Source organism: Manis pentadactyla, chromosome 4 (genome assembly GCF_030020395.1).
Source record: "Manis pentadactyla isolate mManPen7 chromosome 4, mManPen7.hap1, whole genome shotgun sequence".
In the NCBI taxonomy this organism is placed as follows: domain Eukaryota; kingdom Metazoa; phylum Chordata; class Mammalia; order Pholidota; family Manidae; genus Manis; species Manis pentadactyla.
Window position 1 is genome coordinate 11,215,904 of NC_080022.1, and position 114,476 is coordinate 11,330,379.

Below are 114,476 nucleotides of genomic sequence, written 5' to 3' on the forward strand. Positions count from 1 at the left end.
TTTTTAAAACCCTAAAGATTTTAAGGGAAAAGCCTCTCTCTAAGCGAAAGAAACTAGAAACTATAAAGAAAACTAGAGCCCCCTAGTCTGCAGATTCTTTATTTCTAGGGCCCAAAGGGTGGAAACACACTGGGGAAAAAAGAAGTGATTTGTAATGAAGTTAAATGAGCCACTGAGTGGTATTATACGCTTTTTAATCTCTAGAAGTTGAGAGTGAATGGAAACAGCTGGAGTTGAGTTGAATGGTAACGTTTAGTTCAAGATCACACATTACACCCCACACCACCCAGCCTCACTTTGCAGGAGGAGGGCAAATGTCCTAATGGCCAGTTCAGTGTTGGAAAAGGCTGCCAAGCAAGTTCCTGCCATTTTCTGAAACAAAGGAATAAACTAACCCCCTGGGGCCTAATTCTAGCACTGTTCCTTCCCTACCGCTTGTCCTGAGTGTATAGTTTTCTTACTTCTGGTTGTTCTTTCACTCTTCTCACAAATACTTGAGTGCCTCCTGTGCGTCAGGCCCTGGGACAGTGACTCCAGCCTCTCTCCGTCTTTCCCTACTTCCTTTAAACTTTCCTCAGGTGGCCTCTTGGGCCAGGTGCACCCCTGCTCCCCTTCCACCTCTGATGGCTCCTTGCCTGATGGCAAACTGTTTCAATATCAAGGTGATAATGTTCACCTATAGGCAGGTAATTCACACCACCAATCGCGGCCCTGAGCTCTAGTTGCTCATGTTCTAATTCGCCACCTGGATGTTCGGGGAGACCTCAGGTGGGCTGCAAGATCAGCAAGCGAGCGACTTTGCACCTCCCTCTCTTTGATCCTGCTCTGTGCCCCATCCTTTGGTAAGTCTGACTGTTCGCTTCGTGCCAGCCCTCCACCGGCTTCCTCTGCTCTTACCCTGTTCTAGGACTTCCCACCTCTAGCTTTCCAATTGGTGTCACCACTGCTCCTATCACTTTCCTGCCAGGTAACACTTCCTAAAGACAATCCACCTGTCCAATCACATTTCCCATCGTGCATCTTCATGCGCTTGTCCCTCCAGCCATTGTTCACTTTACACGTCCCACTTTCTTGCATCCTTTTCTGTGCTAATGCCATATCCTTACCTGGAATGCTCTCTCCCAACTCCCATCTCCACCTGCCCCATGTTCAGCTGAAGCCCATGCTCAAACTACTCTCTTTATAACTCTTAAAACTCTAAGTAGTTTTCGACCTGGAATAAGTCCAGGATCTAGAATTTAAAAAAAAAGTTAAGTCCTTTATAACTTAAAACTCTAAATAGTTTTCAACCTGGGATAAGTCCAGGATCTAGAATCAGAAAAAATAAATCCTAGCTCCAATATCAGTGTATCTCAATCACTGATGGCAGAAGAGAGAACTCATTCTCATTTCTCATGGGTCTGGGGGCACAGCTCAAAGTAGCACTCCATTAAGCACAGTTTCTTTGAAATTTCATGTTTGATCTTGCAAATTTGCATGGTTTTCACTTAATTTCTAACATGTTAATTTCATAAACATATTTTGTTATTTACCAGTTTAATCTTCCCCCAAAAATCTCTCAAGTAAAGCTGTCTCTCCAATAACGGGTGTTGTTTAAACCAGCACACCAATGTGTACATCCCTGAGGCATCCCAGCCAGGGAAGCGTGGACTTAGCATGTCAACCTGAGCAACTCACCCTTTGGACCAACGTCCCAGTCTGTAAAATGGGATGATAATCCTTACTGGTTGAGGATTGAATCTTTATGAGGATTGAATGAGGTCCACTGTGAAAGAGCACCATAAACCCTACATTGATAAATAAGAGGTATATCATTCTATGTTTTATTTTGTCTACTTCAGAGTTTCCTAACCAGCAGTCATAGCCCACAGGTGTATTGTAATTGGGTTACAGGTGGCACATGATGTAAAGATCCCATAGCCCTTGGGGCTACCAGCTAGACCAGTCACCTCTGGGCACATGTGGCCCCTGGGGAGCGACTTGGAAGATGATCCAAGCAGAGTCTGACACCTTGCGCTGAGATCCCTACAGGTAGGCCGTAGGAACAGCAGTACTTGCTGCTTGCCATATGGTACCACCCAGACATTGATCTCAGAGGCCCGCTGCAGAGTGCAATGCTGCCCGCCATGGCCTAGGGCCTGGGGCTCTGCTAGAGGAGATGGGCTCCAGGGGCTCAAGGAGAATGACCAGCACCCAAGGTGCGACTGGTCATGGGTGGAGGAATAAAGAGACTGGTAGGGGGTTTCTGGCCAGAAGAGCCCCAAGGCAGCTGACCCAAACCTGTCTTCACACAGTGTCAGATATTTCTGTGGATTTTTGGCTGGTGTGCCAGGTAACTTCACAGTGACCGCTTTAGCAGTATTTATGGGCAGGATGATGTTTGAAATATTTAACATCTGGATTAAGAATGTTGATCTTATCCATGAATGGATAAAGAAGAAGTAGTATATATACACAATGGAATATTATTCAGCCATAAGAAGAAAACAAATCCTACCATTTGCAACAACATGGATGGAACTGGAGGGTATTATGCTCAGTGAAATAAGCCAGTCGGAGAGAGACAAGTACCAAATGATTTCACTCATCTGTGGAGTATAAGAACAAAGCAAAACTGAAGGAACAAAACAGCAGCAGACTCACAGAACCCAAAAATGAACTAACAGTTACCAAAGGGAAGGGAGTGAGTGGGTGGGAAGGGAGGAATAAGGGGATTAAGGGGCATTATGATTAGCACACATAATATAGGGGGGACACAGGGAAGGGCGTATAGCACAGAGAAGACAAATAGTGACTCTATAGCATCTTACTGTGCTGATGGACAGTGACAGTAATGGGGTATGTGGGGAAGACTTGATAACAGGGGGTAATGTAGTAACCACAATGTTGCTCATGTGAAACCTGAACATAAGATTGTATATCAATGATACCTTAATAATAAATAAAACATCTACCCCACTGGAAAAAAAAATTTAACATCTGAGATGGCACAGACGTTGGTCAATCAGAACAGATGCCAGCTAGCCATAAACAGTGAATACCAGTACATAGCAAGTGGATATCAATCTTGAAGGAACATGTGTTAAATCAGAGTTCTGTCATTATTTTGAAATGCTTGACATGAAAGAGTTTGATTGAACTCAAGATCCATTGTTATCACAAGAAATTTCAATTGTGCAATTGTCAATGAAAGAAAAACAAGGCATTTCTTTAAATACTTTAACTTCTGTAATTTTTTTAACGTTAACATTTCTTTTTAAATTTTTATTACTAACCTGAGTTTCTAATTGTTCATGGCTATCAAGAACTTGAGGAGCTCTGCCTTGTAAAGTTCTGGTCATATTGCATACAGCCAATGGAAGCCTAAAACCTGATTATTAAAAAGCTACATTTACAAAAGAAAGCTACAATTTTGAAAATATTTTATTTGGAAGTTGTATATAAACTTGGTGTTTAATGCTGACTCTAATACTTTGATTTTATTTCTCAAATCATAATTATATGATACATAGAAAATGCAATTAATTTTTTTTTACCAAATCCCATACAGATGCCTCTGAATCTGCACACACTCCTGCCCCAGTTTACCTCAGTGGCACATACACCTTGTAGGATTTCCTGTATGTACCCTGACAGGAAAAAGTCTCCAAAGTGCCATTCTAATATACTGTAAATTTCAATATCTGTGTCATTCTTTTGGCCACCCTCTGAGTGCAGTGCCTTGTGAAATATAGGTGGTACAACAAATCTTTGGTGAGGGAGTGAATGATTGAACAGCTCTTCTGGAAGCTGGGGTGATTATTTCAGCCGAAAAGCTGTGACAGCCACAGAGGGTAAGGGAAACAACACGTACATTTGAGCTGTCTGCGTGGATTCCCTTTGTCTGATGAATGATGCAAGGGTTCCACAGAAGTGAACACTTAGCACTTGTCTGTGCTTGTGGAGGCTCAGAAATGATCCTGCAGCTGTGCCAGCCTGGCTGGGGGTTTTCTGTGACACTCCACTCACCTTGTTACATCATCAATGCTTGTCTTTACCTTCCTTATCCCCTGGCCCTAAAGAAAAATACAGGTTGTCTTTTTTTTCTTACCGTGTACAGAACACTTTGTTATCAAAGTTTGTCAAAATCTCCACTCTTCTATTTACTTTACCTATAAAGTGACACACTCAACAATCCCTCAGGGAATACTTTACACACTCACATGGAGTTGCTGCCAGTAATAACATCATTTTTTAATATAGAAAATAATAATATGTACTATTTGAGCATGAAATTGTTCAGTCTCTTCTTTGCAGCTTCTCCCCTTGGACATGTGGAGCTGGATTAATCTGACCATTTTTATCCAGATGCCAAGTAGTTGACATTGTCTGTCTCTCTTTAGTCCAAAATGAGCCTTCTAAAGCAAGGAAAGGGAGGGGAGAGCATGAATTTATCTCAGGAAAGACCCACCCAGTGGTGTAAATAACACTGTTCTGCAGTTTCAAAGGCAAACCAGAAGAGGGCACAGAAAACTTCTCTTTGACCATCTAACAAAGAAAAGAGATTTCAGAAAATGGACAGAGCTCTTTGAATCATCATCCATCAGGTGACACAAAGTCTAGCTCGTTCAGTCAATGCAACGTCTGGTTTCATCCTGAGACCACAACAACTGTCTTATACAATAGGCTATCTTAATGTAATCTTTGCACCATTTAATTTTTCTTAAAGAAAATGTTCAGATTTGTTCAAGCCCCAGCCAGTTTCCCACGCATTTCTTTTATATGGCTTTCCTCTTTGCCTGTCCAGGAAGTCAGCTGCTTCTGAATAGCTCCTCTTCATCTGCAAAGTGGGGCCCATTTAACCTTTCCTGACTCCCTAGTGATGATGTAGAACTGAAAGTACATCATCAATCTGGTCCTCGGAGAGAAAGGCATTAGACAAATGCAAGGGCTGATTATTAATTATAAACTATATACTCTGGGTAAATAGATCTGACTCAAATTATTAGTAAGACTAAATACTCAATAATTGATGACTAAAGGGACTGCAGCTTAAAACCAAGGTTCTAAAGTGACACAAAGTGCTGGGACACATTGGAAAATGTTTAGACAAATCCATCTATGAGTCAACTCATGCTAGACAGTTCAAACCAGGAGAACATCATTATACATGTTTGAAGTACAGATAGCAATCTCATACAAATAAAACATGTATGATACAATGTTTCTTGTATAATAAATCAGTAGTATGATAACATTTTTGTTCTTTTTTATTGTGACTTGCTTTTACATCCCAATTTCCTTCTGAATTCAACACTTGATGTATTTTGTCTCATTTGTTCTCCACGTTATCCTATAAAATACATAATATATATTATTTATTATTTACATTTAATAAGGAAACTGAAGTGCTAAGCAAGAGACATTGGAAGGCAGCTTTCTTCCCAGGATCCACAACTAAAGATGGTCTTATCTGTCAAAGGTTTCAGTCAGAGTGGTCAGGAGAGTGAGTCTATCATTTATTGGATAATGAGAGGATTAAAGGATTGCCCTATGTTGACATCATTCCCATAACTGCTATCAAAATTGTTTCAGACCTCTACTTTAAACACTTAAGTTTAAGATCCAGCCCCAAATCTTCACTTAACCTAGTCTCTGGAATGATACCCAACAACTAAATCACTTGTCTTAGTTCAGAGTTCAAAGAACAGAACAAGAACTAGAATTCAGGCTTTCTGATTTCTAATCTAACATCCTGTCTATTGCCTTGTGGGTAAGTCAAACTGACCTTTTTTTCTCTTGGTATCACTCTCACTTGATTTTCCCTTTTAATTTAAAATTCTTAATCTTTAATTTGCATCTGGTTACAATGTAATACATGCATATTGCACAAAGGGAAAGTCTAATATAGTCCACCCCTACCCAATCAAGCTTATATTTTAATGTATGGAAGGCTTTTGAAAAAATCAAAAGTAAGGTTTAGCCTATATAAAATGGCTGGCAATTTCACCTTAAAATCTCTTGGAAATTGTCAAAATAAGCTTTTTAAAAAAACTGCTTTAGTTCGTTGTAATCTGTATACCACAAAATACACCAAAATTTTTAAGTGTACAATTCAATGGTTTTTTGTAAATGTGCAAACATCACCACAAACCAGTTTTAGAATGTCTCCATCAACCGCAAAAGTTCCCGCATGCCTGTAAATAAGCTTTTGGAAGGGGTGTGTTTTTGTGGATAATTACAGTCATGAATAATAAGTCCCAAAAATTTCCATTTTGCCCACCTTTCATTTGCCGCTGGCAGGCAAAAAAAAAACCCTGCAAAATCCCATCAACAAATGCTGGAAGAAAACACCATAAGCCGATCCGACAGCTGTTCACCCAAAATAGTTTATTCATCCATTCCAGCTTTCCCTGAGTGTCAGCCAAGTGCCAGGCTATTGGTTAAGTCTGTAGAGATACAAAGACAAGATAATAGCTGACTTCTCTTGAAATAAATTGGATGTGAGTTCAATAATACACAATCTAACTTAAAAGTTTCAATATTCAATATTCAATAGTTCTGAGTGGTGTAAGTGTTCCAGATGGGTGTGATAGTTAGACATCCACTTCCAGAAGCTGAGATAGAGAAGCAGGGACCAGATTTACTTTCCCACCCAAGACAAACAAAAGAGGGGCAAAAAATATGAAACAATGATTTTCAATACACTGGACATTAGGCTACAAAGGACAGTGATCCTTGGGAAAAGGACAAGAAATGAAGTGAACCCTAGTACTGCCTCAGTTTACTGCCTTGAGTTTCCAGGCTATAGCACAGGGAAGGAGACCTGAGGCACAGCTCAGTGAAGTCCCTGAGTTGAGGAGACAGGGCAGAAAGTCCAGGGATACCAAAGCCACTGCAGTTCATAGGACCGAGTAGCAGAGAGGAGAGAATGAGCGAGCGCACCCCACAGAGCTGCAGAGGGTCCTCTTCTAGGGCTCACCACATGTGTGCAATAAAACTACCTGCAGCTGGGGAAGGAGCCTCTCAAAGGATTAGAGGCAAGGTACTTGATGCACAAATTGGGCTGGGACTAATGCCTAAGCCCACTAGCCAGTTTAGAAAAACTCAAATTTATGGGGCATGGGAAAGACTACTCATGAAGGTCTTACCTCAAGGTGAATAATCAGCCATAGATTTGGCACTGCTCTCATCCTGCCTAACAAATCTTAAAAACAAGACCCCAAAGAATCAAATGATTTCCAAGTAACTTAACTGTACCCTAGAACAAAGTTTGACATTTACAGGAATACAAAAATATCCAGCACTAAACAAGGTAAAATTCACAATATCTGGCATCCAATAAAAAATTACCAGACATGTAAAGAGACAGGAAAATATGACACATAAGAAGGAGACAAATCAGTCAGTAAAAACCGACCCAGAAATGACACAGATGTTAGAGTTAACCCAAAGACATGAGAAGTGTTACTATAACTGTATTCCATATGTTCAAAACGTTGAGTAGAATCATGGGAGATACAAAAAAGATCATAATTGAGCTTTTATAAAAATATAAAAGACATGAAAACTACATTTCTGGGGGTGGATAATCATCTCCTTAATGTTGGATACGATCACTTCATACTTGAATTATAACACTGCACAAACGTTTTCTCTCCTGATATGTCATGCTAGTAATTTCTATCTAGTGTTGCAATCAGCCCAAATCACTGCTTTCATTTTTCACACACGGACTCACATCTTCCTTGTCTGGTATGTCTAATTGCTTGAGCATAACTATGGATTCTATACTTCATCTTGTTAGTTTTAATCCATCATTCTAACCTGTCCAGATCTTTGAATCATGTACCTGTCCGCTGACTTATTAGTGCTATCATCTCCTGACTCTGTGTCAACTAAACACTTGACAAGCCTGTTTTCTTTGACTTATTCAGTTACCAGTAAAAATGCTGAGCAAGGCAGAGCACTTCAGCACAATCTGGAGAGAGATCTTCCAGAAAAACATGGTGCTTTAGTCGTCATGCTTTGGGAATTCTGAGATTAAAACCACACTGGATAGGATTAATGGTAGATTAAATTTAAAAATTTTTTTTTATTTTGTCATCATTAATCTACAATTACATGAGTGGCATTATGGTTACTAGACCACCCCCATCATCAAGTCCCCACCACATACCCCGTTACAGTCACAGTCCATCAGCGTAGTAAGATGCTGGACATTACTTGTCTTCTCTGTGTTGTACAGCCCTCCCTGTGTCCCCCACCCCCTACATTATGTCTGCTAATCATAATGCCCCTTTTCCCCCCTTGTCCCTTCCCACCCATCCTCCCCATTAGATTAAATATTGCTCCCCCCCAAAAAATCAGTAAAATTGAAGACATAGCAACAGAAGTTATCTAAAATTGATGGGGAAAAGTTTTTTTTAAAGTACAGAGCATTGTTGAACTGCGTGACAACTTTAAATGGCCTAATATATGTATATTTGGGAGACTCAAACCAGAAAGGTCAACAGAAATGCATTTGAAGAAAGAATGGCCAAAATTTTTCCAAATTTAATGAAAACAAAACCCCACAGATTCAAGCAGCTTCATGAAACCCTAACACAAGAAACATTAAGAATATCACATTTTTAAAAATGGGGAAATCCTTCCATTTGCAACTGCTCCAGATGTAAATATTCACAATACACATTTTAACAAGCTCCTCAGGTGGCTGCTATACCTAGTCAAGCTTGAGAAGCACTGATGTCTGGGGGGAAAAAATTGTCTGATCATGTTTCCCTATGCATAAAAAATGAGGTAGTGAAATCTGCCCGCCTGATTTCACGAGTTAATGATTAGAATGAAATAAGTGAAACCCAATCCAAGTATGGGAGGTACACATGAAATACCAAACCTTCCAATAAACAATGAGCTATATGTAAGTTCCAGGCATACCACAAGTATTGTGGATTGGAAATGATGGAAATCAAAAAGACTGGCACTGCTGATATCTCAAAGACAAGGCCTTTACAAAAAAAGTTGACTACATAAATTTTAATGTATTTGACTCTTTTCACTTCTGGGACTTCTTTTTTTTTTTCATCAGAATCTGCTGTCCTTCAGTTTATAAGTATTCAAGACAAGTTTCCAGGCAAAAAGCATAGTATACAGAATTCCTGTTGCCCATTTCCCTTCTACGGACAGAGCAACAAGCCAAGTCCTTGGCATAAGCCACAAGGAAGCTGCAGGACGCCCCACCTCAGACTTGTACCAGGCCGTAGTTTCTCGGCCTGGCACTGCCTCCGTCACACCCCTGCCCGAACTAGAGCCTGAGCCGGTTCTCCTGAGCTGAGTAGCCAAGGCAGGGAGCCCGTGAGTGGACCGGGGCTAACCAGGGGACCCCTGGGCCCCGAAGCTTCCACCGTTGCCTCCTGGGACAAACCCAAGCGGCGGCAGGTTGGCCAGCGTCCGGGTCGCGTAGCAACCAGAAATCCGGAGCACGGACGCTAAGCATTGGCCTGTGCGTGTCACCTGAACAGGTGCCGCTGCCCACTGGGAGAGTCCGCTGAAGTCATGTGACGCGGCGCAGGCGCGTTGCAGCAAGGCTCTGGAGCATGATCCGGAGGAGGAAAGTTTCTTGGGGATTTGGCGGAGACTTAGCCGGAAGTGTTGGCCTTAGATAGCGTGACCTGGAGACAGACCAGGCAGTTGTGCCTTTCTGGCTATAGTGAAGCGATGAAATGGTGCTAAATTGCATTCCTGATGTTGTGGGGCAGCTGCATCTGGGAAGGTCTCTCCCTGTGCATTAGGTGAATCTTCAACCCGGACTGGGGAGGATTTTTGACGCTGATAGAGAAAGAATTCTCCAATGAGTTCGACAAGTGTAGGTGAGGAGGGAATTCATTAAAGCAAGACTAGTAGTGAGTGGCAGCAGCCATGCAGGCAGTAGAGAGCAAGGAAGAACAGAGGGAGGGAAGGGCAGCTCACTGAACTCCTGCTTGGCATAGAGCAAATCCCTTACCAACTCCTGAAGCCAGTCATCTGGTGTCCAGTGTCCGCTTGAATCTGCACAAGGTGGGAACTAAGCCCCTACTACCCCGGGATGTGGAGGAAACACAGAACACTGGATGGAGTGAGATTATGTTCTGAGAACTTCCCAAAGCAAAGAAAGGATTTTCGGTCAAGATACGAAACAGCATGTTGGTACAGCTGCAGCCCTGTCTGGGTCACCAGGCGATGCAAGTTCTGTAAAATCAGAGATATAAGTGCCCTTCCCTACTTGTCTGAAGGAGGACAGAGAGGGTGAAGACTTGTGCTTAAATCTAGAAAATTGAGTCTAGAAAATTGAGTGAAATAGCAAAGTAACAAAGACACTTAACATTGGGAAAAGGGGTCTCCCGTTAATCTGCCAAGAGGCTTGGAAGAGCACAAAGACAAAATGCAGTAAGTTGAGCAGGAAGAAGTCTTTATTTAAAGAAAAATACAAATTTGAAGGAAGGGAAGTGCAGACTGTCTCAGAGAGAAGGCGTGCTTAATGGCTTAGGGTTCTGTCTTTTAAACATTTCAAGAATGGAGCAAAGAGCCAGGGGACGTAGGCTCGACATGTGGTCTCATGATGTCTATCTCTGGTAAGAGACATTATGTCTTCATCCATGGTCCTCTAGATACTCTGTAAGAAACTCAACACAAGGAATTCATTGATCTGTTCTCCTAGGTAGTGGTTACCCTCAAGCAGTGGGGACATACCATTTAGGACTCCTCACCCAACCTTAGCATATGGTTGCTTGTTGGCTAACTACCATAAAAATGTGTTAGGAATCTTACCTCCTAACTCCCTGGTTTTTAAATGGGATCTTAGCCTTAAGATAGAGTCCCTCCTGTTCTTACTATACTATTTATATCTCAGCATTTTTCATCATAGGCAGGAAAAATTAATCATGACACTTGTCCCATGTCCTTGCTCTACCTCAGTGTGGCCAGTTTGGTCGGCCAGGAGCACTTTCTGAGACTAAGACTGGTCAGGTGCTGAAATCTGTCCTGTGGGAACAAAGAAAGTTCTAACCAGCTGGTTCAACACCAAAAATGTTAGGATTGCAAGAAGTTTCATGACAGATAAAGGGTGAAAATTAGAGCTATTAAGGGTATTGAGTTCCCCAGGATACTCAGTTCTGGCTGGAGGGAAGATACTGCATCTCAGGCAAGTGGAGGTTTTTGCAGGGGAGAGGTGGAGGATCATCTTCTTGAGTAGTTATTGGAAAGGTAGAAATTCCATCACGAATTCAGAAAACTAATTCTGCTTCTCATGAGTGAGGGGGACAAAGCCTAGTTATTCACATGTCACTTCATAAAATCTAGGTCCCAGCATATAGACCAGGATATGTGTGGACCCCCACCACAGGCCTGTGAGGCCTGGGCAAAAAAGTGGAATATGAAAGGGGTTGGAGGAGATCATTGGGATGGCCCAGCTCTTTTTAAAAACTGCCCAAGTGGTTGTTGACATACCATTGTCTCATTCTAATGAATTTCTCTCTAGCAAGCAGAGGAGTTTAAAGTATCATATATATATCCTGGAATACCGGCACATACTTTGTAGCCATCCTTGACTCCACGTTCTTTCACACCCCATATCTGGTGCATCAGCAAGCCCTATTGGCTCTACTGTCAAGATGAATTCAGAATCCAACCACTTCTCACTACCTCCACAGCTACCATATTGGGCAGATTCTCCACGATCTCTCAACCTGGGTTATATTATCTCATCTGGTTGTAATAGCTTTCTAAATAGTCCATTCTTGCCTTCCTCCACCAGTCAGCCAAAGTGCTCTTTTAATATATACATCACACCATATCACTTCTCTGCTTAAAATCCTCGAGTGGCTTCCTATTTCAGGCAGTACAAGCCAAAGTTCTTACAATCACCTAACACATAATCTGGTCCCATGGGTTCCTATCCACTCTCCTCCTCATTCATTTATCTCCAGATTCTTCACGCTTTTTCTTTGACAGTGCAAATAAGCTTCCATATTTAGATCTTTGTATGTGCTGTTACCCCTGCTGAGTATCTTCTGTCAATGTCCACATGATTTACTCCTTCAATTCATTCATCTACACAGATGTCACCTAATAAGACAGAATCCCTGACCCCCCTGTGTAAAGTAGCAACCACTGCATGCCCCAGTTCCCCACCTCCCTCCCCAACACTATCTGCTGCTTGCTTTCTATTTTCTCTCGATAGCACTTATTATCACCTGGCACATTTTATGTGTTCTTTGTCTACCACCCCCTATTAGAATGTAAGCTCCATGTGGACAAGTGCTTTGTCTTCTTTCTACTTTACCACTGGTACCTACAACAATATTTAGCATACAGTAAGCGCTAGTAGTTGTTTGTTGAAGAAATAAATAAATAGTCCATGCCCAATGTAGTTCTACTGCTGATGATAGGGAGTGGACCAGAGTTGTTCCCGAGTGGCTAAAAGACTTTGAACATGTCCACAGTATTGTAATGATTCTGACATTGGCAGTCCCCACTCTCAGAATGTTTTGTATCCACTTTGTATCTTAAAATCTGACTCTATACCCTTAGCTATGACACCTGAAATTCCTCAACACCTGTGATGTGGTGTTCCAAGAAGAAAGACACTCAAGTTTTTCATGGAAAACCAGGGGTTTCTTGAAGAGGAAGAGGAATATAACTACCAAGGTGGGTTTTGAACTAGATATACAAAGGATAAATCCCTGCTCAGATGCCAACAGAGTAAGTGAAGTAGGCTCCTGTCAATCCAGAAGGTTTTTGGAGAAATTTACCTTCCCCACTAAGTTCCTGGAAGCTTAGAAATCTGCAACTGATGATACCTTTATTCCATATTAAAATGCAAATACCCTACCAGAGACCTACTGAGTTCCAGAAGTCATTAGTACCTTAGTGTAAATTAGCGCAGATCCTTTCCTGAGAGCAGGTTTTAAAAAGGCAAATGAAGAAAATAGGAGTATATGAGAACTAAGAAGAACAGGTGGAGAGAAAGTCTGGGAACCAAGGAAAAAGCATCAGGCTGAGCTTTCCACGGACAAACTTTGGCCTCTTTTGTAGTTTTGCCCAAGGGCAGACTCTAATAATCAAAGTACGTGGTGATCTCTAGCTCTGAACATCTCAGTAGACAAATTATGGTGCTTGAAATTACAGCCATAATTACCTGAAATGTTTTGATAACAACAGTTGACCTAGAATATAGTAGGACTAAAAACGCTATCAGATTTTAGGAAAGATAAGCAGGAAAGGGAGGAGCACTGCATTATGCATAGGCACATGATCCTGGCCTAAGAAATAGGAAACCGATGAGAAGAGTTTTTTGTGTTACGGTAAAGTGAAGCACCATCTGCTATCAGTTGACATGCCAGAAACAAGAAGGTGAGGATAGACTTCGTTGAGCAACCAGAAACTGATGATGTGGGAAATTTTTAAAGAACAATATATACCTGCTTAAAAGAAGAAAAAAAAAGCAACAGGTCACAAATAACAAAGAAGTACTTAAACTGTTTGGGGGGTTTAGTTCCTATTGTAGGAGGTTTTTAAATCAACTAGACTAAATGCCTTTACTGATTTGTTCTTTCTAGTAGAGAAGAATTAGGCAAGAGCCTGTACATAGACAGAAACTTTGCTGGTGGCCGTATGACCAGAATTTTGGAGCCCAGCAAAATGTCTCCTTGTAAGATGCAGGCTGAGCAGTTGTGCTCTAGTTAAAGGTTGGAAATAGATGTTTTCACGCTTAAGGTTTCTTCCAGTTTGGAGAATCTGCCACTCACCAGCTGTGTGAACTTGGACAAATTAATTAAAGTCCCCACGCCTCAGTTTCTTTATCCGTGAAATGGGATTGAATATGGATACGGGTTTCCTCCATGATCTGAAAGTTTGCTCCCCGCCACTTCACTTCTACAAAAGACCTACGTTAGTGCCTGTTTTCACTAACTGAAATAAATCTGAAGAGGATTCTCACTTTTACGGAATGGTAATGGCTTGTTCCCTTTACACCGTTTTGGCTCACCAAAGGTTTCATAGGAACACTCTACTTTCAGAGAGCACGGGAAACATGTAGTTCTTATCTCTGAGGGCTTTTAGGAGGATGAAATAAGGTCTTACATGTAGCAGCATAAAACAGTGGTTAAGACTGTGGACTCATGTCAGGTTGCTGGGTTTGAATCCTAGAGCTGCCATTTACTACTTGTGTGTCCTTGGGCAAGTGGCTGACCCCTCTCTATGCCTCAGTCTCTTCCTCTGCAAAATGGAGATAACACCTCATAGGATTTTTGTGAGAATTAAGTGGCTCACACATGTAGAGTGCTGAGAAGAGTGGCTGGCACAGAGTGGGCATTCATTAGATGTTAACGATGCTTTGCAAGGTTCTTGACACACAGCAATTGATCAAAACATGGGAGTCCTTCTTGGTAGCCCTGCTTATCTAGGCCTTCTCCAAAGGTCCACCCCACCCCATCCTGACTTAGAATTAAGGACCAGAAATGTCTTAAGCCATTTGTGGTCACAAGTAACAGAGGTGCAAAGTCTTGCCTCATAGAGTGATGAGAAAGAAGTGGGAGTCCACACTTTGAGCCAGATACCAAGAGGCAGCTGTGCAGACAGAGTCCAGGAGGGATGAGGCCCTAGAGGAAAGGGGCTTATCTGTTGAAAAGCAAAAACAAAAACTGGGAATTCTCTGCTCTGCAAGTGGTTCTCTCAAGAGAGGCAGAAGGATGGGGATGAGGAGTCTAGGGACATTAGACCCTTGAACACGGCTGTTGGCAGAGGGTTCTGCCATACAAGCTTGGTTGCCCTGGGTGGAAGGGGGTTGTAGAAGAGGCCGCCATTCCAAGACCTACAACCTTAGATCTGAATCCGGGTGCAACAGAGAGACTAAATACATCTTAGTTATCAACATGTGTTGAATGTATATTTTTTCTTAGGCTTCCTTTCTCTTAACTCATGAGTCCTTCCTCCCTCTCCCACATCCTCCAGGTCCAATCCATTAACAATTCCCACTGTCTCTTCAAAATACCTCTAACCCACCTGCTTCTCTGTCTCAACTGCCACCTCTCTAGTCCATCATTTCTTTCATCTAGACTTCTGCCATACCCTCTAAACATTTTCCTCTTTCTCCTTTTACCCCTGTAAACCCATTCTTTTAGCAGCCAAAGTGAAGGTCTAAAAAAATGTTTAATAGCTTTACTGAGATACAAATTACATAGACAAATCATCCATTTAAAATGTACAATTCAATGGTTTTTGGTATTTTACATGGTGATACAACCATTGTCACAATCAATTTTAGAGTATTTTCATCACCCCAAAAGTAAACCCTGTACCCATTAGCAGTCTCTCCCCATATAGCTGCACTGCTCCATCCCCCACCAGCCTTTGGCAACCACAAATGTACTTTCTGTCTCCACAGATTTGTCTTGTCTGGATATTTCATATAGTTGAAATAATACAGAATGTGTCTTCTGTGACTGGTTTCTTTTGCTTAATGTTTTCAAGGTTCATTTATGTTGTAGCATGTTTTAATATTTTTTATTGTCAAATAATATTCCATCATATGGACACACCACATTTTATCTATTCATTTCTCAATTGATAGATGCTTGGATTTTTCCACTTCATTATTATGAATGACGCTGCTATAAACATTCACGTAGGCATTTTTATGTGGATGTATATTTTCAGCTCTCTTGGGTGTATACTTAAGAGTGGAATTCCTGGATCATATGGTGACTCTGTGCCTAACTTTTTGAAGAACTACCCAACTGTTTTCCAAAGTGACTGCACAATTTAAAATTTCCAAAAGCAGTGTAGGAGCATTAAAATTTCTCCACATCCTCACCACCACTTGTTATTGGCTGTCTTTTTTACTATAGCCAACCTACCCTATGTGAAATAGTACCTCATTATGGTTTGATTTGCATTTCTCTGATGACTAATAGTGTTGAACATATTTTCATGTTAGCCATTTGTATATCTTCTTTAGAGAAATGTCTTTTCAGATCCTTTGCCCACTTGAAAAATTGGGTTGTCTTTTTATTATTGAACTGTAAGAGTTTTTCATGTATTTTAGATACAGTCCCTTTTCAGATACATGATTTGCAAATATTGTCTCCCTTGGGTTGTCCTTCACTTTCTTGATGGAGTCCTCTGAAGCACAAAAGTTTCTAATTTTGAAAAAGTCCAATTTATCTATTTTTTTCTTTCCTTATGTGTGCTTTTGGTGTCATGTCTAAGAAGGCTTTGCCTAATCCAGAGTCGTGAAGATTCACTCTTATGTTTTCTCCTAAGAGTTTTATAGTTTTAGCTCTAACACTTAAGTCTGTGATCCATTTTGAATTAATTTTGTATATGGTGTGAGGTAGGAATCCAATTTCATTTTTTTGCATGTGCATATCCAGGTGTCCCAAGACCATCTGTTGAAAAGACAATTCTTTTCCCATTATACTGTCTTCACACCCTTGATGAAAATTAATTGACCTTAAATGTGAGGGTTTATTTCTGGACAGCATGAACTTTTCAAAACATAAATCTGACAATACAATTTTCCTACTTAAAACCCTCATAATAGCTTCCCTTTAGATTTAGATAAAATCTAATTACCTCACTATGGCCTACAACGCACTGCATGATCTAGACTTCATCTTTTCTGACTTCATCTAGCATTTTCCCCTCTCCCACTACTCATTCCATTCCCACCAGCCTCCTTTCTTCTAGCAAGATGCCAAGCTCTTTCTCACTTAGGGGCCTTTGCCTTCCCTATTTATTCTGCCTGAAAAGTACCCCCTTAGTACTTCAGATGGTTGATTTCTAATTCCTCAGGCCTCAGCTTTCCTCAGAGAGGGCTTCACAGAAACATACTAAGGTATGTTCATCCCACACATTTCCATCCTCCAGTTAGTCTCTATGACATTACTGTTTATTTCTTCTATAGTAGTTATTAAAATATGTGCTTTCTGGTGGGGGGGTTATTTATTTGTGTTTGTGTTATTGTCTGTCACTTCCACTAGAATATGTAGTCCATGAGACCTGGACCTTATCTGTCTGATTAGGCTTTGCATCCCTCTGCCTAAAATGATCTTGCACATAGTAGGCACTCAAAATATGTATTAAATGAGTGTGGGAACAACTTAAACATCTAATATTTAATGAGCAGAGTGTATGTAAGTGGAGGAACTCGGAACTATTTAATGGCATTGCAATATGAGTTATAAGAAATACATATTTGGTCATCCAAATGGCCAAATATATTTTTCCAGGTATATTTGGTCTTCATCCACAGCTCCTGAAAACACTTCAGAGCCTTAAAGGTGAAATGGGTGTCTTGTCACATTAATGGGAGACTTTTGGACCCCACCCAAGGGCAGGGACTGAAGGTTGAACTAGCCAGTGGCCAATGATTTAGTCAATTATGACTATGCAATGAAGCCCTCACAAAACCCCTGAGAAGGGCATATCACTCTCTTGGGTCCTGCCTCTCTGTCAGAGAGAGCTTCCACGCTTGGAGTACCAGAAAGCTTCCAAGTGCCACCAAGCTAGGCCCCAAGCTCCACAAAGATAGAAGTTCCTTTATTAGAGACCTTGCCTTATGTAGCTTTTCATCTGGCTGTTAACTTGTATCCTTTAAGGTATCCTTTATTAAACTGGTAAACTTAAGTATTTTCTTGAGTTCTGCGTGCTGCTGTAGCAAATTAATCAAACCTAAGTGGAGATCATTGGAACCCCATGGGAGATCATGGGAACCCCCAGTCTGTAGCCCTTTGGTCAGAAGCACAGGTAACTGCCTGGGGCTTGCAGCCTGCGTCTGGAGTGGGGGAAGGGCAGTATTGTCAGACAGAGCCCTTAACCCAGGGAATCTGGTGCTGTTTCCGGGCAGACAGACAGTGTGACAGTTGAGTTGAGCTCCCTGACACAAACCACCCCAAACTTAGTCAAGTAAATAACCATTTTATTATGCGCACAGATTCTGTGGGTGAGGAATTCAGAAAGAGTACACCGGCAAAGGCTCCATGATGTCTGGGGGCAGCTGGGAGAAGCTGAGAAGACCCAAAGAATGGAGATGAGTCAGCAGGATTGAAATCAACCGGTAAGTATCTCATTCATGTGCTTGGTTGGTTTTCCTGATAACTGGCTTTGATCTCAGCTGGGTTGTTGACTGGAACATCTACATGTGTTCTCTCTGTGGGGTTTCACTGTCTGGGTAGTTTGGGCTTGCTGGTTTGCAAGACTAAGTGTTCAAGAGAACCAGGCAGAAGCTGTATTTCCTTTTATGACCTAGTTTCAGAAGTCACACAATGACACCTATGCCAGAGTGTGCCATGATTCAAATGGAGGGACATGTACCTCATTTTTTAATGGGAGGAATATTATGGTCACACTGTAGGAAGGATATATCAGATGAGAGATACTGTTATGGCCATCTTTGGGAAATAAAAGCTGTCACACGTGGGCACCACTAGAAAAAACCTGTAACAGAAAAATTAATCAATTCATGATTCCAACCTTAATGGAATACCACCTGGCAGTCCTACATAATTTCTTTGCTCAAGTTGCAGTGATAATTTGAAGCCTTCTCTGCTGCAGTAGGTACTGTATTTGTCTCACCCAACACTCATCTCCAACTCCTTTTTCCCCTGTCCATGTCCTTTAAAGAGGTGAGAAAAGCTAAACACTCACTTATAAGTCTTTCTTGCAACTGTGTGACAGTTCTGGCCAGTGAGATGTAAGCAGAAACCTGCTGGGAGACTCCTGGGCAAGCTCTTGCCTTGAACAAGAAAATGATGCATGGAGAGGAGGCAGCCATCATAATGTGACCCTCAGGGAAAGATTTGCTGAAATAATGGCCCTAATATCTTTGACTCACTGAACCAATGCAGCCATCTACCCCCATGCTTCCTATCCGGTAAGAAAAATAAACCCTTATTTGTTTAAGTCACTGACACTCAAGCTTTCTGTAGCTGATACAACCACTCTCTTCTTGATCCCCTCCCCTTCCCCACCATCTGTCTATTCTTGGTGGATGGCCTTCCCTCCTCCTTTACAGAGGAAAGTCTTCAGCTGGTCATTGTCTCACTTTCTTGCCATCAAACCTACCTATTGAGCTGCTTCCATAGCCATCCTGTTTTCTCCTTTCCTCCAGTTATGATAGGAGAGGGGTCCCTATCCATGAGTGGAGAAGTAGAAGGTAAATAGAGAGATGCCACTCTTTTTTCCACTTTATTTTCCTTTCTGCTTTTATTTTCTGACTCATCCTCATGTTCTGGGCCTCTGTCACACATGTCTTTAAAGCAGCAAATATTTTATCGAGCTGACTAATAGAGGCACTGCATTCGGTGCTAGGAGTTGCCGAGGCTAGGAAAGGGGCAGTTCAAGTAGAGAGAAAACTATTTACAAGGCAGAGAAATGGAGCCTTAGAGGAACTGAAAGTCACAAGGTCGGAGGGCAGAGAGCAGAGGGCAGGAAGGGCTCAGGAGGCCAGGAAGGAGAAGGAGGCAGGGGCCAGAATGTGAAATGAGTTCTGCAGACTAGGCAGGCTAATGGTTTTGGTTTTAACCCTAAATCAGTGGAACAGCGAGTAAATTAGCTTCTCTGAGCCTCAATTGGTACTTCGAAAAATATGTTTCAGAACTGTCTGCGTAATTCTCAGTTTCCTGTACTAGCTGGAGAGCTCCTCGAGGGAAAGAACCTGCATTTTTATGCATTTCGTATCTACATTTTGTATTACACATTCTGCATCCACATTTTTACGCATTAATAAATGCCTGTTACATGAATAAATGAGATTGTGGAATCCTCCACAGACTCGTTATTAAGTCAATTACTGCACTTTTCCTGGCCCTCATTCCCTTCCTTCCCTCCCCTCTCCTGGCCCCGCCTCCTTGTCCCCTCCCACGCCCCCTCCAAGCCTCTCCTAGCTTCCCGCCTCCTTCCCGGCCCCGCCCCTCCGCTGCGTCGCGAAGGCCTAGAGGGCAAGGCGGGCTTTACGACAGCCGCGTTGCGGCGGGGCGGAGCGTGGGGCGGCTGGCGCGCTTGGCGGCAGCAGTGGGAGGCAGGCCGGCAGGCTGGCAGGCAGGCACACGGAGTTGCAGGCGGGTGGCGGCGGCAGTGCTTGCAGTGAGGGCGGGAGCAAGTGAGGCGCTGAGCGTGTGTGAGGCAGGGAAGGAGCGAGCAGCCCGCGCCGGCTGCCCGCAGCACCAGTCAGGCCCCGCCGCCCCCCGCAGCCCTGCGCCGAGGCCGGGCCGAGCTGAGCTGGGTCGGGCCCGGGCCATGCTGCTCACGGTGTACTGTGTGCGGAGGGACCTCTCCGAGGTGACCTTTTCCCTCCAGGTCGACGCCGACTTCGAGCTGCATAACTTCCGCGCTCTGTGCGAGCTCGAGTCCGGCATCCCTGCAGCCGAGAGCCAGGTACGCCGGGCAGCGAGCGGGGCCTCCCTTAGGAAGTACCCCTCGCGCCCTTCCTTTGCCTCTGGGAAGGTATGGGGGTGGGGGGAAGCTGGATGGCCATTCCCAGCTCGCCCCCACATCCGGGAGGGAGCTGGAATCGGTAGCTGCCCCCACACACTCCGAGCGTAGGGTGGAGTGCTAAGGGAGGGAGAGGAGAACCTGACCGCAGACGCACGCACCCACTGCAGCCTGAGGGGCGTGCGGACTACGTGGGCGGCCTGCCCCACTTTCCGGCTCTTTGGCCCCTTCTTCCCTAATAATCCCGAGTTTGGTGTGTCGTCGAGGACCTCACAAGCCCTAGGTTTGCAAGAGTTCATTCATCTGCTTCCCCAACCAGAAATACCAGTTTGGATCCCTGTGATAGATGTTCTTCTCTTTTTTGGAGAGGGTTCCTGCTTAAGTAAACGTAATTTACCTATAAATGTAGAGATTTGCACTGTAAGTGAAGGAAAGTTCGAGACTTGCACTACCTTGTTTTGAGGCCTCTGGAAAAGCTATTTACCCTTTTCCCTATGACCTGCGTTTCTGGTTCAATTCTTTTTTTTTTTTAAGTAAAGCAATTATTAGTTCAACTCAAACTATTTGTTTCTTTGGTTTCTTCCTTGATAATAGGCCAAAATCCCTTTCTTTCAGGTCACAGTTCAGAGTTTGGGTCAGTGCAAAGATCAGTGCTTTATGAGGGTATTTGCTTTAAAATGGCCTAGTATCTTCTCAGTGTGATTTGCTTGTTTCACTTTCCTGCACTGCTGGAAAGAAGTTCAGCTGCTCTTAAATTTTAAATAAGCAAAGTAATTTATTCTCCAAATGCTTTGGTGCTGCCACCAAAAATAATTGGTCACAATAAGTCTGACGCCTTCACACTAAAACTTTTAAATCCTGACTTGGTAAATGGATCTTGGAGGGCATAGTGCAAACATTAAGAACATTATAGATGTCCTCCAAGGCCCCAGTATGTAAATCTTGATTTCCTACTGCAGTTATGAAATAGTTCCAAAAACTATTGCCCAACTACAGCTTGTTCTGCCCTGTGTTATGGTAAACAAATGTGCCGATATTTTCTTCAGGAGTGTGATTCCTTTACGCCAGGTGAACTTCAGAATGTTGGCATGAAGCTGAATATCACAAAGAATTTATTTCAGGGCCCAGTGTCACTCAAATAGGCAGTCTGGCAAAAGTTCCAAAGAAATTGGTAAAGGATATTTTGTAACTTCTATAAAAAGCTAATCCACAAAAAGTCAGGAAACAGTTCCTGTCAGTCTCTCCAGAGAGCTAGGAGGGAACAGTTTAACAGGGAAAATCAACAAGTTTTTGAAGGTGACTTCTTCAGTTCTCTTTCCTCTGGCTGTTCTATTACCCTGGTTATAATATGGTAGGGGAAATAAAAAATTAAAGCGTGTAAATTGATTTTGTTGTTATTAGGGCTTGGGAGAGGACAAAGATTGAGATTGTCTCTGTTCCTGCATTTTCTGAGATGGCTGTAACAAAAAATTTAAAGAGGGTGTCAGATTCAAAGACACTTGGTCCGTTGGTCAAGCCTGCCAGGCACTGTCCTCAGCCAGCTTGGAATGCTAAGAATACCTTACTAATTTGACAATTAGGCTAACGCCAAATTCGTTCTATTGGTTAGGTCATTTTGACATTTACTTCCTTCCCAAGCCACATTAGCCTATGGAAACCTGGGCTTCAGCTAGTGTTGAGACTATTACATAGCTGTAAACAGCTCCTGTTTTTCAAGTTTGTTCTGTTGGCCCCATTGTAACCTAACACACTATCTATTTTAAGATGTCTGGTGGTCGGTCATCTCAGTTGCTTGCCCACAGGCAGGAACAGGATCCACCCTAGACACCTGAGTCATTTCCTTTCACCAAATCATAATAGTAAACATCATTATAGTTTTTCCCCACAAATACATCGTCTTCACTTACTTGAGGTCCTCCCGGCTTGAACTTCCCAGGATTCTCCCATATTACTTGCCCTCCCTCCCTCTCAAAGTTCTCCCTGTCTCTTTACCTCACTCTTACTTACCTTCTCCATTCTCATTCCTTCACTTTCATTTCCAAAGGGAATCTTTTTTTCCCCTCAATGTTTATGGCTATTCTTCACTGTCACTTTGTGTCTAAATCTCTACTCCAAACTTTTCTGGTCACTTACCTCTATGAATAAAATGTTTTGGAATATGTATCTTTATGATGTATATAATAAATTATATATATAAACTAATGTGCATTTTTTACATATGCATGTGTATTGTAGGTAATATATATAGTAATAATAGGTATCAATTACATTATATACAGGAATAAAGGAATACTTTATGTACATTATAACAGACACAGAATAGTATTTACAAAAGGATGAACTAAAATAAGTGGAAATGAAAATCCTAATATTTTCTATTCCTACATCCTTAAAGAATTATCTTGCATGCCTGTCCCACACTGAGGATTACTGGTTTAGAATTCAGTCTTTCACATCAGCATTGATTGTGCACAAGCATACGCTTGGAAAACGTGTTGATTTTTAACAGCTTTAGTCTGATTCTAGTAGTTATAAAGTGACAACATATTTAGAACAGAAAACTCTTCTCTCCTTGTACATGTGATTAAAGCTGGGCATGTTCCATCTCTTAATACAAGTGTGGGCTTGGAAGCCAGTGGTGGCTGTCTGATGCTTTGATGCAGACCTGGCTGGGAGAACTTCAAACACTATCAGAACTTAGTTTAACTTTAATGTCTTCGTATTTTTGAAACATTGTTACAATTTATCCCTGTAGGTGGCATGTGGTAAAAATGTGTACAGAATGTGTTAGGACTCTCAAATAAAAGGCATATTTAAATGCCAAATAAGAAAAACACTAACTTTATGATACTGGAAATGCAGCTCTGCACACAGTTTGATTTGTGGTTTGTAAAACACTGTTTTAAACCAGGGGAAATGGAAACTTTATATTGTAGCTTGGCTTTGATACATATTTTCACAGGTAATTTTCATGTTTTTTTTTCCCTGATAAATACTACATATTCACCATAGGAAACTTGTAACATACAGAAAAGGATAAATAAGAGTACAATTATTTATTACATCATAACCCAGATATAACTGCAGTTTACTTTTAGTGTATTTTTTCTAAGCTTTTTTCCGTTTATATGAATGTATCTTTTAAACCTGATGGCCTGAACTTCATAAACAGTTTCATTGTGCCTTACTTTTCTTTTCTTACTTTTCTTTTTGTAGTCAGCACTACCTTGGCAACATTTTCTCAACATTTCAAAGTCTTCAAATTTGTAATATTAATGGCCACATAATATACTATCACATTACATGTACTACAGTTTATTTAAGTGTTTCTCTATAGTTGGGCATTTGAATTGGGAAAAATGGGAAGCAGTTAATGAGTAACATGTCCGTGGCATTGCCCCGACTTATGATTATTTTCTTAGGATGAGTTTTTAGATACGGAATTGCCAGGTCTCTTGAAACGCTTTTAGTAACTGTTGCCAAGTTATCTTCCAGAAGGGTTGTAAAAGTGAAGCTGACTATAACATGGGATAGTATTCGTAGATCACTTGGCATGTAATGAGCTTTCAAGTAGTGGTAGATACTATTACGAAGCGTACAGATGTGATTCCGAGAGTTTTGTGGTCTTCATTGCTAGAAATGTACTGTTAAAATTTCTGCCGATTGAAGGCTCTCATTCAGAGACCAGAAGACATTTGACATCTTTTAAAGGTCTTGGTGTTGTATTAATTAGTCTATTCAACGTTGATTGAGATTAGAATTGGGTCTCTAGGGTGTGCCTCTAGAATAAGTACTAGCAGTCGTGCTAGTTTTGCAGACTGACTTGTGGCTGCAAAATTTTCCTGTTGTCTGTTCTTATAACTGACAAAACTTGAATTTTGAGCTTTGTAGCCTTTGAGTTGGGTACAATGAAAATGGTGGAAAGCATCGCCAATTCCATTACTGAAACTCCTTTTGTTTTGACTGGTAGAAATTTGAAAACACTGATGTAGTAGATAGTTGTATTAAGCTAGAAAATCACTCAGATTTATTCTAGGGAGCTGCAAAATTATTTTCTTTCTTAGACTCCTAGGCGTATTCGAACAAAAAGAAATCAGTGCTTTGTGGCAGTTGTAATTTCCACTAAGCTTTTGTTTATTTCATTTGTGTCCTTTGACTAAAATGGAATACACTTACTGCTTTGTCAGTGTGAAGAATGTTTGCTCCTCACCCACATTCTCCAGGCTAGTATCTTTACAAAATTGGGACAGATAGCAATATTCCACATTTCACTGACATGTTTGATGGTAGTGATTACTGGATCTTACATTTTTATTGTTAGGTCAGACTACCTTGCTTAAAAAAAAATTACATCGTCTGCTAAAGAAAGACTGCTAACTGAACAGTATGGAGTGATGTATAATGTCTGTAAAATGGGAGTCCAAAGAGTGAGAAGCTGAGAGTGGTTCTTTCATATGTTCAGGGCAGCAGAGGTATTGAGCAATGTTTTGATGTCTCTGGTGAGTATAGGCCATTCGTGCTGATGCGTAGCTTCATAGCTCTTGTTAAGGTCTCCCAGCTAATTCACCAGGCCACTTTGGACTTAGTTTTGTGGGAGTTGTAATTGGTACTAAGGACGTTAGGCAGATGTTCCAAACCCAGTTCTCGTGTAGGTGCAGGTTACCTGTGTCTGTTTCCCTGTCCATAAAATGGGACAAATGGTAGCCACCTCATAAAAAGTGGTTGTGAGACTTAAATGAATGGACATGAGGAAGTAAGTGTGAGACTGAGAACCTGGTTGATGCTGGTGCTCAGTAGAAGCTCGCTCCATGGTAGCTGTCTGCTATCTTAACGTGGCTTTCCATGTAGCATTTACAACCTGAAGAGAATTTAATGATCTTGTGGACTAGGAATGTTTTGATTCTCTGAGTTTGAGGGCTTATAGATGAGTAAATGTTCTCTTTTAAGTACAGTCAGAATATGTCAACTGATCACATATCTCTAAATATACTGAGAGTTGAATTTTTGAAGCTGGAAAATTAAGGAGTATGCCTTGGACCAGTGGTATCTTCTTACGGTGGCCTCACAATGTTGAAGCCACCTTGTAAGAGCTCCTCCGTGGCATTTCTCTCCGCATGCCTTTTTGTTGCTGCACAGTTTTAACCTGTGACACCTGTCACTTCAGATTTATGGTAGTTTTTCCAAGCAGTCCCACAAGTTAGAATGTGACTCCTGGGTTGTATTGCAAACAATCTGTGTTGATTCTGGTGTATCTTCACCATAAGGTAAATATCTAAATAAGGCAGTGTGACTGGATTGGTAGAGTGACAGGTGCAATATGTTGTAACATGTTTTAACTTTGCAGGTTGAGAGTGAGAACTGACAATACTTTTTCTAGTCATATATAGAACTTATAAAGTATAATCAGACCTACTAACTCTACAAATCAATTTTATGCTCATCTCCAGAAGTATTTGATTTGGGAGGGAACTAAATTCCATTTCCTATTAGTTCTATTTCTCATGTCAGTGCAATTCTGAAAACAAATAGGATGTTTCATTTTTTTGCAATTTAAGTCCTGTATTTTTCAGGTTCTGTGTTGGGCAGTCTTGTTATGAGAGCTATGAGGAAACATTATAAAACGGTAGTGTAGCAGAAAGATCTGGAAGGGACAGCTGTAATGATTATCTAGCCCCAACTGCTTGCTTGGCAAATGGGGAATGTGAAGCCTGGACCAGCTGAGGGGCTGGGCTCCTTGTAGAGCCAGGACAGAACTCAGACTCCTCAGTTTGCATGTGGCCTGGTCAAAAACAAGTGTTAGGAAGAAAACCTTTCAGAACCTGAGTTAATTCTGAAGGCCCCTCTGGAGTGTATAATAGTGCAGGGCAGGTTTTATGTTCCTGCATGGTCAAATTATAGTATGCCCTTTGAGTGTTCCTTTTCTTTCTGTAGCACATAGTTTCATCTGTTTTTATGCTCTCAGGCTTTCTTCAGTGTTTGGTTGCACGTGATAAAAATGTTTTATTCGTAGTATATATCTGATCCTTTTTTCCATCTGTATTTTAATTGTTCTTTTCTGAATTTCTTCCACTTTTATCTTCCACTCATAAACATAAGAGTAATAAAACTGGGGATTATAGAAGAGTAGGAAGAATGCAGGAACCTTTAGACTTGTCAGTGTGCAAAGATCCTTAAAAAGTGGACACATTGAGGTGTAATGTACAGCATGGTGACTCCAGCTAAGCATACTGTATCATATATTTGAAAGTTGCTAAGAGTAAATCTCAAAAGTTCTCATCACAAGAAACAATTTTTTAACGGCACTAGACTCAGAGACACTGAGAAGTGACTGATGATTACCACGGGAGAGGGGTTGGGGTGGGTGGGTGGGGAGTTTGAGGGGGATAAAGGGGCACAAAAATTCTCAATCATAATGTAGGTTGGTCACAGAGATAGTAGTACAGCATGGAGAATATAGCCAGTGATTCTGTAACATCTTCCTCTGCTGACAGATAGGAACCACACTAGTGGGGGTGAGGATTTAATAATATGGATAACTGTTGAACCACTGTGTTGTATACTTGCAACTAATATAAGATTGTATATCAGTGATATTTAAATAATAATAATAAAAAGAAACTTTTTTTAACTATGTGAGGTTACAAAACTGAGGATGTTAACTTACTGTAATCATTCTGCAATATATACGTACATCAGATCAACATGTTGTATACCTAAAACTAATGCAGTGTTATATGTCAGTTATATATCTCACTAAAACTGGCAGGGGGTGGGGGAGCACATTATTTAATAGTATTTTGGTTAACATACACAGAGTAAATCATTCCCATTTCTTTCTCTGCTTAAAATTAAACCTAAAATTATATCCACTGCTTCCATTGACTCTTTAGTCCTTTAATTCAGCAAGTACTGGGGCATTATTTATCCAACAGGCCCTTTTGTAGGTATTTGGGATATGGCAAATAAAGTCCTTGTCTTCAAGTAGCTTATATTTTACTTTGGACAGAAAGACAATAAATAAAGAGTATGTGAAGCAAGGGTACATTTTAAATGGTAATTAGGGAAGGGCTCTGAAGAAGTAATATTTGACTGGAGACCTAAAAAAAACAGGGTAAGAACTTTCCTCAGGTAGAGAGAAGAGCAAGTGAAACAGCTCTGGGGGGAAGTTGATATTTTTATTTGATGCTCAGCAATCACAGTGTGATAGCAAGTCAGAGGGAGAGCTGGGGCCAAGTTGTTTGGATCTAGCAGGAGATGGGAAAGACTTTGGCTTTTGTTCTAGGTGTAACGGGAAACCATTGGAGGGTTTTGAGCAGGGAGTGACATTATCTCATGAAGAGGAAAACTAGTCTCTTCAGCTCAGTGCCATGTTACTTCTCAGTGCTTTAAATTGTTAAATCCTTTCTGCTTGTAGATTGTCTATGCTGAAAGACCTCTTACAGACAACCACAGATCACTGGCTTCTTACGGCTTGAAAGATGGGGACGTTGTGATTTTACGACAGAAGGAGAATGCAGACTCTCGACCTCCAGTACAGTTCCCAAGTAAGACATCTCGTAATATTGTAACATCGCCCAGACATAGTCAGTAGCTAGCATAGCATAGTGGTTCAGAATTTTGGATTAGCTTTGGATTCAGACTACAGGGTACGTATCCTGACTCTGCCTCTTGCTTGCTATGTAACCTTGGGCAAATTTCCTCATCTCTAGGATAGGTGCTATAATTAACCCCAAGTCCTAGAGTTGATGTGAGAATAATGCACGTAAAACCTTCGAGTCACAGCAAGGCCTAAATGTTAGCTTCTGTTGTTAATCAGTGGAAATCTTATCCTTGGGCAGGACTTGAGAGGTTACATATGCCTATGATTTCTGACTGTTGCTATTTTGTGTTCGGCCTTCAGAGGCAGACCTTTGCAGAGTATTTTACAGTCAGTCAGGTGTTTGCACCTGTACATGTCACTGTATCTCAAAACTGTTGTAGGAGAAGTTCTTCTTTACAATTTGTTAACGTTAACAGATGAAGCTCTGATTTTAAATATCTTCAAAGTTACATAACTAACAAACGAAGGCACAGGAATTAAAACTTGGTGCTTTTTCCATTACACCGAGCTTGATGAATATTAAGCAGCTGGACCATCAAATTCTGGTTCTTTCCAACCAACTGTATTAATCACGTAAAAAGAAACAGTTATCTGCCTTAGATGCTCCATCCAGAATAGGTGTTCATAGTCTGGAATCTGTACAGTAGGTGTTTATAGCCTGGATCTGTACATAGGCGGTTTCTGTCTCCCTGAGATAATATGCAGAATGATGTGGCTTTGGGCATGTGTGCATTTTAAGGGAAGAGCGTCCATAATTTTCTTTAGATATGCAAGGAGGTTCATGATCTACAAAATGTTTAAAGAACTGTTTTATGAAATCTATTCGTTTTTGCCATTCTCTGCTATATATTCTGGTAGATTTCTTTAAACAGTTTAGTCTCTAGGTCACTTAGTTTTAAAGTTTATAGCAACAGCTGATATGTGTCTGGGTGAAGACAGATTCTAGCTTAGATCACAGTGTTTCCATTTTACCTGAAACTGGGCCTATAAGAGGCCATCAGGCCCTGTTCCTCCCAGGTCTATTATAATGAAATCTATTAGTTTTTGTCTAATTACATTAGTCCCTTGGGGCTACTGTTAAACTTTAAAAGGAGTTGTGATTCAGATATGCCAGTCAATAAAAAAACAGATCTTTGGTTAATTTGGTGAGATTATGAGTTCTGGAAATTCACTTTTTTTTCCTATACTGTTCGATAAGGACAAGAGAGCCAGTAGGTGGGGGAAGGGAGGAGGATCTAGTTTATAAGGTAAACAAGTTTTTCAGAATTACTCTGAAGCGAATGGACTCTCAAGATAAGTCTAACACGCTTGAAGATAAAACTTCTCAACCCACACAGAAAGCCCACTCATACATGTTTTGCTAGTTGGTACAGATTAACTCCCTGGCAAAGATCATGCCGAATGGCAGGATCACCTTCTCATTGGTTGAGAGTTGTAAACATATGTGCGCGTGCACACACTCGTTCACTACCTGCCAGTTGAGGTCTGTTTAAAGAAAGTGACTGGTTCTACCCACGCTGAAAGGCAGAAACTACAGCCTGAGTTTAAGCATTCCCTTCTACTTGAAGTCCAAAGGCTTCAGGATAGTCTTGGACTTGGGATAAGAGTGATTGTCAGATACACTTTTAGGGTTGAAGAAATGTGATTCATTCAGTCTGGCCCCTCATTCTGGCTCTACTTGTCTTCTTTCTCTTTCTTTTTTTCTTTTTCCTTTTTTAAATAACAGTTTTATTGAGATGTCATTCACATTCCATACAAGTCACTCATTTAAAGGGTACAATTCAGTGATCTTGAGTTAATTCAGAGTTGTGTGATGACCATCACTACAATTAATTGTCGCACATTGTCATCTCCTTTAAGAGACCCTGTGCCCATCTGCAGTCATTCCCCATCTGCCCCGCAGCCTCCTAAGCCCTAGACGAGCATGAGTCTTTCTGTCTCTTATGTATTTTCCTGGTCTGGACATTTCACATATATGGAACCGCACAGTCTGTGGTCCTTGTGTAGCACTTCCTTTTATTTTCCTTTCCTCTTAGTGAGGTCAGCTCAGCCTGGAGTGTAGAACCTGAGTTGTAGCCTCCAAACTTGTTGCACCTTTTGGTGTTCTCAGCACTGGGATCTTGTGCAAGTTTCCTTTCTTGTTTCTCTCTCCTGTGAAATGACCTGCCCTGCTAACCCCTCAAGGGTATGAGAAGAATTAGCAGCGACTTGTGCAGATGAAAAATTCAAAGGACTAATGTGTTTAGCACAGACTTGTAGAATTTCACTTCTAACATTTATGCTGTTCCCTTGATGTGTGGCATTCTTTATCCAAGAATATGTCAGGGCTCTTTGAAGCCTATGCCAAAACAGATTAGGATTTTCTCAACCACATCCAGGTTTATGTGGTTACATTTATTAAGACTAGCTTTAATTTTTTTAAAAACTCAAGTAAAAACTTAGTTTGTTTTGGGACATTTTCTAAGCCAAAAATTGGTGATTTCTACCATTGTCTGCCCCCCTTTCCTATTCTTCCCTGTGGGTTCACTCTCAGACTGCAATCTTTATAATCAGAGTCAGCATGAGAAGGAGCCAGAGAAGGGACATTCGAATGTCTACAACCCTCATTTACTATTCTATACCATGTATGAGCACGTTCTGCTGTTTCCTTCAAATGCTTGTTTTATGGAGTCATTTGAAGTAAACTTTAAATCAATTTTCCCCCACAGACTTACCCCGAATAGACTTCCGTAGTATAGCTGTGCCTGGCACGTCAGGCTCCCGGCAGCGCCAGCCACCTGGAGCACAGCAGTCCCACTCATCTCCTGGAGAGATAGCTTCATCTCCTCAGGGCTTGGACAACCCAGCCTTGCTCCGAGACATGTTGCTGGCCAACCCCCATGAGCTGTCCTTGCTGAAGGAACGCAATCCACCCCTGGCAGATGCTCTGCTCAGTGGAGACCTTGGTAAGCTTATAAGTTTGGAAGGCCATCAAGCCGACCTGAAGTGAAGTAGTTGTATCACAACAAATGTGGAGAAATTCATGCAACTGGTGTGTTCAGTCCACTGTGTTACATGATTTATTGAATACACCAATTGCTCTGTGAGAGGTAAATTAGTGCTGATGTCAGAGGCTGGGTTAATTGGAAATAGCGATAGAATTTTAGGACCGCTTGGAGTTCTGAAATCTAGCTAGACCAGCCACCTCCGTTTACATTTTTTTCCTAATTGTTTTAGGAGCACATAACCCAGGTACTGGTATTTTAACCTCTTCAGTTAGACCCTCAATTAAAGAGAATACCAATAAGCAGGCTGATGCCAATTGATAAGGTTTTAGTTGCAGGGATCAGGTCCAGTGCCATCAACTTCTGTGTCAAAATGGAGCCCATCCTCCCCAAGCTTGATAGTGGGGTGGTTGCCAGCAGTTTATTTGGAGCTGGATTTGAGCCTTTAAAAAAAAAACATTTATTCTTAGCCATCTTTATGAATAAAGTTTTCTCTGTAAATTTCTCCAGTTTTACACTTGGGTTTGTAAAACTGCACTGATTAAATTTTCAAGTGTCATAGGCACTTAGTAACTCATTCCTCAACTGACCATTTTTAAATTAAGGCAGTAATCACCTACCAGAGAAAGATGCAGATTTAAGCATACAGTTACGTTTTGGCAAACTCATGTAGCCACCACCCCAACTGAGATATAGAACATTTTTCTCACTCTAGTAAGTTCCATTATGTTCTTCTCTAGTCAGTTTCTTCTTTGTAGACTACCACCATTCTGATAATCATTGTACAGATTAGTTTTGCCTATTTTTGATCTTCATGTAAATAGAATCATATACTATGTCCTCTCGTGTCAGGCTTCTTTCACTCAATGTTTTTTTAGATTCATCCATGTTGTGTGTATTAATAGTTCATGTGACCATTATCTTGGTTTCATTAATTTCTTATGCAACATCTCTAATTGCCGAAGACCATGATGATGGTACATTTCAGTTTATACATTTAAATGCATCCAATTTAAGAAATAGCAAAATGAAGGTGGTTCTTGTATGTCTTAAAGCAAACATTGTTTCTCTTCACAAATTTTCCTGCCTATTATCCATCATGTAGTACAGATAGGCTCACAATAGCTTGCATTTAATTTATTTGGTGTAAGGCAGAGAATTTATAAACTAGAAGAGGAAAAGGGGGTTGTATGCTTTATTTTATTTCTAGGTAATAGAATAATAAGGGCAGTGGGGTCATGTATCTGCCACACAGTCATTCCCCACTGATTTAAAGTGAAAAGATATATCTGAGTAGAAACAGTATGATGGGTATCTTCTTACAAGTATAAATGGTTTTTGCAAATATTTATTTATGCTGAATTTAGGTGAAGAAGTAGTGTTGCCTCAAAGAACAGAGAGCACGTATACTTGTTTATTTAAAGTAATTTTTAAGTATCCTTTCTGCATCTCTTGCAGTTGTATTTGAGGAGTTATTTGATGTGGAAAAGTGCTAATAATGAATGAAAATATAGTGGTACTTAAGATTTTCCCCTTATTTTTGTAGAGAAATTTTCTAGGGTCCTTGTTGAGCAGCAGCAGGACCGAGCCCGGAGAGAGCAAGAGAGGATTCGCCTCTTTTCTGCTGACCCTTTTGATCTTGAAGCTCAGGCAAAGATAGAAGAAGATATAAGGTAATGACCCTTCACCTAAAGAGCAAGATTTAGAGAATCCAGATTTCCCAGACTATAGGTGATCTTACATTAATTAGGCATCTGCTTTGAGCTAGCTTCTTTATTTTGCATTTGAGATAATAACTTCAGTCTTTTAGATTATTTATTCACTGTTTTCCCATTTTGATTCAACATTACAAAGGTGCAGTTACCTAACTTAATGACTTTCTCTTCTAAAATTTTATTGGAGACTCAACATCATTAAAGCAACTCCAGGTACATGACCCAGGCCTGAGCAGGAGCACCCAGCCTGGTGAGGCTGCTAGGCTGCCTACACGGGCTGATTGGAATCTCTTTCCTTAGTCATAATGTATGGAACCCAGTTAAATTCAGGGCTTGGACATGATTGGGCTAGAGAGAGAGCTCTACAAATGGGACTTTGCAGTCCTAAGTCTGTTTTTCTTCCGTAGTTCTTGTACTGGCCTCAGTAGATAAACTGATTCCTGGACACAGTTCCAGCTCCAGCTTCTCTAATGCGGTGGGTTCTCACCTACAGCTGCATTTAAGTCCCATGAGAAGCTTTAAAAATGCAGATGCTTGGGCTCTACTACCAAATCAATGAATCAGAATCTTAAGGGGTGGGGCCTTAGCAGGTTCATAATGCTAATGCCAACCTGGTCACATTCCTGGTCACAAGCAAAATGCTGCTCAGTCAGTCCTTTCATTAAAGAAAACAGCTGCTCCTCCCTGCCGCCCCAATTCAGGTTTTGCTGCCAATTGTGAAGGCCTTAGTACAGTAGATCCCCTTACCCGTGGTCAACTACAGTGCAGAAGCAGGTAAGTCAGAAGGTCGATAGTAGCCTAACACTACATCACAATGCTGTGTCATTCACTTTACTTCATCTCATCATGTAGGCGCTCTATCATCTCACATCATCACAACAAGAAGGGTGAATATAGTACAGTACAGTATTTTGAGAGACCACGTGCATATAAATTTTATTAAGTATATGTTATAATTCTATTTTACTTTCAGTTACTGCTGTTAATCTCTTACTGTGCCTAATTTATAAGTAAAACTCTATTATAGGTATATATATATATATAGGAAAAGACATAGCATATATGGGTTTGGTACTATCTGTGGTTTCAGGCATCCACTGGGGTCCTGGACTGTATCCCCTGTGGGTAAGAGGGGACTGCTGTGTACCTAAGAACATAACTGTAACGATAACTGCTTTTAGGGGCTTGTTGTCATCTTTGGATACTTAAATGAAGCCTAAGTTGATCATTGTACTGTCAACTTTGAATTCAAATAATTGTTTTCTTATTTCTCTGACTCCGTTTGAAATAGAAGAAATGTAAATTGTACTCCACAGTCAATTGACAGCCCTAAGCCATTCACTTGTGTTGTTGTTGAGTAAATTCCATTAGTTGTATCAGATACTAATGAATATCTTTGAGAAACATCTTATTGGGTATTTAAATCTACCCAGAGAAATAGGAAGATACTTTTCTCTTCTGAAGGAAACCTGACAGTTCTCAGTACTAGTTGCATTCAGCTCAGGAAGGAGGAGTGTCTGGGGAGAGTGGGGAGGCTTCCTAGCCAAACCATGACATCGAGCTTTTGGAAGAGTAGGTGTGAAGTGAAGCATTGTCCATATGGCTCTTGTTCCTTCCCAGGAGTGGGGAAGAAGAAATGGGGTAATGCATACATCTTTGAAAGGAGAAAACCTTGTGCCTCAGAAGAGACTGTACAGAGCCCAGAATAGCCAGAGTAACTGGTATTATCTCAGACTTTTTTGCTGAAATTTATCTTTGTTGGAGTTGATGAGAGGTCGGGAGTGCACAACTAAGTTTAGATTATTTCTAAATTTAATAATGTGGCATAGGCGAAAAGCTGCATAATTCTATCAAATGCCTATTAAAGTTGTATTTGGTAAGCTACCTCAGTGATTCCATAGGGTGTATGTACACTGAGGTATAATAGCTGGCGTATATGCCTGACTAAATTAAATGAGTGAATGACTTTGTGAGAATTTTGCTATTTTTCTACAGAATGGCTGATAAATTCAATTGAGCCTAGAATATTACTACAAAAAGGACAGGCACTAAGATTTAGAGCAGGGGTTGGCAGACTTTTTCCTAAAGGGCCAGATAATAAATATTGTAGGCTTTACATGCTATACTGTCTCTGTCTCTAGTTCAGTCCTCCCAGTGTGGTACCAAAACATCCATAGTTACTATAAAATACAATAATCCTAAATATTATTAAAATATTTTTATACTTGTATTATAAAATATAAGTATATGTATGAAATTATTTATAAATACATAGGTGAAAGCTTATTTACACAAGCAGATGGTGGGCTGGAGTTTGCCAGCCCAGGTTTACAGTTGTCATTTATCTCAGATCTTGGACCCTATTCTGTCACTCTCTTAGTCTGAATTCAGGTAAGTTGCCCAGCCCTGGTCCCCATTAATGTTGGTAGTGTTTTGAAATGTCTTTAAAAGGAGGTTGGGAATGAAGACATGAGACATTGGAGTAAGCTAGAACTCCCTTTTATATGCTTTTCTCATCTAAGAATGAGAAATAATTTGATGGACCAAGTGAACTATGATGTGTATGTATGTAGTTCTCTAAGTGATAACAAGATAGGTAGATAACATTTTTTGAGTATCTGCTCATCTGTTAGCATCGTGTATTAGATGCTTTATATCTCTCTGTGGTCCTATAATAGGAATTACCCTCATTTTTCAGATTAGAAATCTAATCTTAGAGATTAAGCAGCAGATACAACACAAGCAGTTGAAACGTATGTGTTATGTTTGCAAGTGATTTTTAATGCACTCGATATAGGAAATGTACCCAGATACCCAGAAATTCCTCAGTTAAAACTGGAATATTCATAAAATTCTGACATTCTACAGGATAAAAAGGGTTGTTGACCCTTACTCTCCAGAAGTTTATTTTCCTGTTAATGGGCTTATAAAGGGAACATAACTGTTCTTCATGAATACACTTTGTATGCCTAGATTTTCTGCCAACTTTTAAAATCTGAAATGTGACTTTGAAACAGACTTCTCTTCATGGAAATAATGATTTTAGTGTATGTGGTTTTGGTTTGTTACAGGCAGCAGAACATTGAGGAAAATATGACAATAGCTATGGAAGAGGCTCCAGAAAGTTTTGGCCAAGTAGTGATGCTTTATATTAACTGCAAAGTGAATGGACATCCTGTGAAAGCCTTTGTTGACTCAGGTAGCATCTCTTGTCTTCTGTGTCTTTGTCCCTCCATCCAACATTCTGACCTGACACAGGGAGAAGCAGAGACCCTGGTGTCCATTCAGGGTGGCAGTGGTCCTTTGAACTGCTAATTAACAAGCCTGGGGGTTATTTCACTTGCCAATATTTTCTTGTTTATAATAGGTTTATTTCTTTAATCATTTCTTAACCAGTTTTATATTTACCTTCCTACCTCCCCTTATTTGGCATCCTGAATTTCTGGAATACCTTTGTAAGGAATTGGGGGATAAGTGGGTTTGGCAGAGCATAGGCCAAACAAATACCCGAGCCTGGTCTGTGCTGGCACTTTGCCAGGAGCTGTGAGGCCTGAAAGGATGTGTGGGGCATGGTTCTTGCCCTTAACTTAACAGCCAAGTAAGGAGACAGGAAGTTCTCCATTTGAGGATTCAGGTTATTCCTTTACCAACAGACACCTTTTCTCTCAGTAACAACTCTGCATTTGTAGTTAATGTGGGTGTGACAGAGGCTCTTACTGTGTCTTAATTCTGGGGATCTCAGGCTTTAAAAGGATGAGTTCCTAGAGTAGTAAAAGCTCCTATTCAAGTAATACTTGCCTCCATTTTCCACAAGTGTTTGAGCTATCATTAAGAGTTCGTGTCTTGAGATGTATATATTCCACATCTGCTGGTTATTCAATTTTAAAAATGTCTTTTGAGTGGTACCTGTAGGTCCTTGTGCTGAATGCTCGGGGTTAAGACTAACTCGAGCTTCACAGGGCTCCTGTGAGTGGGAGAGACCACCACATGGGTAAGAGACCCTATATGACACTCAGCATTTATCAGGCCCTTCTGTGTGCCAAGCATCATACTAGGTGCTTGATGTATTTCATCTTAATCAACTTGATGCCAGATCTCTTAGCCACTGTACATAAATTAGATGCATGTCAGATGAACATAGAGATGCCATCGTCACTCTGACTGAGGTGTTCAGGCATGGCTCCCCAAAAGAGAAGGCATTTGAACTGAGCTGTCTCCATAGGCAGAAGATCGGGGGGCTTCAAGCTGGGGCTTGAGAAATGGCAGGAGAGCAGTGAAAGCGACCTTCTCATCCTGTGGTTGCTTCTGTCAGATCAGCCGGTGGGGTTTGTAGAGTAGAGTGGAGAGGGAGGAAGGAAAGAGAGAATGGCCTTCCCAGATTCCCTTTTCCTTCATTATGCCTGAGCCTTCTCAAATCTGACCTTCCTCAGATGCCAAGAGCTTTCTTTGCCCATAAAATGTAAGTTACCTAAGAGTAATCAGAACAGGAAGTTTGGGGTTGAATGAGAGATCACTGGGAAAGGTCAGCCTGTTGGGGAGGAGGTGGGTCCTGGGTCTTCTGCTGGGCCTGAAGGCGTAGGTGGAATTCAGAGGGAGTGACAGTGGTGACGGGACACTGCCCAGGGGGTCAGAGTGAGTCAGAGGCAAAGGGAACAAATTCCTCCCAGTAAAGTACAGGACTTAGAGTATAAGGCTGGTGTCTGAGTCAGTTCAGGCCACTATAACAACACTATAGACTCCTAAACAACACAGGCTTATTTCTCATTGTTCTGGAGGCCAGGAAGTCCAAGATGAGGGTACCAGCAGATTCAGTGTCTGGTGAGGACCTGCTTCCTAGCTCATAGATGTCCATCTTCTCGCCGATGGACATCTATGAGATGAAAGATGAGGGAGCCTCCTGGGGTCTCTTACAAGGACACTAATCCCATTCATGAGAGCGCTGCCTCCATGACCTAATCACCTCAAAGGCCCTGCCTCCTCATAGCATCACCCTGGGCATTAGGTTTCCATGTAAGAACTCTGGAAGGAAAATGGTCAGTCTATTAGCAGCTGAAGTAGTTTAGCCAGGATGAGATGGGATTTGAAGCTGTCCAGTGAGGTTTTAAGCTAATCTTATAATGAGTAGGAGCCATCAAGGATTTTTGAGCAGATGAATATGTGATCTGAAGGTGATGTTTTAGGAAGACTGAAGGCAATGACAGATCTGGAGAAATCTGTACCCCTAAGGGTCAGAACTATATCCTTGCTTAAAATTGTGCATCTACAGAGTGATCTGGAAACCAGAGAAATTGGAGTACTAATTAGGCTAATTGCTATAATTAGAAGAAAGAAGGCCAGAAATAGTAGGGATTGCATGGAATTTACAACAGGCCTGGAGCCAAGTTTGAGATGGGGAGAAGGCTAAAAGAAGAGGAGTCAGAGGTGAACAAAGCCTGAGTTTTATAATTACAGGGAAACAATTCCCTTGGCAAGGAGGGGAATCCGAAATGAGAATTATGTGGGGAGGAAGTCTTTTATGCCTTCTGGCCCTGAGGTAGAAATGTCCAATGCACAGGAACATGGCGCTAGAGATTAGGGCTGTAGGTAAGGATTAGAGCCGTGTCTTCTGCACAGGCTGCCTCCAACTGTACAGTGAGTAGATGTACCGAGGGAAAATAAACCCTGAATGTTCTCTTCCTGACAGGGAAAAGATTGTAATTGTTGGAGAGAGAATGGGAAGTTGGGTTCCAGGTTTTTGAGAGACTGCAGGATATATTTTTAAACTGGTAAATTATAGTGTCCCTAAGTTTGAAATAAAAATAAGTTGATCACTTGTTTAGAGATGTCATTGAAAACAGATCTGAGTGTAAATTCCTGCTTATTCTGGCATTTCCATCTAGAGATGTAGTTGGGCTTTTTGGAAGTGTTTATCATTTAATTATTACATTTAAACAAAACATTCTTTCCCTCAGTGTCAGGTTTCTGCACTGTTTCAGATTCAATGTGGAACTGAAAGTTGAATTAAGCATGGCAGGAAACCTGCTAAAGTAGGAATCGTTTTACATAGACAACTGCCTGGGGGTACACTTGCTCTCTGTCCTGTTTTTTGTGCTGCATTTTTTATTGTACCATAAATACTTTGTTTTTATTATCTGATGTTTCCCTCCACCTCCAGGTGCCCAGATGACTATTATGAGCCAAGCTTGCGCAGAAAGGTGTAATATAATGAGGCTGGTGGACCGCCGGTGGGCAGGGATTGCCAAAGGAGTGGGCACCCAGAAGATTATTGGAAGGGTACATCTAGGTGAGCAAAAGGCACTGGGAGTCTTTGTAGGGTAGTGGATATTTAAAAATTTCTTTTGGATAGGTGTATCTGATCCAGCAAGCCTAATCCATAGAAATTTTAAATCCTGTGTTCTATCGAAGCTATACCTGTGCATGTTTTAGCTGGTTACAGAAAACATCATTCTCGATGTTCTTCTGTTTTCTGCCCCTTAGACATAATGCCTTTCAATTATTTAACTGATTTCTTTCGGTGCTCATGTCCACATTCCTAAAGAACATGTTTATGGTGTTGTTACTGATAAATGACTATGTAGCTTACTGGTGCACAACTGAGCCATCTAACTGAGAATGATTGCTTTTCCTTTCATGTCCAACATTCATTTTTCTTGGAATTAATATTTGTCTTTGGGGAGGGGGGTGTCACATGGTGTTTCAAGTGTTATTCATTCCAACACTTGCCTACTTGTGTGAATCTCCTTTTTGCATCTCATCCTGTTGCAGGTGAGAGCCACTTCACAGCTGGGGTTTTGGCATCTCCTTTGACCAGGTCCTGAAAAGTTCCTTTCCCCTTGATCTTAGATCAGATTACGTGAATCCCAGGACTTCATCTTTTTTATTTTGCTCCTCAGTTTATTAGAGTACGTCTTCCAGTAACTTCCTGAGAAAAAGTGTAAGGGAAGAAATTGAGTCCTTAAAATATCAGAACGTGCCTAGCCGCTTTTTCCCTGCATTCTGCGAGGCTGACCAAGTTTTCCTTCACTGTTTTTGTCAGTATTGCTGTGGAGAAGCTGGCTGCTATTCTGATTCTTGATCCTTTATATGAATGGTACCTTTTCCATTTCTGAAACTTGAATCTTCTCTTTGAGCTCAGTGTTTTGAAATGTCCCAGTGATGTACTTGAATGCAGGTCTCTTTTCATTCTGGGTGCTGGGTGCCTCTCAGCACCTCCCCTCTGGGGGTTTCGGTTACTCAGGTAGGATAATCTAATATCCTGGACTTATCCTCTAGTTTTCTTTTTCTTTTTTTTCTTTCATTGTGTTCTAGGTGGTTTTTTTGTGAGATTTCCTCAGCTTTGCTGTAGCATCGGCTCATATTGAAGAGACTATTTGAAAGATTACTTGGGGCATCCATGGGGATTGTGGGTGACCCGAAAGTTGGGAGGGAGAAGGCTAGAATCGCAGCAAATGTTCACTTCATACCCCGGTTTTCAGTCAGGTGCTTGTTGTTGTGTCCTTGTCTTCCTCCCTGCCCACCTCTATTACAAGAGCCTCTGTGTCACCTTCTTGAGAAAATAAACCTCCAGTTCACTGTTGGGGTGAAGGGAAGTAGTCAGTGACCTGGCTGGCAGAATGTAGGAGGGGAACCCTGAGACCTAACTGCCTACAGAACCCTTCCACCGTTTTCTTCCTGCTTTGGACCCATCTCTAACCCCACTTGCGGAGGAGCTTGTTCATCGGCCTCTTGGGAGATCTGTCGGGTTAGCTGGGTTGCCTCAGTTTTCCTTATTGTCTCCAGCTTTGTGATTCCAAAATTTTGTCTCATTTGTCTCTTCCATTATTTTTGACCTTAGTGATTTGTACCTTAAAAAAACAAACTTTTATTGTAATTTTTAAGGAACAAATGGAGATAAATAAATGTGTTCAGTTCTTCATCTCCAACCAAAATTGTTTTGTGTTTATTTCTTTCATTATCCATTTAATAGATAATAGTTTATTGTAGTGAATTTCGAGTGTATAGAAGTGTGAAAAGAAGCAAAAACACCTTAAATCCTTTTAAGTGAGCATCAACCACTAGTAGCATTTAGACGATCTTTTTTGACCTTTTTTTCTCTTAAAGTAACATTCATTACATTTTCCCAGTCTTACTATGAAGTCCATAAACACCATTTAAATAAATGCATAGCATTCTGTTGCACTAATGATCAACTTTTAGGATAACATTTTCTCACCAATATTTGATCATTATAACGAGACAGTGGATTCTTGTGTGGTTTTTGTGAACATTTTTGTATTTTCTCTTAGTTAAGATTCCTATAAGTGAAACTACTGAATCAAAGGTTATGAATACTTTAAAGGCTCTTGATATATTGCTAACTTGTACCAATCTGGTTTCTCTAGCACCTAGTGGGTATTCATTTTAATGTCCTTATACAATCAAGAATTATTAGGTTTTACCCCTTTAACTTGCAAATAAAAAAATGGTGTTGTTATTATAAGTTACTTTTCTTTCATTGCAGGTTATTTTTTCTAACCATTGTCTTCTTTCTTATTTGTCCATTTACTAGAGTCTCTTTGTTTTCTTTTACTGATTTGTATAGAATAATCATAGTTTAAAATCTTGCTCTTAGAAACTTAACTGCACATGGTAGGACTGAAATTGGGTAGTATTACCACAAACTGAGTGCTTCAGAGTCTGAGTTCTCAGATTTTCCTAAGTTCCAAGGAATTATGTCCTTCCTTATAGACATACCTTTTTACAACTTTGATAGGCATGAAGAAAACCTTGTAACAAGGAGAGAAATCTAAATATATAATGGAGAGCTGTACCACAGATAGGCAGCTGTATGCTGAAGGTGGCAATTCTCCCACATTCATCAACAGTCATTGTAATACCATCAAAATCTCAATAGTTTTCTTTGTGTGAGACTTTTTTTGTGTGTTAATTTTAAATATTATATGGGTCCTTTATTGCAGGAGTAGACAAGCTGCTCTGGAATAACTACCCCCTCTAGATAACAAGACCAAAAGACCAGAACAGAAACAGCCCCCTGTTTACCTGAACCTTGGTAATGAGAGAGGAAATCTAATAAAGCAGTGGGAAAGTTTCAGGAAATGGTACTAGGACAGCCGGGTATCCGTGTGGAAAAAGTGAACTGGAAATTGGACCCTTCTTCACATCTTACGCAAAAACCAGTTCAGGGTAGATTAAAAGACTGAGTTGTAAAAGGTAAAGTCAGATGGCTTTTAGAAGAAAATATAGGACAATACCTTATTTAGGGAAGGGTTTCTTTAAAAGATAAGAGGAGAATTATTTGATAAATTCAGCCACATTAAGGTTAAGAACTTTTGTCAAAGTTCTAAAGAAAATGAACAAACTAGGAAATAATTTTATTAACACACATAACTAATAAAAGATTCATACTTAGAATATATGCATATCCTGTATGTATGTGTATCCTCTAACTCAGACAATACAAAAAAAGTACAGAAACACTTGAACAGAGACTGTTAAACAGGAAATCCAAATGATTAATAAATATACAAAAAGTTGCTCAAACTCATTATTATTCAGGGAAATACAAATGAACTTGCCAGATGAGAAAGACTTTAAATATAATAATATTGACTGTTGGTAAGAATGTGGAGCAATGGGGACTTTCATATATTGCTTAGAACATTTTGGAAAATACTTCTCACCCAACAAAGTTGAGCCTAATAGCCCCTAAAGCCCTGTGATTGCACTTGTAAATATACCTCAGAGAAGCTGACAACATGCCAGAGACAGATACAAGACTGTTACGGTGGCATTGCCTGTGACGGCAGAAAATGGAAGTGGCCCAGAAAGTCCTGCAGCGTAGAACGGATGCATCAGCTGTGGTGCATTAAACGTCACAGTACTCGGAGGAATTACTGAATGTGAAAGTAATGTCACATCCGTGGGGTAGATCTCAAAATACTTCTTGAGTAAAAGAAGCAAGTCGTAATTCAGAAACATGTAACTAAACAATATGTTGTTTAGAAATCACACAAAACTGAGAACTGGAAAAAAACAGATTTCGTGTTAATCATCCTGATTAACATGAAAACCAGGATAGTTGGCAGGGTTGAAGGAGCCCAAGACTTAAGTTGCCCTCTGTAAGATATACAGGAGACTTCTTGGTTTTGTATTTCTTAACCTGGGAAATAGGTGTGTGGTGTTTGTTTTATTATGCTTCATACACTTCTGTTTGTAAGATATCCTTAATAGTAACAAAGTAATTTTTTTCTTTTTAATCTCATGTATTAAGTAAGAAGAGTAATTGAGAAAGGAGGCAAGGATGGAGGCACCAGGCAAATGCAGGCTTTGGTGTTGTCTTTGGTTTGGCAAATTGGAACTTGGTTGTAACAGACAATAACATCAGTTTGCTTTTTAGAGGCTAATTAAAAAGGCTTAAAGCATACAGATATTTTTCCATTTTAAAAAACCTTTTGTAAGTGTATAGGAAGCAGGTGTTTAATATTGGAGGGATTGGTCTTTTTTCATTTTAATCAGTAATGCCAGCTTTCCCAGCAGCTGAGCTTGTGACCTAATGTGATCACTTGTCAAACCTAGTACTCTGTCCTCACCAGTGGAACATGTGTCCCAACAGGATCGCATATCAAGCCTGGTATTCTGGGTAGTAGTTCTGCTTTACAAACTGGTGCCTTCGTGGGCTTTTAAACTAAACAACAGTCTTGCTTCATTTTCGTACTTAATTCACCTGTTTGAATGCTTTGCCTTGCCTTTGACTGATTGCAAGAAGCAAGGCACAGAATGATAGTTAATTTGCAAAGCTTGCCTGGGACTTTATATGCAAAATCAGCAACCTCTTTTTATTTTCATTTGCTTTATTAGCTCAGGTTCAAATTGAAGGTGATTTCCTGGCGTGTTCCTTCTCTATACTTGAGGAACAGCCCATGGACATGCTCCTGGGATTGGACATGCTCAAACGGCATCAGGTAAGTAAGCGCTCTGCTTGCTTTCTGTCTTGGCCTTTTGTACATCATGTGGCCGTTGCATCATCTCACTTGGTTGTGTATACTAGAAAACTAAGAAGCACCATTTTTCAAATCTGGAAAGGTCCTTAATGATGATGTCATATGAGGTTTAAAATTATATATCAGTAGAAATAGAATCTGTTCTTGTGAAACCTCTGAATCTGTTAAATCTTGCCATCTGTTGGGATTATAATGGGCGGTTTGGTTCTCTTGTATAATTTTTAGTTTCTGATTGGAACTCAAGTAGTTTTTTTGGTGGGCTTGTAGGGAGGTGTATATAACACACAATGATGATTTTACTGCAGGTGTAGGTTGAAAAAATCCTGAGCAGCTAGTCCAATAATACTTGGGGAGAAGAGCTTCGAGAATAAGGAAGAAAGGTATACATAAAATATTGGGAGTGAAAATGCTTATTTGGTACAGGGAGAATGATTTGTAAACATACTCATTTGCAGTGATATTTATATTTCTACCCTGAAGTCTAATAATCTGTTTAAAGATAAATTCTCATTAATGAAGCAGTTAGTGTCCACAGGGTAATAAAATTTTTCACAGCAGTGTTTCTTATCTAGTCAGTATTTTCATGCACTCTTTAAAATGTTTAATATTGTTATGAAATATATATTGCATTGGTATTATAATCAAGGTGCAGAATTTTAAGTGGAAGGAAAGAGTGAATGCATGTATAAACAAAACCAAGTTTATTAAATTATCACTGTCTTTTCCTGTTTTTTAGTCATGGCACAGACCAGCATCTCAATTTTACAAATACAAAGCAAGCATTTATGTGTGTAACTGTCCTATAATAAGTAACTATAAAAATACGCAGAAAAGGGGGATAGCATGAGGTAGAGAATACTGTTGTAGAGATTGCCTTGCCCCATACTACTTTTGAGACCATTTAATAGAATTTAAATAAAACTGTACTTCATACAATAAGCAAAAAACAAAATGTTGAGCTGTATAAATGGTATGTCCCCATTTTATAAGAAAAAGTCACATGTTTCTAAAAGGTGGGGCTGCTGATTATGTGTGGCTTTTTCCCAAATTTTATACAGTGAACATGTATTACATTAAATTCAGAAATGAACAGATGTTAGGTTAGCCAAATAAGTGTAAACTATATCCTGTAGGGATTATTCTGCTAAACTTGAAAATTCTAAAATTCTAAAGTGACAATGTCACCTAGGTTAAAGTTTAAATACCTTTAAGTAGGTAGATTTTGGGGGAGGTTTTGGTTTTGGTTTTGGTTTTCGAACCGTCTCTGTCTCTGTCAGTTTTGCTCTTTATGAATTAAGTTTTAAATTCAGTTTCATGATTTTCTGCGTAGTCATAGTTTTTATCATCTGTCTTTGGTTTCTTGCTTCTAAGTGTTCCATTGACCTCAAGAAAAATGTCCTCGTGATCGGCACCACCGGCTCCCAGACCACCTTCCTTCCTGAGGGAGAGCTGCCAGAATGTGCCCGGTTGGCATATGGGGCTGGTGGGCGAGAGGACGTGCGGCCAGAGGAGATTGCAGACCAGGAATTAGCAGAAGCCCTTCAGAAATCTGTAGAGGATGCAGGTATTTGGAATGCCAAGCTCTTGAGTAATACTGTTGTTAATGGTGGGTGAGTCAGGGAAGTTGGTGCTTCACCTTTGCAGTTTGTAACCCGTCTCTTCGTCCTGTCGTAGATGTACTACTTGTCCTCTTACTGCCTCCTTGGCTCTCTAAGTACAATAAAGAAAAACTCCCTGTTTGAACAGATGAAGAAACAACAATCCATTGCTGCCTACTAGATAGGTTGGGGAGTTACTTGAGTGGGCATACTTTGATAGGCTTTCTAAAAAAATCTGGTCTTTTTTTTCCCCTAAAGAAAATTCTAACAGTAAGCAGACACTTCTTTATGAGTTCAGCAGTATTTCCCTGAGAATTTCTTTTGCTTTTCTTAGGCCTTACTTTGAAGGATTGCATTGTCACTGAGACCCAGCAGCCCTAACCTTTTAATATCTACTAAAAGTGCTGTCAGCAACAGAAGAACCAACAATAAAAAGCAAATTGAACATTAATCATAGTATAGTGTGTCATTGGGCTAAATTAGAACAGTCTGTAAACTACTGAAATAAAGCTCCTGATAACTTTTTTTCCTAAGTCTCCATTGTTGTAGCTTGTTTAAAGACCAAGTTTTCTGGGTGAAATGGAGGGATATGGTTTTGCTGAAATCCTACCTCCATGGGTAATTTTTCAACATCTGTTACAGAACAGTGACTCTAGTATACATTGTCTAGAAGCTGGAGAAAAATAACTTTTAATTTTGCATTATTTTAAAGTCTTTGAGCTATAATTATTTGTTGGTGGCTAATATCACACATTGCATTGTCTGTTATAGTAAGTATATGTATTAGAGAGTAGCTTTCTCCTGAAGACAAAAAAGATAGGAGCTTTAAAAATAAGCAGCCAGATTTTGTGAGTGTTTATTACTGGAGAAGAGAGAGGTCTAGTCTTGAGCCTCTATAAAATGGGCTTGAGTAGTAGGTGGAGTTTTCCAAGCTGGCCTTGTTCAGAATTTACTCCACCACCACCTTTTAGCTCAGTGGTATATATATAAAGTACAGTTTGGGTTGTGATGTGAGTATTTTTAGGAAGGGGAGAGTTTAAACAACCAGAGAGAGACTAAATTAATAGGCAAGCTTGAGTGAGTTTGTCATACCCACATAGAGAAGGCTTTTGGTTTTTTTAGTAACTTGTCAACTTTAGTCATATTACTATATGTTAGTAAAATGAGAATATGTTACCACCTTGTGAAATACCTAATTTTCCCCTCACAGTTTTGGTGCTTTTATTTGAAAAGCACTAGCTGATGATAGCAACGCTTTCTAACCTAACAGTTACCCTCTTTGGGTAATTACCTTCTTCTAGTAAAAAGTTTAGGAGATTAAAATAGAAACCACAGATGTTTTCAGGCATAGTGAAGGGGTGTGCCAATTTTAAGGGATTCAAAGGAAATGTGACCTTTTGTAACTGACATTGTATGACTTGTGCTAATTTTTGTACTGTTTAAGTAGTGAAATAATCTTACAACATCAAGTCCTACTTGTTTGAAACATCAGCTTCCCAGTAACATGAAAATCAGAGCTCTGGATGTAGTAGGTGGCAAGGGTTTTTGCTAAAAACTATTTCTTTTGTAGATACTTTTACCAGAGTATCTTTATCTTTTCTGTCAATGGAAAAATAATTCAGAGTAGGAGCTGTACCTGATAACTTTTCCTAAAAACTGATTAAAAGGTCCAGAAATTAAGCCAGGATAATCAGGTTTGGTTTGTTTTTCTTCTAAAAGTAAATCTCGACTGAGAAGGAAGTTTAGAAGGTGCCATGTGTTCACTCACTTTTACTCCATAAGATTTCCTCATCACATACTCCGTCTGTGGGTCTATTTTTCTTCACCTGTCTCACATGTTTGCCTACAAATTCTCTGTGTGTACATGTGTAAAACTAATTTCTTTCCAAGTTCTATCAAAAATCTGTTGAAGTTGACACATTGCTTTATGTCTTGTGAGAGAATTAAAGCAACCATCAGATCTTTTGAATGTCTAGTCGACAGGAACATTCCCCAACTTTGACTCTACCAGTTCCTGATTTTAAAGATGGCAAAGGAATGGAGACTGTAACCCTGCATGCTGTGTGGTTTGCATTGTTAACCCAAGTTTGCTTGTCTGTTTCCTAATTCAAACAGAGCGTCAGAAGCCATGATGCATGTAGTGTGTGTGTACTGCAGCTGGAGTGGGCCCCAGACCAGGTATTTATAGACACCACATTAAGCTTTCCATCCAGTTACCATCTGTGGTCTGAAAGTCTCTGTATCTGCAGCAGCTTTGGAAGTTAGCTTCTGTCATTCACCATTTCACCTTGTTTAATCTGGTTACAACTAGCCTGTATATACGTTTGTATGTTCGCATACATACATATCAAAGCATAATTTCTTACTTAAAATTTTATTATTAGAACAGTCCAAGAGGAGAAAATCCAAGTATCAATGGTGTCCATCTGACCACTGTGGATACCAAATCAAGAATATCGGCATCACATCACTTTGTTGTGGGGATAATGATGCTGTTAGGAATTTCCTAAGTCCCTTTCTTCTGAAAAACAGTTCTTTTTGCATATTTCTGATCACAACTACATAGAGTTATAGAGGGGCAGAAATTTTCATTCTGTTAAGAAGAAATGGAAACTTAGGACAGGTGACTTGTCCAGGGACACAGTCAATAATATAGGCAGGACCGAAGTTTTATTTTCCCAGCAGTAAGAGCTGAGACTTGGCTTTTCCCCTCTCCCCCTTGCCTGACAGATTTTCCACAGGAGGGACTCTGCCTCCAATGGTCAGTGTCAGCCTGAGTATATTGGCTGGTTTATCAAGAGGAAGAAAGGCAATCTTTTAAACTATCAACCTAGGACTTGATAGGGGTTTGCAGGCTGGTTGTAATTAGATAAATAGCATTTAATTTCTTCTTTCTTTCTTTTTCCTTATAAGGATGGGTTAAAAGCATAGTTTAGTTCTTCTTAATAGCCATTGTCCTTATCTTCTCCTCCTATCCTGTAGTACTGACCCAGTCCTCCCCTACATTTAGGAGTTAGGCCAGGGAAACTGACCATCTCAGCCACAGATGGACTATGTTGCTTTTATAGTGAATGCAGAATACATTGAGGCCATGTTCACCTTTACCCGACCCAGTTCTAACTGGCGTACCACTGCCAGAAGGTCATTATCATACCCCACCCTGCCATGCTGCTAACATGGGTATTTCACTACAGTGCATCTCTTCTGTTCACATTAACTCAAAATTCTACCCTTTTTCAGAGTCAGCCTTAGGGATTGGCAAATAAAACTAATAACTGTGTTTCTAAATGCTAATGGATATAGTTTGCACTGAGATAAATGCTGTTTTCCTGGTTAGCCCTAAATGCTAAGTTGCGATTGTTTCACAAAAGTCAGTAACTTCCTGACAGTGCTTTATCCTGTCATGCTGTTAACCAGTGTTGGATTAAAATGATTTAGAGCCGTATTATTCATAGCTACATTGCTTCATGACTTCTTAAGATCAAGCCCCCCACATTGGGTGTTAATGTTCAGCATGAAGCATTTGACTTGCATCTGCCCTACTAGAGTGTACTGTGAAGTCATTTTTGTTGCCACCTTTTGACTTTTAATTAAAGATCCTACAATAATTGCATAGAGGTCAGTTTTTAACTGGATCAGTGGCAAAAGGAGAGTTGGACTGATGTTGAAGGCCTCCGTGGTTCCACCAAGGCAGTGTTGAAGTCTGCCACCTTCTGTGAGTGGTCAGTAAGTTGTAGTAATCTAAATCATCATTGCCTCTTGAAAAGTTCTTATGAATTATTTCCCTCCACTGACCTCAAAGCACTTAAATGTTCTTACTGGGTTGTACTCTGTTAATGTGATAAAGTAACTGATAATCCTTTTTAAAGTTGCATTATTTGGTATGGTGATGATTGGGATTTAATCTGTTTGTTCTTTAGCTTTATTTTTGTTCCTGAGTAATGTTCACATAACTTTATCATTTTCCAGGAAGGTTGGATAGAAATAAATTAAATAGAATGTTTCCTGCTCTGTCTTCTGGAGGTCCCCAAGCATTACATTCTTCTTTCTCTTTGTAATTCCTCTCTGTCCCAGATATACCTGGTTTTAGACTGCTCATTTATAACATCAGGGTTCACATTTGAAACACTAAAAGTGCGTTGACATGAGAATCATTCTAGGGCAAAGATCCTCAAAATTTGTAATGTGCTTTAGAATCACCTAGAGAGCTTAACTGAAAATGCAGATCCTGGGCTTACTCGCAAGGGTGGTGCCCCAGAATCTGCATGCTTAGCAAACACCCCGGTCGATTTAGGGCATGAGGTGGAGAGAGCCCACCTGGAGAACCTGTTTAGCTTTCTGAACTCACTGAGAACAAAGATACCTAAATGACCTTCAGGCTTGAGCACTAATCCAGCCTTTATGTGGATGCTAATTAATGGTACTTAAATAAAAATTTTGAACTACAATACACATTTTATTAAGAACATGCCTACCTCTTATTCTGATGCTCTGTTGTTAAACTGTCTACCACAGTAGGATGATCTTGGATAAGTCTATGAATATAAGACAGTCCCAAGTTTAAGTGTCTGATTTTGTTCTATCCTGTTTAAGTTTGTGTCCTCTGCTAATTTAGTGGCTTTTGTAGCCTTCTGATTAATCTTTCTTTCTTTCCCTTTTGTTCCGTATAGAGAAAAGCGGTAAAGAAACTACCTCACTGGGAATGTCATCATTACCAACTTCAGATGGATTTAACCATCCAGCCCATCCTTCAGGACAAAGTCCTAAGATTGGTAATCCTATGAGTCTTGCTCACTCTGTCTCTGCTTCAGTCTGCCCTATCAAGCCCGGTGACCCAGACAGCACCAGAACAAAAGCTGTGAAGGCTTCAAAGGCTTCGGCTGAATTCCAGATAACCTCTGAAAAGAAAGAACATCTTCCTCTGCAGGATTTTTCTGATCGTGCTTCTTCAGCAGACAGTGCTCCAGCAGACCAGAGTCCAGCTACGCCTTTGCAGAATTCATCTGAAGACGCTATTGTTGCAGATAATCTGGAGAAATTGCCTGCTGACAGAAGCAGCCAGGGCCTCAAATCTCTTCTCCATGCAAGACAGGAAGCTAGTTTATCTGTCACAACTAGTAGGATGCAAGAACCACAGAGGTTTCTAGGTGAAAAGGGTTGGCATCCAGAAAATCAGAACCTGAGTCAAGTGAATGGCCGTCAGCAGCACAAAGAACCAGGGAATGAACGGCATAAGGTCGTACAACAGAACACTTCATGTGACCAAGAACATCTTTGTAACACAGGGGACCTTCAGCTTCTTGAAGAAAGGCAACAGAATCAACAAAAAAGTGTTGATTTGGAAGCTGTTATGAAAGGAGACAGGCTACAGCAGAATGTGGACCTTCCAGGTACAGAGAAAAATATTCTACCTTCAGGGTGCTTTGCCTGCTCAAACTTGGAAACGCTAATGGAAGTCGATACAGTTGAACAGTCCCTGGTTGCTGTGCTTAATTCAGCAGGCAGTCAGAATGCCGATGTCGAGAGCATGGGTACATCTGGTCTCACCCTAGATAATCCCCCAATGGAAGTGGAACCATCAAAATGTAACCCTTCATCTGAAATTTTGAGTAATTCCACTTCGCCTCAGGATTTGCAGCTCCCAGAAAGCAACGATGAAATGTCTGAAACAAATAAAGAATATGGGAACCCTTCCCCCTCTTTAGGTCTCTGTGGCAGTTGTCAGCCCTCTGTGGAGTCAGCAGAGGAATCTTGCTCATCTATAACAGCAGCCTTGAAGGAACTTCATGAACTTTTGGTTGTTAGTAAACCAGCTTCAGATAATACAACTGAAGAAGTGACCTATCAGTCTGAAGCAGTGACCGAGGGCCACATAGCTATTAGGGACCTTTCTGAGAGATGGACCCCAAATGATCTTGGAGCTGCCCAGAATGAACGGTGTTCACGAGTCTCCTTTCATCAGGCTGTATCTGTAGCAGTGAAGACAGGAAAACTCACAGACACTTCAGCTGGTGCTGGAGTAGATGATCTAGAAAATACTAACTTCAGGGGTCTAAGTGATGGCCTGTTAACTGATAGGGAAAGTGTCCCCAAATCGAGGGAATCAACACATGAGAGCAGTTGTGTCACTGTAGCCTCAGCCAAAACGTCTAATCAATTACTCTGCACCTTAGGTGCAGAGATTTCACCCGAACTTTTAGCAGGTGAGGAGGATGCACTCAGTCAGACTTCTGAGCAGACCAAGTCCTTGTCATCCAGTTTCATACTGATTAAAGATTTGGGTCAGGGCATGCAGAACCCAGCGACAAATAGGCCTGAGGCCAGAGAAGATGACTGTCCTGAAGCTACAGGGCCACTTCTTGAATTTGAACCACCTACCAGCCATCTATCAAGTCCCTCCATTCTTCCACCACCATTAGTTTTTCCTGCTGCAGACATTGACCGGATTCTCCGTGCTGGTTTTACTCTGCAGGAAGCTCTTGGGGCGTTGCATCGAGTTGGTGGAAATGCAGACCTTGCACTTCTTGTTTTGCTAGCAAAGAACATTGTAGTTCCTACATAACCATGGAAAAGTGGGCTAGACCATACTCCATTCCCTGAGAAAGCTACACACACACACACACAGTCACTCACTCACCAAGTGAACCATATATGTAGAAAACTGCAAGCAGAATGTTGAGCCAGATTTTTTTTAAAGATTTTTTTCGGCCAAAGTAACTTAAAATCTCTTGTCTGATGAATTTGTCTATTCTATTTGTTAAAATTTGGGCCTTTTTAAATGTGTTGGCAGTATGTGCATACAAAAGCTTTTTATTATTAAGATGATGTATTCTGGAATAAAACTGATGGTTTTGTGTATAGCATACTATTTTAGAATGAGAGTGGATGCTTTAAAAAAGAAGCCATGAGAAATCCCATTACCCATGCAGCTAAAAAGCAGATCCCATTTTGGCTCTTCTGTAGCAGGGTGTGGCTTGCTGGCTCAGTTGTCAGTTTACAAGCTTGATCATGTGGTTTGGTGTTTGGATTTAACACTTAGTGTTCTGTGCATTGTGGTTCATGAGTTATCACAGGAATTGAAGGATAATTGAGTACTGTCTCCTAGAGGTACTGTTTTATCATGTGGTTAGGATTTGACATTTTAGTGGGATGAGTTGGGAGGGGTTAAAACAGGCTACTTTGTACATCACAGATTGCTGCATGGATTGCCAAATACTTTGAGTGGGATATTGTGAGGGAATTCACATTAGAGTGAAACATGGTGCTACCCAGATAGAAAAGGAAAAAAAAACCCTGTAATTCCATTTGCAAATGTCCTGGTGATGTTTTAAGAACTGTGAGTGAAAAATAATGGCCTAAACACTGGAATTTACTAGAGATTGGGTTTGCTAGCATCTCACTGATCACACCTCAACCTTTAATGACTAATAAGGAGCTTAAAATTCAGCTAATGGGTTGGTTGCCAGACTTTATTTCCTTTCAAAACTCATCTTCTAGGAAGTTCTTCTAAAGCTCAGATTGCTTTGTGATCTGAGTGGAATACTCAAGTGTGGTGACCTAGTCAGTGCTCCATTGTGGTGCTCGGGGTATGGCCGTCTATTTGGTGAGTGTCCTTCATGGCAGTGGATATTAGTGATTGCAGTTTCTGACTCAAGTGGCCTTGGTAGAGTTTTCCATCCCTTTCTTTCCTCAGGAGTTTCTTTTTAAAGCAATTTGTCATGTTTGTGTTTACCATGTCAAGTTAAGAGTGGGGCATAGTATATAGATGTATTTATTGTGGCCTTTCTTTATATGAGGACTAGCCCTTGGAAATCATTGTCCTGTGGGCCCCACTGTGCAATAAACCTATTGGATAGATAATAAGTAATTTTTTTTTCCTGGAAAATAAACTCTTACATAGCTACCAGGAAGCTGAAATCTTGGTTTTATTGAAAAAGATTTTGAGAGTGATAATTCCTGATTCCAGGTCATAGTTTGCATTGTGTTTGAAACACAGCTTTGAAGGGGTGATCTGTGAACCTAGTGTTAAATGATTTTGTCTAACGTCTTACTCTCTTTGAAAGCATATCCCTTCCATCAAAATTCAAGTCATTGAGCACAATCAAAACAGAGGCTCATATCTCAGGAGTTTTTGAAGTTTTAATCTGGGGGCACTTACAGACATCTCTACCCTATTCCATCTTCCTTTTTGCAATGATGTTTGTATGTGTTTTATGAGACTTAAAGTGGTGTGATGGAAAGTCATGTAGGTTCATCACAATCCTCTTAAGTTAGGAAATGGTTGACGGAAGGAAGGAGTTGAAGTTTACCATTTTCAGGAGGGTGCTCAGAACAGCTGGTCAGCCAGATTGTCTTTAAAATGTTGTTTTAGACAATCACGTGTTGTGGACCCTTTTGCCTGTCCTACACCAAAGATGTCAGATGCACTAGGATACCGCCTAATAGCATTTCTGTCAACTGACTGTTAGAGCTATGACTGTAATTAAATAGTTGGTGCTATGATTGAAGCAAAATGTAGTAGCAATGCAATGGGCCCCTGTATTTGCTTTATGGGTCGTGATTGGGAATTTATTCTAAACTTACAAATCTTTAAGGGTCACAGAGTGGGCTGGTGGGGGGTGGGGGAACTTATCAGTGACAATAGACTGCTCCCAAAAGGTCTTCATGTGAAGAAGGCCTCATGGTTTTCTGTCTGAACAGTATGGCACACTGCTCAGAGGTTTGGCCACTGAATTTTCACCTTGTGGAGGTTTGGGAATCAATCCCAGGTGGAATATAGAATATCAGTCCAGAAAAGGTTTTATCAAGATAGCTTTTTATGTGTGTATATGTATATTTATTTTTAGGAGAAAATTGAATAGGCCTATAGTCGTACATGTATTCTTGTTAGGAATACTTTGAGCTTAACCCACTTGCCAAATGTCTTCTGTTTTATCATTTCAATGTATAATTGCGTTTGATTTTTAAAATCTTATTTCCTGTCCATTGTTTGTGTGAAAGTAAAGCTGTTGACATTATTAGGATTTTGAATCATTTTTAAATTTAGCAGTTCTAAAACAAAGGGAATTAAGGAACATGACACTAGTGAACCTTCATTGTCAATTTTTATTCAAAATGCAGAAATCAGAGATAACTTCCCCCAAAATAAGATAAAATTATTGTGAACTCCTCCAGTTGCCAACAGAACTGGTACCAGCTGGCCATAAACAGTAGTGGGCAGCTTTACTGGACAGCCTCTTCCATAGCCAGTCGTGGACCGCTCTGTCGTCCCCACTTACCTCCGAGGGTGGTCTCTGGGTGGTCACCAAAGAGGGGAGATTTTCCTGTGTGACTTCTACAGTTTCCCTTGCGTTGGTTCCTGTGTGTAAAAATGCTTGGTAAGCAAGACAGCTATACCTAGACTATAGATTTTGCCCATTGAAGCTAGTAAGAATTACTGCCATTTGCACCTGTTTAGGCCTCCAGACATCAGCCAGTAGCCTTCCTCCCACGTTTGGGCTTTAGCCATTAACATATAAAGAGTACAGTCGCTTGGCAAAGGAAACCCGACAGATGGTGGGAGTGTTAAAACTATTCCGCCTTCCAACCTATGAAACTTTCTAGAGCTCCTTATCTCCATATGTACTCAAGGGAGACAGAGCCCATGTTTTTTCCCAAAGTATTTCTCCAGCAAGAGGGTTGCATAAAAATGGAAAGATATATACGAGACTGTGTCACTGATTTTATGATAACCAGTAAAGTGCAATCTGCCTATTCCCTTGGCACAGCTTTCTATCTCTAGTAAAAGCCATAAAAATTTAGTTGGTTTAACCATAAGCTTATGTGTATATAAATGTGTGATAGAAAAATATCTACAGTTAATTTTACATAGATTAAAAGACAAACAATTTTTATATATACAGATATATTCTTCACAACATATGAAAAACAGCCTTCCAAATAACTAGCCTGGACAGTTGCAGTTCATTCTGGTTTCCTTTTACTACCTGTTTGCCGCCTACAGTGCGGTCAGCAGGATGACTGAACTGCTAGATTCTTCGAACTTGCCGTCACTGGTGACATATCCTAAGAGGAGTTCAACGGGATTGTGCATCCTGCCGTTCTGCAGCACGAGTCCCGAAAGCCTGTTTCTCCTTGGAATTTGGTGACTCTAAATATAGTCTGTGGCTGAACTGGAAAGAAGCAGTTACCAAGAGTTTCCCTTCCTATATGATGAAGGTTACCTTTCGTGTTAGGAGTTCCATAAAATAAAAATAGCTCTTTCCCTGAAAGAATTAAAAATACCAATTCCTCTTAACAAAGTAAATTCAAAGCATGCCCTTAAGAACTGGACATGTAATCATGGCTCAAGTTCTGTTCTTAGTGGTCCCTCAGCAGCAGCTCATCAAATGAACTAAAGAATTTAGGGGTAAACCTTTGATGTACTTGGTTTTCTCTTGTGCCTTAGTTTTTCCAAATAGCACAGGCATCAATTTTGCTAGGGAGTGAAAGCGGAAGTATCAAGGGGAAGTTTGCAAACAGCCCTCCTGAGGATAGAGGGCCTGCATGAAGTGGTCCTGAGGCTTCCCTTTATTAATTCAGAATTATCCTGCACCAAACATTACATTTCCCTAGATGGAAGAGTTACGGTAGGCTTTTTTGCATCAGGAGTGCCAAAAAAAAAGTGAATTCTAGACAGTGATCTTGTTCTTAGTTGTACTACCAGTATCATGGTGGTAAAGGCAGAGAAAAAGTTCAAGAAAGTCTTACATATTTGAACAGGAAACCAATACTCTCTTGAAGTCTATGCAGTGTGAGTTTTTGAATAGGCTTCATTGATTTCGTTCATCAAACATTAAAATTAAGTGCCTGTGTGCCAGGTACTCGTGACCACTGTAGACCCAGGGGTACTTAAAGCAGATTGGAAGCCTGCCTTCATGAAGCTTGTAGTCTAGTAAGGAACCATAAATGAAATTTTAGCTTCAAGAGAAAAATCTACTTTTGCCTATTAGCATGCTTTTATTTTAAAACTCATACTAGGATGATTTGGTTCAAATTCAGAGAAGACTGGGAAAATCAGGCTCAAAATGGAATTGGATGCTATGAACCTAAAACTCTAAATTTTTTTTTTTTAATCCTAAGGGAATCAGAGAAACCAACAAAAAATCTTCTGACATTTAGTAGAAATACTTGGAGATCAGGTATTCAGGAATCAATTTATACTGCTGGGGAGCCAGGGGCAAATGGGCAGGATAGAAGTACAAGTAAGGGAAGAAGATCCTAAATATGTGCCAGGGACAGTCAACTTTTCTTTCCATCAGGACCTCCTTCCACGCAGCGTAGAGAGGTAGTGTGCTGTCGTCGCATGCCCCCCATTCCCCCTTGAGTACGGCTGCTCTAGAATACTGTCCATCTGGGTCACCAGCACTTAGCAGAGGATTCTGCAGGATTTGCTGTTTTAAAGCATCTGAGTGCAAGATGTGAAAATAGGAATCTAGAGCAGAAAATGTAGCAAGTGTGGTTCTGGAAATGGATGGTGGGCAGAATTTATTTACAAGAGGACTCAAACTGTCACATCTTTCTACAGTACAGCTCCATCAAAAGGACATTCTTTAACCCATTATTTAAAATATTATGTATGTTGAAGTTCCTAAGGCATACAGGGAGAATTTCTGGATCTTCTAGTGGCTTCTGAGGTTTACAGTTAGAAAAAACACAGGTGTACACTTACGTATTGGTGATGGTACTCTAGACCCTGTGGGGGCTGTGAAAGACTATGAAAACTTATACAGCTCATAAGTTTTAGGGCACAATCTTATGGAATGAAATCTACAGAGAAAATGATTCAAGGGCGTAGGAGTTAGAGAATGTTCTTTTACCTAAAAAAAGCTAATAAGCCAACTATAGAAGACCTGGGGTGGAGGTGTGGAACACAAATTAGGATAGCTTTTACAGAATTTATTTCTTTAAATATGTACCATAAAAACATTTCCATTAGCTGACTTGGGGAAGGGGCATGTTGGGATATTTTTTCCTGGGAAAATACATGTCTGATGGGAAATGATTTTGTTTACCAGGAGTTTCTTTTACACACAATCTTAAATGAATGCATCTGTGGCTTGAAGAAAGTTTGGGCCTCAATTTTTGCCAGAGGTGTCAGATCAGTTTGTTTCCAGATTCCTTCCATCTGAGATAATCTGATGGTGACCAGATTTCTTCTTCTTTCCCTGAAAACCCTGTCGTTTTCTGAGTTTATGCCACCCATCGGAGACCTTTCCCTCTGAATCATTGTTTTTCCATTCGCTGTTCTCCTGATTATCCTTTTGAAATAGGTCTGTTGATACATCAGAGCATTTCAACATACTGATTGCATTTGCTTTTTTCACTACACACCTGCAGTGAATATTGATTTGCTCATTTTTATTCAAAAGCTCATCTTTCGTGGCAAGTTGGGCTAATGGCCTTTGCGCTCAAGGTTTGTTTACCACTTCTGTAGCCATATTTGGCAAATCTTAGCAAATAGAAACCCCTCTTTTCTCCCTTATTCTTGCAATCGGTCATGTATTGCTTTCCTGACATACGCTTTGAGACTACTGCATCTTATAGGAAGAGCTAGCCTAATTAGTAAAGTAGGCTTGCCAATAGCTCAGTCACTCCCATAATGCTTTGGTTTTGAGAGTTGGGAAACTCTGAGAACTTACGGGAACCAAACTCAGGAATCCCACAGTTGGTTGCATTGTGCCATTGGCTTAGGGGCTGGACACAGGACCTGTCTGCAGCTGAGTGTACTAGGTGCATTTGGGTTTGAGTTTTTGTCACATACTGAAATGTAAGGCAGTCCTGAATAATCAAAACACTTTATTTTTCTTTTTTTAATAGGAACTTTCTGAAGAAAAAGTGATGTGTAAAACATTTGATATTTAAGACAATAAAAGTTTTTGTCATAAGACTCTTGTTTGATCGATTTCTTTATAATTAAGATGGTTACTTAACTTGTGTCCTCGTCTCTCTCTGCCCTCTTAAATAACTTAAACTCAGGCATTGTGTCTTGTGGCCATGTGCCTGAACCCCAGAAGAAATGGGCCATCTCCAAGCCATTAAAGTTACTTCCAGATACCATTGCAGGGGGACAACTGTGTCCTGATGTGAAAGATGGAACTGCTGTGCATGGGAGACTGTGGTGATGGACATGACACTGCAATGAGGTATTGTGGGTCAGACTAGTTTCTACAGCCATTCTGCTTGGGTTTGAATTCTCGCCTTGCTACTTGCCAGCTGTGTGCGTGACTAGGTTAAGTTGCTTAACCTTTCCATGCTGCAGTTTCCTCATCTGTAAAACGATTATCAAGGATGGTTGTAGGGATTAGATGAGTTAATACGTGTAAAGTACTTAGAACAGTATCTGGCACATAGTAAGTGCTTGTTACTTATCAGCTAGTATTCATTTTATCATATAAGGGATTTGAGAACACTACATGGAATTTCCAGTAGCGAGGCAAGTCTTAACAGTCCAGTGTGTCTCTGCCCTATGCAGTCATCGAGGGTCCTAGGCTACCAGGGCTCCGCTCTCTTTAACATGTGGCTTCTAGAATCACTCGGGATGTCAACATCCAGCTAACATACCAGGAAAAGCGAATGAGGTTGTGCACGGGAGTTTTTATACCAGCCTGGCAGTGGTCACATCACTACCCACATTTTACGGGCTGGAATTCAGTCACATGGCCATACCAAACTGCAAGGGAGGCTGTAAAATACAATTGCTCATGTGCCCAAGAAGATGGGTTCAGCTTGGTGTCACCTAGCAATGGTTCAGTTTCATCTCACATGTAGACCACACATAATACCCTTTTCCCTAAAGTCATGACCCTATAAACCATCTCATTGTTCAGCTGACCTCTGTCCAGAATTCCCTGTGGTACCCTGTCCTTCAGGAGTTGATTATGGCGCTTTGTGGTCTAGCAAACTGAACCTGGCTCTGCTCCTGCCCCGTATGTGGTATTAGCAGAGAGACGGAACAACTGCAATAGTAAATCCCATTCAGAAATGGGAAGAATGGGAAGTGCAGCTGTCACTGCCCCCAGCAACCCGGAAATCATGCTGACAGGCATTGTGAAAGATATGGGAAGTTCCTTTATTCAAGATTCTAATGATCTTGGGGAGGAACTCCCTTCCTTGTCCCTGGCCCCTTCTGCGGTAGGTGTTCAGTCTGCCTGCCTTGGGAGTTAGTCCGGCTCTCTCAGCTCACCGCTGGTCCAAGTCTGGGGGACGGAGGGCTGTCTAAAGGCTTGGAAAAGGATGTCTTTTGAAATCTGGATTTGTTGTTTCTTTGGCAAAATAATAACATTTAATAGGCTTCTGATCTATTTGCTCCAGTCAATTCTTTATGTCAGTGACTACACTCGGTTCTTCCCTATACACAGTCCTCAAGCCTGATTTATTTCATTGCCTTCTCACTGCCAGTCTGCTTTCAAAGGTATCTATCTCAAGTTCATCTGAAATAGTTTTGAATGTAAAAACCTTTATCATTTTTGCTACAGGGCTGAGTCTTACTAGGCCTTGGTGTTCAAAGTCTATTTCAAACTTACGTCTTATTACCTTAAGTCTAAAACAAGGACATTTCAACCCTTCAAGGCCCCAAGTTTCTTGGCTCTATTCCTTTTCAATTCTGCTTACAATGAGCCAGTTCTCTAAGCTTCAGTCTTTCTCAGATAATTAGGATGTAAAAGTCGACACAGAACATGAGTCTTCAACCCATCCTCTTAGACTAGAGCTCCAGGCTATATAGTTAATATGATCAACCTTCCCAGTTGCCACAGGAGACACTTTTACCAGATGTTTTGCCCCCTGCATAACATGGGTCTCTATTTTTCTACCCTACCTATATCTATTTCCTTCTTGACCACCAAGACGGTGTCTTATTTTAGGTTTTTTGGTGAACATCCCATTTCAGTACCAATTTCTGTATTAACATAGGCTAACTGTTGTAACACACCCCAAATATCAGTAGCTTAACAAAATATAACCTTACCTCTCCTTCACTAACAACCCAATGTGGGTCCAAGTCCATAGAGGTAGGAAGACACTTCATACTGTCATTCCAGAAACAGGCTACCAGCAACTCTGCCATTTTCACCCGCTTTCACGGTTGCCCTAGCCTTCAGTGTTCAACTGGAAGATGATAGGAGAGAGAATCAAGAGCAGTTTTTACTGGCCAGCCCCGAAACTGGTATATACCACTTCTCGCACAAAATCAGTTGCCAGTCACACCTAGCTGAAGGAGAGGTGGGGAAACGCAGACTAGCTCCGGGCCCAGTAAGAAGAAATCACCTAACCCAGTTTTCACCTCACAGAAAATACCCATTTCTCAATGTCTGGTCAGGAAACAGTCTTCGTTTTGACTCCCAGTTAATATTCACAGCTGAGACCGCTCATTCTGAACTGTTGAGAATTGGTTTCCTATTGTTGAGGGCTTCAGGACTTTTCTATCTCAGAGCTTCTAAGTGATGTGTGTCTGTGTTTAATTTTTTTAAAATTTAAAGTGACTTAAAATTAATCATTTTGAGATTTATGAGTGACTCAGAAACATCCCGGGGTGGTAACCAAGTGGAGTCATTGCCTTTGTGGATTTGTGCTGTGGGGCCTTTATATGAAAGGTTTTCAATGTACACATACCAGCTGGTCTGTATGGGGAGTAGCCTGGGAAAATCTCCCCTTGTTCTGTTACACTTCCTTATCTATTTAAAAAGGATGATGGGAGGAAAGGATACTTCTAGTTGGAGGCAAGAGGTAATTATTTTGCTCTTGTTCAGATCTCAATCTTTTGATAATTTCATTTAAAATGAGACTTCTAGTACTCAAAGTGGTAGAAATTGTGAGGAGTTAATATATAAACTTAGAAACTGTCAGGAAGGTTTATGGCAGGAATCTATATGCCTATAGGTTGGAGGAGGAAATGAAAGGATAGGGTATACATTTAAAAGTAGAAATACAAAAGTAGGCAACATAAGAGTTGAAAAAAAAGAACACAGAGTTAAAATTTAAAATACATAGTAAGCAGAACATATCGCCACTTTACAGAAAAGGGCTAAATCATCCCCAGATCCCACATCCCTGGTCAGAGCTAGTAGTGTACTAATGGGACTAGCCAACGTCACCAATCCTTACCTGTGCATTTTGTCCCAGAAAAAGACATTAGAGCAAGAGTGACTTGGTTCCTCCTAGAAAGCTACTAAAAGCCAACCTTTTCCCTATTGGACCTCAGGGATCTGAAATTGAAGTACCCTGCGCAAAAAGAACTCCACCGCCCCCCACCTGCCCCTCTCACAGTCTTCCCCAACTTCATTCAGCCTTCCAGGTGCTCACTCTAAACCTTTACTCCTTTCTTTCACAAACTACATAACGCATCCTAAAGTCTGCTGGCTCCGGTTCAAAGTACATTTGAAAGCTGATCATTTCTAGAACCCTGGTCCCAGGCACCATCACGTCTTACCTGGGTTGCTGCAATAGGTCTCCCTGCTCCTGCCCATTTCTACCTACATTCTGTCCTCAGCACAGCCAGGATGGGCCTGTTAACCCTGATCACACCTCTCAGCACCCTTCAGTGGGTCCTGTCTACCTCTCTGCCCTCACCTCCTGCTTCCCCTCACTCAGCTCTAAGCAACCTTGACCTCAACTCCCTGAATTCACCATGCTCGGTAAGGTCTTCATATTTGCTGTTTCCTTATGGAATGCTCTTTCCCCAGACACTGTCATGGCTTTTTCTCTCACTTCCTTTAGGTCTTTACTCAAATATCTCAGAAAGGCTTCTCTGGCTACTTTACTAAAATCGAAGCCACGTGCCCCCACTTCCTATGTCACTTCTCTTCATTTTTCTCCTTAGCACTGACCACTACCTAACATACTCTGTGTTTCACTGCTGTGTCTTTTTTTTATTATGTTTGTCCCCCTTAGAACATAAGCTCCATGAGAGTAGGGATTTATATCTGTCCTTTTCGCTACTGTAGCCACAGTACCTAAGACTGTGCTCAGTGCACGGGGGCACTTGGATGTGCCTTGAGTTCACCAATCTGTGAACACCATCACGCTGCCTCTGTTCTCGTCTCAGAGGCCCTAAGGAGTTGTACTGTAGGTGGAATGACATGGCAGAACTGTGCCTGAAACCCAGCCGGGTCACTGAAGTCAGACTGCAAATTTAGGGACTCTAGCCCAGGATGATTGCTGAGTTTGAGTTTAATGAAGATTCAAAGACATGACATTCTGAGGTTAGTAAGTGTGTAGGCTTCCATATTAACCCACATAGAAGACTAATTTGGAACACTGGCAAACAGCACCTCTGATTGTACAGACGTTGACTATAGTTCCTCATCCATTTTCTTCCTAAAACAGAAAGGCCCAAATCAGGTATAAAGAGAAGCAGCCTTCTATTTGGCCCTAGTTCTCTTCTGTCTTTTTACTTCTGTGGACAGCTAAAAAAATTTTCTGCATCTCTACTGAATTAACAGTCAGAAGATATTAATTCAATAAACATTGAGTATCATGTGCCAGACACTGCATTGGTGCTGTGAATACAGCATACAAGAAGTGAGCAAAGATATATTCCCCTACAGCTTACATTATAGCAGTCTCTTTGAAGAGTAACGACAAACAAAGAAAATGCCAGGTAGTAGATTGGCATGCTGGATGGGCCTAGAGGCTGCTTAGGGTTGAGTAGTCAAGGAGAAAAGTCTTCTGAAAGCTGACATTTAAATTGAGACCTGACTGACAAGAAGGCTGCTGCTAAGTGAGGATTTAGGATATATTGTGTTAGGCTAGGCTGAGGAAACTAAGAGGCCAACAATTTCAATAATTCACTGCAAAAAAAGTTTTTATCTTGCCTGTGTTACAGTCCAAGACAAGTTCCTGCTTGAAGGGCAGCACTCCATGCAATGATTCAGGGAACCAGGCTTTTCACATCTTGTAAGTCTGACACCCCTTTTGCTTCATTTCACCTGCTGGAAGAAGAAACAGCATGGAGAAGGAATATCCACTCTCTTAGAAGCCCAGCCTAGAGGTGGATTGCTTTATTTCTGTTCACGTTCCATTAGAGAGCAGATAAAATAGCCATGCCTACTGCAAAGGAGGCTGGGGAATGTAGTCTAACCCTGTACCTGGCTTACAGTGCTCCCACTGTGGAGAGAGCAGGTTTCAGTGAGCAGTAGAGGCCTCTGCTACAATGGGGCAGAGCAACCCTGCAAAGACCCTCAGAGGTGAACGCACTAACATGTTTGAGAAACAAAAGGTTGTGGGGCCTGCACACACCAGCAGAGAAATTGAGAGATGAGTCATGGAGAGAGGTTGGATCAGACCAGCTGTAGCCTTGGAGGCCAAAGAAAAGGGTAGATATGTCATTCCACGTGCTATGTCAGGAAGCTAGTGGAGGCTTTTAAGCTAGGAGGCCAATGTCCCAATTTTCACCAGCCCATCTTGCTGACTGGACAGTAAAGAGGAGGGAACTGTAACACTTTAAAATAAGATAATCTAGATTAAAGCTGCCTTGTTTTGGTTTACTCAGTCCTAGTGTTAAAGATGGTCTGTACTTGCAGGTGCTGGAGTGAAGGCATGGGAATCTGGAGCACTGCTGTTACGTACAACCAGCCCCTCCTATCTCCCCTTCTCAGGTGGAGATCAATTTCACCAGCCTGATGGCCAAGGACATGTTTACTCCCTCCTCTGGAAATGCAAATATATTTGCCTGGAGTTTGGGGAAAGGAAGGAATTAGTCTCTTAAACTATCCTCCACCTTTCTTTTTTTTTTAAAACAGTCATGACCAATGACATTTTAAGGATGTGACAGAATCTTTTCCTATCTTTTTCCTCTCTGAGGCAGTACACACCTTTGGAAAGAAGAGTAAAGGAGACCCGTGGGCCAAATCTATGGTGTCTCTACAATCTTATCTGCTTTTCCAAGTTGTTCCCTCATCTGATGGAGTTTAACAGTGGGAGACTTAGGTGAGGACAACACTATAAAAAGAAGAACAAAATTCATTTTTCCTTTGTCACTAGTTTGGAAACTAAGAGTATCTGCCCAAGGCTTTAGCATGAGTCAGTTGAGGCTTTTGACTCCTGATGCCTCAGAATCTCATGCACTTTGCACGTGCTCAGTAAAGTCTGGAGCAATAAATGAATGAGCTTCAGTTGAGTTTACAGGACTCCCAATAACAAGATTGATAGGCATCCTGATTTTTTTGTTTGTTTGTTTTTATGTTTCTGAGTTGCCTTGTTTTTGACAGGCAAGGATGGATTCCATATTTGAGATCTGGGCATGGGGCAATTACCTGCCCGTAAACACATACTTGGCCCCCTCCCCTTCCCTCAAGAAGTCTTGTGAGAGTAAAATGTGCCTCTCTTCTCCCACCCACTTACATACCTATGCAAACCTTAGGAATTAAGTAGGCAGTGAGATGGTATGTTCCTGTTGAATATTATAAAAGTTGACTGTGCCCATCCCCCAGTGATGAAGGTGAAAACAATATGCAGAAATGCCACATTCATACATCATAGGTATACCACCAAGCAATAAAGACATCCATTGAGGCTGTCATGTGCCCAAGCCTCAAGTAGCCATTTATAAGAAGGTGGTGCCCAGCAGAAGGTGCAGCCTCAAAGATGGCTTGCTATTTAACAGCAGGGAAGAACCACAAAGCTCATTGGTTCTGCTGCGGGCTGAATGGATTCTCAGGAACCTGAGTTGCAGCCAATACCAAGTTTGGTCACGTAGGCCCTAGCCTGGGTGGAGTGGGCCGGGAGCACACCAAGGCTATTAGATTGGTCACTCAAGCCAGCTTCCTCCTATTTGCCACACACACCTTTGGACACCTGACAGTTGCCTTCCTCATTCAAAGTAATGTGTCCTCTGCTCTCGGCCTTTTCTCTACCTGGCCAGCAACTGCAGCCTCCATTCCCACCTGTCATTCCACCTGTCACTCCACACAGGCTGTTCTCTCTTATTTTCCAGAACACATTTTCATAAGAAAATGCCCTGGGTTTAGAGACTCATCCTATGAGTAGTATGAATAAATGTAAAGGGACATGGGGCGTTGCTGCGGTGTGCTTTAGGGCTGAGGGTTTTCCCTAAAGGGTTAGACCAAGCTCCTATGAGTAGTATGAAGAAATGTAAAGGGATCTTTGGCTCAGAAGAGGATACAAATGGTTTCTGGGCTCTACCATTTGCTTATGATTTTAGGCAAATTGTCCCCATCTCAGTTTCTCCATCTGTACAAGAAGTGCTTTGTGAGGATACATGAGACACATGTAAAGCACTTAGTTCAGTGCATGGCCCATAGTGCTCGGCACTTACCATCATCATTACAATAAAGGACTCTTGCCCTTGATCCTGAGGTGGTAATAGAATAGTTTCTCAAGTAGTCATCCAATCTGAGTTTCACAAGTAGCTGTTCTTTTCTTTTCCTGACACAAGATTTTGTTCCCTTATGCAGTCACAAAAAAGCAAAACAAAATAACCACCATCTTGGGTCTCCTCTGGTGAGACTGAGGGACGGGAAGGCATCTTTTGGGTGTGTTTGGGGTGTGGGAGGGGGCCCATCTAGAATAAGCTGTAGAATCAGTGTTTCAGGTGGGTACCAGGCTGACCAGGTCTGGGAGGCTGAGGGAGGGGTGACCTAAGCAGGGAAGAGGGAAAATGGAAGAGGGGGTGGTCAACAGAGATTAGGAACTGGGGTATTTTAAGAATAAAAAGAGGGGACAAATATTTATATATATAATTTATATATATACACACATAGATGCATTATTTTTATATATACTCATTTTGTGCACCTGAAATGTCAATTCCTTCTCAGTTCTTTTTAATGATAAAATGAATATATATTGACATTTTAAAAAAAGAATGAAAAGGGGGGAGTGATGGATGTATCAGGAATGAATTTATTCGGGGGCCAAATGAGTCGTTAGCCAGGTAAGAGGCCGAGAACTCAAAGTGGAGGTGGCTGTAAGAGATGGTGACTTCGGAGAGGGGAGTGTGTAGGGATGTGGGGCGTCGTGCTTCAGGGCTGAGGGGGTCGGGGCCCCCGGGACCTGTGGGCGCACCGAGGAGCTGGGAGAGGGAGAGGCTGGGCAGGGGCCCTGGGGCTGAAGGTGACGCGCAGAGGGTGAGTTCTGGAGGTGGGAAGGGGGTGCTGTGGGCCCCGACTTCAAACCACCTGACAGCTCAGGCCTGGGGGGAGGGGGGCAGGGACCGCGGGCAGGGGGCCGGGGGGCCGGGCTCCGCAGAGGGCAGGCTGAGGCGGGGTGCCGGGGACCCTGGGCTGGGGGGCGGGGGCCGGCATGGTGGGGGCCTCGGGGGCGAGGCGGGGAGTGCCGAGAGGGCGTCCGGGCCCCGCGGCCCGTGGGGGCCTCCAGGGTCCCTGGCCGGAGCGGGCGGAGGGGCTCGGGGCCGCCGGGGAGCCCCGGGGGCCCCGGTTTGCTGGGCCGAGGCCGGAGGTCGTGGGCCGGCCAGGGCCGGGCGCCCCGGGCCCGAGCTCGGGGGGGTGCCCGCGCGGCCCCGGGGTCGCCAGGCGCAGGCGAGGCGCCGGCGTCCCAGCCCGGCCGCCGGCCGTGGCGCCGCCCCGCTTGACATCAGTTCCTGCCGCCGCCGCCGCCGCGCACAGCCCGCGGCCTCCTTCCCCGGCGGAGCGAGGGCCGGGCGGCGGGCGCCGGGCCCCGCGGCCGGCACGACGGAGCCCCCGCACGGCCGGCGGCAGCGGTGGGCGGCGGCCCCGGGCCCCCGGCGCGGGAAGCGGCGGCGGCGCGGCGGCGGCGGCGCCGGCGGCGCCATGGAGCCGCGGGAGGTGAAGGACCGGATCCTGGAGAACATCTCGCTGTCGGTGAAGAAGGTGAGCGCGGCCTGCACCCCACGGCCCGGGCCCGCCACCCCGGCCAGCGCCCCCTGCTTCCGCCGGGCCGGGGGTCCCGCCTGTTCCCGGGGCGCGGGGACACCGCCCTTCCCCTCTGCGACCCCGGGGACGGGGTCCGCGGGAGCCCCGGCAGCCGGAGGGGAAGCGGGGCCGCTCACGTGAGTGCCGCTGCGGCCGAGCTATTTTTAAAGAACAAAGTTGAGGTCAGCATCGTCAGAGGTCCCACCAGCCGGGCCCGGGGGCCCCGTGTCACTTCGGGCGGCCGCGACCCGCCGTACCCCCCACCCGAGCAGCGGAAAACCCGGGAGGATCTCGGGCCGCCGCGCATCCCCGGGCGGCATCCCTGCATCCCCGACCCCCGGGAGGCCTCGCCCAGCCCCGCAGTCGGGGCAACGCCGCGGATAAGCAGCTCCGGTTTGCCCAGTTCTGGGTCGCGTTGCCTCTGGTCCTGGGAAGTTCCCTGAATAATTTTGCTCAGTGTTGGCAGTTTTGAGGAGGCTTATTTCAGAGCTTTGACTGAGAACCTGAAGTGCCCGGGGATTGGAAGTTGGTGACACCACAGACACTTGGTTGTCTGGGGGCCCCCTGTAGTAGAGATCATTATTCTAATTCTAGGTAGAAAAAATATGACCTATTAAGGGTGTGTAGAATATACGTGTGAGGAAGTCTGCTTATCTGAAAAGGGGTCCTGAGCTAGAAGATAGAATTCAAACTCACCTAAAACCAAACCAGGATTGACAGTCATTTGAGGAATGTTGTTGATTTTTTTCCCCGGATTTGAATTCCTGTCTCACCTGATGGTCTCAGAAACTTGGAGGGGGGAGTGGGTGCGGGAAGATGCCTTAGGTGGGGGAAAAGGCTCATTAGAGTATTTTAATTACCTCAACAAGTCAAAATGAAGAGAATTAATTAAATCAACCATTATATTTAAATGACTGTTTTTCCCCCATTTAAATTCCTTAAGAGACACATAGGCAAGCAATTTTACCTTTTGTAAAGGTCAGTGTGGCTTGAAAAGAAAAATAGATTCAAAATGCTCTTACCAAAATGTTTCTTTAAAAGGATAGTCAAAAATACCATTGCAGACATCCAAGAAAAGTTTTCTTTATTTAGTTTTCTTGAGCTCTGCCCATGCAATTGGGCCACAGTTTTTGCTTATTTGAGGAGTGCAGGATGAGCAAGTACTTTGTTAAAAAGCAATACATCTTTCGTAATGGAAAAGAAAGGAAGACTGCTGACCTTTCTAATCTCATCTGGGCTGATTATGGCTTCAGGTAGACCAAGTATTTTGTCTTCGGATTTCCCATAAATAAGGTGGAATTACCCAGGTAAAAAAAAGGTAGACATGGACACTTATCTGTTAGGATGAATCTTTCTGAAGGTAGAACTCCACTCTGTAAATCAGGCTGCCATTTACGAAGGAGTTGGGTATGCTTGTCAAGATTCTTCTAATTCTATGCATTTGAACAAGCATATTTTATTGAGCTGTAATGCACACCAGATGGTGTCAGTCACACACTAGAAGTTGGAAACCCGTCCCTGGGTGCATCACAACCAAAGGCGTATCTACATCATGGTTAAGAGCATGGATTCTGGAGTTCTGGCTGCCTGGGTTGAATCTGCCCTGCTAGTTAATAACCCTGTAACCTTATAACCTTCACTCACCTCCCTATGTCTCTATTTTCTCATCTGTGAAGCAAAGGTAAAATTAGGGTTGTTGTGAAGATTTAATGAGAGTATGTATATAGAGTGTTTAGTCTGTGCTTGACCCATTGTTAACAAGTTGTCTTAGTCCGTTTGGGCTGCTATAACAAACTACAATAGACTGGGTGGCTTGTAAACAACATACATTTATTTGTGACATTTCTAGATGCTGAAAGTCTGAAAACGGTGCCAGTGTGGTTGAGTTCTAGCGAGGGCCCCTCCTCTGGGCTGCAGACTGCTGACGTCTCCTTGTGTCCTCAAGTGGCAGAAGGGACAAGGGAGCGCTCTGGGCCTCTTTTTTAAGGACATTAATCCCATCCCTGAGGGCTCCACTCTCATGAGCTACTCACCTCCCAAAGGCCCCACCTCCTAAACCATCACACTGGGGGTTAGAATTTCAGCATATGAATATGAATTTGGGGGGACATAAACAAAAGCTGAAGCTTTTTCTGTTTGTGGTAGAGCCAATTCCTTACTTTTACAAAGTCTGAAGATGGCTAAGTGCCTCACCACTTAAAGGCTGTTATATGTCACCATTTGGACTTGTTATCCACTTCCTTTGTATGGTGTGTTTCAGAGAACTGTTTTATGATTCCTTGCCTCATGACGTGCGTTTGGTTTTCTCAATCAGAGCATTTGCTTCTCGTAGGAATCAATTAGCAGTAGGCAGTGAGGGCTAGCAGTCTTGGGATCAGATTTATCCTTAAACACCAGACTACCCAAATTTGTTATTCGGCACTTTGAGAATTGCTTCCCCTTTTTCTTCCATCCTACAGCTAGTAAAATAGTTTTACCAATCCTTTTATAAGAATGTTGCATGAAGAAAATGAGGTGTGTATTTCTGCAAAAAAAAAGACCAGCTGCACATTAGTATGTTTGCAAAAGGCATTTTAGAACTTCTTATTGGACTAGAATATACTTACAGAAAATAGAATATTCCTACACTCCTGAATGTAAAGCTGAAGGAGTTCTCACAAAGTGAACACATCCACTTGCCAGCTCCTAGATCAAGAAAAGAACATCTTCATCCAAGAAACCACCCGTGTTCTCCTTCCAGAAACTGCGTGCCCAAATGGAACCACTCTTCCCAAGCAGTATTGTCGAGTTTAGCTATTTTCACATCCGGATTTTATGATGATGAACTGTACACTGTAACACTAGAGAAATGAGATGGCTATTGTCCCACCGACAAACAAGGGAACCTGTGCTCCGATGGGAATTCCAGTAGGATTCCTGGGGGTTAAGAGAGAATTGGAATTACTAGCACAGTCAGAAGAAAATGATAACAATGAAAACCAAGTTCCATATGAAAGGGAGAGAGAATCAGGAACACCCCAGGTGCAGATAGTAAAGCTTGTGGTTACTGAGTTGTTAATAGAGAGAGATGTCCAAGGCAAAGACAGGGCTGGCAGTTTTCATTGGCATGAGGTACTACCAAATAGCGTGTTCTCCAGAGGAGGGGGAGGCAGTGCTTTTCATGAGGGTTTGGTCTTGTTTTGAGGAGCCGGGGTGTTCTGCAGACTAACAGAGGCTCTCTGCTAGAAGCAGCAGTCTCTGCGCTCCAATAGTTTGGTTGGAGAGAGAGTTAAAAAAATATCTAGGGCAAGGAGAAGGTCTCCGAGAGGGAGGGCTCAGCTGAGTCTTGGCAAATTGGTAGAATTCAGAGAAAAAGAAGCAGGTATTAAAGATAGAAGGAACAGCCTCAACATCCCCGAGGAAGTGGGGATGTCCAGATGGTCTTCTGAGGACAGTGAGGAGACAGAGCAGTCCCGGGGTGCTGAGGCTTCTGCCCGATGTGGCTAGAAAGTGCTTTCTGTGGAGGCTGTACAACATGGTGGATACTAACACAGGCTTCTGGGGTACCCGGAACCGGGGCTGGATTTGAATTCTGGGTTTGTCACTGACCTTGTCAACCCTGGCAAATTACTGGACCCCTATTAACTCAGCAGTGAGAACTTACTCATAATGTTGTAGTGAGAATTAAATTACAGGAAGTAATATGCTTAAAACACTTGGCCCAATACCTAGCACATGACAAGGCCTAGATAGAATATTAGTGACCTAGTAAGGGTCTGTGTAAGCACTGCACTTTACTCTTGTGCAGTTTTCAGTCAGTCTTCAAGCTCAGGGTTTGTCAAACTTTTTCTTAAAATGCCAGATGGTAAATATTTATAGCCCATCTGGTCTTTGTTGCCACTATTCCGTTTTGCCCTTGTGGGTCATAAGCAACCACAGACTATCCGTACATGCTTGGGTGTGGCTGCGTTCCCATAAACCCTCATTTACAAAAACAGGTAGCAGGCTGTTCTTCATACATGTACATGTGTGCACACACAAAAGCCCACAGCAGGGTGGGCTAGGGATCACTTTCAGAGAAATTGGTATACCCATCTTACAGTTTCTCAAATTTCTGTTGTTACTGTGTTTTTGCACATTATACTTGACTTGTGGAATGAATATGGACATTTGTAAATCCCGTCACATGTCCATGTGTTTAGTTTTTCAAAAAATATTCGCTGAGTACCTTCCACATGTCCCCACTGTCCAAGGCCTTAGGAAGGTAGTAGTAAGCAGATAAGGCCCCTGCCCACGTGGAGCGGATATTCCAGTAGGAGGAGATGAGGATAAATTAGTAGACAAACGCATGCGAAGGTGGTTTCAGATTGTGATGTGTGTTACGAAGGCATGAGGCAGGAAAATGTGGTAAAGAATTGGCAGGGGAATCCGCAGAGGAGGAGGTGATCAGGGAAGACTTGCCTAAGGAGGTGACGTGCATGCAACGGCAGACACAGACTAGGACAAGAGAAGGAGACATTGTTCTAAGAAAACGTAAATCGTTTAAAAACAATTTAAAAATTTTTTAAAAACTGTCTTAAAAGCACAGACATAGCTCAGAAGTATGTAAAATAAAAGTCAGTATCTCCTGCTCTCCATCTTCTCAGCCCCAATTCTCCTCCCCCTGAACAGGGTAATAAGGGAATTTCAATAAAGTAACCATCCCTCAGGGAATGTTCCGGGTGGTGACCGCCGCCTCTCGCCTAAGCTTCGTCCCTGGCCCTCATCTAGGGCGGATGCACTGCCGCGCCAGTTCGGGCTCTGAGTGAGGGGCTCTTTCTGGCCAGGCACAGCCCGCCTTTTGCAGGGGTCTCCCGGGGCAGGTCCAGCGGCGCCGGGGAATGAGCTGCAGCTGTTGGACGTCCTCGCCGGACGCTGCGGCTCAGAAGGCTGGCTTACGTGGTGTGCTTTTGTTTCCGATTTTCCACCCCTTCAGATGAGTTAGATCTGCCAGTACTTTAAAAATTAGCTAAAGCAGCTCTTTTCTAGAGAGCAGTTAAATAAATGTGGGAATTATATTGACCATTTGGTTTCGATCGATAGTTTTGTTCTCTCTGACTTCATGGAAAAACTCTTTAAGAGTTCTGAGAATCCCCAAGGACCTGGTCACCTGGGCGAGATCTATATAAAATAACATCTACATACACGTTTTCTTATCCAGAGTTCTAGGGGTCAGGGTGGCTTGTGCTCGCTGCTTCCCCTGCCTCTGCCCTCGTGTTGGCAGTAGCTGTTTGTTCCTGTTCTCTCAGAATAGAGGCTTCTAGTGGGGGATGTGAGGGACCCGAAGCCCCCAGCCAGGAGGCACAGTAAGTGTGCACCTGAGCCCGTGAGTGACCCGACCCAGGCCCAGAATTAGATCCAGTGGAGAGGCGATAACCGCTTTCTCTGAGCCCTTTCCCGCTCGGTTTTTTTTTTTTTTCAATAATTATTTTTTTTTTATTGAAGGGTAGTTGACACACAGTATTACATTACATGAGTTTCAAGTGTACAACACAGTGGTAGAACATTTATATACATAATTCTAGGTTCCAGCTATCACCCTACCAGGCTGTTACAATATCTTGACTATATTCCTTATGCTATACATTACATCCCGGTTACTAATTTATTTTACCATTGGAAGTCTGTCCTTTTTTTTTTTTTTTTTTTTGTGAGGGCATCTCTCATATTTATTGATCAAATGGTTGTTAACGACAATAAAATTCTGTATAGGGGAGTCAATGCTCAATGCACAATCATTAATCCACCCCAAGCCTAATTTTCGTCAGTCTCCAATCTTCTGAGGCATAACAAACAAGTTTTTACATGTAGAACAAATTCTTACATAATGAATAAGTTACATGGTGAACAGTACAAGGGCAGTCATCACAGAAACTTTCGGTTTTGCTCATGCATTATGAACTATAAACAGTCAGTTCAAATATGAATACTCATTTGGTTTTTATACTTGATTTATATGTGGATACCACATTTCTCTCTTTATTATTATTATTTTTAATAAAATGCTGAAGTGGTAGGTAGATACAAGATAAAGGTAGAAAACATAGTTTAGTGTTGTAAGAGAGCAAATGTAGATGATCAGGTGTGTGCCTGTAGACTATGTGTTAATCCAAGCTAGACCAGGGCAATAAAACATCCACGTATGCAGAAGATTTCTCTCAGAACGGGGGGGTGAGGTTCTAAGCCTCACCTCTGTTGATCCCCAATTTCTCACCTGATGACCCCCCTGCGACTGTGCCTGTCTTAGGTTGTTCCTCCCTTGAGGAATCTTACCCATCTCTGGCTAACCAGTCATCTTCCGGGGCCATACCCGCTCGGTTTTAAGATACGGGTCCCGTTTTACGAAATGCTTCTCCAACATGAGGTCTCTGTTTGAAGCTGTGTGGCACTGTGGGCCTTTCCATCCTATCACAACACCCCGGGTCCCCATTTCTATATGGCTTGATTCTAGCATTAGGCCCACCTAGACTGAGAAGCCCTGTTTCTGACTGGAGGCCAGGCAGAAGCTCGCATGCACCTGAGTTAGACAGACAGGGCGCCATCTGGCAACTGCAGGCCCTCAGGGGGTGTGGGCGCCAGCTGTCTCCCTGTGGTCACTCTGTAGCCATAGTTAAGACTCCCCAGTTTGAGACGGAGCCATGGTGATTCCTGTGAGTCCTTTCCAGCCAGCGCGCATTTGGAAAAGAAATTCCCACCAGAATTGAAAATCCGCCAGCTGACAAAAAATGTAGGTCTGAAAACTGATGTTGAGTAAGGGGTGGAGTGGCCAAGACCTGCTCTCACGTGGACAGGAAGGAACTGGCCCTGGGAGTGTGGGAAGAAGGTCAGCTCTTGCAGGCACTGTTTTCCTCCTCGAGTCGTCAGTGCCCATCTGGGGCGTCAGGACTCACCACCACGGCGGGAGGAGGATGCCCCCAAAGCTGGCAGTACCCTTATGTCCAAGGAAAGCAATGGGGCTTCTCTCCATTAGGATAAAAAGCTCTCCTGGGTGGCCTCACTGCTGGTAAAGCAGGTTTCTTAGCTTGGGACCTGGAACCCCACAGTGCGATGTGGGGTGACCAGCTCTGGGCCCAGAGCTCTTCCCCATGGGAGTCTCAGCCAGGCAGCAGGCTGGTTAGTTTGGGTGGATCTTCCTTATTATCTCTATCCTCCTCCTTATTGCTGCTTGCTTAAGGTGCGAACATTCTAGAACTTCCATTTGAGGCAGGAAAATAAGGACAGTTTCCAGGAGAGTCCATTTGGCTAGAGCTGAAAGGTCATGTCCTTGATCTTTGGTTGTTATAACCACCTGGGTCCTGAGAGTGTCCCCTCTGTGTCGCCCCCAGAAAAGCAGCTGGCCCTGCCATGCAGATGTCCTCCTCTGTTTTATATATTTGTAATTTATCTTCCCCCCCTTCCTTGTAAGTGTTTACAAACATTATAGAAATACATAAGGAAGAAAGTATTCGTTTCCTATGATCCCCAGATAACCATACTTAAGAGTTGGAACTAACAGATTCTAAGAAACCCAGTAGTAGATGAGAACAAGAAAAAAACTAATGTGGACTTAAAATCCACAAAAATCTCCAAACTTAATTTTTTAAGTAACCTCTGGTCACACTCACCCAGGGTTCTTTATTTTTGGTGGTACACAGTGGGGCGTGAGGCGTCCAAACGCACGGAGAGGAAGGGGAGTAACACCACCAGAGGAGCCCTTACAGTTAATGTCTTCAGCACCTGCTCTTCACACACATTCCTTCAGTCACACTCAAGGCAAACTTGCAGAATAGATCATGATCCCTATTTAACATGTGAGGGAAACGAAGTTTAGAGAAGCAACCTGCCCAGGATTATGCACTCCTAAGGGGCAGCACTGGATTTGACCCCTGTTTCTGGCTCTTGCTCTGTCCATTTCTGTGAGCCGTTTGCATCTCCATGATGTCTGTCTTGAATTATAACAGGCCATCAGCCCGTCTCCACGGGTCAGTCTTGCAGGTCAGGCTTCCCTAAAACCACCTGATCATGTAACCGATGTTTGTCAAGTGAGCTGACATGCTGAGGACTCCTAGTCACCAGGAATCGTGGGTGAATGGGACCCACCAAGCCCCTGCCTGCTGGTGCTTACACTCCAGAAGAGCAGCAGGCATTAAACAAATCACAGTGGGTTAGGTGTGCATCCCAGGCCCTCCCTGATGCCTTCCAATAACCATTATCGGTTTATGATCTGTGGAGTTCCTGACATGCCTCCTAACCCCGTATTTACGTCTTCAGCCTCTCAAGTCTCTGACTGTATTGCACAGGCCTTGGACTGGAGGCCAAGGTCCTCCCAGGCCCCCCAACCTAATGTTGTGATTTAGACAGACTTGATGACCGTTTCCTTGGAACGAGATGGTTGTCTGGGCGAGGAGAGCATTCATGAAGTCATGTTGCAGGGACAGCAGAGGAAAGGGAAGTGGAAGATGAACACAGAGCTGGTGGCGGCTCCCAGGCTTTGAAAGACTGATTAAAATAAGGCTTTTTTTCAGTCTTAGCGAAAAGTGTTCCGCCTGCTCCTGCTTCCGGCCCAGTGGTCGAAGTGTGGGGCAGAATCTTGTGTGTCGCGTGTTCTTTCAGGCCATTGGTTGGCTTCTGGGTCCCTGGTGTTTGCCTGGGGACCTCTTGGCAGAGCCATTTAAGTATTTTCTTTCCCACTTTGAAAGGAGTCCTTGGTCGCTTCATAAGAGGTCCAGCTCTATGCTGAGTCCAGAGGCAGGACGTCCTAGTGCCTTGGGACACTCCCCTCCCGGGAAGGAGAAGCATCTAACCGCCTTTAGAAATCATAATTCTGTCAAATTACCCTAAAGATCTGTGCCCAGCTAGGCCAGTCCTCTTCTGCTGTCATTGTTCCAACACCCCAAAGAAGGCACAAAGGAAATGGAATCCACGGATAGTTCAAGTTCCTGCTTTTTTCAGCTTTCCCTCCATATCTTTCAGCAGGGCTGCCAGTAAAGCAGGGAGCCTGGCAGCTCTCCAGCAGAGGGGCCAATGAGGAGTCATTCGGGAGGGAGGAAAGAAAGCCGTGTAACTGGGTGTGTTCAGTGGCAAATGGATGGTTAAGAAGCATTGATTTCACCCAACTTGCTTTAGGAACTATGTACGCCCATGGTAAACAAACAGCACACCCTTTATGAGGACTGTACCTGTGGGGGTGCCAGTCAGGCCCAGGATGCCACCCAGCCTGGGCACAAGCTGTTCCTGGGCAGGGGCATTCGTGCCCACCAAGAAACCAGACTGAGCATTTCTGAACTGCAGGATCTCTGATTGTTTTTTGTGCATGGGTGATTTCTGGATTCTCCAGCGCTTAACTCTGCTGTAACTGGTTGTCACTGGGAAGGAAACATCACCACGCTAAGGTGGAAGGGGGTCTCAGGTTAGGGATTTTAAAATTAGGAGAGTAAGTCGGAAACATTGCAGTTGCCTGGAGGGTGGGGGGGTGGGCAGTGGACACCCCGTCGGCCTACACCTCTGTTGACACTCATGTTGTCTAGGAAGGAAGTGACTAGTACATTCATGCCTCTGTTCCCCAGCCCCCAACTCCCATGCTATGGAGTCCTGGGAATGACCCAAGGCACTTCTCAGATGGTCACAGCAGGTGCCCCTGGCCACTGCTTTATCCCCAGGCAGGATGGGAGCAGCGGGCCTCCAGGAGTAGCTGCCTCTCTGGTGTCTGAGCATCTCTGGCCAGGGCTCTGCAGTAAAGCAGAAGGGCCCCGGGACAGAGCTGGGAGGTGCAGGAAGTGTCTCCACCTCCCTGGGCCCTGGTGTGTCTACCTGCAGAAGGAGGGTTCTGGCTAAGTGGTTATTTTTCTGATCTTGAACACATTCACTGATAGCCTCTCTCCTTCACTCTAGCTCCCCTGACACACCTTCCTGAAGGAGAGGCCCCAGGAAACTGCTTTGTAACTAGTGATTTCTAAGGGCTCTTCTGCTTTTAGATTCTGAAATTCTTCCACCTGGCCAGCACCCAGCCTTGTCTCAATTCCACTGGAGACTCTCTACAGAAGTGCTATTGGCAGTGGCCTTCTGTCCCTTGTGTCGGTCCCCTCCCTGCCTCCGTCCTGCAGATAAGGGGGGAGACACGATGAGACATCGAAGATCTGAAAGGCCCAGCCAGGGCACTGAAGGCGTAACAGCGCAAGAGTCAGGCCAAAAAGGCACTCCTCATATTTATTGAGCAAATGAACTCAAACATCCAAAGAATTCTGAGTAGGGGGTTCAACACATGACCAATACACAGTCATCATCTGACCTTGAGTCCAGCCCTAGGGCATGATGCTCCTCAAGGACACCGACACCATGTGAGGGCGGTCACGAGTTATAGGAACTGTTTTATCTTTACTCATTCTGCTATTGATCTTGCATCAGGAGTTGTAGGAGAAACAATCAGGTCACATGTATTCGTACATCTGCTTTCTATATTACTTGATTTATGTATTAATCCTATTAATCCCACACCCTTGATCATGTAAAACAAGCATGGTTGTTCTTTAGAAGTTTTGCTAAAACTTCAGAGACTCTAGCCTGCCTGCCTTATTTGTTTATTTGTTTGTTTCCTTGTTTATTTTTTGAGGGGATGGATTCTGAGCGCTGGCCTTTCCTTCAAATCCATGAGAATATGTGCCTGAAACCAGTGCAGACTGCTGGCGCAGGATCAGGGCGGGGAGGTTGTTCGGTGGCCTCCCTGAAGAGGACTGGGGAGCTCTGACCATACCAACCCTTCTCCAGCTGTCTCTGATACAGACGAGCCCTCTTAGGGTCCCTCTCTCTGGGGAGGTCCCAGCATCAAGGTTTGGGGACATCCTGACCCCAAAGGCAACAGGTGGTATCACGTGGCTTGACCTCTGCCTGTCCTCTGAGGGTCTGCCTTGGAGGGAAGAGTGAACATCCGTGAGGACCACAGGGGCAGTTTGACTCGTTGGCAGCCACACAGTGAATATAATTCCAAAGGCAAGTCTGGCAGTGGCCTCGCGCCCCACAAGGCTCATCCCTCTCCTGTAGGGCACCTGCTGCAGGCCAGGTGAGAGGCAGCCTCAGAAGAGGTGACCCCGAGGCTCCTGCAGCTCAGGGTGGCTCGGAGTTTGAGTCGAGCTCATGTAACTGGGGCCATCATTGATTTAATTTTTAAAAAAGGTCATTTGAGGTCAGGTGGCAATCCATCCTTCCTTCAGTTTGGCTCTTTTCTACTCTTGGATTTTCACCTCCTAGACCTGGACTGCTGAGGCTGTTCTAAACGTCCTGTGGTCTAAATATACCTGGTCTCCATGGAGCCAGTAGGGTGGCTGCTATTACCTGGCAACCTCCCTCCTGGGCAGCCAAAGAGAGAGCTGGGTTTCTCCTGCATCATAAGTGTGTGCGCTCGTGTGCCAAGCAGGGCAGCGGTGGGGAGCGGTGGGGGCCTGCGGGGGCAGTAATGGAGGGGAGCAGGCCTAGCTCAGTCCTGTAGTGGCCTAGCAGTTCACACAGGTACATACAGCCCTGTGCCTGTCCAACCTCGAAGACTCCCCTGCCATTGTCGGGGCAAGGATTGTTACCCTGCTCTATAAATACAGGCGTGGAGACCCCCCCAGGACCCTCCTGAGTGCCCCCTGCCTTGCAGCCTGTGAGTAGGTAGCAGAGTTAGATTCCAGATCGCCCTTCTGTTTGCTGGGCAGCACCACAGTCTCTTCAGTCTTGACTGATCAAGAAGAAAGGAAGGCACCTGTAACCATCTTATTTTCATTTGGCCATTTATAATCGTCCACAGCTACCTTTGAGTTACCTTTTAGGAACCAGTTCTGGAAAGATTTCTTGGTACCAACCATACAGTTAGAAATTATTTCGTGGTTATGTGTCTGTAAAGACAAGGCAGAGAAGGCTGGCTGTGGCAGCTCAGGGCAGAGAGTGGGGCTAACCCTACTTTAAACGCTGAGTCAGGCGTTCCTTGGCTTGCTGGAGCGTGCCACCCACACTTCCCCGCAGCCCTGGGATCTGGCGTGGTCTTGCGAAGGCCATTCTTCCCAGAGTGCTCGGCAGGGAGCACTGTCCTCCTGGCTTTGAGAAAGTGGGCTGAGCCTGGCTTTTGCAGCCCTGGTGCCCGAGCGCACCCGGTCAGGAGCAGGGAAAGAAGAGCAGCTGAGCCTGTCCAGGGTGTGGTCTGGGAACATGCCTTTGAGATGAGGCCTGAATTAAGGCACTTCAGGGAAACCACAGCTTTGAAAAATTACTTACTTTAAATCTTAATCCCTCTCTCCATTCTTAGCCAACCTTGCTACCTGGGCAGTGGATCCCATCCTGTCTTTCCTGTTCAAGAACGTGACTCCATTACCCCATTTTCTTGCCACCCTTTTGGTAAAATTGGTGAAAAGAGTTTTCCATATTGCTACCTCCCCTTATCTCCTCCTTCCTTCCCTCCCCCTCCCTTCCTCTCTCCTTCCTTCCCTCCTTTCTTCCTCTTCCTTTTCCTTCTAACCAAGAACAGCACATACTGTTCAGTATACTGAAGCCCCAAGGACAGGTCTTTTCATCTCATGACTGTCTTGGGTCAATTGTACCCCCATCCCTCTGTTATTTTGAAGCAGATCCCAGACACCCATAAATTTTTCATAAACATTGCTCAAAGGTGAGGATTCTTTTTTTTTATTATTAAGGTATCATTGACATTCAATCTTATGAAGGTTTCATACGAGCAGCACTGTGGTTGCTACATTCAGCCATATTAGCAAGTCCCCCCAACACCCCACTGCAGTCACTGCCCATCAGCACAGTAAGATGCTTCAGAGTCACTACTTGTCTTCTCTGTGCTACACTGTCTTCCCCGTGACCCCCCCACACCATGTGTACCAATCGTAGTGCCCCTCAATCCCCTTCTCCCTCCCTCCCCTCCCACCCTCCCCACCCCCTTTCCCTTTGGTAACCGCCAGTCCCTTCTTGGAGTCTGTGCGTCTGCTGCTGCTTTGTTCCTTCAGTTTTGCTTTGTTCTTATACTCCACAGAGGAGTGGAATCATTTGGTACTTGTCTTTCTCCACCTGGCTTGTTTCACTGAGCATAATGCCCTCTAGCTCCATCCATGTTGTTGCAAATGGTAGGATTTGTTTTCTTCTTATGGCTGAATAATATTCCATTGTGTATATGTACCACAAAAGATGAGGATTATTTTCTCACATAACCCAGTACCACTGTCGCACCTTTAAAAATCTAATAACAATTTTTCCTTGATATTATCAAATATCTAAGTTTTCAAGTGCTAATTGCTTCATCAATGTCATTTTAAATGCCTCGTTTGCTTGAAACACATACTCTTATCTCCTTGCCAAGCTCCTTCCAGGCTTGCATCCCTACCCCTCCACTTAAACTGCCCCCACCAAGGTTCCTAGCACCTCCTTTTATGTGGGGATGTGACCCAGATGACTTGGTTACTCCCTCCCTTTGAACAATTTCTGCACTTGGCCTCTGGAGCACATTCGGTCCAGACTTTCCATTGGCTGTGCCCTCTCAGACTAAGGCAGAGATCCTCAGCCCTGACTGGGCGTTATAATTATCTGGGGAGTGATTTTTTTTAATGCTGGCTCCTCGGCCCCACCTCCAGAGTTTCTGCGTGAGCTGATCTGGGAAGATGCCTGGGCACTGTGTGTTCCTCCAGTCCCCCAGGTGGTTCTGTTGAGCAGACTGGAGTGTGCTGGCTCAGTCCTGAAACGCTCCTCTCTCTGCACTCCCAAGATAATCTCGGCCAGTTCTACAGCTTTAAATGCCTCCTAAAGGCTGATGGCCCTCACCTGTCTTGAATCCTTGGCACCTTCCTTTCTCTCATAGCCCACATCTAATCCATCAAAAAATCCCTGGGGCATCACCTTCAGAGTAGATCTTGAATCTGACCCTGTCTCACTTCTGCACTGTAGTCAGCTCCAAGCCTCCATTATCCATCCGCACTGGTGGTAGCCTCCCAGCCAGTCTCTCTGCATCCACGTGACCTCCCACAGTCTGCATATACACCACACAGAAGCTATAGTGGCCTTGTAACGTTATATTGGATTATGTTACTTCCCTGTTTTCAACCTCCGATCAAACTGGTAATGAAAAACAAAGTCCTTACCATGGCCTGTATGACTGCACATGCTCTGCCCCTGGCTGCCATCTGACCTCATGTCATACACTCACATCCTTGCTCCCTGAGCTCAAGCCATACTGGTCTCCTTAGCGTAGCCCCTGGCTCGGGACCTTTGCACCTGCTGTCCCTCTAACTACAATACTCTTCCCCCAGAAACCTAAATAGTCATTTCCTCAGTGAGATCTTCTCTGACCCCATATTTATAATAGACCCCCTGTATCCCGCTTTGTTATTTTATAACGTCATTACTCCCTGACACAATAGTATCTATTTGCATGTAGTTTATCTCCATTTGCTGCCAGAATGTAAGTTTTACAGGGGCAAGGATTTCCATTTAAGAATAGCGCCTGATATGTACATAGTAGGTGATCAGTAAATATTTGTTGAAACATGAATTTTCGAGGCTTGAGACTCCCCTTCTGGCCACTGCTGAGCTGTGGGCAAGAGACATCTGCCAACCTAGCCTGTCACTGGTGTGTACTCCCTGCCTCCTCTGCTTAAGGCTCAAGACCAGAGGTCAGCAAACTTTTTCTATAAAGGGCCAGATAATAAATATTGTAGGTTCTGCAGCCATGCAGCCACTGTTGCATCAACTCAACCCTGCCACCATAGCAGGTGGACCAATGGGAAGCAGCTGCAGATAATACAGAAACAAATAGGCATGGCTATGTTCCAATAAGGCCTTATTTACAAAAACAGGAGGTGGACCCACTGGCCAGAGTTTGTGGACCCCTTCTCTGAAATTCTCTGCCTTTTCCCCAAATCTCGATAGACAGAAAGGAAACACTCAAAACTGCTTGGCAATCTGATCAGCAGGATGAATTTCTTCCCAGAAGTGGGGAAACTCCTCTTGCAGCAACTGTGGCTTGTGTTAACCAAAAGGATGGAGAGAGTACTAGGCAAGCTTTCTTACAGAAGCTGCTCTGGCTTTTCCCACTGGTCCACCTGCCGAGAAGTAGAGCTGCCGAGACACGGAGCTCATATCCACTTCCGGATTTTTAGTTCTTGTGACCTGAAAAAGAAGGGCTACGTTTCTCTTTCTTGGAGCAGAAGAGAACATTTTATATGTATTATTCCTTCAGGGGTCTTGACCCCAGGTTAGATGACAAGACCTGGATTTAAATTCTGGCTCTGCCACTTACTAGCTTTGTGACCTACTTTGTGGGATTGCTGTGATGACTAGTGTCTGTGAAGCACGTCATCACCATCATCATTGTAGCTGCTAACATTGTTTTCCAGATATCACACACTTTGATAAATACAAGTATTATCTGAACCCTCACAACAGCCTATAGGGAGCCCACTTTACAGATGAGGAAACTGAGTTTAGACAGGTTAAGTAACTTGCCCACAGTCATCACACCATGAGTGAGTAGCAGAGCCCACATTCAAACCCAAGTTTTCTGACCCCAAAATCCATACTCTTAACCACTCTGCCTTCCTAGTACACACAGTAAGCACTCAATAAGTGATGGCTCAAATTAGAACTGGTATTAGCTCCACCAGCAAGTATTGTATGTAACTGAGGAGTAATTTGGAATAAAGGTTGGTAATTGTGCTTCCAGGCTGTTGTGTCCACTCATTCTGTAGCTCAGGGGCCCTCATTCATTCCACATGAGCCTGCCTCCCACCCCGCATTCTCAGAGCCTGCTGACCTTCCTGGTGCACTGAGTGCCTGCCTGCTGCTGCCTCTGCAGCAAAGGGAGAATCCCTCTGCCGCTGACCTTCCTGTCACACTTCGCTGACCCACCATCAAAGTGGGAGCTCAAGCTGTTAACAGGCTCCTAGAGTTCTTCCGCCACTGGTTCATGGACATCCCCCTTCTACTTCCTGCTCCTCCCAAGAACCTTACTGGGCTGTAGCATTGAATCAAGATCTCCTTGTCTTTCTGAGATCCTGGAGAAATCTTTATCGCCTGCTGTGAAAGAGTGGTTAAAGAGTAGGCCTTAGGAGCCACTGCTAGTGAGCTAGTGGACAGAATTTTAGTTCTTGAGAGCAGAGTACATCTCTGTGTCTTGTTTGCACCTGCTTTTATGTTTAGCCGAGTGCTGTGTCATTGGTTTGACTAAGAATATGGGTTCATTATTCTTAATCATCTCGGCTAATGGTTATTAAGCACTTGCTGCTTATCAGGATCTATGCTAAGCCTTTTGTGTGCTTTATATCATTTGATCCCTAAACCAGCTATTGGGAAGTTCCAATAGAACTCTCCGCAATGATGAAAATGTTCTATATGTACACTGTCCAATACAGTAGCCACTAGCCCCGTGTGGCTATTGAGCACTTGAAGTGTGACTAGTGCAACTGAAGAACTGAATTTTTAATTTTAGTTAATTTTAGTTAATTTAAATAGTCACATGTAGCTAGTAGCTACAGTATTGGATAGCTCAGCTCTGAACTATCCTTTCAACCCATTTTACAGATGAGAAAAAAATGAGAGAGGGTTAAGTAATTTGCCAAAGGTGTTCAGCTCTCTAGGAGCAGAGCCAGGCTTTGGACCCAGGCCTCCTGAGAGAGCCCGTGCTCTCCATCACCATATTATACATTTTTTTTATTGTGCTTTTTGCAGAAATTGTTTCCTGGTTGCAGAGTACTCCCTAACTCATAATGCCCTGTGTATGTATGCAACCCACCTTGAAATAAACATGCAGGACCTATCTAAAGAAGGCTGTGATACCAAAAGATGTACAAGTCCACCTGCATAAATGGAAAAGAAATTGCACGTTCCTGGGTAGGAAGACTCACCATTGCAAAGATAGCATTTCTTCCCACAAGTAACCTCTGGATTCAGTACAATTTTACCTCCACATCCAAAAGGAAACTGTAATTACATTTGATTCTAAAAGAATATGCCAGAATAGAAAAAACAGCTTTGAAAAAAGAATATTTGGGGGATGGGGCAGACTTTTTTCGTCCATGTCAAAGTGACGAATAAATGAAAATAATTGAAAGTAAGAGACTAGTACAGCAATAGACAATGGCCAGTTAATCAAAATAGTCTAGAAAGGTGACATATTAAATCACAGATCAGTAGGGGACCATTAATAAATGTGGGAAATGTGTTATGTGTACAGAAAATAATAAAGCTGGATCCTTACCTCATGTCATTTGTAAAGTGAAGGTCTAAACATAAAAGAAACCAAAAGTCCTAAATCTATAGAGGCATAAAAAAGTATAAAGGAAACGATTGACATATTTGACTGCATCAAAAATAAAAATTTCTCAAAAGGAAAACAACACTATAAGCAAAGCTTAAAGGTCAATTGACATTGGGGAAAAAAAACAAAGACAAAAAACAGCAACAAAAGGAATTAAATCCTTAATGAATGAAGAGCTGCAACAGATGAATGAGGGTAAGGAGAAGATAGCACAGAGGTTTAAACAGGCAGTTCACAGGAAATGAAATACAAATGGGTAATAAGGATGTTCGACTTCATTAATGATCAGAGAAATACAATTTAAAACAATTAGGTACCATCTTTCACCAAGTGGACTGGCAAGAATTAGACTATATACAGTGTTGTATATAATGGTGGGGGTGGGGCGCCAACACGGAGGAAATGTAAGCTAATCCAACCTTTCAGAAGGGCAAATGGCAGGATCCAGCCATTTTTACAATGCAATGCATTTTACAATGCAATTGTAAATATGCATGTTCTTCGGGCCTGCAGTTCCACTGTAAGGACTCACCACACAGAAATACCCACCGGGATACACGGGTGTTCTGACGTTCATTGCAATATTATGTGTAATATCCAAGAATTGGAGACAATAGCCATTATCTAACAATGGGCAAAGCATAATACATTATATTTTAGGGTACAGTGTGGCTCTGAAAAAGAATATAGTGGATCTGTATGTTATGAAATGGAAATAATATGCTTGATATATTATTGAGTTAAGAAAAAGCAAGTTTCAGAACAGTGAGTAGAGCATGATCTTGTTTGACTTTTTGTTTAAGTCCATGTGCAGCAAAAGAGCTGGGAGGGTACACACATGCAAGCTGCCGACAGTGGGGGCCGGGGGGACGGAGGTCTTTATACTTGACACACACACTGCCATGTTGCTTGCTGTTTTATGATGAGCAAATGTTGTTTTCAGCATCACTTTTTTGAAGTTACCTGGAGCTGAGAAAGAAGTCTGAGTTCCAGGTGTGGCTCCCTCCCTTAGCTAAAGATCATAGTGAGGGACTTAACCCCTATTGGCCTTAGCTGCCTAATACGTTAAAAAAAATTTTAAATACATTTTTAAAACTTTTCCATACTTTCCAACTGTTACGGTGGGTATGGTCACTTTTATAATCCAGAAAGTGAATAAGCCTCTGTTTTACTTTCTTAATGAGGGAATTGCACTGGGTCTCTAAAGACCCTTCCAGCTCTAACATCTCTCTAAGACTCTCTGATTTTGGATTTTGAAATTAAAAAACAAAAAGCTAGACGCCAGTGTTGTGGTTCTCAGCAGTAAAATGTGCAAGAACACCTTCAGCCACTGCTGACACGGGGTTGGGTGGCTCTTACCCGCTCGTTGCCCTTCAACTCTGGAAACCTTTCCTTCTGGGGCGTTGTTTTGCCGGCTTCTGGAGGGAAGGCAGACCCCGCGGGACTGAGGTCTGCGTCTGCGCACTCTGCCGGGCTCACTCGGGGCCAGACAGGAGAGCCTGTTTTCGTCATGGGGCTGAATGGTTGGCCTCACCAAGAGTGCACGCTCATCGGTGTGGCTGGTGTATCTTGCCTGCCTCTGCTGTCTTGACCCCTGTGTCCAGAAAACACTTGAGAACACGTTTGTCCAGCGCCAAGAGCTGAAACCAGAGATGCGTGTACAGGAAGGAGTGCTCTTTCTGTGTGTGTTCTTCCCCCATCTGGCCATTAGAAGGGCAACCGAGAACAGAGTTGGGCTGAAAAGAAATTGGAAAGGCTTCTCCTAAGGCTCACCTGGAAAGGGGCTCTGCCCCCAGCTGCAGGGAATTCAGCCTGGGTATCTGGACTTAAGTCCTTAGCTGAGCTGACAGAGCGGCCTCACTTTCATCAGCCTGCTGCGGTGCAATGGTGCTGCAGTTCTTGTTGCCTACTGTCCACATCTCCTTTTGTCAGTCCAACTTGGGGACAGTGTCCTTCTTAGTGTAGGACTTGCCATGAGGCTGGCATGTACCCAGATCCACATCCAGCCCTGTCAGTTTCCTCAGGCAAGCCCAGGGACCCACATCAGCCTCTGGGAAGGAGGCCAGAGGAGCATGTTCCCCAGCCCATCAGCCCTTTGTGTAGAGGGGCCGTTCCAAGCAGGGCCACTGGGTGCACAGCTCCGGGGGTGGGCCGTTTACACGGGGCACTGGGGGTGATTCCTACAGATAAATACTACCTGTGGTGCCCCTCGACCGTGTAGCTCAGTGGCCTTGGCTCGAAACTTGGTGCCACCTGAGACCTAACATGGACTGTGAGCTCCTGGCCAGCATCAAGTGGTCACCATGCTAAGCACTCACCAAGTGCCTGTTGGGGACTGGACTCTAGGTATAAGCCTCTGTCGTCTGGAACCTTCAAAACAGGACAGACAGCTGGTGCAGGCAGTTGGAGGTAGACTTCTGTTGGTCAACATGGGTGCATCATCTGACTGGTTTTCTCAGCTACCTTGTTGATTCTAGAATTTCCAAAGCCCTTCTCTTTATCCACTTCTAATTCTGAGGGCATTTTTTTTTTTCCTTTCAGTTGCAGAGCTACTTTGCTGCATGTGAAGATGAGACCCCTGCCATCCGGAACCACGACAAGGTCCTGCAGCGTCTGTGTGAGCACTTGGACCACGCCCTGCTGTATGGGTAAGGTGGGGAGTTTCTGGAGAAGACCATGGGTGGCAGGGGACAAAGAGGCATGAGTAGCCCCCCGAGAGCAGTCCCTAGCCTTGTCTGCCTTCCATGTCTTCTTTCCCTTGACAGAAGCTGCTGTGGACCTCACTCACGTGGACCACAGGCTGTTCACAGTTACCCCAGTAAATGGTCTCTGAGCAGGCTTGAATGATAGGGCGAAGAATTAGCAGCTTGATGGTGTGAAGGCATGGTGGCTGCCCACGGGTCCCACTGGGATTCCGTTGCTTTCAGCCTTGAGCTCACTGCTGACATGAAGGCTGGTGGGCCAGCTGACTGCAGCTTCCTGGGGTGGCCCTGTTAGGTCACAGCAGCTCCTATCCTGTTTTCTCAGACTGCAAGACCTCTCATCTGGCTACTGGGTGCTGGTGGTGCATTTCACCCGGAGAGAGGCCGTCAGACAGATCGAGATGCTGCAGCATGTGGCCACCAACCTGGGGCGCAGTGAGTAGTACCAGGTGGATGCTGGGAAGGGCCCCAGCGCTGCCCTCCCCTTGGGAGCTCAGGACTCTGGTGTGGCCTCACGGTCAGCCCTGGGGGGCTTGATTACATCGTGGGGTCCGTGGCAGTGGGGTGTCAAGATGCCAGCGCCCTCCAGGAGGCTCCCCTTCTCCCTGCTTGCAGCAGTTAGTTGATGACGGATGGATGGGGGGAAGGAGAGAGGCGCTGAAGACCACCTGGCTCGTACCGAATCCCAGCCTACGCACACAATGAGTCTTCCTCTCTCCCTGAGCCAGGATCGGTGGCAGCCTACAGGATCCATGCATGATCCTTGCATTTCTCAACCCACCAGAAGTTTGCAATCTGCCCTTTTTATCAGTTTCCTGGTGGGCTGCAGGCTAGGGTCTGACTGGGAAAATAAAGATCTGAGGGGCTGTGGCACTCCATCAGGAGAGAGGGCTGTGGAGTGCCTGGCCCCCGCAGCTGCTCTCTCCTTCCTACCCTTCCTTGGCCTAAAGCAGCTAGCACCCTGACAGACCTTCCCTCCAGTCACTCCTGCCCTTTGTTTGCAGGCCGGGCCTGGCTGTACCTGGCCCTCAACGAGAACTCCCTGGAGAGCTACCTGCGGCTTTTCCAGGAAAACCTAGGTCTGCTGCATAAGTACTATGTCAAGTGAGTGTCTGCAGTGGTCCGTCTCAGCCCCAGAGCCCCCCTTGAGCCTCCTTCCGAAGACTCTTGCCCCAGGCAGACGCCACGGCTTGGCCAGGAGTGCCGGCGTTCTGTCGGGGCTGCTCTCGGGCAGCCTGTGCCCTGCCTCTGCCTGATCCTCTGCCCAGGCCCCAGCCCCTGCTGGGGCTGCTGCAGGAGCTGCAGGAGCGGAGTATTCACAGCAGCTGCTGAGGCTTAGATGAGCCGCAGGCCACAGGCCCCGTATCTGAACACGCTGTCAGTAAAGTGCCGCGTGGCTCCAAACCCAGTAGGAGAATGCTGGAAAAGGGTGGGTGTCCCTCAGGGAGTGGGGATGTCACAGGCCAAATTTCGACACAGCTGGCTTGTTGGTGCGGTGGAGCCAAGCTGGTAACCAGGCCCCAAACCGCCATCATCCCCCCTCGTGCCTCGCAGGAATGCCCTGGTCTGCAGCCACGACCACCTGACTCTCTTCCTGACCTTGGTGTCTGGGCTGGAGTTCATTCAATTCGACCTGGACCTGGTGAGACACCACAGCTCTCACTGCGTGTGGGGCAGAGGAGGGGCCAGGGGGCGGGTGTGACTGAGCCTCGGCAACGCCTGGTTTGTTCAGGTGAGGGATGGGCCCAGGGCCTGAACAGTGGGACTGAGTGGAAGAGGGACGGTCCTCTCTTGGCTTATTCAAGGCCAGAATTCCTGGTTCAGGTGACTTCTTCCTATCTTTCTGCCCCAACTTGGAGAAAAGCCACATTGTCCGGAGTATCTTAGTGCTGAGTACTCTCCTTCATGTCTAGGACATGGCGGTTGAGAGAGTCAAGGCGTATTCACCCCTGTGCCTCCTGGGGTCCTGGAAGCTCATCAGCTCCATGCTCCCCAGCCCCCCCGCTGTGTGCACCCGAGGAAGGCGATGCTGGCCTAGAAGGCTGGGAAGTTCCTGGGCATCCCCCCGGACTCAGGCTGGGCAGCGTGCATGCGGCTGCCCTTCCTGCCCATTGTCCTTCCTAGGTCCCCACCCCATCATCACAGACTCAGAAAAGGAACTTGGCTGCTAAAAAGCAGTAGAAGTCAGAGAAAGTGAGAGACTCGATAGTAAAAGAGGTCAAGGAGGGGTTGGAAGGCGGGGGGTTTCTGTCACCCGGATGGCCTCCGGTCCACAGAGTCAGAAGCCACAACCATCCCCGTTACTCTTCTTAGCAGCTTTGTTTCTGAATTGAGTACCTTAAGCCCAGTGATTTCCTAAAGAAGCTAGTGTGGGAGGGCATGACAGAGGAGACCCCAGAAGGCCGCGTGCTCGGGCCCACCCGAGGCCTCCCGCCCCCCAGACCTGCCCTTCCCACTCTCTCCTCAGGATGCCCCTTACTTAGACTTGGCCCCCTACATGCCTGACTACTACAAACCTCAGTACCTGCTGGACTTTGAAGACCGCCTCCCCACCTCGGTCCATGGCTCGGACAGCCTGTCCCTCAACTCCTTCAACTCCGTCACCTCCACCAACCTGGAGTGGGATGACAGTGCCATTGCCCCATCTAGCGAGGGTAAGTGGCCCTGGGGCGGAAAGGAGCCACGCCTTGGCTGCAAAACTGATTCTGGAGCCACTTGAACCTGGCTGGGTGACACCTTTCTTGGCTAGTTTTGGTCCAGTGGTTGAAATTTGAAGTCAAACCGGGTCAGCCATTTCCCAGACACTCATTTCTTCAGAGTCCCTGTGGTGGTTAAAAAAAAAAACCTACTCTGGGGACAAAAAGCCAAAATGAGATCTTACGAATGTTAGTCCCTTTCCAGAAGGCTCTAGCCCCATGCTGGGGGCAGTTTTCTGAGCAAGGAGGGATTACTAGTATGACCTGGAAACTTCCTGCCACCCAGGGGTGAGTGTTACCTGCTTGGAGAGGGTTGTCCTACCCTAGGTTCTAGGCAGAAAGAGGCTAAACAATCCCTGGAAGGGGAAAAGAACCAGACGGATCCGAAGTTTAGGGGGAACTCGCCACCATTTCTCATGAGTCCATCGAATCTCCGAGGTCCTCCTGCACTCGCTAGTGTTGGGGACGAGTGTGCCATTGCATCAGGGATTGAAAAAGAATGTCACATCTATAGGTCATTTTATCTTGGTCCAACAGCTTACTGGAGCAGCCTGGTTTCTTTCAAACCTTAAGCCCCCATGCTCACTTCTAAAGCTGGCTGTTCCCCGCCCTCCTGCCGTGCGGGAACCAGAGCTCTTCATTCACTGCGGTCCACCACACCCCTAGGGAAAGAGCCCAGGTTAGCCCCTGGAGCTCCCTAGAACTGCAGCAGCGCTGGGACCTTGACCTTCCTCTTTCTTTATTTCTGCCTGTGCCCCGGGCCATGTCCCAGGGAGAGGGCAATTACTTTCACGCTTGACGTTAGAAAGATTCGTTGTTGCTCATTGTGCGAGTGGAGATGTCGGCTAGGTCCTCTCCGGTGGGGCTCCTGGGCCACCTGGGACAGTCAAAGGGACAGGCCATGGGGGAGCCGCTGGACGGTCCGTGGATGGAGCCCACCTCATCTCAGATGCTGGCCACAGAGGAAGGAAGGCAGGGGGGTGTAGGAAAAAGGTCAGGTGCAGGGGAGCCCACGTTCTTCTCTGCCAGATCCAGGTTCGAGGCTTGGAAAGGACTGTCCCCTGAGGTCTTTACCTGGTCAGAGGCTACTGGTCCTTAGCCCATGCTGAGGAGCATCGGAGGGTCCTAATAAGCTCTCCTGGAGCTGTTGGTTAAAATGGAGAAAGTTTAATTTTTTCCTCTCCTGTTTCTCCCCATGTCTCCCACCCTGTTGCCCCCACCTTCCCTGTCCTCCCACTGCCTGTTTCTAATATTCAGTTTTGTCCCTCATTTTTATAGATTATGATTTTGGAGATGTGTTTCCAGCAGTGCCGTCTGTACCCAGCACAGACTGGGAAGGTGGGACAGAGTCTGCTGTTACCCTCTTTTCCTGTTTTGCAATGTTTCCATGCCAAGCTTGCTGCATGATTCAAAATCAGCTCGTTATTTATAATAATGTCAATGATCATAATAAAGCCAATGATAGATGGAATTCTGCAGTAGGAGAACTTGACCTTTAGCCCTAGGCACATCCCTTCTCCTAGTGCAGGACTCCTGCCTTTATGCAGTGGCCTTGTGGAGTCACCAAGTGACTGTGTTTCTGGGACACACGGATGACCGTTCCTGACTCCAGTGCCAGCTGGCCCACCAGATGTGTGTAGGGATCTGCCCACTTGTGAGGCACTAGCAGCCCGACCCAGTGGGTGGAGACTTGTTCTGGAAAGCAGTGCCTTTGAATGGGTGGGTCTTAAGTCCCTCTGGGTCAGGTGCTCTCCTGTGTCATAGGCGTCAAAAAGCAAAGGCCAGGGCTGATTCCTTCAGGCCATTTTTGAAAGAGATTAAGGTTCAAATGAAAGAAATTGCTCAGGCACAGCTGAAACTTCCTACAGGGAGATTAAAATAAAATCTGTCAACCTTCCCACCCTGTCCCCTAGAGATCAGGAATGCTTGGGCATTTTTCTGCCTGTGACCCCACTTCTGGGCTTGAAAATTCATGAGGCTGTTCCCCACGTGCCCATGCTTGCTCAAAGCATAGGGCCTGTTTCCGAGAGGTTTAAAACTTCCTCCTTAAATCAGAGGCCATCACTAGCCCCAACCCCCTTATTAAAAAGCCTCTTGCCCTGTAGACCACTGGGGTAGGGGGCCCAGCCTCTGAAAGGGGAGGTGCTGACCCCTCATCCTGAGTGAGAGGGGCAGGTGGCTCTCCCCACTGCTCCAGCGCTGGCCCCTTGTCAGCGCCATGCTCTCTGAGCAGTGGGGTACAGGTTACCTTTTCCTAAGTAATGTGGGTATGAAATAGCTTAGTTCGTGGGAAACAAAATACAGCAGTGGGAGAAATAAATTATGTCATCTGGCCATGAGAGTGGCCTTGAAGAGTCCCAGTTCTTAGGACCATCTTAAAGTCTAGAATTCCATCATAACATCATTTATCCTCTCAGCCTCTCCTTGTGGTGCACATGCTGGGCACGGGTTTTTTTCCGCCCCTGATTCTAACAACTAACCCCCTTCCTCACCCAGCGCTTGCTGCCTGCTGCAGTCACTGGACCAGCAGGGCCTGACCTCCCTCTGCAGCCCCTCAGAGCTCCAGCGGCCTGAGCACTAACAGCCCGGTCGCACTGCTTGCTCGGGCCGGGCTGGGCTCCAGGGCAGGGTGAGAGTTGTCCCAGCCCTCCTGAGATGGTGGCCTGCTTTCCTGCATTCCTCGGGCACTGAAGAGTTCCTCTGCCCGCACTGGCAGCTCCCTTAGGCGGGCTTTGTCTTCTTCGGCCGGGAGGAAAGAGGGTTTGCGGGCAGCTTCAAACTCTGGGCCCTGGGGTAGGGGCTGGGGGTTCCGTCCGTAGTTTTTGGCTCATTGACAGAACTGGTGGGTGTCCCACCCTTGACACCCACCACATTTGGGGTTTGCTTCCTCACCTGTTGGGGATCCTCCCACGAACAATTGCGCATCTTCAAGGCCTGGAGCAAGAATTCACAAGCTTTGCAGGCACCTTCCGTGAGACTGATAGGGAAGGATTTCTGCATCTGAGAACTCTAAGGCTCTGGGGACCCAGCACATCTGAAGAAAGCCTCACATGCTGCAAGTGTTTCTCTGGCACAATTGGCAATTAATTGCTTTGATCCCCCACCTTTGTCCTCATATTACAAGACTGCACTTTCTTAAAAAAATGGGTGATGTGCTGCATCAGCAACTTGTTCCCAAAATGTTATAGGAAGTTGACACCAGGTTGGGACCTTCCAGGTGAGGCTGAGGATGGGAAGCACGTTTGCCACATCTCCTCTAGGTAGATAATAGTCAGCAAGATGTGTGTAAGCTGGCGAATGAGGCATGAACACCCTGCGTCCCTTGCCATTAACCCTCACCCAGGCTCTCCCACCAGCCGGGCCCCAGTGCCCTGCTTGGTGGCTCCGCCTGCCCGGACAAATGCCCTGTGTGCTCTACACGGGGGTGCTCTCTCCTCTCCATGCCCTGTTCCAGTGACCTGGATGGGTGGTGGTGGGGATGCCAGGGGAGCAGTTAAACCAGCTCCTCTCCGGAGAGGCAGTGTCCCCCCCACCCCACATCTCTCCAGGGTGTTGCCGAGGAGAGTGAGTGACCCGGGGAGGACCATGGGCAAGCTGAGGTTTGAATGAAATTGAGTTCCCAGCACCCAGCTTGGAGGGGTGCCTGGCCTGCCCCCAGGGAGCATGCTGGTAGGGTGGCTGGGAGAGAAGCAGCCCCCGGAGGGTCCACGAGGCATCTGTGGGGGCATCTGCTCACCACACCTTTCTGCTCCCCACACCCACTCCCACTGGCCGTCTCCCCGCCTCTCTGCTGCACTTGAGGTCCTTCTTTCTGCCTTCCCCAAGGCTCTCCCCCTTTGGGCCCCCTGTCCTATCCTCTCAGCCTCTGCTCCACTCTGCACCCCTCTTGTGCCCTGACCCCTGGCCTCTCCCTCTGTTCTTCTCCCTCCGTTTATCTGCCTCTGTGGGTGACCCTTCAGAGGACTTTGGTATCTCAGCCCTGCCTGTGGCATGTGGTGCTGACGGGGCTCCTGTGTTCTCTAGCACCCCCTGAAGGAAGGCCTGAGGGGTGTGGCCCCCTCGCCCCTTGAGACCATCAAGGTCCCCGTCCCTGAGGGTGTTCAGCCTGGAGGCTGCTTCACCTTGAGGCTCGTGAACTCAGCCAGACTGCTGCGAGCCCCGAGGGCTCCACTTGGTGGTAGTGGCATCCCTCCAAGTGCCCTGTCCTGTTGGCTTAGAGCTTTTGCTCTTGAAATGGGCCACCCTGCTCAGATTTCCCTGTGAGGAAGCCGCCTGCCTCCCTGACGAGATAAGGCCTGCTCTGGGGGAAGGGTCCCCGGATGGCGCCCGACCGGCCGTCTCCCGCTCGCTCTTCTCCCAGATGGAGACCTCACGGACACCGTCAGCGGCCCTCGCTCCACAGCCTCGGACCCGACCAGCAGCAAGGCCTCCACCAAGAGTCCCTCCCAGCGCCACAACCCCTTCAGTGAGGACCAGGCAGAGGCCGTGTCCTCCCCCGACACCACCCCTGTGCACACCACCTCTCAGGAGAAGGGGGAGTCCCACATCCACGACCTGCCAGATCCCTGCACAGAGCTGGAAGTCATCAGGTCAGCAGGGCAGGGCCCCCGGAGAAGGTGGGTGAGCACCCCAGTGTCCGTCTGGTCTACTGTAGCATCGCTTTTTTGTTCACGCACACTGGGACCCACCTGAGGGCAATGGGGTGTCTTCCTAGAGACTGAGCACCACGCCCTGACCCCACAGTTCTTCAAGCAAGAGGAAAGAAGAGGGCCTGAGCTTGGGAGGCGGGGAGCACAGGCAACAACTATGGCTTCCGGGGTTGCCCAGGCCAGGGCATTTGTCAGGGGCCCCTCAGCCAGAGAGCACCCTCAGACCGGACTCCTTTCCCAGGGAGTTCTTGGACGTTAACGCACAATTTCTGAGATTCATACTAATTTTATTTCAGCATGGCTCATTGAAAGAGAAGTATCTTTTGTCATTGACAGGGACATAGAATGGAAGGAGTGGGTAGATGACAAGTTGGGAAACCCTTGGCCCAGAGCCTCTTAGGCTCCCTGACCTCCCTCAGCTCCCGCTCTCGAGACTCTCAGCACTGAATAAGGTGTGCATGTCAGACTTCCCAGAGGTGGGGGATCTGCTACCCAGGGACTGGAGCCAGGGGTCCCACTCTCACAGGCTGGTCCGAGTCCTGAGCAGCTCGACCAGTTGAGCCCTGGGTTGCTTAGCCGGGCCCACTCCAGCCAACTTGGAGCCAAGGAGTTTGAGCCCAAAAGACTTTGATTACATGTCTAGTTGAGTTAGCCATGATGATAAGTAACAGGAAGTGAGGTCAGCTCAGGGTCCAGTGCCCATATGCCAAGAGGAGGGCTGAGTAGAGGGGCCACTGGTCTGAACAACCATGGCCTGTTTTTGTTCCCTGGAGCACAGCTAGCTCAGTTGTGCCATGAGCTAGAGTTTGCAGGACCTGCTCAGGGGTTCCTCTGGCTACCGCCATCTGTGCCTCCCTGCTGCTGGTCCCTGCTTCTGCCAACAACAGGGATACCTCAGGGCCTGAGCTGTGTGGCCCCTTGGCCCAGGGCCCCCACCGTGTACTGCCCAGGACCACTGAAGCTCTCTGGCTTTGCCCTCAGGTTGCATGTCCAGAATCACCATTGACTCAGCCCATCTGATTTCCCTCCGTAGCGTGGTGCTCAGATATTAAATCTCTCCCCATCACTGCTGTCCCAGGGTCACCAAGAAGAAGAAGATGGGCAAGAAGAAGAAGACCAGGTCAGATGAAGAAGCAAGCCCACTTCACCCAGCCTCTACCCAGCACCACTGTGCCAAGCACGGGCGTGGAGACAGCCTCATCAGCAGCCCAGGCCTTGGGCGGGGCTCGCCAGACGCTGCCTTGGCCTCCCCCCAGGAGGAGGGAGAGGGGCCCAGCAGCACAGCAGAGAGCAGCGAGCCCTCAGAGCCTGGCCAGGTGGGCCTGCTTATCCCCGAGATGAAGGACACCTCCATGGAGCGCGTGGGGCAGCCCCTGAGTAAGGTCATTGACCAGCTCCATGGGCAGCTGGACCCCAGCACCTGGGGCTCCTGTGTCGAGTCCCCAGACCAGTCCTTTCGGACCGGCTCTTCCGGGGATGCCCCGGAGAGGCCGCCGTTTTGTGACTTCAGCGAGGGGCTTCCAGCCCCAATGGACTTCTACCGCTTTACCGTCGAGAGTCCAAGTGCTGGTGCATCAGGTGGCAGCCACCATGACCTTGCAGGGCCTGGCCCACCGCTGCATGTTCCTGGTAGCTCTGAGACTGCTGGCCAAGAAGAGGAGAGAGGAGGGGAGGCTTCGGCGCCTGGGCCCCTAGAGGACACCCCAGGGGAGGCTCTGGAGCCAGAGACCCAGGAACTGGTGCCCCAGTTGTCCCTGGCTGGTGAGGGGCCTGCGCCTGAGCCAGAGCCCAGGACCCAGGAGGCTCTTTGCCAGCTCAAGCAAGACCAGCCCAGCCCCTGTCTGAGCAGCGCTGGGGACTCCGGGGTGGATGAGGGGCAGGGGAGCCCTTCTGAGATGACCCACTCAGCAGAGTTCAGGTGAGCAAGGCTGTGTGTGTAGCTGGTGTGCAAGACACTCCCAGTCCTTGAAGCAGGGACGCTGGGTGTCTGTCCCCCAAATAAGCACAACTCCCGGAAGGCCCAGCCCGGGCTGGGAGGTAGGAAGGGGTGCGATCCTCCCCTCCCGCACTTGGGCTCCAGGTTGGGGGCAGAGCCATCACACTTATGCTGCCTCTCTGTGCTTGTGCCGCCTCTGCCACCCGCCCCAGCCTGACGCCTTGCCCGCCCACGCTTGTCCCCCTCACAGAGTAGACAACAATCACTTACTCCTGCTGATGATCCACGTGTTCCGAGAAAACGAAGAGCAGCTCTTCAAAGTGAGTCCCAGGAGCTGGAGAATGAGCAGGAGCTCACACAGCCAGGGCGAGGTGGGGTGGGCCACCTGCCCGGTCGGAAGGGAGAGCGTGCTCCCAGTGTGGGCTCCTGACCTCTTGCTGTCTGGGCCTCTCAGATGATCCGGATGAGCACCGGGCACATGGAGGGTAACCTGCAACTGCTCTACGTGCTGCTCACAGACTGCTATGTCTACCTGCTCCGGAAAGGTGCCTGCCGCCCCCGGCTGGACCAGGGTAGCTGCTCAGAGGTTGAGGATGAGACTGCCACCTCCCTTTCCCTCTCCCTGACCCCATCTCTCAGCTGCCTGACATGTGGTGATGAAAACGCACTCCATGGAAGGTGTCGCTAGCAGTCCCAGCAAGCCCAAGACAGGAGCCTGGGGCCTCCCCTCCCCAAGCACCCCCATGTCGTTTTCCTACTCCATCATTTCAGATCGTAGGGCAAGAATGGGCCCCTCTGAGAGAGGGGGGTCTTAGGAAATGCGACAGGGGAGGGAAAAGAGGCCATTGGGGGTAATAGGCATTGGTGTCTCCTCTCAGGAGCTGCAGAGAAGCCATACCTGGTGGAAGAGGCCGTTTCTTACAATGAACTTGACTACGTGTCGGTGAGTCCAGGCTCTGCACTTGGTGTACGTTACAGGGCAGGGCAGCCTGCTCTCAAAGCCACAGAGCGGCCCCTGGGTTGGGCCAGCTCATCTCTCAGAGCAGCTCCTGTGCCTGCAGCTGGGGGTAACAACCCAGCTTGAAGAGGCCTCTTTGTCAGCTATGTTTCTGACCATCCCTCCCCAGCCCTTGCCAGGGTCCCAGGCCTCTGGCTTTTACCTCGTGGCAACTCCAGGATGTGCTTCCTCCCTCCCCAGCCAACCGTTGGTCTGGCCATGGCTGCCTCTTCTGCCAGGCAGCAGCCAAGCCCCATGTGCATGTGAAGGTGTGGTTTCTGGCAGGTGGGCCTCGACCAGCAGACAGTGAAGCTAGTGTGCGCCAACCGCAGGAAGCAGTTTCTGCTGGACACAGCTGACATGGCCCTGGCTGAGTGAGTGCCCCCCATGCCCAGGCCTGGAGATCAACATCTGCCACTGGTGTGACCAAGTCCTGGACTCCCTGCCCTCAGGATAGAGATATAGGAAGTCGGATACAAAGTAGTGGAAGACAGGAGGTGTGTTCCCTTTGGGACCTGCGGGGATGTGAACAAGCACTGGCTGACTGACTTGTGCGGTCACCCCCATACCACAGACAGGAAGAGGACTGGCATTTGTCACCCAATCACAAAGAAAGCATAAGCCCAGCAGCTGGGCAGTGGAGCTGTGACATGTCCCCCCAACCCCCACCCCACTGCCTATGAAAAGTATACATAATGAAATCATATCCTGTACTGACTCCAGATCCTGTCCATTCAAATTCAGCTGTATCACCTTGTCCAGTCTTCCCTCCCTGTCAAAACCCAAGTCCCCTTGGCCATTAAGAATGGTTAGGCCTTTTCCAGGTCACTGATGACTGTGGACTGCTGCTGGGGCCATTGCCCTTTTAGCCACCCTGAGCTCTGGTTCCAGCCAAGCCCCTCCCCCAAGTTTTTGTGACCCCTCCAGGCCAGCAGCCCGTCCAGCTGAGGGGTAGGGGCCCCCCAGGCACCTGACAGCAAACCCCACTCCCTGTGCAGGTTCTTCTTGGCTTCTCTGAAGTCTGCCATGATCAAAGGCTGTCGGGAACCGCCCTACCCCAGCGTCCTGACTGACGCCACCATGGAGAAGCTGGCTCTGGCCAAATTTGTGGCCCAGGAATCCAAGTGTGAAGTAAGAACTTGGGGAGACAGGGGTGGTATCGTCCCTGAGATGTCAGCCCTGGAATTAGGGTCAAGGGGTACAAATAGATGCTTTTTGCACTTCTCTCCCCATACTCTGTGGTCCTGTCCCCCTCCCCATGTGTGGTGTGTCACTGCTGTCTCAGTGGCCACTCCTGGTGCTGAGCCACATGTGAGCCTGGTAGGGACCTCACTACTCTGTCTGCTGCCCCCCACCCAGGTGACCGCTGTTACTGTGTGCTTCTATGGGCTTGTGCACTGGGAAGACCCTCTGGATGAGTCCCTGGGCCCTGTCCCCTGCCACTGCTCACCCCCCGAGAACGCCATCACCAAAGAAGGCATGCTGCAGTACAAGGCGGGGACCTCCTACTTGGGCAAGGAGCACTGGAAGGCTTGCTTCGTGGTGCTCAGGTAGGAGCCTCTGCAGAGCTGGCCTCATGCTCGGTCCACAGGTGTTTGGGCTGTCAGCTCCCCAGCAGGGATCTCTCTGGGGCAGCCCACTGAGGAGAGAGCCCAAGCAGGGTGCCTGCCTCCTCCCCAAGGGCTTTGGAGTAGATACACCCCAGGATATTAGAGCATCTGTGTAAAGACAGCCGTCCTTGGGGCCCAGGGAATCCTGGAAGGCCTCAGGTACAGCGCTGGGCTGGGGCCGCACGGCCTTTAGCTGTCCCCAGGTCCGCGGAGGGAGCCGTGGTCTCTGCTGTGCCTCTGCGGTGCTTTCTCCACCCTCCCATCCAAAGAAGATAGGCCCCTGGCCTCCTTGGCCTCTGGGGTTCCAGGCCCAGCTTGTGGGCGGTCTCTGGGATCTGGGCCCCGCCTGGCCCCCAGTTCCTAGGATGGGCCTCACCCGCGCTGTGCTGTGCCCCTGCAGCAATGGGATCCTCTACCAGTATCCTGACCGCACTGATGTCACCCCTTTGCTGTCAGTGAACATGGGGTGAGTGTCCTGGTCAATGGGGGGCTGGACAGGTGTGGGGCCTGGTGTCGCTGCTGAAGGTCAAGTTGTGGTGGAGCCCAGGGCCCAGGGCTCCTGTCCTCCCTGGCCTGTGCTGGCTCCCCGTCTTGTGGTCAGCCTGTGCCGCCTCAGCCCCACCCCACCCGCAGCCCTGCCTGGCGCCCTGGGGCCTGCGGAGCTCCGAGGGCCACTGGAACCCAGAGGAGGAGGGGAGGCCTCCTCTCAGGGAGGCAAGAGGGGCTCTTTGACTTGAAAGGGTTAGCCCGATGGGGGAGGCGGTCCCTTTTCTGCGGGGCTCTGGACCTGGTGGGGAAGGTGCACACACACACACCTAGAGGAAACCCCGGGCTGTAGAGGGAACCCGGGTGGCCAAGTCCTGAGGCCAGGCTGGAGCTCAGAGCTGATTCTCACCCCTCCCCTGGCATTTTTAGGGACCTGAAAGGATCTTGGTGATTCTGTAGGTAAAAGTTATCACACAGAAAGGGAGGGGCTGCCCAGCAGTTTTAAGCCTCTCCCAAGAGCCGCAGGGGTCTGGACCGCCTTCCAGGGGCAGCCCTGTGTTCCCACGCCGAGCCAGCCCTGCCTCTGCGCTCCCGTTTCACCCCTCGTCCTCTGGCCCAGGGGGGAGCAGTGCGGTGGCTGTCGGAGATCCAATGCCACGGATCGGCCCCACGCCTTCCAGGTCATCCTTGCCGACCGGCCCTGCCTGGAACTGAGTGCCGATAGCGAGGCAGAGATGGCCGACTGGATGCAGCACCTCTGTCAGGCTGTGTCCAAAGGGGTGAGCTCCTCCTGCCTCCACATTCACCTGGCCTCCCGACCCCTTCCAGGATCCCCAGGGCCCCTCCCCAAACCCACACCAGTCACAGAGCGACCTGTGAGCACCCACACCGGCCCTCAGGGGACATCCCAGGAGGCAGCCTGGAGCACAGGGCCGCCTAGGGCCTGGCCACTTGCACTGTCCCTGCCCCGACTCCTGAGGTTGGCACACCCTGCCTGATCTCTGGGGGGAGGGCAGAAGGACTGGCCGGGCCCGTGGTGCAGACCAGCCCCAGAGAGCTCCAGCTTGCCTCTCCCCTCCCCTCTGCCAATGCCCTTCAGGTCATCCCCCAGGGGGTAACTCCCAGCCCCTGCATCCCCTGCTGCCTAGTGATCACTGATGACCACCTCTTCACGTGCCACGAGGACTGCCAGACCAGCTTCTTCCGCACCCTGGGCACCGCCAAGCTGGCCGACATCAGCGCCGTCTCCACTGAACCGGGCAAGGAGTACTGTGTCCTGGTGAGCCTGGTGGGGGCGACAGAGGCAAGCCCTGAAGAAGGAGTGCCCTGTCTGCTCACCTGGGGCCCTGGCTCTCTCCAGGAGTTCTCCCAGGACAGCCAGCAGCCCCTCCCGCCCTGGGTCATCTACTTGAGCTGCACATCAGAACTGGACCGATTCCTGTCTGCACTGAACTGTGGGTGGAATACCATCTACCAGGTACCTACCTGCCCAGGGCCCTCAAGAGTGGAGCCATCCCCCAAGGAAAGGAGCCCAGCAGGCACAGACTGAGAGGGGAGTCAGGGGCCTGGGGACAGCTCATACCAACAGCTCTAGAATCGACACAAACATTTAGGACCAAAGGGACAAGACCCTGGCTCCCAGTAAGTTTGAGGCTAAAGCTGAAAGCAAGCCCAGGAAAAGCCATTCTGGAACCGGACCTTCTCAGTCAATCAAATAGCAGGAATTAAGTGCTTTCGGTGGGCTAGAGCCTTGCCCGATGGTGGGGACACAGGATTGGCAGGGCCGCCTCCCCTTCAGAGCCTAGCGTTGCTGCGGACCTCCTGGGCGCTGTGAGGTGCTCTGCTCTGGCCCCACGGGAGCCCTGGGCTAGCCTGAGGCGGGAAGCAGCTCCCGATGGATGTTCTCAGGCCAGGCTCCCCCAGAAGGAGGCTCAGGGGGCGTTGCCCTCTCAGCTCATTCTCCTCCTTGAAGGGCAGGAGCCATCAGCAGGGTGAGTGTGGTCCCAGGCGAGGCCGCGGCTGGTGCAGAGGGATTCATGAGCCCCGCAGCACATGGGGAGTGCAGAGCCCTGAGCTGTGGCCCTCAGGTTCCCTCCCCGCCCCACCCAGGTGGACCTCCCCAACAAGGCCATCCAGGAAGCCTCCAACAAGAAGTTCGAGGATGCCCTGACCCTCATCCACAGCGCCTGGCAGCGGAGTGACAGTCTCTGCCGAGGCAGAGCCACCCGGGACCCCTGGTGCTGAGGCAGGACTGGCTGGTGTCCCGCTGGGGCAGGAGAGGGAGGCGCGCCCAGCAGCGCGTGTTGTCGGCACTGTGTCACTGCCGCTCTGCCAGGCTCCAACCCAACCCCATTCCACAGGGCGGCAGGACCACCGAGTGGGGCTTAGGAGCAGGGTGGCCCCCTCCCAGCTGTCCAGAATGGGTGCCCCACACCCTCCACCTTGCAGGAGTGGGCTGGAGAGCCCTGGGGGCAGAGGGTCTGAGCCCTGTGGGCTCTGCAAATGGGGCCCCCACCTCCCCTGAACTGTCTCTTCAGGATGGGGAGGGGAACAATACTGACTCTGAGGGGAGCAGAAGGACTGGGAGGGCAGGAGCCCTCCTTCCTCTCCTAGGTCAGGGGCTGGGCAGAGGCTCAGGCTGCCCTGGGGGCCCTGAGCGGCCTACCGTCCTTGTTCATGTTGGAACACTCGCCTGGCCATGCAGGAGGCTGGAATGCAGGAACACCAAGATCCCAGTGCATGTCGCTCCTCACTAGCTCCATCTGCAGGCGCACTGCTGCCTGCTCTGCCAGGCCCTAGCTGCCCTGCGAGTCTGTGCCCCATGCCTCTGCCTTTCCCTGAGTCGGCAGTTTCCGTAGGACCCAGGACACGGCCTTCCGCCGGGAACCAAGGGGAGGGCGGAGGGCTCGGAGAGGAGCAGGACCCACCAGCCTCATGCCCATGTGGGCACCTCCTGACTGGCCCTTGTTTGGTGGGAGCCAGGCCCTTCCCAAGAGCTTTGTCAAGGGCCCTCTGGGGGAAGGGGTCTGGGTTTGTTTTTTAAAATAAAATAGACGTTATATTGCCAAGACTTGTCACTGGCCCTTTTTGACCAGGGTGGAGTGGGGATCGCCAGCCTGCCTCTCAGGCCCCTCAGCCCTTCATTCTGTCAGCTGCTCCACTCCAGCTCTGGGCACCAGATCACCCACGGCCCTGCGGTACTCACCGTGTGGAGGAGCTCACACCCTGGGGGTTCCTGGCCTGACATTTGCTCTCCCTCCTGTTTCCTGCAGTGGCCAGGGAATGGGCAGCCACCAGCCCCAGTCCTGGGCCACGTCTCCACTGCAAGGACAGGGCACTCCTGCCTCCCTCTTTCTGGGGGGTGAGTGTCAGCCATTCAGGATAAACCCAGGAGAATCAAAGCTGCCCCCAAGACCTGAGCTGCTGCCAGGCCAGGGAAGCTTTGGGGCCTTCAAGCCACTTAGCACTGTGACCCCCAGGGCCTCACACGGGAGGAAAGGGGTGGACCCTGGAAGAGGTGTGTGGAGGCCTCAGGGGTAGGAGTCCAGGCAGGGTGACTCTGTCTCTGGTTTCCACTGGGACTTGGATGATGGAGGAGTGAGTGAGCTGCCCCGGGGGCCGAGGCCAAGGTGGGCAGGGTGGGGCTGGTCCCGGCCTGCGCAGCCCAGGGCCTCGCAGCCCTGCCCCGGGGGTGGGAGGCCCCTTCTCACCAGGCACAAAGAGCCATTGCCATGCCAAGGCCTCTCCTCCAGAGAGCTGTAGGCCGGGAGGGGCTCCCACCAGGGGGAGGGGCGGGACTGGCGGCTCAGTCGAGTGACCAAAGCCACAGGCCACTCCTTAAGACACAGTGGCCCTAATTTTTCCATCTCCTACCCACCCAGGGACCCTGAAGCCTTAGAGAGCATGGGTGGAGAGAAAGGAGCAGGAGAGAAAGGCAGGGGGGATGTGGGCCACCTCTCGTGGGGTGAAGCTCTGTGCTAGGTGTGCTCTAGCACACATCTCCGACCCTCCAAAGCATCTTGGAAGAAGGTACCCATATCCCCAGTGGACAAACAGATGGAAGCTCAGAGAGGAAGTGACTTGCCTATGGTCACACTAATAGCAGATGCTCGGACTCAAAATCAGTTCCACAGGGCTCTGGAGCCCCTCTCTACCTCTGCTCTCACTGACAGTGGGCCTGTAGACTGTGGGAGCCAGATTGGAAGACCGAGGCTAGGAAGGGGGATGTCGCACAGACAGTGGCAGGGCTGGTTGTGAGGCAGGTGCTGGGTCGCCCAGTCACACTGAGCCAGGAGCTTCCCTAGGCAGATGCCCCAGGCCCAGGGCTCTGAGCTGCAGCAGGACCTGCTAGGCCAGAGACAAGCTGGGGCACCAGCCCTTTGCCCCAGGGCCAAGGGAGGGCCGGCGGACAGAACGGGCAGGAAGAAGCGTCTCAGCTGATTGGCACCTTCTCCCCACCCCCAACCTCTCTCCCGCCCCCGGTGACCTTTCCCCCAGATCCCAGGGTCCCGGCCCGCCCCTGCAGGAGGTGTGGGCGACAAAGGCGGCTGGGATTGGTCAGAGCTGGCAGGGGCGTGGCCCAGCCCGGACCGCCCCGGTGGCCGAGCAGAGCAGGTGGATCCCAGAGTCAGACTAGGGGTGCCTTCTGCCGGTAGGTCTGTCCAACGCGGACCCCTGCCCTCCAGACATGGCCCCAGGCCCGCTCGACCCCAGCCCTGTGGCCCTGAAGGGGTGAAGACAGGCTAAGCACCGCCACCCCGGACCGTGCCCATGCCTCTGACCCAGGCACAGCTGGCCCCTGGAGCGGAGGCCACGGAGACGGTGGCCCCAGCTGTGGACTTGGTGCTGGGCGCCTCGGCCTGTTGTCTGGCCTGTGTCTTCACCAACCCCCTGGAGGTGGTGAAGACGCGGCTGCAGCTGCAGGGGGAGCTGCAGGCCCGGGGCACATACCCACGGCACTACCGGGGCTTTGTGGCCTCCATAGCCTCTGTGGCCCGTGCAGATGGGCTGTGCGGCCTGCAGAAGGGGCTGGCCGCCGGCCTTCTCTACCAGGGCCTCATGAATGGCGCCCGCTTCTACTGCTTCAGCCTGGCGTGCCAGGCTGGCCTCACCCAGCAGCCAGGTGGCACCGTGGTCGCAGGTGCTGTGGCTGGGGCCCTGGGAGCCTTCGTGGGGAGCCCTGCTTACCTGGTGAGTGCCTCACCTCCATCCTCCACCGCCCATGACCCCCTCCCCCCTCAGGGGCTCCACAGCCTCCGCCTGGCCTCTGTGGACTGGGCGGGGGAGGCCAGAGCAGGCTGGGTGGGGCTGCTCCCTGCACGTCCTGGCCCAGGCCTGGAATCTGCCCCTTGGCCCTGAGCACTGGGGCTTTGCCCTGATCCTCTCTCTCTTGGGGTCCCTGCCTCAGTGGTCCTGAGCCAAGGGAGGGGGCAGAGGGTGGCAGGAGAGGTGGCAACTCAAACCCAGCATGGTCACCTGTCTTCCCGTGTGACCTATGCAAGGTAAGAATAAAGCTTCCATCATGTGAGGGCCCCCATGTCCTGGGCTGGATGCTAGTCATCTTCTGACTTGGTTCTCAGAACAGATTCTCAAGGGAGAGCGGACAGGCCCAGGGGAGGTTAAGTGACTTGCCCCAGGTCACACAGACTTCAGGTCCAGGCCAACCTCAGAGCCTTACCCCAGTCCTGTTCCACATCCCCTCTAAGCAGCAGGCAGGGGCTCATGGAGGTCTGGATGTTAGAGCACAGCGAGGGGCACTTCCAACACTCACAGCTCAGCCTAGCTCTCCTAAGGCTCCATCCCCAGGCCCTCTGTCACTTCTGCTCTCACAGGTCAAAACGCAGCTGCAGGCGCAGACAGTGTCCGCAATGGCCGTGGGGCACCAACACCATCACCAGGTGGGCACCGTCCTCCCCAGAGCTCCCTAGGCTGGGGGGCTGGGGGGGCTCCCGGGCTGGCAGGGGCAGCCTGGTGACCTCATGCCCTCTCCCCGCAGAGTGTCCTGGGCGCCTTGGAGACCATCTGGCGGCAGCAGGGTCTGGCGGGACTGTGGAGGGGTGTGGGCGGGGCTGTGCCCCGGCTCATGGTCGGATCGGCCGCCCAGCTGGCCACCTTCACTTCTGCCAAGGCCTGGGTGCAGGAGCGACAGGTGAGGGGCCAGGGACAACTGTGCCCACCCACGTGGACACACAGGGGTGAGGAGAGCCACCTGTCTCCTTTCTCACTGTCTAGGCCCTCATCACACCCCAACTCTCCGACTGGACCCCCCCAAGCCCAGGGAGGCCCAGGTGAGGGTGACAGATGGGGCCCTTAAGAAAGCTGAGGGCCCTGGCTCTGCAGTCAGTGTTGTGACCCCAGCCTGTGGGCCCAGCAGGAGTGGGGTCACCAGTAAACCCTGAAGCTACAAAGGATCTCCGGTGGCAGAGGACAGGGGGATGTAGTGGGGTGTGGCTAGAGGGGCCTTGTCTGCTCCCCTTCTCCCAGCTCATCCAGCCCCCAGCCCCCAGATGCTGGGAGAGGAGGGTGGGCACCCCATGGGTGGGTGGAGGGCAGCTGCAGGGGTCCGCAGCCTGTACCATACCCACAGTGGCTCCCAGAGGACAACTGGCTGGTGGCCCTGGCCGGAGGCATGATCAGCAGCATAGCCGTGGTTGCAGTCATGACCCCCTTCGATGTGGTCAGCACCCGGCTGTACAATCAGCCCGTGGACGGAGCTGGCCGGGTGAGCAGGAGATGGGGATGGGGAGGATGTGGGGAGCTGGAGAGCACCCCCAACACTCACACAGCCAGAGAAGTGCAGACATGTGACATACGTGCAAACACATTAATTTGGCTGGTTTGCTGAGCTCTCTGTCCCACGCATATATTGAGCATTTTCACATCAGATTTTGTTCTATTGTCACAACCACCTTCATTCTCCTGATGAGGAAACTGAGGCTCAGAGAGATCAGGCACCTTGCCTGAGGTCACCAGCTGGAGGTGCCTGTGCTGGAGTCCAGGCCCGACCCCACGGCTTCACAGGCCTGTGTGTGGTGCAGACTGTGCCCAACACAGAGGTGCCCTCCACAGGCTGGGCTCAGGGTGGAAGCCACCTGTGTGCCTCCAGCCAAGCTGGGCCCCCTGGCATGGGGCTGTGGCTAGCAGAGGAAGAGGCCCCTTTTAAAATTTGAAAGCAAAAGGATGATCTTTCTGAAATTTGCCCAGTTTGGGGGTGCCTTTTCAGACGTGCCACAGAAGCCCTTTACACACAGACAGACCCAGCTATGCCCCCGCCGCCCCCGCCCCGTCATGACATCTGTCCCATGTCTATCCCCAGGGCCAGCTGTATGGCGGCCTCGCCGACTGCCTGGTGAAGATCTGGCGGCAGGAGGGCCCCCTGGCACTCTACAAGGGCCTGGGCCCCGCCTACCTGCGCCTGGGCCCCCACACCATCCTCAGCATGCTCTTCTGGGATGAGCTCCGGAAACTCGCCAGGCAGGGCCAGCAGCGGGACACCTAGGCAGCCTCCCTCACATCCCGACCCAGCCCAGGAACCGGCAGGAAGGCATGGCCCGCTCCAGCTGGGGACGGCTGGGCTGCCTCGGAGCAGGCCAGAGGCTCAGGCCCTGCCAGGGGCCCAGGGGAGTGTGAACTGCCCTGGTAAACCCAGCCCCATGGCCTACCCAGGGCCAGAGCATCTGCTCCAAATCAACACCCACTGTTTTCCAGAAAGTTCTCTTCCCTCTCTGGACTGAGTTACCTTACTCATTGCTACAGTGACTGCTCCAGGGCATGAGCTGGGTCACTTACATGCATCAACTTGCTTAGTCCTCAGACAGCAGCCCAGGACGCTAAAATCCTCTCCTGGTGAGGAGGCTTAATCTCGGAAAGGTGAAGTGTTCTGAGCAAAGCCCGAGCCAGGGCGGGAACTCAGCTCTGCCAAGTCTGGACCTGTGTCCCTGGCACAGGTGGGACCCTGGGGACTGGAGTGCCCCTGAGGGAACCCTGTCCTCTTAGGGAGGCCCTGGGGGGCATGTGAGGCCAAAGTGTCGTCATCTGTGTCAGTCAGCTGCCGTGACTAAGTGCACAGACTGAGGGATTAACAGCAGAACTTTATTTTCTCACAGTCTGGAGCCTGGAGGCCCAGTTGCTGTCTGTCAGCAGAGCTCCCTTCTCCTGAGGCCCCTCTCCTTGGCTTGCAGGGGCCCGCTTCTCCCTGTGCCCCCTCATGGCCTCCCCTCCGTGTGTGTCTGTGTCCTAATCCCCTCTTCTTACAAGGACACCCAGCAAGCGTATTGGATCAGCACCCACCCAAATGACTTCATTTTAACATCATTACCTCTTCGAAGACCCTGTCTGCAAATACAATAACATCCTGGGGGTTAGAACTTCAATACATGTCGGGGGCAGGGGTGGGGGACACAGTTCAGTCCCTAACATTAACTAAGGGCTTCTACTGAGGCCTCCTGGGTGCCCGGCTCTGTGGGCATTTGTACAAATCCTCAGGACAATTCTGAAAGGAAACCCCTGAGATGCCCCTTGTTCAGATGAGGAGACTGAGGCCCAGGGAGTGGAAGTGACTCTCCCAAGGTGAGCAGCAGAACTAGGTGTCCTCGTCCTGGGCCTTTTCCCCAAGCTGCAGCCACATTCCCCGTCCCACCCCCGAGCCCCATGGGTGTGTTCCTAAGGCCTGCACCGGTCTTTGTGCTATGGAGGTGGACACCGAGTCCCCCGAAGGGGCAGCACTGGCCTCGGTCAAGCAGCCTGAACTCCCTTCCCTGCTGTACCCCATGTCTGCAAAGAGCTGCTCCCTAGGGGCACCCCTACTGCACACTCCAAACCAATAAAGTTTTCTATTTTGTTTACTTCAATGACTCCCCTCTCAGCGTCAGTCCCGCCGACCCCTGAACCTCGGCTCTTCTCAGCCTGGGAAAGGAAGGTCCAAAAGGACTGGCGCCCGCCGGCCCCACCCCCCGGGGACTGCCACCTAGTGGACTCAGGGAGGATCGTCAAGGTGGGCTGCCCGTGACTCAGGGAGGGGACGGCCCAGACCTGCATCCCAAGCATAGGCTTCTGGGGAACAGATGCCCCTCTCCAGACCGCAGGCCGAGAGAGCAGAGCCTCAGGCTGTGGGGAGATAGACTCCCTCCCAGACCTTGGGCTGAGGGGGAAGAGCCCAGACCTAAGGCTGGGGGACAACACACGCAGCCTAGGGGCGGGAAGGCCCAGTGTGGCGAGCCCTAAGGCAGAGTGAGAAGAGTGGGCGCCCCACGTGAGCTGGGACAGGACCAGAGACCAGCCACGGCGATGCCCTTTCATCCCATACCGCCCAAACGGGCAGCTCCTGGGCCGCGGTTGGCCCCCAGCGCCCCTTTTCCCTGAGGCCCGCAGTTTAATGCCCCTGGCTCCCCTCCTCTCCCCTCCCTTCCCCTCCCCTCTCTTCCCCTCCCTTCCTCCCTCCTCTCTCCCTTCCCTCTCCCCCCTCCCTTCCCTTCCCCTCCCTCCCTTCCCCTCCCCTCCCTCCCTCCCTTCCCCTCCCCTCCCTCCCTTCCCCTCTCTTCCCCTCCCTTCCTCCCTCCTCTCTCCTCCCCTCCCTCCCCTCCCCTCCCTTCCCCTCCCCTCCCTCCCTCCCTTCCCCTCCCTTCCTCCCTCCTCTCTCCTCCCCTCTCCCCCCTCCCCTCCCTTCCTCCCTCCTCTCTCCTCCCCTCTCCCCCCTCCCCTCCCTCCCCTCCCTCCCTTCCCTCCCTCCCTTCCCCTCCTCTCCCCTCCCTTCCCCTCCCTCCCCTCCCCTCCCTTCCTCCCCTTCATTCCCTCCCCTCCCTTCCTCCCCTTCATTCCCTCCCCTCCCTTCCCTCCCCTTCCCTGGGCGTTTGGCCCCTCCCTCCCTCCCTTCCCCTCCCTTTCTTCCCTTCCTCTCCCTTCCCCTCCCTCCCTCCCTCCCTTCCCCTCCTCCCCTCCCTTCCTCCCCTTCATTCCTCCCCTCCCTTCCCTCCTCCCCTCCCCTCCTCTCCCTCCCTTCCCCTCCTCCCCTCCCCTCCTCTCCCTCCCTTCCCCTCCTCCCCTCCCCTCCTCTCCCTCCCTTCCCCTCCTCCCCTCCCCTCCTCTCCCTCCCTTCCCCTCCTCCCCTCCCCTCCTCTCCCTCCCTTCCCCTCCCTTCCCTCCCCTCCCTTCCTCCCCTTCCCTGGGCGTTTGGCCCCTCCCTCCCCTCCACCTGCACTTTGCGCTGTGACTTCATCTGCCTCCCCGGCTCAGACAGCTGAGGCTGGGGCCACCCCTGAGCCATGTTCTCCCTGCTGTCCCTCCCCTCCTGGCTCCTGGGCCTCCCCTCCCTCGAGTGGGGCTCCAGCCTCACTGACTCCCTCCTGCAAGGTGAGCGCCTCCTCCCTGTTCCCACGCGCCCTGCCCTCCCGCCCTCCGGAGTCCCTGGCTCTGTGCGGGGCAGGGCGGACCTTGGCTGCCCCTTCCCTTGCCGCTGCTCAACTGCCTGCCCTCCCTCCCACCCCTCTCAGGCCTTATAGGGGCCTGCGGAGTCTCCGTCCTGAACAACCTCCTGAAGGTCTACTTCTTCGTGGGCTGCGCCAAGTGAGTGCCCACTGACCTGCCCACTCCCAGCCCCACGCCTGGCCTCTGAGCCCCACACTGTGACTCTAGCCTCTGAGCGGACAGTGGGGAGAGGAGACCACCCTTCCCCCAGGGAGTGTGGCTGGGGACACTGGGAGCCCCCCAGGGCCAAGGCTGGTGGTTGTGCCCCTCCGTCCATGCCCACTCTGCCCCCACAGCAACCCAGAGCACCAGCCCCAGAAGGAGCGGCTGTGGGCACAGTGGGCCTCTCTGGACTCCGTGCACCTGGCAGGACTGGCCCTGATCCTGACTGTCGTGGGGGCTCGCGTGGCCGCCCTGGTGGTGCTGGAGTTCTCCCTCAGGGCTGTCTCCATGCTGCTCTCCCTGGACAAGGTGAGACCCCAGGGAGATGGTGGGGGAGTTTCACGCTGGAACACGGGACGCTGGGCCCAACCGGAGCGTCCCCAGTCCCCTCCGCCTCCCCCTTGGTAAGAGTGAGGCTAGAGAGTGCAGACTGCCTCCTCGGGTTGCGGTTGCGAGGCGAAGTCTCCACTCAGGGTGGACACAAGGCCCAGTCCAAGCAACGCTTCCGACTTGCCAGGCACTGTGCTAGACACCCCGTGTGCATCATCTCACTTCCCCTCACAACCGCAGCGGGTAAAGTTTTGCCCTGATCCCCATTCCACAGACGGGGAGGCTAAGGGCCCAGAGAGGCTAAGTGGCTTGTCCATGTCCAACAAGCAGTAAGTAGAGGCAGCTTTGAACCCAGGCCTTCAAGGCTCCGAGCTACCATCCTCCAGCAAGCAGATGGGGCCCCAGCAGGAACCCTGATTGAAATTAAGCCACAAGAAGTGATCTCATTAGGCCTTGACCTGAAGGCAGTGTTCCCTGTTTGAGAATGATCCCCCAGGTCCCTTCGGGCTCCAGCCTCCCAGCCCGCTGGTCTCCCCAGGGTGAGGGGCAGGCTGAGCCCCCACCATCACCGCCCCTCTTCTGCTCCCTCCCCGCGCAGGGCCCCCGGGGCACCGAGAGGCTGCAGCTGTACCTGCTGGGCCAGTACTCACTGGGCTGTGGGCTGACCTGCGGCCTGAGCTTCCTGCAGGAGGGCGCCCCTCACTGCACGCTGAACCTGCTGCTGGGCCTCTGGCTGGCCACACTGCTCTGCCAGGGCGCCCGGCGCCTCCGCCACCACGTCTACCACCTCTATGAGCTGCACAGCAGCCAGCAGTATTGTGGGGTCTGCCTGGGCCTGCTGGCTGGCGCTCACAGCCTCCCCCGGATGCTTGGCCGCGCCCTGGCTGTGGCATTTGCTGTGGGTGACCTGGCGGCTGTGGCCCTCATCAACCGGGACTTCCTGACCACCTCAGAGGCCGTGCGCTTCTGGACACCGCTCACCATCTGCTACACCCTGCTGGTCATCTACATGCAGGGTAAGGGCCAGGGGTGGGCCGGGAGGCAGTTCAGTCCCTCGGCATCCACTTCCCACTGTGCTAGACGCCACCCCTGCCGGCCTGAGTGCCCAGGCTGGCGGCGGAGGCCAGGTGGTGGGGCAGCTCAGAAAAGGTGATGTACGGGGGAGCCCTCAGGACATAGTGCTTGAACTGGGCCTCGAAGGATCAGCCCGCTGAGAGAGCTGAGTGGGAAAACCTGTCCATGAGACCCGTGAGACCTGAGTGAGACCCTGTCCGGGGGAACCACATATGCCAAAGCCCAGAGGTTATAGAAGGCACAGCAGCATCAAACAACTGAAAAGAGTGCAGCTGTCACACCAAAGGCATGGGGAGGGGATGAGGCTGGCCGGGTTTATAGGGGCCTGCAGGAAAGCCCTCAGCAGCCGGGCTGGGCAGTCCAATGAGAAGTCATCATAGGGTTTTAAGCAGGGGTGAGTGACGTGGCTGGAAGTGGGCTCAGGGAAGAGCCCCTGGCTGCAGGGCGGGCATGGGGTGGAAGTGGCAGGACAAGCAAGACAGTCAGGCAGAGAGAGAGACAAGTGCAAAGGCCCTGGGGTGAGAATGAGTTTGGCAGGCTTGATGAGCAACAAGGAAAAAGATGGCTAGGGGTAGGGGAAGGGCAGTGAGTCAGAAATGAGATGAGGCTGGTGTGCAGGTTCAAACCACACAGGGCCTCAAAGGCAAGGTATGTTTATTCCACTGCAGTGGGGAGTCCTGGGAGGAATATAAGCAAAGGATGATAGTGTCTCGTGGATTGCTGCTGAGTAGACACTGAGTTGTAGGGTGAAGAACAGAGGCCAGGAGCCCAGTGAGGAGGCTGCTGAGAGAGAAGGTGACCGGGCCCCTGGTGGGGCAGTGTGAGTGGCGAGATGTGCTCAGGTGGGGTCTATCTAGCAGAGGGCCCACGGGGCTTCCTGGTGCATCAGACGGAGTGCAGGAAAGAGAAGTCAGGACGACTCTGTAGCTTGGAGCTGGCTGCTGGGTCCTGAGTGCAAGAGGAGCCCACCAGCTTGGCCACTTGCTGGTGGCCCTGAGGCCTGGGAGGCAGAAGTGCCTGGCACCCTGTAGGTGCTCAGAAAGTGTGGGGTGTGGGCGGGGAGCTGGGGGGTCCAGGCTGGACCCAGCTGCACTTCAGGTTGGGGCACCAGGTGGAGTGGGCAGGGGGTGACAGGTGCACTGTCCCCGCAGAGGAGCAGCGTCAGCACCCGGGCCTGCAGGGCCAGGTCCAGACGGTGCTGGTGCGCATGGGCAGCCTCTTCGTGCTGCTGCTAACCGTGGGCCGCTGGCTGGACCTCCTGGGTGTTCTCATCTCCCTGCTGGGCGAGCTCTGGTGCCTGGTGGGCACCCGCACCCTGCTTGACCTTTGCCAGATACAGGTGGGCACCCCACCCCATGCACCCCCTAGACACAGAAGGCCCCCCTCCAGACAGCCCTGGGAGCCTCGACAGACCCAAGTTTAAGAAGAGCCAGGGCGACCTCTCTTGGGATGGGGGGCAGAGGGGGCTGGAAAATCTACTCCCACCTGCTTTTACCCTTTGACCACTCAGTAGCCAGAGTCACTAGGAGCTGGAAGGTTGAGGGACACCCGCACCATCCATAGCCCCCTCCACCCTGTGCCCCAGAGGCCCTGAACCCGAGGCCCCCCAGAGGATGGGGAATTGAGCGTGTCCTCCATCGTTTCCTCCCCACTGTCCCTCAGGATTTTCCATCCCAGAGGCCTTCAGGGTCAGCTAGCGCGCCCCAGCCCTCTGCACCTGCCCAGCCCCAGGGCACGGCCCCCTCCTGACCTGCCACGCAAGGACTCCACATCTAGGATCCAGCCAGGCTCCACCAGCGGCCTTGCCCCCAGTATGCTGCCTGGAGGCAGGGTGGCAGGGCTGGCCTCCACCTGGAGCTTGGGGTGGGCACTGGGGGCCCCTGGGAGAGGGGAGGGTTTGGGGCTGAGTCTCTCAGAAGGTGGGGGCGCCTGGAGGCCTCTGAGTTAACCCCTGTCTTTCTCAGGATGGGTTCTGGGTATAGGCCCCTCGGACCTGCCTTCCCAGGGGCTTGGGGGGAGGTGAGACTACATCCTCAGAGCCGCCTCCCCCTTCCTCAGGCCCCTTGCCCTCTCCATGGACAATAAAGATGATTTTTTTCAACCTGTGCTTAGAATCGTGAACACAGAGAAGGAAAGAGGCTATTCTGAGGCCACACAGCAGTTCTGGTTGGGATAGGCTCCTGGGATATGTGCCAGGCTGGTCCCTTCCTGGCTCAGGAGTTTAATATTGAGGTGGCAGAGGTGGTGACAGGGATGTGGCAGCATGGACACATGGCCTAGCACCTACGTGCAGTCTTAGGTGGATGGCGCCGTGTCCTGTGCCATCTTAGGCTGAGAAACAACTGAAGGGAGGCTGGTCCTGAAAAGGCCTCTACGAGTCCACTTGGATTCCCTAGCCCCTGACCCTGACTTGCCTAAGACCTTGAGGATCCTTCCTATCTCAGTCCTGCTCAGCCTCGTGTCCCCTGCAGGGCCCAGCTCAGGGAGGCCACATTGTGTATGGAAGAAGGTTGGATACCAGCTCCTCTGCTTACCTGCTGTGTGCCCCTGGGTAGGCCACTGCCCTCTCTGAGCCTGTCAGAAGAATAACTACCATGTGGTGGATGCTTACCATGTGCCTAACACCGTGCTAGGCATTTGTATGATTTCATTTCATTCTGATACCAGCCCCAAGAGGCAGTATTACTATCTCTTTTTACAGATTCAGATACTAAAGCTCAGAGAGGTTAAGTAACTTGTTCAAGGTCAAATGGCTTGACCCCACAGAGAGCAAGTGTTTTGCATGCTTCCTGCTACCCTCTTCTTGTTTCAGAATGGGGGCTAGGGAAACTAACAGAGATGGGCAGAAAAATATGGC

The 114,476-nt window shown here is 46.9% G+C and overlaps 4 protein-coding genes across 11 annotated transcripts; all 4 read left to right on the plus strand.

The window, feature by feature from the left end:
• The first annotated feature begins 20,024 nt into the window (after window positions 1–20,024).
• DDI2 (DNA damage inducible 1 homolog 2) lies at window positions 20,025–58,276 on the plus strand. 3 transcript variants are annotated; one of them, XM_036914320.2, is made up of 9 exons: window positions 20,025–20,394; window positions 27,866–27,995; window positions 30,760–30,996; window positions 32,582–32,708; window positions 35,822–35,949; window positions 38,905–39,033; window positions 43,608–43,711; window positions 45,122–45,314; window positions 47,464–47,526. In XM_036914320.2, the coding sequence occupies exons 1-9, from the start codon at window positions 20,257–20,259 to the stop codon at window positions 47,478–47,480; spliced, it is 1,203 nt and encodes a 400-aa protein (XP_036770215.1). In that variant the 5' UTR covers window positions 20,025–20,256; the 3' UTR covers window positions 47,481–47,526. The 3 variants fall into 3 exon arrangements, with proteins under 3 accessions (XP_036770215.1, XP_036770212.2, XP_036770214.2); XM_036914317.2 differs by lacking the exon at window positions 47,464–47,526 and adding an exon at window positions 50,019–58,276 and having other exon boundaries at window positions 20,026–20,394; XM_036914319.2 differs by lacking the exons at window positions 20,025–20,394; window positions 27,866–27,995; window positions 30,760–30,996; ... (2 more) ...; window positions 38,905–39,033; window positions 43,608–43,711 and adding exons at window positions 43,738–44,130; window positions 50,019–58,276.
• Window positions 58,277–67,006: 8,730 nt separating this feature from the next.
• On the plus strand, window positions 67,007–102,660 carry PLEKHM2 (pleckstrin homology and RUN domain containing M2). Of its 4 annotated transcripts, XM_036914321.2 has the most exons (20): window positions 67,008–67,196; window positions 87,058–87,164; window positions 87,544–87,653; window positions 88,223–88,322; window positions 88,773–88,860; window positions 89,686–89,872; window positions 91,193–91,252; window positions 94,275–94,503; window positions 95,642–96,481; window positions 96,750–96,819; window positions 96,954–97,044; window positions 97,378–97,442; window positions 97,782–97,870; window positions 98,495–98,627; window positions 98,856–99,046; window positions 99,507–99,572; window positions 100,212–100,371; window positions 100,692–100,871; window positions 100,953–101,069; window positions 101,702–102,660. In XM_036914321.2, exons 1-20 carry the CDS (start codon window positions 67,137–67,139, stop codon window positions 101,834–101,836), a joined length of 3,078 nt encoding a protein of 1,025 aa, XP_036770216.2. In that variant the 5' UTR covers window positions 67,008–67,136; the 3' UTR covers window positions 101,837–102,660. The 4 variants fall into 4 exon arrangements, with proteins under 4 accessions (XP_036770217.2, XP_036770216.2, XP_036770218.2 ...); XM_036914322.2 differs by lacking the exon at window positions 91,193–91,252 and having other exon boundaries at window positions 67,007–67,196; XM_036914323.2 differs by lacking the exon at window positions 67,008–67,196 and having other exon boundaries at window positions 87,063–87,133.
• A 1,511-nt stretch (window positions 102,661–104,171) lies between these two features.
• Window positions 104,172–108,435, plus strand: SLC25A34 (solute carrier family 25 member 34). Of its 3 annotated transcripts, none has more exons than XM_036914327.2 (5): window positions 104,174–104,782; window positions 105,424–105,489; window positions 105,588–105,786; window positions 106,179–106,313; window positions 106,908–108,435. In XM_036914327.2, exons 1-5 carry the CDS (start codon window positions 104,363–104,365, stop codon window positions 107,045–107,047), a joined length of 960 nt encoding a protein of 319 aa, XP_036770222.2. In that variant the 5' UTR covers window positions 104,174–104,362; the 3' UTR covers window positions 107,048–108,435. The 3 variants fall into 3 exon arrangements, with proteins under 3 accessions (XP_036770224.2, XP_036770222.2, XP_036770223.2); XM_036914328.2 differs by having other exon boundaries at window positions 104,183–104,782; window positions 105,588–105,740; XM_036914329.2 differs by lacking the exon at window positions 106,179–106,313 and having other exon boundaries at window positions 104,172–104,782; window positions 105,588–105,740.
• Window positions 108,436–109,784: 1,349 nt separating this feature from the next.
• Window positions 109,785–113,710, plus strand: TMEM82 (transmembrane protein 82). The gene is made up of 6 exons (XM_036914330.2): window positions 109,785–109,939; window positions 110,080–110,152; window positions 110,350–110,524; window positions 111,144–111,561; window positions 112,771–112,958; window positions 113,282–113,710. Exons 1-6 carry the CDS (start codon window positions 109,852–109,854, stop codon window positions 113,366–113,368), a joined length of 1,029 nt encoding a protein of 342 aa, XP_036770225.1. The 5' UTR covers window positions 109,785–109,851; the 3' UTR covers window positions 113,369–113,710.
• Window positions 113,711–114,476: the final 766 nt, after the last annotated feature.

What these genes read in the sequence shown, in the direction of transcription:
- SLC25A34 (XM_036914327.2), top strand. Translation starts at nt 104,363, where the DNA reads ATGCCTCTGACCCAGGCACAGCTGGCCCCTGGAGCGGAGGCCACGGAG. An exon ending in TGGGGAGCCCTGCTTACCTG is followed by an intron (nt 104,783 to 105,423) that starts GTGAGTGCCTCA and finishes CTGCTCTCACAG; the next exon opens with GTCAAAACGCAGCTGCAGGC. An exon ending in ACCCACGTGGACACACAGGG is followed by an intron (nt 105,787 to 106,178) that starts GTGAGGAGAGCC and finishes CCATACCCACAG; the next exon opens with TGGCTCCCAGAGGACAACTG.
- TMEM82 (XM_036914330.2), top strand. Translation starts at nt 109,852, where the DNA reads ATGTTCTCCCTGCTGTCCCTCCCCTCCTGGCTCCTGGGCCTCCCCTCC. An exon ending in CACTGACTCCCTCCTGCAAG is followed by an intron (nt 109,940 to 110,079) that starts GTGAGCGCCTCC and finishes CACCCCTCTCAG; the next exon opens with GCCTTATAGGGGCCTGCGGA. An exon ending in TTCTTCGTGGGCTGCGCCAA is followed by an intron (nt 110,153 to 110,349) that starts GTGAGTGCCCAC and finishes CTGCCCCCACAG; the next exon opens with CAACCCAGAGCACCAGCCCC.
- PLEKHM2 (XM_036914321.2), top strand. Translation starts at nt 67,137, where the DNA reads ATGGAGCCGCGGGAGGTGAAGGACCGGATCCTGGAGAACATCTCGCTG. An exon ending in TCTCGCTGTCGGTGAAGAAG is followed by an intron (nt 67,197 to 87,057) that starts GTGAGCGCGGCC and finishes TTTTCCTTTCAG; the next exon opens with TTGCAGAGCTACTTTGCTGC. An exon ending in GCTTGCTTCGTGGTGCTCAG is followed by an intron (nt 99,047 to 99,506) that starts GTAGGAGCCTCT and finishes GTGCCCCTGCAG; the next exon opens with CAATGGGATCCTCTACCAGT.
- DDI2 (XM_036914317.2), top strand. Translation starts at nt 20,257, where the DNA reads ATGCTGCTCACGGTGTACTGTGTGCGGAGGGACCTCTCCGAGGTGACC. An exon ending in TCTGCTCAGTGGAGACCTTG is followed by an intron (nt 30,997 to 32,581) that starts GTAAGCTTATAA and finishes TTATTTTTGTAG; the next exon opens with AGAAATTTTCTAGGGTCCTT. An exon ending in AAGATAGAAGAAGATATAAG is followed by an intron (nt 32,709 to 35,821) that starts GTAATGACCCTT and finishes GGTTTGTTACAG; the next exon opens with GCAGCAGAACATTGAGGAAA.